We start from the raw sequence: 144,179 nt of genomic DNA, 5'->3' as shown, positions 1-144,179 counted from the left end.
ATGGTGATGGTGTTTATATTGGACAACCAATTAGGGCCATCTGTATCAAACTAGGATATAAAAGAGCAATGGGTTTCTTAATAAAGATTTTTGATCAGCCTTCTGTGAATTGTGGAGTCTATGTAACCTATAACCTGTTTGGGGACATTGCCATGAGGGGTGAGGAGCTGAGTGTGCAGCTGGACAGTGAGGTGTTCACATGGCTGGCTTTGACTGCAGTTGTGGTCCAGTGGGAAAATGTAGAGAGTAAGTGAAGAGTTTAATTTTGTAGATTGGGAAACTACAGTTCTTATTCTTTTTATGGAGGAGGAGTTGCTTTCTTGAAGTATGACAGGTTTCCTGTTGCTCACCTGATGGAGGAGAGGAGGAGCCAAGCAATGAGCATGGCCAGGATGTGGAGAAGGCATGGGTTCCTAAAAGGCTTCACAGCCTCCTTCTGGCTCTGATGGTAATCAAACGAAATGGTAACTAGAATTTGGCAGAGGAAAGGGATGCAAAACTATTTCCTGCCTTTGTCACCCAGGCCAAGCAAATTGGAAAGAAGGGGGACTATTCATCTTGTTTTGGAAACTGGCAGTACATGCTTTCAGACATAGATGCGACCTATGTATTCACTCATGACTAAAGATAAATATCCTCTTAACCATATGTTTATATTCTGATAAGTGGCTGTGGCATCAAGGATTTCTAACTTTCCTGCCCTTCTGTTTCTCTGAGATCAAGCTGACTTCTTTCATTCAGACATCTGTCTCTCTTAACCCCATCTGCCAAGTGCTTCCCTCCTGGCCTGTCACTGCTTGCCATCACCCCATGGGTTGTGTCCAGCTGTGCCCTCCCCTGTGGCTAACATGGGCCAGCTGCCACAGACTCTTTTCCATCCTAACACCCAGCAGCCAGCAGAGAACTTGGGAGACGAAGAAAAGGTTTGCCATCTCAGTCAGTCAGGTCGAGCCCAGGACATGTTTGGGTGCTCTCCTCTGAACACTAGTTTAGTGAAGGAGCATTTCTTGTGCCAAAGCTGCACTGAAGGGAAGGACAGAAAGCAAATCCTGTGGGACCTGTGAGAAAAAGATTTCCTCTGTAGATTTGGGCTGGCTGGAGCTATGCAATACCTTCCAAATGGCTTGTAATATTAGATTTGTTAGATGTAGGAGTGGTGCTGGCTTACCTGTAGTTCCTCATATTTGTGGTTTTGTGTTGGGTTAAGTAAAGAAGTCTCAGCTACAATTATTTTGTGTGGGAGGAGTCCCTAGTTTTGAAGCAAGACTCAGTGTGGGGGCTCACATTAGGATCTTCGGGATGTTCACTTATGAGCACACTTTTCCTGAGAAATGGAAGTAGAAGGACAGGAAACCTGAAGAATTACCTAATATGTAGTGTGGCACTCAGGTGAATTTCTGTGAAAAAGTTGTTTCTGAAAATGGAAGTCCAAAAAATGTTAAAATTTTCCTAAATGTCAAAGCTGTTTTGTTTAAAACAAGCATATGTAACATTTGTAAAACAAAGGAAAAAAATAGAATAATTAACATCTATAATATTACTTGAAATACAAATCTACCATTGATTTCACTCCCTGAGTGCAGCAGTGCACTGTGTTTTACAAGAAGGTTCAGCCAGAACAAGGATTAAATTCATTATCTTTATTAATGCTTATTTTGTTATACAGAAGCAAGGGAGGAGGAAAGGGCAGAATGGATGCTCCTTCTTTGTGTGGGAAAAAGGCCATCTGAAAATTAGCTCTGTTTCCAAGCTGGGAGCAGGCTCTTCTCCCCAGGGAAATATTTCTCCATCTGCATTGCTACTCTGAGTCAGCAGAGCTTCAGAGAAACTGGAAGAGCATCTGGCTGGGGAGAGAGTAGAAGAACAAGAAGCAACTTGATGGTGCCTTAGGGACAATGGAATATTCAGCAGCAAAGACCAGAAGGGAACTAATCTCCCCTTGAAGAAGGTTTTGTGTCTGATACTACCAGCATGCCACAAGAAATTGTGATCAAGAAGAGCACTTCCAAAGCTAGGGAAACCTAGATGGTGCTACGTTACTTGGGAGAAGAGATGTGTCCAGTGTTACTTAAACCTCCTCACCTCCTAGGCTGTACTGTTTCAGCCTTAGGCAATGTCAGAATTTAGGTATGGTAGCCATGTTTCCTGCCTGCTGAATTAATTTGAGTTCACTGTATCAACCTTATTGGGAATGCAGCCCATGGACTGAACTTCCATCCTCAGAGACACAGTCATGGTTCATCTTGACCCTGACTGGCTGTAAAGGTGACATCTCAAAGCTCCATGCAAAACAAGAACATCATGGATTGGAAAACTCAATTTTTTGCACTTGTCATATGATAAGAAAGTCTTTCTTGCAGTCCAGCATGCTTCCCCTGCAACATGTAAGTCTGAAATTATTGATCCTATTTCAGGTTATATGCAAATCCAGGAAACATCCTGGGTTTGGAATAGCAATTGCTAGTGTTAGGTGCTGTGGGCACCACATTCTGCTCTGACACTTCAAACAGGTAATACCTGTATATTTTACAACTGGATCAAACCTCTTTGTTGAATGGAAACAACCTAGGAATGCTAGTAGAACAGAATAGCTGGTTTAATCCACTGAATTAGGTTTATTTTTACCAGATTTTTAAAATTTGTGAATCCCGTTTCTTTTGAATATAGATGGCATATCCTCCAAACATCATTCATGTCTTAAACTGGCATACTGCCTCATCTTGCTGGCGTCATTTTGCTTGTTATCTTTGTCTTACAATAAAATTCAGAGTCTATTGACTCAGTTTGTGCAAGTTCCTTTGTAATTGCTGTAGCAATATGTAAGTTCAAGTTGGACTGACTTTTAGTATCCTCTTTGTTTGTTGAAGCACAGAGTTAAAGTTTGCAGAAGGGAATGAGAGATGAAACAAGACCAACAAAACACATGAAACATTCAGTGCTAGAACATACAGGATTTCTAAATCAAAAGGAAAAGAGCTGCCAAATGCTGTACTGTGCTGATATTACCATCAGAATACCTTCCTCTTCTGTTGGTTGTGCCCTATACCTCTCTGTTGGTGTCAGTAGAGCAAATCCCCTGATATGGTCTGTCCAAGAGTGGGCAGGAATAAAATAGTGTCAGTGGAACAGTGACTCAGCCTTTGAGAAACTATGGTCAACATCTTTTTGAGACTGACGAAGTGGATGCATCTGAATATGAGCTACTGAATGTCCTGGCAGGCCTTGCAGCACCAAAGGGCTTGAAAAGAGCTGAGCATGAGTGAGGAAAGGGATCAGTGAACTAAGTAAAAGATGAGTTTTGCAGGTGGATTTAGGATTTTGACAGGGAGAAAAACGTCTCTGGGGAAAGCTGGTGAAAGCAGGCCTTAGAGGATATCTCAGAGAAGGTGAGATGAATCTCAGAGAAGAATCTCTAGATTCTCAGAAGGAGACTCTAGAGCTGGGTTTGGAAGAGAAGAGGGAGCCTGAGAGAGGGAAAGTATGAGTGACATGGTTGGGCAGGAGAGTGAAATATTGTGTGGAGAGCAGTGATGAGTGGTGTTCCTCAGGGGCCAAATATTGGGACTGTATAACACCTTTGTCAGTGACATGTACAGTGGGATCAAGCACACCCGCAGCAAGTTTGATGATGACACTGAGCTGTGTGCTGCAGTCAACACACTGGAGGGAGGGAATAATGCCATCCAGAGGGACCTGGACCTGAGAAATGGACCTGTGTGAACTTCATGGACTACAGGGCCAAGTGCTAGATCCTACACCTGGCTTGGGCAATCCCAAGCACAAATAGGCCAGGCAGAAAATGGATTGAGATCAGCCTTGGGGAGAAGGAGTTGGGGAAGTTTGTTGACAGAAAGCTTGACATGACCCAATGTGCACTTGCAGCCCAGAAATCCAGCTGTGTCCTGGGCTGCATCCAAAGCAGCATGGCCAGGGAGGTAATTTTGTTCCTTTACTCTTGCAAGAGGAACCCCACTCTGAATGCTGCATCCACTCTGAATGCTGCATCCACCTCTAGAAGGACATGGACCTGCTGGAGCACCTCCAAAGTAGGGCCACAAAACTTTCAGAGGGCTGGAATCTCTCTCCTCTGAGCACAGGCTGACAGAGCTGGGGTTGTTCAGCCTGAAGAAGGGAAGGGTCCAAGGAGGCCTTAGAGCAGCCTTCCTGTACCTAAAAGGAGCTGAAAGAGAGAAGGAGAGAAACTTTTTACAAGGGCCTGTAGTGGCAGGACAAGGGGCAGTGGCTTTAGATGAGACATAAGGAAGAAATTATTTTCTGTGAGGATGGTGAAACACTGGAACAGGTTGCAGAGAGAAGGTGTAGATACCCAGGAATTGTTCAAGGCCAGGCTGGGGGGGGTCCTTGAGTGACCTCATCTAATGGAAGATGTCCCTGCCTGTGGTGGGGAATTAGAACTAGATAATCTTTGTGATCCCTCCCAATCCAAATTATTCTGTGATTCTACCCAGGAAATAGAAGAAGCAAATAATTTTAAGATGGAAAAACTGAAGTTGGAATGATTTGTGTAAAAATAGCAGTCAGGTAAAAATGGGAAAGAATATGTGTTTTGGTAAGAATTGGAAAAAGCAAATCTGTCATCCTCAAAAGAAGAAACTTTTACAGAGAAAGAAGAGAGAGTCTTGTGGAAAGAATAGGAAATATAATGGGCTTGGAAGTATTGATAAGAGATGGAGATTTAGGGAATTAAAACAGTACAGGGAAAGGAGGAAGGGGCTTTCATCTCAGAGGCAAAATGGGCTTGCAGAATACCAGGACCAGATATAAATGTTGCATCAGAGACAGGATCATCCAGGGAGCAGAAAAGAGCAAAGACATAAAATGAAGAGCAGAGTTCAGAGGAGGATGAGTTTTTAGGAGAGAGAACAGGATACACTCATTCTAATAGGACTTCTATTCTCTTCCAGCATCCTATTGATACCTGTTTTCTTGTTATCTTCATTGTCTATCCATGTTTCTGTTTTTGCTATTTGCTCCATCCATCCATCCATCCCTCCATCCTCACTCATGAGGAAGAAGTTCAGAAGGTACCTTCCCTGGGTAATGTTGCCCTCAGGTAGAATTCAGCAGATATTTTGACTTCTGGTAAGTTGTAGATGAAGTACTCTGCTTTCCTATTGGCCATAGTGTTTTATTTACTTCCTGGGAAATGTCTCTTTTTCTTCACTTGAGACAGGTGCTTCTCTTCCAAACAACACTGGATTCTTGATTTTTTTCCCCCAGCACCTCTTTACAACATTTGCAAAGTGCCAGAAGTCCTTCTGTGTTGCGGGAAGCCTCACCAGTCACTAGCAAGTTCAATAAAAAGAGACCACTTGTGTACAATGATCAATAGATCTGAATGCAATTGTAGTAAGTGAGAGGAAACTGTGTATCATGAAAGAAGGGGGAAAGGCTGGAGAAAACCATTGAGTGAGAATGCCACTTACACTGGAAAACTCTCCTACATCTTTTGCTAGAAAAGCCTTTGCAATGCAAAGTTATCATAACTGACCAAGGTTAATGGGACCCACTCTGGTGCTGAAAGGGTTAGACATGACTACTGTTGACGCAGGAATGGATTTTGCAAGAGTTTGTAAAGTTAGCAAGATGCAAGGAGGTCAAGACTGATGATCCCAGAGGGACACATACAGTGCTATTTACTTCCAGTTTTCAAACTGGCCTCTTACTGATCTCGAAAATATGAACTAGAGATATTGGGAGCAGGAGGTAGGAGAAGAGGGATACTAGGTCTTCTGGAAAGATGCGTGGGTAAGTATTTGGCAGCACCAGGCATTGAATCCTTCTGAAAATTTATTATATAAATGAATCAGAAGGATTTGAAAGAGGTTTGGAATTCCCTACATCTTTTGCATATGCATGCGCTCATGTGTATGTTTGAGTGTGGATTGGCAGTTTGGGGCTTTTTTTGGTTGTTTTGTTTTGTTTGGGTTTGTTTGTTTGTTTGTTTTTTAACAATAGAACATTGACAAGAAAAGACCACAGTTTCAGTTGTTCATGGTCTGACAGATGCTAACTATGGCTATAGCAGAGCTAAAGGAGGCCTTAGAAGTGGATGTGAAATGTTCACCATAATGATAAAGAGACAAAGGTGAAAATCAGACACTCATGCCAAAGATCACAGAAATGAAAGCTGATACGTGATACAGTTTCTGATACCCTGGCAGGAAAAGCTGAGAAACACTGTAACTTATCAAAGAAGGAGGTGGGTAATTTGGGGCTGCTGAAGAACATGTGGAAGGTGGAAAGTTCATAGAAGTTGTTACAAGGTAGAAGTCCTAGAAAGTAAAGGCATTCACCCAGGAAACTGATGTTTGTCAAGCGATAGCTCTTTCAGTAGTCAGTCAGAACTGCCATCACTATTTTCCTGCTCACTTGGTAAGATCAGAGAGGGACAAGTGTGACTATATAGGGGAGGCATGGGTACTGTCACGAGGCCATGGAGTTTGCTGTGGAGTGTTTGAACACAGTGCAGAGAAAAAACTGACTTTCTGGTTTCACTAGAAGGGTAGGATTCAGGTCAGATAATCGTGTCTGGGAAATAATCCACAGCCACTCTTGCATTCAGACTCTACTAACACAAGAATGGATTTGTATCGCATCACAGTGGATATCCTGCAGGTACTCCATAATAATGACAGCTCCTGATAAGTGATGGAGAAAACTGTAATAATGTCTCCTTGATAACGCCAAAGAAGAACTGAAGGATGCTGCTGAGCTTGGTGGAGATTGAATGGTTGTGGGAAAGCAATGTATGTTGTACTGCCCAACCCAAATCTAGAAGTAGGTACAAAATTTTCAACACATTTTTTCCTCCTCATGAGCATTTTGTCCCAGAATGTCCCCATAGCCTCAAGTACAAAATATAATGGCTAAAGTTGTCCAGAAAATGCAGAGCAAATATGACTTTTCATCAAAAAAAGGAGTAAACCAGAAGTCACCCTACATATAAAGGAGAAAAAACAAGCTGATGTATCATTTCATTAAACTATTTATTAATAATTTTTTAATTTTAATTCTTGAAAATTGATTCATGAACTATTAATTTATTAATATCGGTTTTGTATAATAAAAAATGTTTCTTGGCAGTTAAAAATTGGGGAATTTAAAAATTGGAAGTCAGTAGATGCATTATACCTGATTAAACCTTTTATATTTCCATAAGGAAAAGCCTCAGCAGCCTCAGTATTCTTTCTTACAGCAAGAATTTTTTTTCAAGATGAAATAGTTCCAGCAGAGTCTGAACCTTATGAAGAAGAAAATCAGGTAACAGATGGAAAAATACTTGCATGTGCTTACACTTGAAGTTAAAATCAGAAAGGAAATAAAATTTTCTCCCCACACCTAAGCCTCGTTGCCTAATAAAAAATAAGGAAAATCCATCTGCCACTAATGGGATGTTGAGCCAGATTCAGAATAGGTGTTTGTAAGTCAAATGAAATGGGAGATAAAATTAGTGAATGAAATGTCGCTAAAGCAACACAGATGGTACAAAATACCTGGCTCTGCCAGGCTTACATAGCCCTACTGTGTGCTCCAAGGAGGGGAATGCAGGATTGTTAGTACCTACCTGAGTTTCATGTTGGTGTTATGGACTATCTGATTTGTGTCTAGGTCTATCATCAGCATGCATTTATTTGACTGCAGCTGAAGAAAATGTGAATGTTAACAAGGAATGTCCTTCAAAAATGTTGACAACAGCTATTGTATAACATTTTAAAGGTATTTTTTTAAGATGTGTGCAGAAGTGATTGTGTTCTCTTGTAGCCCATCCTACTGCAGCTCTTAAGTTCATCCACCAGCTGAGCCAGAAAAGTATTAGAGGCTTTGATCTACTTCCAGTCTGCTGCAAGCATGACAGAAGAGCACCTTCCTTCATCAATGCCCTGAAGCAACGGCAACTTGATGTAGAAGTTTTCTTCCAGATGACAAATGTTGACTGAATAGAGCAGAGGGATTTAGCAATGGAATAATTTTTAAGTTACTGGGAGCATCAGAACATGTTTAATAATATGCAGTTTTGCAGGTTATGTATAATGTGAAAATCTGACAAATTTCAAGTTTCCATGACAGCTTTGTCATGGAAACTGTACACTTTCATATGGAAATGGTGACAGAAGTGATGTGTGAGTTTTAAGTAATCAGTAGATAAGATGGCACGAGGGACAGGGAGACAATTTGGCAACCAAAAGGGAAAATGTTACAGAATGGAGGGGGAGAGAGAGGTTTGGGGTGGTAGAGAGGGTGTCAGCCTGCAGCCTCTGTGCTGGAGGGACTGGTGGGAGGAGAAGCAGCAAGAAAGGTCCCAGAACCAGAGGTCGTGGGTGGACATTAATAGTTCTCAGTGGGAGAACCTAGAAGAAGGCTTAAAAGCTGTTCAGAATGCAAGTAGCAAGACATCCAGTCAAGAAGCATTAAATAGCTTCTAGGATCGTTGTGTCCCAGGCCATTTCATGTGAACATTATGCAGCAGACAATTCAGTCCCATGGTTACACGCAGGATATAGAGAAGCCAAGCATGGGGATGGGGAGGGAGGAAAGCATTTGGGTCCATAAACCACAAGAGGCTGAAACCAGGCAAAATAATGAACATGAATTGAGGGAGGAAAAAGGAGTACTTGGTGGTCCACCCTACCCAGGAGGAAGATGGGCCCAAGGACTCATCGCTGTGGCCACGACAGTGCCAGATACTCTGCATGTTTGCAGACACTGTGGAAGTACATCCAGGCTGTATTATACAGGTTATGTCCTCCACAGATAAGAGCAGAAATGCACCATGGAGTTTGGGCAGCTCTGGATGCCTTGTACTCACAGTGGGGTGGTGCCTGGACATGGTACTCTGAGGTGCTGGAGAATGCATTGCTGGCAAGTGATTTACCTTGGTGACGAGGCCCCAAAGGCATCTGCTGGATGCAGGGTGATGCCTGGGCTACAAGGGTTGAAGAAAGCAAGAATCAGGTAACCTGGGGTGCAGAGTGTGTCCAAGGTGTGGCATAAGCCTGCTGACATGGCTGCTGGGGGTTTTGTTCAGCATCAAACAAGTAACACAGGTGGTAGACAGAGTCCTTGGTCACAAGGCCCACAGTGTTCAGCTGTTGACCTTTTGCTATTTCTGCTGTGGAAGCTGCAGGTCAGCAGAAGTGAGCTCTCCCTCATCTCTGGTAGGATGTGACAAGTTAATGAGCAGATAGCTGAAGCAGTTGATAGCCTAAGGAGTCTACATCTCCACAGAGATGCAGATTTGCTAGGAAATTCTGCTTGGTTAGAGCTACCCCACACATGCTCAGAGTATCTACTGTGTGCAGTCATTTAGTGAGCTTTTTCTAATAAAATGACATTATAATATTGTTGGTCATTCCCATGCACAAAGCTGAAGGCTTAGAAGAAAACTTGAAGAAATGTATGGAAAGCAGAGATCTTGAATCCCCTGAAGGGATTTGGAAGTGCAAAACACTGAGCACTATGTCCAAGAGCTTGTTGGACAGTTATGAAGAAACAGGAATGAATATTAGCAAGTTTTCAGAAGTCTGATGTACAGAGAGAAAGTGATCATAGAGGTGGGGATGAGGAAAAGATGGAAGACTCAGGAGGTACATTTAGAAAGTTAGCTGAAGACTGATGCAAACTAGGAAGGATTTTTCATTAACAAAAAAGAACAGTAAAAGTAGAGAAATAAGGGCTTTAAAGAAAGGAGGTGTACAGAAGGGCTGTCATGTTAAGGGGGTATCAATAACAGAGGGAAACCTTGGGACTGATCCCAGAGGACTGTGCTCCTACTGTCAGTTTTTACTTTTGGGTTACTTTACCTAATCAATTAAAATGTTACCTGTAACTCATTTTCACAGCGAACTTTATTCCAAAAGCTGTCCCTCCTGCTCTTGAAAGAGCAACCTGCAGGCTTGCCAAAGCAGAGTTTCTTTTCACAGGCCAAGTTCACCCAAGTTTGTCCTCCAGTTGCAGCTGGCTGTTTCACCTCCAAAGAAGCTCAGCAGAGTAGTATCCACTTATTGTGCCTCAGCAGCCTCCTGTCCTGTAAGTGCAACATCCACACCTTTGTGCATCAGGACAGAGTTACAGAAAACACTGGTGGAGAGCATTTGGAGAGAAATTTACATAGATAGGCATCATCAGCCTTGGGTCTCCTCCATGCTGTCTGTCTCACGTGTTCCAAGGGGAAAGAGTGCCTCAAGATAACCTCTTTGCTCCTCTGGGAGAGGCAGAAGCTGCTTTGTGACTCCTTGGTGGTTCACCATTAATGGGAAAAACATGAAAAAACATTACCTGGTCAGTCAAAAGTCTGACCAAAGCTCAGTAGTTTCTGTTTGCACACTAGCAGCTACCAGTGAAGGAACCAAGGCAAATGTAACAATTCAGGGTATGTTTTCCACCCTGGCAGCATGGACTTAGCTTCTTTTCCTGGGTTTATGGCTCTGAGAAATAAATTTCAGGCCACTCTTGATTTATATTTAATGCTATTTGTGTGAAGACTGTCTCTGGAGTCTTGTATTAGCTTAACAGATGGAGCCAGGGCAGAGATTCATACTGTGATGCTTATTTATTAATACAGCTTTTCCTGAGACAGGGAAAAAATATGTTTTTGTAGGAAACCTTTTCCCCTTTTCCTGGAATGGAAAAAGAATGACATCTGGACCTCTCCTATTCAGCTGTGCTTGGGATACATATTTTCCCCAGATATGTATTTCTGAATCTCATGAAGATCTGGTTGCTTAGAAGTAGCTCCAGTAGCCAGCTTCTTTTTCCCACAGAAATCTATCTGAATAAAACAGCACTTTTGTTCTTTGTCAGTGCCCTGTTTCTTTTTTGATCTCAAGAAACTACTGCTCTTGTTTATCTATCCAAAAAATAGAGAAAAACACAGAAGAGTAAAAAATTTATCAGGGGCAGTTTTTGCTCAATGGATGCAAACTTGACTTTGTTGTCTGTGAGAGAGGGGTTTGAAGTAGGTGGAGGAAGATTTAGATAGGCTAATGATTCAAATTATGATGTTTATTTCTTAATGTCTGTTTTAGGAGAGGCAGAATAAAGGAACATTGCCAGAGCCACTGTGAACTCACACTTCCACTGTGAAAAAGATGGAAATGTCCTCTTTTGGCTCTTTTTTTCCCCCAGGCAGCAACCCTCCCCCTTCTGACTGGTATTTTGCATCAGTGAGGTTTAAAATAAGCCAGAGGGGTAAAGGCCCAGAGTCAGGGGACTGAAAGGCTAGGGAATAGGGAAACAAGGACAACACAGAGACTGCATTTATGGGTAAAAATCAGATGAAAGGCAAACCTGGAAATTTGTGATATTTTGCTCCCCTTGGGGCCTAATTTACCAGCTCGGTACCACTACAGAAAGAAAATGATTAATCAGGAGCATGGTATCTAACAGATCCCGTGAAGCACAAATCCTGGGCTAATGAGTAAACCAGTAACTTGACTTTGCAAAGAGCACCAACAACCATTTTACCAGCCCCCCAAAATTTTTGGCCTGTAGAATAGTAGAATTTTGGCATTCAAGGCCAAGTGTACTAGCAGGCTTCAGACACAGAACAGCCCTCACTGCCTTATTCTTTGCATCCTCATTTTAGAGGCATGGCTCTGAATCTCCTCTTAAGCCTGCAGGAGTTCAGATCCTGATGCATAAAAGCCCATTAAAAAAAAACAGTTTTAGGGTTGGCAGCTGACAATTATTGAATTGGCATGTCGAAAACAAAGGTGCTGCATTGTGGAAGTTCAGTTGGCTCCATCTCACTGCACTTTACAACTGAGATTAATGGAAATACTTTCATTACTAAAAACTGGTGACTAGTTCTACTCCGTTAGTTGTTCCAGCCAGACGTTGTGTGTGCACATGGAGCAGAGTGCTCCTTGGATTGCTGCTGACTTCAGATGCTACTTAAATGACCCTCTTGTCCCAGTTTGACTGTCCTTTTCCTTTTTTTTTTAAACTGGGGAGAAGGGAAGGGGACTCAGGGGAACTGCACAATCCAAGAAAACCAGCAGCTTTTTCTCTTTTTCCTATTACATGCAATATTTCACAGGTGCATTTTTTCTGCTCTGAATGTGTTCAATAGCTGAGTCTCCAAGGTACAAAAATCAGAATCAGAAAACATTTTTGAAAAGCCAGCTTTTGTATGCAAAGAAATGCTGAGGTATTTCCTTGCTTTCACCTATGTAATGTTGTATTTCAAAGTGTGGCAAAGTGTTTTGAAATCAGCAGTGGTTTAGAAAATCTGTGAGGCTTATACTGGGCTGATGAGAGAATCAGGACGACATCCTGAATGCCAGGGAATCATGTATGGATCCATAGCTTTCTCCAAAGATGCCAGGCAGGGTAGGGCTGATCTCAGTGACCTCTCTGTGCTCCTCTGTGAGACAGCTAAAGCACAAGTCTTGAACCCTCAGCTGAGTGAAGTGTCATTTGGACAATCTCAGGTCAGCATGTGAAGACTTCATTAGTCTGTGCTGCTGGAGATTTGCTTCTGTCTGTCTCAAACTGTGCCCTTTCCTGGTGTTAGTTAAGGTGATCCTGGACCCCTTAGAGTGGTGGTATTTCTTCAGGTTTTAAACAAAATACTCTTGACCTTATCAGCAGGATATACTCTCAGATATTCAGGGTTCTGCAGGAAAAGAACAGAAGGCAAAGAAGGGAGCAACATGCATAATGCAAATAATAACTGATTTAGGCCAAAAGAACAAATCTGGTGTGGTAATCTTTGAAGAGCACATAGGAAGATCTCTGTTGAGACCACAGGAGGGTTGGAAGGGCATCAGGCTTGCTAAGCCCTGACCTAGCTCTGCCTCAGATCTCTCCAGAACACTGCCCCAGCTGCAGGCAGCTGGGGAGAACTGGTGGTTGCACCATCCAAGAAATACACCTGATGGTTCAGGACAATCCATGAGGACAACGGCCATTGCTAAGGGATGTAGTGAGGAAAAGCCTATGGCATACCAATTGTTTTTCCTCCTCTCATGCACTGCAGCATCTCATTGTAATTGCTTATCCTACAGGAAAATGTTATAATACCATGGATGTGCAGCATCCAGAAACCTGCTGGTATTGATGACAAACAGAATCCATATAGAAAAAAGTGGCTTTGAGAAGAGGAACAATACCTGTCTTGTGCCTACTCTCAGCAACATAGATTTTGTCTGAAAGCCTGGCATTCTTCCATGCTCAGCAGCTCTTAATTCTTTTAGAATAATTTTCTCCACTTTTCTGGGATATGAATATAAATGGCATTTCTTGCTCTTGGGACAGCTCCACATCGATTCAACACACAAATCCATTGTAAACAGTATGTCTCCCAGAGCTCTTGTGTGGAAGTTCCTCTCGGTTGCACCTGGTTTTTCACTGTTTTATGTTAGGAGGGTTGAGAGAGAAGTGTGTGTGCCCTTAGCAAGATGAGGACCATGCAAAGCGCCTGGCAATTCATATAGCAGCACTCATGCAAGATTTCCACTACCTCCAAGAATCATCACAAAAGATGGTTCACTAGGTGTTGTTTTGTCATAGTTTTGTGAAAAAAGCCCAATGCCTTTATTAGGTTTTAACAAGAATCAGTTTTCTTTTCTATCAACAGAAACCTAAGGATTAAATCAACCAAAAGAAACAGAAGTCTTTTAAGGGCCTCCTTAATTATTTCCATCAATTTGAAAATTGATGGAAGCCAGCAAACAAAATAGTGTTGAGGCCTAAAATGAGGAAAGTTGTGAGAAAAAGCACTTACTGTATTGCATGTTCTGCGAGTATTCTTTACAGGAAAAAAAAAAAAAAAGAGAGAAAATAAGGTACCAAATCACCTGATCAATACAAACTGTTAAAAGTGCCCTATTTTTCTCTTTCAGCTCCTTTGAAAGGCAATTATTTTCTTCGCTTTCACAGTTGATTTCCTTATCTAAGCTATCTTTTGGATTCTTTTATATAACAGCAAGATAAAAATATCCCAATATTCAAAACTGTTGTAGAGCACGATGTTACGTGTCAGATAACTGAACAGCCGCTAAGCCTCCCCTTCTTCATCTTAGACTTTTTGTTGAGCTGAAGGTGTCATTATTGGCTGGATAATTGCCCAGTGTCAAATACAAGTTGTTCTATGAGCAGCAGAGCTAATGAAACCTGCTTTACCGCAATGTTTGTGCCTTTTGTTCCTTAATTCCCTCTTATGCATGCAATGTTCATTGTAAAATGCTTCCCACAGGAGAGGCCAAGTGTGCTGTGTTCTTCAGTTTCTTTAGCCCACTGCTTTTCTCCAAAACTTGTAACACTCCAGATAGGTATGAAGTGATTTCCTCTCCTTCTCAAATGTGACTGAAATGGCTCAATGGCCTACAAAAGCATTGGGGTTGCCAGGAAACACTGGGCTCATCCCCGGACTAGCAGTTCCTTATCAAATTAGCACTACTGTTGTTGAAAAGTGTTTTCCTGGCACACTCGAGATGCATTCTGCTTAGGCAGAGAGCTGGGTGTGCCCTGATATTTGCCTGATGGCCAATTATTTATGTCCTGAATAGCTATGTGAGTTTTCTTTCACACCAGCGAGGATTACATAGGATGACATACTTGTTAGCCCAGATTCACAGTTTTTTTCTTCTTCCTAATACAGAATTAAAACTATATGCACTGTTAAAGTTGCTCTCATGATTTTAGCAGATGTGAGTTTCAGTATTAAGAAGTTCTGAGTTTTAAATTAATCTAAAAACATGAACAATATGTTAATTTGGGAAAAATACCATCTGACTGGAAATAAAAAAAATAAGAAGAAAATATTAATCTCCTGGATAATTTAGAGTCTAGGGTATTTTAAGCTAGAGAGAATTAACATGTTTTGAATTTCTTTTTCTGGGTTTTGATGCTTTTAGGAAGACTTGCCAGGAGCTCTTCATTTAAGAAAGCACAAGCAGTTGCCTTTTCATTTCTTCTAATTGTGAGTATTGAAGGGTTACTTGGAGAAACTGTGCAGCTGCCAATGCCATGGCCAGTGACAGGGCTGCTGGGTCCTTCTGTGGCCTCAGGCATGAGGAACACCTGCAGATTTTGGAGCAGGAGAAATGGACTGCATTGCTCTGATGGGCGCAGCGAAGGCCTTATCTCATGGAGGGCTAGCACAGTGGTGCTCAGCTTCTTCAGGCTGAGTTTTAGGATCCAGCTGTGAAGGAAGGGCTGAGGTTTTAAATAGCAGCCTGGTGCAGTCCTGGCTTCTCTAGCAGCCTGGCACCTGGCTGCAGCAAAGGGAATTTGGCCACATCACTTATATGCTGCTGATAGACTGATGCGGTGCGTTTTGGGGTGGGGGCACCCCGGGGATATCCCCGGAGGGCCCCCTAGGCTGTGAGTTGGCTGGCAGCAGCAGGCAGGCAAGGAGACTCCACACGGCTTCTGAGGGTGCTGATCAGATGAAGGTTTATTTGGGATCCCAACCCCGGGAACCGCATGGTTACTGAGGGAAAAGGGGGGAAGGGGAAAGGAGGGGGAGCCGAGGGGAGGGAAGGGACAAGAGGAGGGGAAGAGGCTGAGAGAGAGGAAGGGCTAAGGGAGCGACTGATCTCCTAGCACAGCTTAAGAGGGGAATTGAAGTGGGCGCGGAATCACATTGGGCCAATGGGATTACAGGTACAGGATGGTTCAGGGCAGGACCACAGGCTTAGAATATACCATACATTTTGGAGGGGTGAGACAGAGCATACCATTTACATAAAATAGAATACAACAATAGACAGTGAACTCATTTAAAGCCAGAGGAGAAATTCTGAGACAGAAGATGGTGGCCTTCATATAATTTGACTGAAGAAGAAATTTTATTTTTTTTGAATGATAGTGCCTTTTATAAACAAGAGTGCCTGTGGATCCCCTGAGATTTTGATGAACAACATCTACAATTCTTTCCATTGGAGGCCACCTGAGAAGAAGTTTAAGGTGCATTGACCAGGTGATAAATGCAAGACAGGAAGAGATATTAGGCATATAGAAATGATCAGTTTACAGGATGCAGAAATCCAAACATTTCTCCTAAAGTTAGAATAAAAGGAAATACTTAATTCTGCAGTCACTAGCTTGGCTTTCCTGTCTGGGAATAAATCCCAGGTCTTCCCAGCAGTCAGGAGGGAGCTGCTGCCAGGGGTGAGGAGGCTGCAGAGGCAGGCATAAAAACATGGAGACCAAATTTGCTAGTGCTGGAATGGGTGAGCAATGTAAAATGTTCACCAACAGAAAATCACCAGGTCAGGCCTGACTTCTGCCAAGAATCAGAGCCCTGTGTGAGGAAAAAAACCTTTGCTAAACCTCTCCCTTGGACAGTTAACTCTGAGCCACACATAAGACAGGTGAACCATTGGGTTATACATCATGTAAGCATGCTAGCTAAATCTTCAGTGCCACCCTGGAAAATAGTGCTCTGAAGACCACTATGAAGAAAGCAGCTATGTATGCAGTAATCAATATCCTGAAGATTGAATTCTATACAGTGTTTTGTTGTGTTGGTGAGAGGCTATCATGTTTACAAATAGAAACTTTTGAATTATTGAAATTACTTTCTACTATGTATGCAACCAAGATGCTACACTAATCAGAGTTTTTTCCTCAAAAATAAGCCTCACTAAAGATTTTTTCCTAACCTTGAAAATAGTGGTTTGGACCAGAGGCAAGTTTGTGCTGGAGAGATGGGGCCTGCTCTTGCTTTGGCATCATGTGTGCCTCTGTGCAAGCACACTCAAGCCAGTGAGAGTGCATCGCAGCAATGGCAGAGGGACCCTCACTGGTGGGGAGCAAGGCATGGGAAATGGTACAGGACATTCTGCTTGCATCTGCTCAGCTAGCACGTATAAACAAACAGGGCTCCCTGCCTGCAGTATGAAGACCTTGACAGAAACCATAATGCTCCACTGTTTTACAGTGGAACTACAACTGAATTGTGGCTGTGAGTTAAACATATTTACTTACTAAAAATATATTAATGCTTTTTATTTTTAGGATCTTGACTCCCCATGCTGCTTCCTTCTCTGTTTTATCAATTTTATTTAATACTTGCTTTATTTTTGCCTCTCCTTATTTTTTGCACTTCTTTCTAGTGTGCTTTCCATCACAACTTCCAGAACAGATTTCACCAGTATTGTTCCCCTTTCTCTATTTTAGAGGATAAAAAATTAAATCCTATTTCACATAGGGTTTCTATTTCAGACCTGCTGTAGAAAGCACAAGGAGAAGCTACTCAACCCAAAGGAAGGTACTGTTTAGAGCCCATGACCAATATGTGTTACTGTGCTGGAGACACTTGCCATGTTCTCTGAAGATGTTTTATTTTCTATAGGATTCTCACTTGGTAACAGCATGCTATTTTGAAATAATTTCAGGTTCTTCTTGTTGCACTATGTAACAGTAGCAAAAATATTTTTCAACCATTTAGAAACTACAAAAGGTTATAATAATGATGGATCTGTGCTCCCAAATGGAAATCCAAATCTTAATCATTCAAATGCTTACCTTAGTAGTGTGAAATTTCTCAAAGAAGGGTTTTCCTTCTCTTGTGTATATTTTAATTCAAGCTGTGGACTTAAATATACTTTTTAATTAATTACAAAAATTCTGTAAGATTTTCTTTCAGCCTTATGGTCTCCTTAGTATAACATACCTAATTAACAGCCAGTTGCAGGATGAAAGTAAGCTCCCTCATGCACAAGTTCATTTGGAAGCAGAGTCTGATCTTTATCTTATTGACAAAAGAATCACCAGGAGTCAGGCTGCTCTTAGATTACAGAGTGCATTATTTATGCTGGCAGCCAAAGGAAACATGTTAGTTGTAAATGGAGATGTTACCTGAGAAACTGCTAACATAATAAATACAGAACTTTTCATAAATGTGTCACCATTTATGAAATTATTTATCTAAAGTTGTTTGTTCCTTATGGTTCCTAAAAGAAAATACAACATTTTATATTAAAGAGTGTAGGTAGAAGTCCTGGAGAAGAGATCTTCCAAGCGTTTGGATTGATTGGCATTGGTCCTTTTGAAGTTAAATCTGGCAGGATGGGGAGGGAGCAGAGTTTTGAAAAGTCCATCTGACATCACATATACTGTCACTATAGGAAGGGAGGATTTTAATTCACCTGCTTTTATTGAGTAAAAATATTATTAAAATTAAAAAATACAAAAACCCCATTGCTTAAAAGGTTGAAACGCTTATATGATTATCCCACGAGGCATAATGTAATAATAGGATTGGTTACCAGAAATACTTTCTCTTTTAATGCAAGCAAAACACCTGTCAAGTTCTTTTAGCATCTTATACAAACACTCATGAAATTTTCAATAAGAAGACAAGGAGAATTTAGAGGATAAAATATATATGTAATGTAGGTAGGGCTTGTTTCACAGTGGGAGAAGCTGGAAGAATAGGAGGTGAGGTGGGAATATTTGGTATTTGGGGTTAGAGAGAGGCAGATATCTATTGACTGAATAACTGATTGATTAAAAGCTGTGAGTGTGGAACTGGCATGCAGGTGGAGGAAAACCCTCTTACAGAAGATACAGACAAAGAAAGAGCTGTTATTTGGACTGGAAAATGTAGGCTTCTCAAGCTCTAGACACCTTTTTGTCAACAACAGTGAGTTTGGTGTGCAACAAAGTATAATAATAAAGTCTAATATTTGATGTGCCTGCTACAGGTTTTAGCATAGCAGCCCAAGATTAATGTCTCAAACAACATGAAACTGAAATTAGTTCTGACAAGCTTACCAAACTGCCTGCCAGCAGCCAGGTGAGGTTTTGTATAATTACTTTATTGGGGTTTTTTTAAGGATGATGACATTGGAGTTTGGACAAAAATACTCGGAACTGAGAGACCATTAAGTGTCCTGCATAGAAAAGGAAGCTGTCACTGACAGAAGGTGTGAAGACAGCTCTGACTGAGGTTACACACAGAAAGCTTCAACACTGAAATGTCACAGGCTTCATGAAGGGCTCTGCAAGAGGATTTCAAATACAAAAAAAAGTTGGTTGGGATATGGGTTAAGATATTCTAACAGCTCCAGAAGAGTGGAAGAAACCATGCTATTTAGGAGTTGGAGCTTCACACTAAAGAGCATTGATAGCACTTTTAGGAAAAGCTGCAGGGTGGAGCAGCTGGCTCAAGTTTGGGATTGACCCTGTTTACTACTCAGCCAAGACATAAAAACAGAGATGCTTGACAGAAGAGTGCTTCTTGGCTAAGAAGGTACAACCTTTCTCCCTGGAGCCATATGTGTACAAAGAGGGACAATATGTCTATGTGTCATAAACACGAGGATTCACAGCATGGTGCTCAAAATGGAGGCAGATGTAGGAGCAGCAAAGCTCTTGAATTTCAAGGATCCAGAAGGCAGTGGACAAAGGACCTAGGTCAAGCTTAAAGTAAATGAGCATGATTTTACAGCACCAGAACAAAAAGCAAAGCTTAAGCAGCCTTTCTGTTAATGTAACTTATCCAAGGGTATTTAGAGGTAAAAGTAATGAGAGAGAAATTAGATTCAAAGAAATATGCTGGACATGAGGAACATTGAAAAGAAAAATGTTGAGCTGTATTTAGTGCAGCCACATACAGATAAACTAATTTCTGAATTCCTCAAATCTGAGTTTGAGGTATATGTGCCACAAAAGTCTGGTAAAAAGTATTTGGATAAACTGTAAAAGCGGAGCATAATTGCATCTGTGGCATTTATGAAAAAGTCTGCACTGATTGCAGGTGCTCCAAAGAGTGATGGCAGCTTAAGGTATTGTGGGTGCAATAAAACCACTGTAAATCCAGCTGGAATGAATCTTTATCTTCTTCCTAAATCCATTCATTTGCAGAACCTGGTGGCTGGGCAGAGCTTACTAAACTGTGCTCACTTTGTGTGTCTTCAGAGTGAGAATTTGAATTAGAACTGAATACATTTCTAAGAGTGAATGTACATGAGAGACTATTTCAGTGTGAGCAATTACCCTATAGCATGGTCAGTGCATTTCCTCATATCTAAGAGTAATGGATTCATGACTTCCAGTATAACATTGCTGCCTGGTGTTTTATGGCATAGGAGTAAAGGAGTCTGACTTTTATAAAATTGAGATGGAAGCTCTGCATTTTGCCTTACCTCAGGAAAATATAAAGTGTGTGTGGATAGAAAAGGAAAATACAATGCTTGAAGAAGAATTGCTGTTGCAGAAAAGAATAAGCAATTGTACCAGGTGCTGGATGTTGGATATTCTTTCTGGCCAGAAATGGCATGTATTATAAAGGAAGTTTTTGTGTAAAATTGGCTGAAGCTGTATCAGTTAGGAGTTGCCAAAACAGTTGCTTTTGCTTGAAGGTCTACAAAATACCTTTGAAGTGTGACAGATATTTATACAGCATGGGATATTTAAATGGGCCTCACGTTGGATAACAAAGTACTTTGTACATGCTCTGAGAAGGGCATTATACAAAGGCAATAGGAATCCATCACTCCCAGAAACTATTCCGGCAAAGAGATGCTTATACAGTGGGAAAGGGTTTGATTTCCTTCAAGTAGACTTAGCAAAGGGCTCAAGGTGAAAATGGCAAATAGAAAAGAAGAAAAAAAAAAAGGAGACTCATAGTCTGGATCTCCCCTCATTTTGCTGCATAGAGCAGATAGTGCTGATACATGACTGAAAGGAGGGGGAGAGAGGTAGTAAGCCAGTATGGTAGAGCAGATACTGGGATGGGTGACATATTTAGAAGTGAAGAAAAGGAGAGATAAGAAAGAGGCAGTTTAATAACTGCCTGCAGATAAAACCAGAGGAGAGTTACCGAATATGCATGCTGACATTATTGAAAAATGGTCACAAGCTTTCATAAGCTGCAAGAGGGAAAAAGGATGTGGCACTGGGAAGTAATAAGCATGAAGGGATGAGAAGGCATGCTTGCAATCATCGTGGGAGCCAGAGAAAGAAGCCTCATGCTTATCACATCTCCCAGCACAGCTCCACAGACTTCTGTGCTTAGCACAGGCACACTGGGTAGGCAGGGCTCTGGTTGGGAATACATCCCCTCTGCCTTCCTAAGGAAGGCCCTACAGTGTATGGAAGTGCAGGTGTGATGCAGATGTGTGTCTTGAAAGGGGAAATATGGCCAGCCACTCTGCCAGGCAGTGCCATGCAGAAAGAAATGAGCTTGGGTCCTTCCTAAGGGTGGCTGTGGGACCTGGCATTCCCCAAAAGCTGCAGCTCTTTTCACATAATATGGATGCAAGGAGGACTTGAACATAGACATTGTGAGTATATTTTTCATTTTAGATGCAGAACTAGATGAAGAGAGGGATACTTGAAAGTAATGGCCTCAATAAAAAAGCAATAATAAGCAGCTGAAAGAGCAGTTTCTCCTCTGACCAAGTGCCCCACAGTAGTAACCTGCAGGGTTTTGCAGGCAGTAATGTTTTCTTGAGAGATGATCGCCAGCAAATGCTGTGTTAAGCCCCAGACTGCTTGCTCTGCCCTTGCATTTTGGCAGCAGCCTTTCTGCTAGATGAATGATTTGCAGAGCAGCTTTGTGGACTGGATTTGTGAGGATGATCTGGTTTAAAAAAAAATAGCTGAGAGGAAAAAGAAAGTTATTTTTAACCCAAATCGGTTCATTATTCATGCTTAACAGGAGAGCTTTAGCAAGTCATGAATGCACATGCAGGCAGGAAGCACGCTGCAGAGCAGGGTATGGTCTCAGCTGCTTCAGGTGGGGCTGTGGGGCCTGGGTTTTAGCTTCTGCTGGGAGCTCAGCCTCTGCAAACATGGCAGGTTTCACTCTGCTCCAGGGCTTTTATTTTTGCAACACTTTGTTCTGGATTTGAACTGGAAAAGATAGCTGTTTAAGGCTGTTGCTTTTCCAGGAAAAGTAGTCCCAATTTTAATTTTTAAGAAAAATCCTTCCTTCCTTCCTTCCTTCCTTCCTTCCTTCCTTCCTTCCTTCCTTCCTTCCTTCCTTCCTTCCTCTTTTCCCACTTACTTCCTTCCTTCCTTCACCAAGGAGCAGAAGGTAATGGCTTTCTGCATTCTGACCCTCTCACAGCTGCCTGGGGTAGGCTGGGCTCAAGGCTTATTGAGTGAACAGCAGAAAGATCATGCAAAAGTAAAATCCGGGCTTTGAAATCAATAATTATCACTTTTCTTTATAATTTAGGGTGTCACCATTGTGCTACACCATCTCCTTGTAGCAGCAGGATGACCAAGCACAAGAGAGACAGTGCCCAGCTTGGAAGGAAGCAATGAAAACAATGGATTTGCTACCACAAAGGCAGTAACCAAGGCAGGCTGAGGCATATCTTGACCAGGGCCAGTCATCCTCCTGCCCATGGATGTCTTATAGGAGCTGAGGAAGCAGTCCATGTTTCTCAAGCCTTGCCGCAGCTCCTGAAGTACATAAATTACTTTCTCCTCTTCTTTCCTTGTTTTCTTTTATCCTGTGAGATTACTGAACTGAGAGTCTGCCTGCTCATAATGAGGCCAGAGTACATTGGAATTATCTGTGGGCATCAGTTAATAAATAGCAGAATTAAAGGCAAGGAGCTGGCAGGGGTGATGCGTGTCAGGCCGGCACAGGGCAGCAGTCCCCTTCTGGAGCAGGGCAGCATGAACAGGGGCAGGAGGGTGCAGCTCCTCTGCGTGCCTACTGCAATTAAACTAAATTGCCTGACTCTCTTATCCTCCCTCCCGCCTCAAAAAGCCAGGGTATAAATTGCTGTCAGGATGTGGCTGCTAACGAGATGGAGCTGCACAGTGTCCCCTCTGCTGTGCTGCAGGAGCGTGAAGTGAGAGAGGGTGGGTGCATCCATGTGGACAACAGTCTCACAACTGACTCTAAGGGAAAGCCATCAGTTCCTATTTATTACTTGACCAGCTGCAGCAAGCCATTAAACAGTTAACAACCATCATCTCAGGAGGAGATAGGACCAATGTAAACAGAAACCTTATTTACTTGGTATTCCTTTTTTTATTATTATTTCATGCAGAACTTTTAAGGTTGCTTATCAGTAAGGTTGCCCAACATTTTCCTTTGGGAAAATCTGTTTGCAATTGCTTCTAGCAATTCTTAACCATTTGGACTGTAATTTTCCACACCAGATACTTGGCTCAGACCAAGTAGGTTTGGAATATTTCCAAGACATTGTGGTTTATGGGGTTTTTGTCCTTTTTTTTTTTTTTTTTTTTTTTTTTTTTTGTTGAGGCATTACCTGGGGAACGTGCTTTTGTCCGTGCTAAAATTTAAAATTTTAAAATGTGTTGAAGTTGGAAGGTAATATTTGCTGTCCCATGGTGATCTGCCAAGATCTGGCAATATTATAAAACTATAGAAAAAGATATTTTAAAAAATCAAAGCTGAGCACTGTCCTTCCCCTGCCAGCTCAAGGGTAATGGGATGTTGTGCTCCGAGAGTAATTGAGCAAATAATTGTGTGCTGTTTGTTTGCTGAGTCTGCGGTTCAGTTTTCAGGACAAAGCTTGAGGATTTCTGTGTTTCTACACGTGTTTGTGTGGCAAAAGTGAGACCAGCTTATTAGATTCAGCTCCCAATGCAGTAAGGAAACATTTTCCTTCGAATAAGAACTTCAGGGTTTGGCCTTTGAGTGTGTAACTCAAACCTCTCTGTCTGTAATACAGGATTGTATTTATTTTTGACAGACCTTGGGCAGGAAATAAAAAAATGGAAATCACCTTTCACTCTTCCAGATAAACACAGCAATCAGACAAAAATAATAACTCCTATAGAACATCACATGTCCAGGTATTCCTCTAGTTGCAATCTTGTGACATTAGCAATGCAAGTAAAAATCTTGTGTTTTTTTCTGTGTGGATCAAGGAACCTAGAAACAGTGACAGTCTATTTATTTTTTTATGGTCGCTGAACCTCTATTAAGAGGTATTATTCACAGTGTTTGATTTTTCTGCCTTTACATCCTCACATCCCCATGGTTACTGTTTGATTAAACTTTGATCAAAGAAAAGACATATTATGTTGTTAGTTATTTGACCCTGTGTGGAAAGGGCTCTGGGGTAAATAAGTCAATTCTAATTCATACAGGCACAAATTCTGAAATATTTTTCAAGTAGAATTCTTACTCACAGAGGAAATATTAAAGTAGTTTTTAGCAGACTATGCATGATATGGTCTTTTATTTTGTTCCTGGTAAAAACTTGTCATTGCTTGTTTGTTCATCTTTTGACTAGAGCTGCCTGCTTGAAAAATGAAATAACACTCAAGGCTGAAAAAACACCCTCGCATCCAATGTTAGTGACATTAGGCAATTGAGGCTTGATTAGAAAATCAAAGCCACTTCCTTTCCTTCCTTGAAAATGTTTGCTTATTTGCATCTGTTCAGACTGAACATCAAAGGTGGGATAGGTTGGTTATGTCCCTGCAATGCTGAGCAACTTCAGTGCACTAGAACGGAGAGAAGTGACACCCCCTGGTAACAGCAGGGCATGTGAGCAACCCTATATACACATAGTCCATACTGGGCATCTCAGCTTGGACCAGCTGAGAAATGCTCGGATGGATCTGAGCATCAGCAGCATATTTTTCTGATCCATGAGGAGCCAGCTCAGGTTCAGTGTTTTGCACTGTTTGCAAGGCTTCATCGAGCAGCAGTGCATGTGTCCAACAGCGCCAAGTACAGGGTCAGGGAGAGATTCCCTGGGGGCTTGGCCTCTGAAGAGACCTGGTTTAGTGTTTGACTGTGCCTTTAAAAGTACATCTTACCGTGGGATGTGGCTGGTTCTTTTCTGTACAGGGATGAGTGGGGCAGTTTCAGACCAGCCTAGGGAGTGACAAAGGGATTGCATGTAGTTTAACAGGCAAATGTAGCTGGAGACAGGCTGTGGAGCTCAGTGTGGGAGTCATGACAAGCTTGGTTTTAGAAGCCTGGGATATTCATCACAGTATTTTCACTGGCAAGAGGAAAGGAAACTTCTGTAAAAGTAAGGCATATGGGACCCCATTACAGTCAATGCTGTAAGCACAGGGCTGTGCCAAGCTGGGTGGAAAAGAGGGATTCTCATTTGTTTAATGGTGCCTGAGGAGGCTAGAAAGAAGTGTTAAAATTGGTTAAAACTAGGAAGCTGGCACTCAGAAAAAGCAGAAATAAGAAATTTAGGTAAATGCTTCTACTATGACAAAATTAGTCACTAGTCTAGGAGGATTGCTTGAAATATAAAGTAATCCTGGAATAAGCATCACAAGTAATTAGGGAAAAGTCCTTCAAAATAATGTGGAAAATGGGACAGAGACAGAAAGTAAGGTCTTGCTTAAGCTGAGGCAGCTAACAAACTTGATAACAGCCTGGCTAGAACTTGGAGCCATGAAATGCACAGGAGTTTTGGAGTTTTATACACATAGATTAATGTGACAATACTAGGAGAACTAGAAACAAACAACCTATTTATCTGCAAGGGGAAAGAGTGAATGGGGATTTTGAGTCTGCTTATAAAAAGGAAATTGAACTAGGACTGTAGGCCTGTGTCAAGTCAGAAAGAACATTTGACAGACAAACAGTCGATCTGGACTTCATTAAAAGTGAAAAATGTACAAGATAGAAATGCACTTGAGAACCATATGGTTTGTGGCAAGTTATGATAGCTCCCTCGGTCCTTACACAAATCAGGAAACAAACGCTTTTACATAACAAGCTGAGATTCATTAATCATCTTCTCCAACAGCAATAGAAGACAAAAGTATGTTGGAGGTGTCTCAGATGAATTATAGCTGAAATTTGCCACGAATTCAAACACAAGAAAGTTGTTAAGATATGATTTTGATATGGACAGGTGACTCTCGATCTTTCTCCTTTGCTTCTCTGTCCAGATCAGCTATGGATTATTTCCCAGGGATGATGGACAATGGCATTTAATTGCTTAAGAACTAACATGTAGGATGACTCAAAAAATTAATCAAGCAGGGCCAACTCCTCCAGCACCTTCAAACTATTAATTTTTTACACCACATGGTATATAGTATCCAGCTGTCCACATGGTGAATTTCTCTCTTCATGCAACCAGAGGGAGGACATTAGGAGAAAGAAGAATACTGCAGCCTTTAAAAGGGGGAAAGCCCCCATCAAGAGACCATTTTAGGCTAACTCCAGAATACAAACTGAAGTGAGTGGAACTTCATAATGCTCAGCTAAGGATAGAAATCTATCAGTTTCTATCAGTTCTATCACTGGTTCTTACTGAACCTTTAAAGTCATGCTTTTTTCCTCTCTTTCTCCTTTTCCCAAATCTAAGGGCATAAACTTGCTGAATTAACAAAAGTGCTGCTCAGTCAAAAGTGTGTCAGAAAGATGTCTGGATTATCTGTGTAGCTACTCACCAGTTCTGGTCATCAGGAACTGAAAAAGGAAGAATAGGATTTAATTTTAGAGACTTCTTTGACTATGTTAGAAATTTTTTTTGTGTTTTTTGTGTTTTTGTGTTTTTTGTGAAATTGTTTTTGAAATTTATGTAACTGCTAAGTACTCCATTAAGCCTCTAAGCTTCCCACCCAGGTGTCATGCAGTTCACTTGCAGATTCTTACCAGATGGATTTGCAAGTATTTCTTGTTGGTTAGCCAAAGGAAAATGACTGAACAAGTCAGTTCATAAAAATGGCTTAGGCTGATTGTGCTCTTCCTTTCACACCATTGCTGGAAAAATGTGGGAGAGGGAACAACTGAGAAACAGGCAATAAATGATTGTCAATGAGAAGTTAAAATAAAGATAATGAAAATTCTTGGTAATTACTATCCTCTACTCCAAGAGTTTGATGGTTATATGCACCTGGAACTACAAAATATGTACATTCAAAATACACTTACAAGGGCTACTCCTGGCTTTCTGGAACATGGCCTCCTCCTGCTTCATTGCTCTTCCACTTTTCTCCATCCTCCTAGGAAACTTTTGCAAGTTCCTCCACTTTTCTCTGCCATATCCTGATCCACCCATGCTTTGACACTGCACTTGGGTCTCTGCTTCTTTCCAGCATCCAGAAAAGATTTTGGTTCTTCCTTCCAAACTCAACACTTGTATATGCTGCTAAAAATACAGGAATGATCCTTAAGGGGGCATTGCCAACAGCTCCACAGCAGCATCAAAATGCTTTCTTTCTACCTACACCCTTGCTCATGCTACAGCTGGGAGTAGGATTAGTTATATTTACAAATGGTGAAAAAAAGTAATGGAGTTCTTCTGAAAATGAGATCAGACATGTGAGAGCTGGGACAGTAAAAGTTGCATATTATCCATGATCAGTAAAGAGGGACTTTCCACTATTAGAAAAAAAATGCGAAAATGCACGAATTGCACCAACTCCCCAGACACAGCATATACACACAGGGTTCACATCCTATCACAGGACCTTTGCCAGTATTGCAAAAAACATTGTAATGGGTTACAAAAAAAGGGAACCCAGAAGTTACCACAGTGAAAAAAATCTTCTTGAGAAAGTTTTCATTTTAGCTTACCCACAGTGAAAACTACTGGATTTTAGAGAAAAAACCCCAAAACTTAACAGACTGTGGGAAATCTCAATGCAAGTCCTCAAGCATTTCCAGACAATGGAAAATGTTTCAGCTTCCTGCAAATGAAAACTGATAATGTAGTGATGGCAGCTCAGGTTGAAAGTAGGCATGATAATAAGGAATTCTTTCTGTGAATCCTGAAAGAAACCTTGAAAGAAACCCTGAAAATAGTGGATGTGGATGAAGAACCCAGAAAGGCATCTCCTCTCAGTTATCTGAAGCAAGGTTATATGTGACTGCTGTAATGTACTGGGTAGAGATAACACAGATATGTTCTGGACTGTGGACTACAGCCCATTTATCCCCACCTTGGCTGAAACACAGGCTGGTAAAATCACAAAAAGTTGCAGGACATTATGCAGGACATTAGTTCTGAAAGATAATTAAGATTTGAGGTGACTTTTCTAACAGACAAACATCAAGTGATGAGTTTGTACAAGGTTTTTAAATTAAATTTCTTCCCTGTTTTTCAACAAAATTTGATTAGAGGAAAGATGTATTTCGGTAAATTTATGGTTGAGCTGAGTGCGAGTCTTGAAAAAGCAAGACATTGGTCACTCAGGAGACCCCTTTTAGATTAATGGTTGTAGCCCATACACATTGGTAAACCATGGCATATAAATAGATAAATGACTTCTGGTTGATGTATGGAGCCATGCTAAACCTGACAGTCCATTGTCTTGAGACTGTTGTCATTTGGGTGGATGATGCACCCTGAAAACCTGTAAGGGCAGACAGCAGGTATGCTGATGTTTAAAGTGTAAGAGCTGCAGCTTATCTGCCTCATTTGGGGTTAATGTGGGGTGCTGTATGTAGAGGTGGCAATGGACACCTTAGATCCAGAGGTCAAATGGTTGCTCCTTTAGGCCAAACAAGTCCCTTCGTGCAGGAAAAACAGCAGGGGCTGGGAGAACACTGGCTAAAAGCTGACATAACCAATGCTGCCCGGGGCTGAGGACAGCTGGCTGCAGGTGAGTGTGATGGAGAACAAAGGGCAAGGAAGGTGTGACCTCGAGAGGGAGCAGAAAGAATTTCTTGGTCTCAGCACTGACGAAGTAATAATCAGTGGTGAGACCAAGCACACTAGAGGAGGCAACTTTTTCTGCTTTGCTCTGGAAAGCAATCTTTGCATGCAGGGTTGCAATAATACTAGATTGAGAATACTTCTACCTGGTGTCAGGTAGAAATCTGTTCCTTCAGGTACAACCCCATGACATCCATAGGGAGTGGCTAACTGCATTCAGGTGAAATGAGGCAATATGCTTTCCATGTGTACCCAGACTACAAAACTGTATATTTTTGATGACTCTGTTTTTTGTTAGAGATGAAAATCTAAAAAGCGTGATACACACAGCAGTGTGTGGCTGCCAGGACAGGGAGAAATTTTCCCTGCGGTGCCCCTTATGTGGTTTCCACATAATTTCTCTGGAGAGTGTGTCCCCCTCACAGAGACAATACGATTACAGGAGCTGAATACCTTATGAAGCCTCAGCAGAGCACCAAACATCTTTCTAATTGCTTCACTGCATACACAATAATTATTGAAAAGAAGAATGAAAGCCTAAATGAAGTACAAAGGCCCTTGAAAAAATGCCACCTGGTAAAACACTGCTGCCATCTCCTTTTCCTGTTGACCTGTCCTTTCATCTCAGCATTAAATGCCCACTTCCTTTAAAGAGATTTTTATCCTAACCAACTCTTGTAATTCACAAAGCTTTTTGAAATTCATTTTTGTTGACTGCCTGCAACAGAAAGCTTTAATGTTTCGTTCCTTATAACTGAGTAAGATTTCTGTACTCTGCCTGTATTGCTTCAAGCAATCAGGCAATGGTCACCTGCCCTGACAATGCTAAATTGGCATCTCCAGCCAGAAACAAAACAGACTCCATGAGTTTTGGGTGTAAGAAGTGTGAAGAATAGTCACAGTAAATAAGACATTGTCTGTAAGGGGAGAGTGCATTTCAGTAAACACAAACAGGGAGAATTTTGCCTCATTTATCTGCAGACTGAGAAAGCTGCTTGATATTCTCCCTTCTCAGCAAAAAATGACTGCACAAAAAGTGATCATGTTATTAATTCAGATGAATAGCACCACACATCCCTGCATTATATAATTATTTCATTAAAGTGAAGGATCAGTTTAAAACATCATTAAAATCTAACCAGCCAAAAATAATACGATTCCACTGACATTTGATTTAATTAAAATCTGAAAGTTAGAAATATTGCAATAAGTGTTAGCTCCTGAGAGAAAAAGCAGCATCAGGTACCTTACTTTGTGCTTCTCAGAGAGCAGGGGGTAGCAGAAGGAGCCAGGAGTTCTTGGGGATCCCAACTCAGTAAAGATCAGCGAAGCCATCATTAGAGGTGGCTGCACACAGTTTTTCTAAACATCCTCGAGTCAGTCAAGCAGGCTTTCCAGATTATCAGAATAAATATTACTCGTTCAATTCAGTCTCGAGAGTCAAAGAACCAAATTGATTCTCTGAACTGCGAGAAACAATGGCTCCAAGCCAAGCCCGCTGAAACCAAGACAAAGATCCCCTGCTGAGTTCAATAGCTTGCTGGATCTCACCCAATGAAAGTAATTCCCTTTTTCTTTCTAAAGCGAGTTTCTTTTTCCTGTGGCAGCTTCATACAATATTTCCATTGTGGCTAGCTTTATTCAAACACTGCTCTTCTCTTACTTACAAGTTCAGATTTGTATTGTTTCTAATACTTAATAATTTACTTAATAATTTTGCATTGTCAGGATACTTTTCTCCATGGTTTCAGAGAGTGAACTAGTTAAAATTAAAGGTTGCCAGCATAAATTAGATGAGGATGGTCTGAAAAATGCTGTAACATGCTGCGCTTGTCTTAGTTTCCTTCAGTAAGAATGGCTGGGTGTAAAGCTAGTTATAAGAGTTACTTGGTCTACACTGTTTAAATTGGAGATCTGATAATATCCTATTAGGTTGTAACAAGACCAAATTATCAGCTATTTCAACTAGAAATGTAATAATTATTTTTTTTATTTTTAGCTATCAGATTTCACATTTCATTTGAAATGCGTATGAATCTAGTTAGTAATAAAGTAGTATTGCTTACTGACAGTAAGGATATTTCTACCTTCTTAAGACTGTTTATACTGGTAACTCTCAAGCCTGAGATAAAAAAAGTCTTATCCCAAGCTTTGGAGACTGCAAAAAGTGGATAACTTGCTCACCATATCTTAGCACAGGCCCAAGGTCTCTGTCAGTAAGCTATGAGTACAGCAGACATCCGAAGAGTGATTAATGTTACCAGTCTCTTCTCCCAAAAATATCTTAAGTCTGATTCTTTCTAGGCACAGTGCAAACACTTTGATGCTGAGCTACTGCTGGAATACCATCTGGATCAGACTTCTCATGCTTGCCCTTAAACCTGTGTGGGTATTTTGTACAGTGAAAAGCAGACTAATGTCTCCCTAAGAAGGATATTGTCTCCTGTCAGTCCTATTGTTCCTGTAAATACCTCTCATCACTACTAAAAAAGAACAAGAGGATAATGGATAGTCATCCTGAATGGAGCCCAGAAGCACTTCACCCTGGGAGCTGCATCACTCTTTGCAGGCAGAATCCCTGCAAATGTCAAAGCCAGGCCTATTAACAATAATGCACAGATAATAATTAGTAAATAATTGATGTTGACATTGCCATTTGATGCTGTGTATGGCTGTGCTGTGTGCATGGTAAGCTGAGTGGTTGGCTCCTCTGATAAAAGCTGCATTGCTCTTTGGCCTGTTGATATCCAGCTGTCTGTCACTCCAATATCTAATGAATGGGTGTGCAGTGATTGTTGTGCTGAGCTGCAGAATGCCAACACCTCTCTGATATGTGGGAGCAATTCCCCACAACTCTGTATCAGACCATAACTCTTTCTTACCAAGCAAATTTTTAACACAGCTGCAGAGACTCTCTTTTGGATCCATTTTTCAATGTGTAAACTGCAATTGTTTTAAACCTATTTTCTGCTCTTTTGCGTACTTTGCTATTTGTTACTAGGAATTCAATCTATTGCTCAAAAATGCACCTCAGAATGGTTTTTGCATTGATTAGAGCATGGGACTCTTAATCCCAGGGTCGTGGGTTCATGTCTCATGTTGGGCGCCATTTGTTGTTGTTCTTTTTGGGGGGGGGCAGCCCAGGGAGTCCCCGGGGAACCCCCTAGACAGTGAGTTCACTGGCAGCAGCAGGCAGGCAAGGAGACTCCACACAGCTTCTGAGGGTGCTGATTGATGAGGGCTTATTGGGGGTCCCATCCCCGGGAACAGCATGGTTACTGGGGGGGAAGGGGGAAAGGGGGAGGGAGGGGGAGAGGGAAAGGGCCTAGGGGAGGGACAAGAGGGGAGAAAAAGGGGCTAAGAGAGGGGAAAAGGCTAAGAGCGAGCCTGGTCTCACTAGCACAGCTTAAGAGGGAGATTGAAGTGGGCGCGGAATCAGACTTGGGCCAACGGGATTAGAGATACAGGATGGTTCAGGGCAGGACCACAGACTTAAAATATACCATACATTTTGGAGGGGTGAGACAGAGCATACCATTTAAATAAAATGCAATACTACACGTGGGATGGTTTTGTTATTTTTGGGGCTACGGCTGCATTATAGATGTCATCTTAAAGGTATATTGGGACCCTTCATATCTGTTATTTTGTTCCTTCCTGGTGTATGGTCAGTTGCTGTTTTGAAAAGAGAGTAGGGAGAAAGGGATGGGATAAGTGAGGATAGAAAGGCTTGTGACAATGAACAGGGAAATAGTTTTCCTTGTTTTTTCTTTTGAAGCAACCGATCTTGTGTTTGTACCATTTCTGTGTGGCTGCAGAAGAAACTTTCTGCTTCTCCATGCATTATGTATGTATCATCTTGGGTTTCTGCCTCAAGTGTCCCATGAATTTATGCTCCTGGAATATCTCTGTGTGAATGTCATGTAGTTCTTACTATCAGAGAAAAGCACTAATGAGATACTCTTCCCTCTTAGCATCTGGCATTGTGGAAGAGCAGTTGCTATGGGACACCTGGTAAGATTATCAGATTCCCTTGGCTTTTGGAAGGACCATTTTGTTTTCATGCCCCTATCCTAGCAGTGCTATTTATCCCTACCATATTCTGTCCCTTATGCTCCAGAGCTTGGTTTCTAGAGATGAACACAAATTTCCTCTTCTTTAATACAGCAAGCCTAGAAAATCCAAGTCTTCTTCCCTAAAACATAAAGACATCCTGAAGCATGCCCATAGAGGGGTTTCTCAAGCTGGGCTAGATGGAAAAGGAAGCATTACAAGAGATGAGTATGGGAGCACAAATAGATTTTAATGAGAGGACTTGAAATTGACTGAGGGTCAGGCAAATGTGCGCTAACACAAGGCAAGTTGTGCAGTTGAAAAATCTAACATAGATGAAAATAGAACAGCTTGAAAGTTATTTAACAATGCAGAGCACACTGCAGAGGTTCAGAACAGCCAGAAAGGAGTGTCTGTGATAATAAATGCTGTAGTGGAGTTTAGGTAGGTGTGAGATGTTTGTCCGTGCTGAATAGCATTAGCAGCTTGTTAAGGCCAAGTGAAAAATAAATCACTGACTTGAACAGACCTTACTGTTTACTAGGTCCTTACATTTAGATTTACACAGTGAACCAGACTGCCAGAGTGCATCTTGAGTTAGTGAGCTGGTGCTCCTCAGCTGAAGGAATTATCTGGATTTATGTGGTAAGCAGCGTGCACCCTTAAAGTAAACCAAGGTAGTTTCCTCATGCAGGGCCTTACAAGGTTCAGGGCCTTACAAGGTTCAGGGCCTGCACACACGCTCCCTTTTGCACTTTTGCCAGGGAGGAATTCTTGGCTCTGGTCCTCAAGTTTCCTGAAGAAGGTATAACAGACGGCTTGGAGTAATTTATTCCTTTTAAGGGTGAAAAAATCGTACTATCTAGTATTTCCACTGAAGAGATCTTACACCTACTGAATCTATAATCCTTAGGGCTTCTGAATCTATAATCCTTAGGGCTTCTTTCTTCACTCTTGACATAGAAATCACCTCACTGTTCATATTCCAGAAAACCCAAAACCTTCTTGTCCACAGCCTCTCAGGATCCATTTAGACAGTGAGATCTATTCAGATGCCAGCGCTCATATCAGTACTGCATTTTGTACTTGAATGGTTTAGCGCTATGAAACTTAACTCTGAGAAAAGTGCTTGAAAACTCTGCCCAAGGGACAAAGCCTGCATTCAACCTCTTGTATTCCAGATTTGCCTTCCTTGACTCATCATCTCTCCTGAAAATTTCCTTGCCTGTCAGTTTATTACCTCACACAAGCATATGGTAGATAACCCTGTACAGAGTTTAAAGAACATGAGTCATGACTCTGCTATACCTCATGCTGTCTATGTCAGCCAGCTTTGCATAAATTTTTATTTAAGCTATGCCATAAAGACTGCTTTACAACTTTGGCTGGTAGTTAGATTTCGTATTATTGAAGGGCTCAGGGTCACCCCATGGGCATGCTTGCAGACCATCACTCAAGTGAGAAGGAAAGGTTACTCCACCACCAGCAACTTTCTGTCTTCTGTTTTAGTCCCTGAGGAATTTTCAGGAGGATGGGAGATGGCTTGATCCCCTATTTTGGTTTTGTATGCAACTGTGGCAGTGGAGCTGACAGAATTAAAAGCAGTAAAACATGGGAACATATGGGCATGGAGATGGCACTGGGGGTACCAGTAAGACAAGTATTTCCTGCCTAGCCATGGTAAGTGTGTGCATGTGTGTGTGTGTATGTGTGACTGTAGATGGAGACAGCACATCTCCAAGAAGGTTAGGGAAAGGTTAAACAATCTTTCTTTTAATAATGGCCCTCATGAGGCTCTCTACAGTTGCTACACCAGACTAAGTGAACAACATCATTGCACAGTTCTTTTAACAACCCTTGTATTTTCCATCACTGAAAATTATTTGTTTTACAGGTCTGATGCCCTATTAGTATTAGTATTTCTTGTCATTCTGACATCAATTGCATTTTATCCCTTGTGATTTCTAGGATATATTTTGTGTTGATTTTTTTTTTCCAGTACAGCAACAGCTTAATCCTCTTGCTATCTCATTACAATATGAGAAAATTGAGATTGCTTGGAGGACATTAGTTAATAAACCCGTTGCCTGTAATTCCCAGACCGTTGATGCATTTTTCCATCTTTATTTAATGGGATGCTGTTTTTCACATTGAAATATCCAGGCTCTTTTTCTAGTGAAGAAATATTGCAGATAAATTCACACTGAAGGGGGGAAAAATCCATCCAGAAATGGTTGTTATTTTAAATGAAGAAAGAAAACCCTTATGAGGAAACTTCATCTTTTTGTTTGACTTAAAGCTGAAATCTAAAACCTGATTCTTCACTTGCACTAGTTTTATATTTGTCTCATTGACTTCAGTGGAATTAATCCTAATTTACACTGGTATGAGAAAAACTGGTTTGCTGAGGTTTCACTATTCCAGACTGTAACCAATGACCTCGTAGAGCTTTTAATTTTCTAGCTAGGGGGATGCTGTAAGAGTTGAGAGGTTGTTTGTTGCACAGACAGGAAGATGAGATAAGACAAAGCAAAAATAAAGTGCTTCAGACTACCTCATTCCAGGGGTCTTGTCCTCATGGGCCACAGGGGATGGCTTTACATTTCCATTAAGACGCCATATTCTTGGAACTGCATTTCCCAGGCATTTTCTCCAGAGTGCTAAGAGGACTCACTGTCAGTGTCCAGATGCACAACATACTCCTGACAGTGATCAGTTCTTGTTCTTAGTCTCTGCCAACATCCCTTTCCTCTTCTCATCCTTTTATTTTAACACTCAGGGAGAATAACCATGTTTTTAAATCAAGTGGCTTCTCTGCACAAGAAATTAGTGGTAAGCAATGCAGGAAGCAAGCAAGCACTGATGGAGACATATAGACATCCAGCCAGACCATCCTTTTTTTCCGTTTGCAGTTTACTGTGCAGCCTGATAAAGACTCTGGAACAAAAAGCAGCTTGGTATATTACATATTTTCATATCAATTATAGCTGGCTATTCCACTTCAGTGATGGCAGACAGTAGTTCTTGGTTCTGTCCTTGGCCATAATGGGAGAAGCACTACCTCCTCTTCCCCTACTGTGCCTCCAGAGCAGGCTCTCACATTCCCAAGGGAAGACACAAAGTGCATTTATCTGCCCCATGCCACTAATTCTCTAGGGTTTGGAGGCCATCAGTGGTATATATATCACCACTTGTAATCTCTGTCTCTGCCCTTTTCCATCCTTGTGCACCACCACCCTGCTTATGTTCACTGCACCCTGTTGTACCTTGTATTCCTCTTCACAGTCCCACCCTGCTCTGTCTCATCCTCTTGTGGCTTTCAGATCCTCCTGACAAAATCTTACTTGTTTTCTGTCTCTGATTGTGCCTGGCCAAAGAGAGGTTTCTTCATCTGATCTTCTTCTCTCCTATATGTGCAATTCAGCCCTGTCCTCCTCTTCTGGCAGGTTTGATCACCTGCCCAGAAGATCTTTTTCTTCAGTCTCCTTACAAACTCTCTGCAGGCAGGTTGGAAAGTTACTGCTCTAATCTGACAGTGTTTGGTACTCACCGTGCTCAGGTCTGAGGCACACTACACCTAGATTCAACAGCATGTGTTTAGACTTCCAACTATCCACTGAAATCAGTAACAGGAGCCCAAATAGGAATTCAAAGCCTAAATGTTTCATTGGTGATGAGCTTTGGTGCTGTAACGATACTCTGAATGAACTTAACCTTCCATAATCCTTCCAGCAAGCACGTTTGTCATCTCACCATGGACTGCAAACAAAGAGTTTGCATTTACAAATGATCCATCTTCCAGGAAAAACATAATCCCTCTCAGCTCCTGAGTTCTCTAACACAAAGCATTCATATCTTTGCTGAGGGGATAAAACTCCATTCTTTATTGAGAAAACTGAACAAAAACGCATTTGATCTGATTGATACAGCTATTCTGGTTGAATTGGGTAGTATGTTTAATCAATAAGCTTTTCCCTTCAGAATACTAATGCTTATCTTGTAGTTGCTGCTTCTCAAAATACTGTTTGCTATAGAATTATTTTTTTAATATGATGGACAAATATCCAACTCAATCAAGAAAGCCTGAAAGTCACAGTGTGTGACAGTGGGGCTGTTCCTTCGGAGCCCAGGTCGAATAGCTTATAGAGAGCCACTCCACCTTCATTTCTTAGCATATCTGTTAAATGTGTTATATTTTCTTTCAAGGGGGCATAGACTTCCAGTGTAGTAGTGACTGTGGCTACCGTGGACTTTTATTTGGAGGTCTCAAAGCATAATCCAGTAAGCAGCCATTCTGTTTCAGTTCAGTGAGGTGTACTTAATGTCATTAGTTATGGAAAAGTGACTTCTACATGCAGTTTTCAGATATTAATGAAGATCAATGGATGTAATAGAATTCTAAAATACAAATCAGGCACATTTTTTTCATTTTTTTAATCAGTGCTACGTAGCTCAGTAATATCCTTCCACACAAAAAATAAGTTGTAGGAGGTATAAACTCTTACATTAGCACTGGAAAGAGGGCTACTATATCTGGATCATCTCTCTAAACCTCCACAGACTCTTACTGAAATATAATTATTGAAGATAGAGGCCCTGGTATCAATATGATACTGAATTTGGAGTAGGTTGTTGAAATTTCAACAAGTCCTGAGCCATATTCCCTTTAAAGTTTCATTTAAAGTCAATCACAATGATTAATTACTGGTGCAAGTGATGAAAAAAAAAATAGCCTTTATTCTGGGAAGTTGGACTATAATTTAACTATTATTCTGCCAAGAGACTACACCTTCGTGTAAGCTGCTTGGTAGTTAGAAAACAATGGTGTTTTGTTTTGTTTTGTTTTGTTTTTTCCTTTAAACACACCCTGGATAAACAAATTGCTTTGAACAAGATACAGAAACGGCAGAAATATAATGTTGTGTTTGTTTTGGCTGGCTATTGCTGCATTCATGAATATTTTTCCTACCTTTTTTTAAAATGAATAATGCTAGTGTAGGTTCTCAACAGATACCAGTTATGATTTTTGAAGGCTCTAGACATTTACTGAATATTTTATGCACTTTAAAAGGGCTTTCTTTAACTTACTGATAAAGGCTATTGCCATTTACATAATCATAAAAAATCTCCAAACCCTCAAAATATATTTAAGGTGATCCTACACTTAAAATAGAGAGTTTGGAAAACAGCTAAGGATTTGGCTATTTTTTAACAGCACCTATGAAGAAGGTAGTGAAATATTTTAAATACAAAATTGTAGAGGTACATAATTATTTACAGTTCATGCAGGGAAGCAAATGATGTATTTGTTTGTTCATAATAAAATGGTTACCTGCTTCACACACAGCCCTTGTGGAATTGAGTATTTCTCAATAGTATTGGAAACAACACAACTGTTTCAACAGAAACAAAGAAGTGCTCAATACAACCAGTTTATTTTTTACTTATTTACAAATATTCAAGTGTTCAGAATAAATAAGGTCTACAAAATATATGCATCTATATACACTGTGAGTGCCCCCTAGGAATTTTTGTACCTGTTACTCAGTTTGAAAAATTGACAAAGGAGTGGCAGTCTCAAAAAATGATGTATGCTCTTATATTTCAAGAAAGAGAGGTAGCTGATTAAAAGAAATATGTTAATATTGGCAACCACTGCTGAGAGAATGATGGCAATATTATTGAGAAACACCTAAGATTCCACAGAGAAGCAGCATATTGTGAATATTTCAGCTGCAGTACAAGCCTCAATCAGGTAAAATAAAGCTTTGTTACTGTTACTGCTCCTGAAACTATTTTATTCCTTTTAAAATATATATATATATATATATATATATATATATATATATATATATATGTTTCTATACAGAGATTCTGGAAGCTCTGGAGTTTTAAGCTTTTTGAACACAGTAACTGAAGACAGACTAGAATCTTCACATCACTCAGGATATGAAGGAAGGGGCTGTTCTTTTTAGCTAGGCACCTTGCCTCCCACAAAAGCCTTATCTTGTTTCTCTGTTGTGTCAAGCCACCTCGCCATCAAGCTGCAGCACGGCGGAGGGAAAGTGTTCATTTCTCGCCTAGACAAGCTCTAAGGGGCTCTGCTGCAACTCACACTTCTGTTGAGAAAATGCCACATGCTGAGCCAAGCTCATTTGTATTTGAACTCTATTGAAGATAATGCGCTTTCCCTGGGGATGAAGGTGGTTTCTTGGAGCTATATGAAAGAAGACAGCACTAAGGGGAGCTGAGTTATGACTGAAACAGAACATGAAACTGTTTATTTTGAGGTCAGCAGATGTTTTTCCTTTTTCAGCTTATGCTGGCCTGGAAAGAATTTTACAGCATGGAACATCCATACCTTTATTTAGGCTGGATAATAAACTATGCACTGGGAAGCACATGCTTCCACACTGGGCAGCTTCCTCTTCCTCCAGCCCCACTGCTACTTCAATCTCACTCTTGCTAATCTGTCAATTGATTAAAAGCTGTTAATTATTTCAGCCTTTCCTGCCTTTGCAGAAATCTTTTTTTGAGGAAAAAAATTCCAACACTTTATTAGTTCTCAAACTAAAGTCAGTAGTGATATATGTGTTAATTATTAACTGAAATGTATTTTAGAGCTTGCTCTTGCCCGGGCACCTTTGATATTGGGCCATCAGCTGAAAATTTTGGCAGGGTCAGCCTTCAAGAGTGGTAGTGTCTTAGGCTGCAAGACTCCAGACTTCTTTCCTAAGTTTTATTTATGCCTTAGTACTTTCTCAGTTCTCCCACAATTTGTGCTGTCAGGATTTCTGCCTGCCTCTGGGCTGCCAGAGCACCCTTGGAAACACAGCAGCGGCACAGAGCACTCGTGCTCAGCACAGACATTCAGATTCATTTGGTGTCCCTAAACGTTTTTATGTTCTTCTTCATCTTCTCTATGAAGAGTCATTGAGTGTCTACAAAACACTGTCTCCTAGGTCATGCAACACAGAAATTAGGAATGGGAAGGGAGTTTAGGATAAGCCACACATCAGGACAGAGCTCTGAAAACCATCCTTTTCAAACTTCTATAAATTGGAGCCTTTTTGAAGTGATGCCTGACTTTGAATTGTTATGTTGAGACAATATAAGCTGATCCCTCTGAGGTGATACCCAGTGTAGAATGTGTCTTTCTCAATATGCCAGATGTAAGAAAGTGTAACTTTTCAACTCAGATTATATAGACCTGTGTGTATAATTGCCTTATTCAGACTTCACTGTTGGACAAAGCAATGGCCATGACATTTCCTTAGGGACCTTCTAGCAAACTGAACTAGAGATGTAAGCATTCATCTGAAAAAATAATCTCACAGCTTCTGATTGGTTGGCATCAAACAGAGACAAAAATAGGTATCAAAAAGAATGGCTCTCAAGAAGTACGTGAGCAGGCTGCCTCTGAGTTCGCAATGTCATACAGTGTGCAGGAACCTGTACACGGTTACTTCTTACTTAGAGCATGTGACCCAGGCCTGAGAACACGTATGATTAATGGTGCCATCTGGAAGACACTTGTAAACTCACCCCAAGTTCACTGTATGGAAAAAATAGCCAGTTGATGATGTTTTGCTGCAATGTGGCATTAGGAAATGGCAGGTTTCCTGCTTGAATACTTTGATGACAGGGAAGTGGTGAACAAAGGAGTTGTGAGGATGTGCTAGTAGTTTTTTAATAGGTAACCCACAAAAGGACAGTGGGAGGTGTATCTTCTTCAGAAATGCTACTTGGAAAGGTCTGCCATTCAAAAGGAAATGGGGCAGGTCTCCCCCTTATCTATTTTGATTTTCCCCTGAGGAGTAAGTTGCTAGTTTACCTACAAAGCAAGAGCAAGAGACCTCTAATCTTCCTATACTCAGAGAAGAGCTGTGCCTTCCTCCAACTGCATACAGTGTCCAGCTGTGGTAAGGGTGCAACGGGTTTGGAAAAGGAGGCTCAAAGCACCAGACAAGACGATCATGGTGAAGGAAATACCCGACGATCATGGTGAAGGAAATACCCAAGGCATAACTACACCAGCCACCTGCAGCTGGAGAGATCAGTACTGGAGTTGGAGAGTACCTCCACTCCAGTTTAGGATTTGTCATGAGACCTTTACAGGTAGATATCCCAGGGCTGTTACCAAGTATGCTGAGGAAATGAAGGACCAGACCTCTTCTCTGAAATGCCAAAGGTTACTGCATGGGCAAGGGAGGTTAAGCCTAGACACACAGCTCATGTTCCCACTCACCAGGCTGGCAGAGGGAACACCTTATAGAACCACAAAATCACAGAATTATTTGAGTTGGAAAGGACTCTCAAAGATTATTCCATGGGGAGGGACACCTCCACAAGACCAGGTTACTCAAAGCCTCATCCAACCCAGCTTTGAACACTTCCAGAGACAGGGCATCCACAACTTCCTGGGCAACCTGCTTCCAGTGTCTTACCAAACTCATCACAAAAAATTTCTTCCATGTCCAACCTAAATCGACTCTCCTTCAGTTTCAAATCATTGCCCATTGGTCTATCACTACAGGTAAAAAAAATCCATCATTTTCTTTCTTATAAACCCCCTTTAGGTACTAGATGGCTGCTTTAAGGTGTCCCCAGAACCTTCTCTTCTCCGGGCTGAAGAGCTCCAACTCTTTTAGCGTTCGTAGAAGAGATTCTCCAGCCCTCTGGGCATCTTTGTTGCCTCCTCTGGATTCACTCCAGAAGATCGCTCTTCCCGGGAAGGGGTGTCGAGGTCACGGCCGACCCGCGGACCGCGCGGTACCAAGGAGGAACCTGGTCCTGTCCCCTCGGGCCGGGAGCAGGTGCGGGGGCGGTGATAGGGGCACGGGGCGGTGCGGGGCCGAACGCGGGATCACTCCTCCGCCGCCACCGCCCCCTCCCGGCCGGGCAGCGGCGCGGGGCGGGGCGGGGCCGGGGCGGGCCGCTCCTCTGCCCGCCCTCGGCGGCGGCGGCGCCCGGCCCCTTTGTGCCGCCTGCCCCGGCAGCCGGTGGTCTCCGCCTGGCCTCGCCCCGACCCTGCTTCGCTCTGCTCCGGCCGCCGACGCTGTCGCTGAGGGGATCGGCGGGTCAGCCCGCCCTCGCCCTGCTGCGGGTCTTCCCCGCCTCCCTCCCCGCCCCGCCGCCGCTCTACCCCGCCTCGTCCCTCTGCCCCCGGTGCGGGCCACTCGCGGCCGCCTCCCCCGGCTGCCTGTGAGCCCGCCGTGCGCGCTGCCGCCCGGAGCTCCCCCGCCGTCGGGGATGGCGCGGCTGGCAGCGCCCGTGCGCGCCTGAGGCGGAGGGGCGAGCCCGCCGCCGCCGCGGGAGGAGGAGGAAAAGGAGGAGGAGGAGGAGAGATGAAGCGCTTCCAGCCTGGGGTCGCGCTGCTGCTCTCGCTGCTGTGGGAGGTGAGGTGGGCCGCGGGGGGAGCGCTGCCCTGCCCAGCGGCGCCTGCGGCAGCCCCGGGTTCACCCCGCGGGGGTCCGCCATCGGTCGCGACCTGGAGCTGCGCGGCTGGCGAGGGGAGCTGCAGCCCGCAGCCAGCCGGGGGGCGTGCGCGGGAGGTGATTTATTTTGGGGTTAATGTCTTTGCCGGAACGGGCTTGGCTCCACAGGCAGTGCGCGGTCAGGAGTGCGGGGAAGCTGCGGGGCCGGGCTGGGCGAGACCCGGCGCGGCCGCGGGTACGGTGATCACGGGCGTTCGCGGCGGCCGGGCTCGCCGTGTGTCCGGGGTGTCACTGCTGAAGCAGAGGAAGATTGTCCGCGGTGTGATGGAGCAGAGTAACACGGGACCTGTACGCAGGGGCACAGGCTGCTGGAAGCTGCCCTTTCGCAGCAACTGGCAGACTGTCCAGGGGACGCAAAGCCTGCGCCTGTCAGTAAGGGTTAGAGCGACGGTGCATCTCTTATCTTCATTATTCTCTTATTTTCATTTCGTGGGCAAAGTGTCCATTGCGAGGTAGGTAGAGGTGCGGCGGCATCAGCTCACGAGGACCCGTGGCGGCACCGTGCAGCGTGGTTAAACTTCTGGGAAAACCTGGATAGCGCAGCTTTTGTAGTTCCAGCAACCAAAGAAACAGTGAATTAGGAGCTTGCATTAATTGGAGGGGGGATTTGTGCCACGCAGTTCTAGAATCATGGAATAGTTTGGATTGCAAGACACCTTAAAGATCGTCTAGTTTAAACCTCCCTCCCGTGGGCTGGGATGACACTGGATCAGGGGGTTGGGAAAGCTGCTCTTTTTTTTCAGCAGGCGGATGGGCAGATGTTTTCTGGGGGCGAGCTGTCTCTTGGTCTGTGGTTTAACCTCGGGGCTGGGGACGGGCAGGGAGGCAGCAGTGGCCCCCTGGGACAGAGCCGTGCGGGCACGCTGCCATGCGCGGCTCCCGGTGGCAGGCTCGGCAGCGTGCTGGAGTCATCGCCAGGACACGTGAGGTGGCAGCGTGCCGGGGTGACTTCGGAAACACCCGTGGCCTTGTCCTAGGCACATCTCTGCGTTCATAAAGCCCAGAGACAATGTAGCTGAAAGTGTCAGAGAGGTTGAGGAGCTGTACTGCCTCTGTGATAGAGCAGTTTAGACAGGAAATTAATTAATTTTTTTTTTTTTAAAAACAGCATGCCGCCAAACCCATACATGGAAACCAGAGTGCTGGCTGTGTAGTTACTGCTTTTGGTAATGGATATAATTCATGAAAATGATGTTGACTACATGTTTATGCCACCTACGTAGATGAATGATTTCTGGTGTTTTGCCCACTGTGCTATCCAGCAGCATCACATTAATACACGCAGATCAAAATCATCACTTAATGTAAACTCTTTACAGGTTAGTGTAACTCTTTGCAGGTTAATCGATTTGCATCTCTTTTCCCTGGCTGTAAACCTGGCCTTGGTTCTAGCCCTCAATTGCTCTTGACTCCACAGCAGCTCTTCAGAAAGCAGGAGTAGCAAAATGTCGATTAAATGAAACAAACACCACCATTTCCCTGAGGGATTGTGTTCATCTGAGACACTGAAAGGTTTCGCCCCTCCAGGATCTCTTTGATGAGATGTGTCTGCTCTCTTAGCGTGTATTCTGCTGAAAAAGATCATTCGTGCCTGAAAAAAGTAATTTGCATAAATCCTCATTGGATCTAGCCAGTGTTGCTGTTATTTAAGCTTTTGTACTGGTTTTAATTGTGGGTTTCCCCCCCTTTCTCCTTTAATCCTGAATGTTTGTTTTGCCATCTGGTTTTGTGGATTTTTTTTTCTTTCTTGGAAGTTCTTACGTTGCCTCTTAAAATGAGATGGCTGTGTAAATAAGGCTGTATTCTACATGCCCAGAAACAGAGTGCTGGGCATTTAAATAACTTAATCAGAGGCATCTGGTTGTTTTGAAGGTTTTTGGTGCATGAAACTTTGCTGTCTTCTGCACAAAGTTCTGTACTGGATATTGTCTGAAATAACATTGTTGCAATTGTTTTAAATCTGTTGCAGCTTCAACATGATCTTAGTTATTATTGAACAGAGCATGAGCTGAGAAATAAGGTTTTCATTCATCATTTTGCAAAAGGCTCTGACTATTACCCAGGTACTGTGAGGAGGAACCCATTTAGCCTGTCAGAGCACCACTAGTTTACTGGTTCTATCTAGGTTTTTCTTGGGTAGATTACCCAAAATACTTGGTGTAAAATGTTTGTGTATTGCAAAACCACCATTTCTGGTTATATCGATGAAAGGAACGAACTCCTTCACCATTAAGTATACATCAAGTTCATGGTGGGTGTGAGTTCGGATGTGGGGAGTGTGTGTGTTGGTGGCTTTCAGGCTGAAGCCTAGTCAGTAGCTGGCTGTGGCGGTGTCCCACGAGGAAGAGAGGGTTTGCTGTTCCTGATGTGAAGGCAGGAGATGCAGAAGAGGGGCTTGAGGGGCAGGGGAAGGAGCTTCCATGTGCTGGTGGGTGGTTTCATGAAGGTGACTAAAGGCATCACCATTGAAGCAGGATTTACACGTAAGAAATTGCTGGCTCTTGGTACTAAAATGCCTCCCCTTGTTCTAGACAAGCTTGAGAGGTACTAATTATAGAAAAACCAAGAGCACTGTGGTGGTGGGAGAGGGAAATTAATTTTGAGTTTTCTTGTGTGGTGAAGGTTTTTTCACTGCAACCACAAAGACCATGGTGGAAGAAAAATTTCCACCCTCAGGACTCAGAAAGCTCTGCTCTGAGAAGACATTATGAGGGGAGAAAAGCTAAAGATGTCATGTGTTTTGCTCATGACTTAATTGCAGTTGAACAGTTTAGCAAGTAAGGTAAAATGAGGTGGACAATTTGACAGGTAATTTTGGTTCTTGTAGGAAGAAAGGAAGACTGTTGAATCTTTATCTGTCTTTTCCAAATTAATTTGGCTACTTGGAGATAGTCGTGTGTTATTAACTGCAGTTGCTTGATATGCCCTTTTTCACCAGGAGCCTGAATTACGGGTGTACCCACAGTTCTGGGTTATATGATTTCTGCACTCACAAATAACCTGTAGTCTTGCTTGCTGGCTTGGCTTGTGGTTCTGTCAACAGGACTGTATTTTGTCTCAGTTGGCTCTCAGTTTTATAGGAAGATTTGAGGAGGTCCTTGAAGTGATGACTTGTTTGGGGCACATATATCAAGATTTTCTGCTTCTCTTTTATCAGTGATCCCAAGGGCTTTGGTTGTCTGAGCCTAAATGTGACTTTAATGAATAGTGATGTCTTTGGAATGGGGAAAAAAATAAAACTAAACAGGCAGTCTCCCCACCCCCTGATGAAACAAACTTATTTTCAGCCTAAATGAGGGCACCAGTGTCTCTGTGGGGCTTACTTCTCAGACCAAGTGCTTGCTTTCTCTCTCACAAGCTGTAGAAGTGCTGAATAGAGAAGAGCTCAGTAGCTGAAGCTCATCTCAAGGATGGGGAAGCTGAACAGAGCTGTTGCAGGCCAATAGAGGACCCTGTCTGTGCTGCAGCGGTAACAATGGTGTCAATGCTGCAGAGAAGCTTGCTGGGTAGCCTCAACTTTCAAAACTGTCAAATAATTTCAGATGCCTAAACCTCTGATTTGCCCCTATATTGTATCCAGCAGAATCTAGTGATCATAGAGTCCTCTTGTTAATTTGTCAGATGAAAGACACTACACAAGAGTCAAGTGCCTTTTTTAAAAAGAACAAGAAAATGGACATGTCATAGGAACGGCAAAATGTGTTATTTTGAAAGAAAATTCAAGTACTCCTGACAGTCTGTCATACAAGATTTGTTTAAGTAAAAGCGAAGTTGGCTGGTACTCCTCAGTTGGTTAACTGCTGTGTTGAGCTTTTCAGTATTATTTTTGTAAGTGGACTTCAACAGGAGAGATTTTATCAAATCAGAGAAACCAAAAATTTCTGTTCTTCCTGAAGAGGTTTGTTTCTAGTTTTAGTTTGATTGTTTGCATTTTGGTTTTCTTTTGTTTGGCCTTTTTTTTTTTTTTAAATCCTTGTAGGAACAAGAATGTTAAGATGAGGAAAGCCACCAGTCTTAAAGAAAAAAGCTACACATTTTAATCATGGTAGCCACAGGTGGAGTTCAAGAATTTGTGAGGGTTATGGGGACCACTACATACTCCCCTCTCCCCTGTTCCTGGGATTTTTTTTCTATCTGTTAGCGGTCAGATTTTCCTTTCTATAAAGTACTGTAAGAGTGTATGTACCCTTGAATGTACAAATGTGCATGCACACCAGTGTTGTTGTCTCTGTGATGTCCCTCTCTGTGGAATATGGATACTGCCCTGTTGATGTTTTAACTCTTGTTCTTTCAGTGGGGGTTGGGGGGAATAAGGGGAAAAATCTATCCTAAAAATCTGCTACGGAGTTGTTAGTGTAGATGTGGCCACTAACCCTCTCCAGCTTTTTTAGTTCTGGTTACATAACGGATTTAGCAGCTTAAACAATTTCTGGTGGGTTTTTTTCCTAACCGTCCTGCAGCTGGTTGCAGAGGAGCTATTGCATTGCTGAGTGAAGGCAGGAAAGAGCTTTCTTACGATTTATAGTTTGGAAATCCAACTGGTGCTGGCAAGCCTTCCCTGCCTCTTGACAGCAGCGAGATGGGCTGTGATTGCCAGGCGGGGGGACTGAGCTCGCTCACTTTTCTCACTTTGCTCCTGCTGAGGAGGAGACAGATTCCTGTTGGTTGTGGGTACGGAATGGGTGGCCGGCTGCCATTTGCATCCTTTAAGAGGAGGTGCAAATGGGGATTTTTGGGCTTGGTTGGTGTGGGGTTTTTTTGTTTAAATTAGAAGAAGCACCTGTAAAATCTGTTTGTATTTTCTTATGACAGTCAGAAATATTTAGCACTTTCCGTTATGCTTTCTTCATAAAAGGGAAGTTGTCTGACTCTTTTTCCTCTTGCTGCTTTCCACTCAGCTAATGCAGGTGGCTGGAAAGTTAAACTTAGGCAAAGCAAGCCCTTAGACTTCAGGTGCTCTTTTAAAATGGATTTAGCTAAAATCAGTTTTAAAAAGTGGTCAATTGAAACTCTTTGGTTTAATACAAATTCATTTCGGTTTTCTTCACTAAGAAGAGGCTTAGAAAAACTGCAATGAATGTGCCCATATAGAGGCTTGCTCTGGTCATCAGTGTAGGTTGAATTTACAGGCAGAAAGAGATTAATGCTTAAGCTTATGCTACAGAATTTAAAATAAAACAAATATTTTAAATATTTAAAAATATATATCTTGCTGGGGCAAGGTGGCTACAAATTTACTTCAAATTTGTTGTGATATAAAAGTAAAATCCATATGAAAAAACATTACATAAAGCTAGCATATTTTACTTTTAATTTTTGACAACACTGTGTTGCTTTGTGTGCTCAGCAATGCAGCTGAGTTTGTTTTGCTGAAGGTTTTGTTGAAATCCTGTTACAGTTTGTTATGGCAAATATAAACTCTTTGGACTAGCAAGAGGCAAAGCCTTTCTAAAAGCTTTTTTTTTTGTGTGCTTGAACAATGTTTTTTGAGAAATTAATCTTAGGTCTGTCTGAAGTCTGGGGACATACCTGGGATCTTGGGCATTAAATAGCAGTTTAAAGTCAAGGGAAAGCTAAGGTCTTAAATAGTGGATATTATCACTTTGCTGATACCAGAACAGTAAGATATGAGATGAAATGCCATGCCTGGTATTTCAGAAGGGCATGAGAGGAGGCCCTGGGTTTTTTGAATGCTTTTTTCCTTTTTTTTTCTTTTTGAGAACAATATATCTTGACAGGTTTCTCACATATTCAATGGAAGAGCTATCACTGCTGAGTTAAAAACGTCTTTCTTCAGAAGTGTGTCTTCAGCTTCATGCTAAATAGGTGTTAGCTACACCTGTGTTTTAAATAGCTCAACTGAAAATCTCTTCCTTCTTTCTCAATGACTCATTTTTGGTCTGGTAAATTTTTTAAAGGAAAGGAACTAGCAAGAAGTGGTTCCTTATCTGTATCATCTGTATCTCATGCAGTGAAGGTGTGGGTTGTTGCTGGCAAGGGTGGTCTCTAATCCCTGGTTTGCCAGCTCCTGCAGCTCTAGTGACCATGAGACCACTAAAGGATCATATCAACCCACTGATGTTGTGAATGACTAAGCCACAAAAAAGGGTCTGGGGGAAAAAAGAGAGAGGGAATCGTTTTACATTGGTTCAGCAGGGATTTGTGCTGTGGTATAGCATCATGAAACTTGCTGCAAGGGAGGAGAGAGAATGTAGGGCTTGGAGCAGGACTGCTTGTTATGGTAGCACACTTCTTGTTTCAATACATTAGGTATCTCCTAATGGGAATCATAAAATCCTTTTGGTTGGAAAAGACCTTTAAGGTCATTGAGTCCAATGGTAAATTTAACACAGCCACATCCACTGGTAAACTGTGTCCCTAGATGATGCTGCATTTGTACTGGAATGGAAAGCAATCATGGAAACCTTTTATGTGCTCTGCTAGAAGGGGAAACTAACAGAGTATGATTTTTTTTTTTTTTTTTTCCTGAAAGATGCCATTAGATACTACTCTGGAAAAACTAGTAATATCATTTTCCCAAATCACCTGCCATGTGTCTCTCCACAGCAGAAGTTCTCAACCAGGAGCTGGTGGCCTCCCCAGTCTTACCCATCTGTGGGGCAGGAGAGGGTCATGGATGGACACTGTACTTCTGGGGAAGGTCCAGCATCAGTTGCAACATGGGTGGGACTGTTGTCCTCAAGTCCAGCCAAGGGTAACTACAAACACAGCACTCCTCTTCTGCACCCTTTGCTCCACCTCTCTCATTTGGAGGTCTAAAAAAAATACCAAAACCTTGGCCTTTCATTGAAAGTGACTGTGAAGTGATCTGGGCCTTAGTTTCAAAGTTCAGAGGAACTTTCCAGAGGAGTGGGAAGTGCCCGTTTGTGAAGGCTGATGGAATAGGGTGATGGGAGTGTACCTAGACTCCAGTCCTGGCTGCGCACGAGCCCTCTGTAAGCAGCTCACTGTTTCCAGCTGAGTAGGAAAGATGCTGTGCCAGCTGGCTTGGTCTCCCACCTCTGACATTGATAGACATCAGGCACCTAAAGAGCTGGCAGTAGTTTTGAGGATGGATCCTTCCTTCCAAGGTCTTCCAAGGTGCTGCTGGAGTAAGATGTGAGGGCTATGGATTCCAGGAATGTAGCCAATACCTCTAAAGATTTGTCCTTCTAATGTAGTTACATTTTATATTTTCTTATGCCTTTCTAGTTACATGCATTCCAGTCTGTTTGGATCTTCCCTGGGAGTATGAAGAAGTGGAGATCCCTGAAATGAAATTAGTATGAGAGGAACATGAGGATGTGGGAAGGTGGCAGGGATCTCACTGACAGCAGACTGAAGACCATGGGTAGCACTTGTTATACTTGATGTGAGAGGAGCGTTTTGTTGTGTGTGTTTATCTTTTTGGGCCTCAGTCAGTGGCACATCCAGAGGGTTAGGTTGTCAATAAATTAGGAGCTCTGTCAGGGAACATATACTAGCAAAGAAAAATAAAATCAATGAGTATAGTAGCAAAGATGGGCTTCTTTTGCGTTGCTGCAAACTTGGGGTGTTTTGGCAGGCACAGTTGTGTCTTGCTGCATGCATGTCTGATGGCTGTGGGTAGACCAATGAAATTCTTCTGTGTGTCCTGGTCAGAGTCTGCTTTTCTCTGTTTCTGGACAGGAGATTCTCCTTGTCTAACTAGAAAAGGCCAGGTGTTTATACATTGCTGGTTTTATACCACACAGTCCCTTTAGTGTCAACACAGGAGATTGATATCCAACTGTGCAGCACTGTTTAGGCATGGTGATATGATAACAGACAGTGTAAGGGTCTGTACCTGGGGAATTGCTAAGGTGTTGCTCAGTGTTTTGTTTCTCCCAATTTTATTAAATCTCTTCATTGAAGTGGATAGAAAACCTGCTAACTTAGTAAATTCTTTTCTGCTTTCCTCATTATATCTGTAAATGTAAATTATATCTGTAGATATGGTGTTTCTCAGTCTGGGTGGTGGGTGACTGTAAGTGCTTCAGCTTTTGATGCAAAAACCAGGCAAGGATGAGTCAAGCAAGTGTTTTCTTTCATTTCTGCTCCTCATGGGGGGAAAAATGCATCACTCATCGTTACAGGTAATTCTCTCAATACTGGTGCAAGCAAATTGCTGCTGGCTCTCTTACAGTGTGAGTTCCCAGCTCAGGGCCTTATTTCCCTGCTGCAATCAGAGCCAGGGGTTTAACCTATTACAGGAAGGGTAATGGGTGTAAAAGCCCACCTTCAGTTGTTCAAGTGCCATTAAGTTTGGCAGAATCTCAGTCCAAAAGAGAGGACACATGATCTCTGAACACACTGCTTTCAAATGGTCAGACAATTGTCTAGCCTAAAAAAAAACAAGCTGGAGGGAGGATGGGGGCATAAGAAGTTTTAAATCTACTTTTTTGAGGTCTGCTTTTCTTTTTCAGGCTGACATAAGATACTTCTGTCTTGATTGCTGTCTTGCCTATCCTGAGCATATATCAGTAATAATAACCATGACTTTCAATGTTTTGGGCAGCAGTGGTGCAGAGGATGCCTGCTGATCCTGAACTATCAAGTGGCACTGCCATGATGGGCCCCACCATGTGCAGTGGAGTTTTGCATCAGGGACCCCAGTTCTGCTCTGATCTGCTTCTTGACTAAAGCAATTCACATCTCTTGGCTGTGATACAGAAATACTAATAGCATATGGGATTAGGTTTAAACTCTTCAGAACTGGGTCATCCTGTAGTTTGAGATAGTGTAAGATAACATTAGGCTGCTTCATTTTTTTTTCTGTAGCTAAATGATAGTGGTCTCTGTTCCTAAACTTGTGTGTGTCCCTGCATAAAGTATGTTACAGTGCTACACTAAGGCTGTATATGTTTGCCTGCATATTTTTTATGATGACCTGTATTTCTAGGGAAGCTAGGGAGCAGGGAAGGCATAAGTGCCTAATAATAGCCAGATACTACAAGTTGCATAATGTTGAGGAAAACCTAAGGCATTTTGGGTCTTTCGCATAATGCCGGCACCATGCAACCAGCTGAGCTTAGTGCTGAACTTGTAGCATGGTGATAGAAAAATGTTTCAGAATCTGCAGGTGATCTGTAGATCTTGGAGCTTCTGTTTTCTGAAATCCAGGTCTTAGATTTGTTTTTTCATGTGCTGGGGATAATACTTCTGATGCTGACTCCTTAAAGCCCATGGTGAGTATTAGCAAGTTGGGTCTCACTGTGCCCTGTATGTGGCAATCGTCTGGATAGGTGTCTGCAGGGTTCCTAGAAGGCATTGGGTGGGATCCTGAAAATGTTATAGGAGACACATTTGAATATGCCCGAAACCTGGCTGGTGAAACTTCCTGGCATGGCTATGCTGACCCACACTGCCAGCTCTGTGTGCATGTATGCCTGTCACAAGGCATACATCCTGTGGGCAAACATTTAGGTTGCAGCTTCACCTGGTTTTCCTTGTGGACAAAAACCATGGGCACAGCTGTGGCACAGAGCCAGGGGGATTTGGATTAAGCTTGTTTTAATTCTGTAGTAATCTTGACTTCCTATTTTTATTAAAGCCCTAATCCTGGGCTCCATCTAAAGGCCTTTAAAAGTCAATGGAGACATCCCACTCGCTTCCAGTGTGTGCTGGGACAGGCTGCCTGAAGGGTGCTGGGTGCCTTTGGTTTAGCTGTCTCAACCAGCCTGAGGTGCAGGTGACCTTTGCTCTGTGCAGCTTCTGGAGCCCTGTGGGCATGGATGGTGGTGTCTTCCCTGGGCTGAAGACACACACACTGAAAAATTTGGTTGCCTTGAAGCAGCTCGTGCTGTCACTCCTCTGTGCACCTGCACTATGCAGCACTATGTCCACCCACGGAGCTGCTGGTGTAGCTCTCCTTGGGGAAGCAGCTACTTCAGCCAGCCACGGTCACTGTCCATGTTGCATAAGGAGAAAAGCATCGTAGTGATTATATAAAAGAGATTATGTAACTGGGTAATTTGGTAATCGCCTCTCTGGTGAACGCTAAGAATAGCTTGTGAATATGCATTTATTTCTGTGATAGCCATCCACAGTGATGAAGTGCTGGAAAAAGTGGGTGCTGGGCAGTGGCACAGGGTGAAATACTTGTGCCTGCTGTGTGTGTGTTTGCAGAGACTTTGCACTCTGTGCTGCTGTGGTGAGGCACATCAGCTGCTGGTCCCCCTGCCCCCCATTGTGGTGTGACCTGCTCCACAGGTGCAGTGAAGGTATCCAACTGCTTTTGATAAACCTGTGCCACCTGCCTGTGGCATCTGTACGAGGCTGTGTAATACATAGGCAGAACAGATGACGGAGGAAGGAACACATGTTGTTTCTCCATGAATTTGGGCCATTTTCTCTTTCTCTTGCTTCCCAGAGCTATCTGTTTTTCATGCTGAAGTTGCCAGTACCTCATCCCCCCACCCCAGCCTGAGAAGTGTCTGGGAGGTGCTGGACAATTTCCAGGATCCTGGTGAGGAGCAAGAAGGCTCATTGCCTGCTTTGAGAGAACTGAGAAGACCGTGTGTGCTTCAGCCCCACTCTTACTTGCATTGCTGTTCATGGGTTTATTCCTCTCTTGCAGAAGGGAAGGTGACTCATTAAAAAAAAAAAAATCAGATTCTGCCAAAGTCAGTGAGAGCTCTCTGATGCTAACTGAAGTCAAAGGAGAAGCTGTGCAGGAGATGGGTGCTGTTCCTTGTAGTCTCTTAGTCCTGAAAAGGCTGTGCAAGGGTGAGCTTGGGAGAAGGCAGGAAGCTGGATGACAGGCTGTGGCAGGGGTGGAAGCGAGCCAAAGAAACTCTCTTAGCACCAGTGGTTCATTTGGTAACATCAGTCCTCCTCAGGCTCCAAAAATGTTCCTGCAGTTTTCACATCAGCTTCTGGAGTCTGGGTGGCTGCTGGCTTTTTGTTGTGAGTTTGGGGTTCTTTTTAAGTTTTCTTTTGTGTGGTTTCAATTTGCCTTCCCATTCACTGTCCTGAAGGTACAGTTTGCCAGCTTTTCCCATTGCTACAGCTACTTCTTCTCTACCTTGAATTGCTTTTCCAGCTCCTCATCTCTTGCTGCCTGAAGCTCAAGCTCTTTAACCTTATCTTCAAGCTGCCACATAATCCTCTCTCCACCTACGGCTCTGACCTGGTTTCCTCCTCCTCCTCCCAGCCTTGCTCTGGACTGTTGTTCCACCCTTCTTGGCTTAGGATGGCTTTCTTCTCTCTTTTCTGCATTATTGATTTCATTATTTGCAATAGTTTCCAGTTCCCTGGCTGCTGCATTCCTGTTGTCTTTTTAATTTTTTTTTCCTGTGCTTTCCTCTTTCATTTCTTTTCTAGGCTTTCTTCAGTTCCATCTATGATTCAGCCCTGGCATAACCACTTCCCACATGGATTTTGCCTCTCCTGTCATTTCTTTACTTATTCTACTTGCAGAAGGAAAGGCTGTACCATCTGCCCTTCAAAGTGCCTTATAAATCCATTTCCCATGTATTGCAGTTAGGTGTTGGATGCAGATTTTTAAAAAATAATTTAAAATCCTTTTCCCTGGAAAGAAATACAGATTTTCATCCTGTCCCTTTTGCCTGAATATCTGTTTCCTAGCATGTTTTTTTCTCATTTTTGTATGTTAGGCTAGAGATTTGAGAGTTCAGTTTTCAGCTTCACCCCAGAATTCTCTTTGCAGAGTGGGTGATTCCTTGTTGCAGTTGGCTGTCTTGTACAGACCCCTTCTTGGTATTTATGCCTTCTCTTTTTAGTAGGGTATCAACCCTGGAATATGCTGCTGTTGTTTTCAGGGCAAAAGAGTGTTAGGGGAGTGTTCTTAATAAACATATGGTTGTTGCTTAATGTAGATGGAAAGCAGGCAGAGGAGACTGCATGTGCAGCACCTTGTGAACTGTAGAGGATAAGGGCAGGCACAGACCATGGATAATATGAAATTATTTTGATGCCATGTAAATTCTCAGATGGTTAATGGACTTAATTTTTCAGTCTCAAATCACTCATCTGGAAAAAGATATGACTACAGTTGAGAGTTTTTGTGCAAAAGCATGTAAGGATGTGTTAGAGCTGTTACGGGAGCTTTTGTAATGTGAAAACTGTTTAATTTGTAACTGTACAGATACATTAAGAATAATCTACCTGGGCTGATAGGCAAGTGTGAAGTAGTGAAAAGATAAGGAAGCCAAAATTCATGTGCTGTGTTAACTTTTTAAAACCAGTGAAACCTAAATGGTATCTCATTTGCCTCAATTTTAATGAAAGGTGTGTATGTAAACTCCTGCCTGGGATCAAAGAAAACCATTAATCCTTAGTTTCACGTGGATGAAACGGTTCAAGGTGCATAAGTATTGTATAAAAAGGTGTGAAGGCAGTTTCTACATCTGGTGCAGAGACACCATACAAGACTTTGCTTTACTTTTGTCTGCTTTGCCAGTGTCACTTGCTGCATGTATAATCAGATTGACTTTAGTAGTAATGTTACCTTCCTTGTTCTGAAACCTGCAGATGCAGGCTTTCGCCATGTGGGTTGTTAGTGTGTGACAGAAACCCTGGGGTTCATCTGGGGCATACCAGTTGTATTGGATGTGAAGGCAGAACTCTCTCTGGTAGGAAGGAGCAGAATGGGCTCCATGTTTTGGAGTTTGAACTCCGATCCTAATTGGTCATCTGTTCCCTTTGAAGAAAATAGGCTGTGAAGATATTAAATTTCTTATGAAGGTTCAAGTTCAGTTGAATAGATTCAGTTAAAGATATTTCCAAAAGCAAGTCCAGTGGAGGAAAAAAATGAGCAGTGTCTGCAAATATCCCGCTGTCAGGAAGTGCCTGATGGAGCCAAATTAATAACTTTTAAGAAGTTCCCTTTTGAAATGTTCCTGCAGCAAGCTTTTAAAAAAGATCTAGAGAGGCTTGAAAACAGGAACCCTTTGTTAAAGGTCTTCCCTTCAAGCAAGAACATTTTGACATGACATGAAGAAAGGTTATAAAGGGACAATTAGTACTGGGTTTCCTGATACTGCCTAGAGAAAGCTTGGCAGGCTTTTTCGCTGTGGTAGGGATGGCACTTGTAATCTCAGTGTCAGTACTAGCAAGTGTTACTCTAGCCCTGCTGGTGACTCCCGGGACATCTCTCTGAAGGTGACTGCCTCCTTGTGTGAGAGGGTTATAAACACCCAGCTCTTGAGGAAGGACTGAGGTCTGACTCTGAGGCCATCTGCAGGAACAAATGACTCTTCCTTTGCAGGCTTGCCAGATGTGTCTGGACCTGACTCTCCCTCAGCCTCACAGGTGTTTTTGCAGCCATTTGATGGCAGGGATGTACCACCTTTGTGCCTGTGGCGCTGGTATGATGGTGACAGCTGACAGGGCTGGCATCCTTCTGCTGGGCTGGGTACAGCTCCTGCCTGCCCGCTCTGCCTGCACTGGCAGGAGCAGAGGTGCTCACACTCGGATGCTTGTTCCTAGAACATGGGCTGAAGGTGGCAAAACTGCATCATGTGCCTGACTTTAATACCTGGCTCTTCAGCTGCTGAAAAAAAAAATCATCATTCTTTTCTCTTTCAGTGCTTTATGTTGTTCTGGAGGAGAAATTCTTTCTTAATGATGTCCTAGACTGATATATGTTCTGTATTCATGGTAACAGCTTCTCCAACTATCCATCTTCCAAATTAGATTAAATCTATTTGTACATTTATGGTATTTCTTAATGCTTTATTCAAACACAAGTAATCAAATAAAGAACAATTCATGCTGTTATGCTTCAGAAGTTCTTGCCAGTACTTAGATTTTTATGGGAAGACAGAATTTTGCAGTTGATTGTAATGGCAAAAAGTATGCTCGTCTGCCATCTCTCACAGAAGGATTTCATAGTACTTAAGCAATATTAAATATGTTGTACCATGTTCCAGTCACATCTAGTCCGGATGTGCAGCCTTGTACAGATGAGTAAGTGGGCAGAAAGTATTGAAAATGTCGTGCTGGGTCTTTGTAGCAGGATTAGAAACTTTGGATTTCTGATTCCTGGTTTTCTAGTCCAGTATAAGGCAACTGCTTTGACTTTACTATAAACACTATGCAACAACCCCTTTTTCCTGAAGTTATAAACATGGGAATTGTTTTGTAAGTTCCAAGCAAGGCATCTTGTCAATGGCATGAATCTCTACAGGCATGTGAGTGGTCTGGAGGAAAATTTCCTGGATTGGACTCTTCTCCGTGTGGAATTAACAAATTGTAACCATTATGTTTATTCAGTGTGTCCTGTTAGTAGTGAATCTGAGATCAATAGATAACTCCAGATTCTTACCCTTAGTCTTTTGTTTTATGTATTTGCACATTTACGACTCACCTGTATTTGTATTGGGATTGTCTTCTAGACTTAATGACTTTCTGATGATCTAATTAACCTCAGCCTGTTAGTGATGCCAGTATTTATTTGTGTAGAATGTGAATTAATGAAAGCATCCACCTGCATCTCACCTCTTTGGATAGCTGACTAAATCTGTTTAACTTATTGTTATCTTCATAGTGCTGCACTCTGAAATACCACAGAAACTAACGCTTGTGTGGGGTTCTTTGTTTTCCCCTTTTTTTTTTCTTTTTGACCATTCATTACTATGCAGTCCTAAGACAGTCTAATATTTGACAAACTTGGGTCAGTGGTGCTGAGTAGATTAGGTCAAAACAGTATCAAACTTTCAAAGGCTTTTTTATTGTTTTAGCACTTCCAAAAGCTAGGGAATTGAAAGTCCAGGTTTACAATATGTGATGAGAGTGGAACTTCTGAGAAGAGCTTGGCATTTGCCCAGGGTGTGGGAGGCCAGTTTTGTTTCCTTTGTGTCTTCTGGATGAGTCCTTGAAAGAGTTCCTACCCTAGATGGGGAATACTAGAATTGACTTATGTCAATGGTTGACATTATCTCTCTTTTCCACTTATGTGCTCTAAGCTAGGTGGAAAGCTTCACCATTTCTCAGTGGTTTAGATGCTCTTTTAAGAGAGAGACCTGTGTTTGCAGCATTTATTCCAATTATACCCCTTCAGAGATTGAACACAGAAGTTGAAAGACAGAAAAGGGTGAGACATTAGGTCTATTGGTTGCAATAACACAGTGTGGCCTTGTCTTGGGGAGTGCTTACATGGGGAATTTGAGGCATCTGCTTGTGTGCTTTAGAAAAAGAGATAATTCTGTCCTTGCTGCATTTTACACAGTATCCCAAAAATTTTGCTACTATTTCCTGATAGAGATAGGATGCTGGTGAAAATAGGTCTTTGTACCTATATTTATGCATTTCATGCAAATGTATAGAGTGCATAAATATATGCATTCTGTTTCAATGTTGAAAAGAAACACTGCCAGCACAAAAATTTGAGGTTCTGTCTCCTGCAATTGCCTGAAGTTAAATTTTGTTCACTTCCAGGAGAGCGAGAGAGACTCGAGTCCTTTTGGGTGGGAGATTGGAAAACAGACTTGCCATATCCTGGCAGAACACATTAGCTGGGCTGGGTGGATCTTGACTGCAATTGCTACTGCACCCTTCCCCTTACATCTCTCTGTTCTGCAGATGTGTCCTTTTGGACACCTAACAGATGCAAAAACCTCCAAAGGAACATTTTTGTTTGTTTTTGCTTTAGGAATGCAGGAAACACAGTTTCAGGATCTGAAAAGTACAGATATGTGCCCAGCTCTCTAATATGAGAGGATTTCTCCAATGATTTCTCCAAAAGTTTCATATCAATCTGGCACTATCTGGAGTTTACCTGCTGCTACATATGTAATTCATGTGATGACATGAAATATTTATATTTAATAAACAGCTCATAAAAATCGGTCTTCCCTCCTTTTTATATTGAGAGCACCTCACGGCAGTATCCTGAATGTTGCACATCCAGGCAAGGACTGTGGCAATAATGGAGAGATATATTTCAAATAATCACCATTCCTCTCCAGTAGCTAGGGAGATGGGAAGGTGGTACAGTGGAGGATGCCGAGAGGGCAATGCCTAGTATACTTTTTCCAACCTTACTGACTGTTCTAAAACAGATCCATACAACATTTAGGCTGAGAGTATTAGTAGTATCTTTTCTAAGCACCAGATTTTTTGCAGGGCTGTTGTATTCCTGACATTGCTGTGCTGGTTCATGGTACCTTCCTCAGCTCCTTCCTGTCTGACAGGGACTAGGTTAGGGAATTCATGCTGAGGCTGGTTTTGCTGCTGTCATTTTCCTTTAATGAGCATCTTAAGGTAGTCTTAGATACTTACTTCAAGTTTTATTTATGTGAACTGATGAAATGTCCATGGAACTGGATGTCTGCTACATTAAGTGGTAAGTTTATGCATTCCTAAGTCTGTCTTGTGTCTGCTGCTCTAATTGGCTTTATTTGTGTTTTTTTCCCCTGAATATTTTTAAATAATCCAATTATTTACATTTTTTCTGCATAGTCTAGTTTTCTAGTTTTGTGTTTCTGTGGCTGGTGACAGGGCTGGTAAATCAGGATTGATTTAACACTAGCCACCTCTTTTGGTAAGAGAGACCATTCAAGTGCTCTATGCAGTGAAACCAAAAGAAAAGAGATGAAGAGTTTTCAAATAAAAGCATGCATATCAGCAGCATCAGTCCTACAGTTCCTTGTACCAATGTGTAGAATTGGCACTCTGAGTTTCTTGTTGCACACTGTGGATTTAAGCTGGGAGGAAACCCTGCATCTTGAGCTTCTGATCACAATTTTATGTGCATAAATAGTGCTGGATTTTACAATGCCCCCCAAGAATTATCTGTTCTGCTATCAGACAGTCTCAAAACAAGCTGCCTACATGTGTGCCTTGCAAATAAGCCTCAAACCTGACCTGGAGGGACTACATCTGTGGGTGGATACACAACCCAAGCTCCCCACCTCCTCAGAGCTCTGCCCCTCAGATGAGGCTGTTGGCAAAGTTGATTATGAATCCTGGTGATGGGGATGACTTTCTGTTTGATGAAGAACTCAGTTTTAACTGTTGTTAGAAAAAAACCCTTACTTCTTGTTGTAGGTTAAGAAGGAAGTGAGTTTTTTGGGAGGTTGTGGTCAAACCAGTCAGTGCTTGGATTTGAATATTGGCACCTGGTTTGGCCACTGAAGGTATGGACCGCCTCTGAGAACACGGGGCTAAAAGAGCAGAGAAGTCCCACGGGAACTCTCTTGGTCCCGGTCCGTGAAGAGCTCCCCTGCCCGGCTAGGGCTGGCTGGGGGAGGGGAAGCCATGCGGCCGGGTGAGGTAGGCCGGAGCCTTGGGCAGAGGAGGGGGTGAAGGCTTTGCAAGATGGAAGGGTGGGGGAGCCCTGAGAAGCATCGGGCCTCCCCCGCATGCCCCCCGGGAGAGAGATAGAGAGAGAGAGAGAGAGAGCCAGTGCCTGTAAGCTACCTTGAGGTTTGATACCGTGCTGGCAGCACGATCGGCCAGAAGAAGTGGGGGATGCAGCACTGGGAACGGGCCTCCATGGGTGTTCTGGGCAGACAGAGGCGAAGATTTTAACCCCTTTCTAGAATAATGGAAACTTTACAACTACTGATCCCCCTGAATCTAAATGAGAGAGAGATGAACCAAGAGGAGATGGACCAGTGTGAGGAAAGTTGGTGCAAGTGAGAGATGTCCAAAGAGGTGGGAAGAATCCTAGGTGGGAGGAGATGATGGAGTGGCCTTGGGCTGGACTCTTTTCTTGTATGGCCGTGGACAGACCCATGTTTTTCCTGTGACACAGAGACTGCATTTAGGGGGAGGCAATGCCTTGAAGCCAAAGAGAGTGCAGTGAAGCAGTGGCGTGAACAGAGACGGAGGAGGAGGGTGTGGAATGCCCTCTGCCTTCTGTGGAGAGGAAGATCTCTGTTCATGAGGCCCCTCGGCCCCAGGGGGTAAATCTGGGGGGGACTGGTGTCCTGAAGTTGAGAGACTGCTGCTTTTGGAACTGGGTGGAGCATCCTTAAACGAGGAGCCCTAAAAGCAGTCCTGGTCCATGTGCAGTGGTGAGAGCACTGGACATGGAGGGAAGAAGGCACAAGGGCAGATATTCTCCGGGCGGTGCCACGAGTGACATGGAAACACTGGAGGTTTCAACTGTGTTTCCGGGGGAAGCCTATGGTGCAAGGGGAGACTCCTCTCTCCCTGATGGACTTGTGAGTTGATTATTTGAGGGGTGGTGATGGACTGAAAGTTGATTATCTGAGAGATGGTGACTGGGTGAAAATCTAAGGTGTCATTTTATGCTGTGGAGGAAATGGGGGGAGGAGGAGGAATGTATTTGGAGGGTTTTCATTCTTAGTTTTGTGTCTGTTCCTTTTTAGCTGCTGTAGTTAATAAAGTTTGTTTCCTTTATTCCTAAGTTGGAACCTGATCACATCTCACAGAATCCACTAGGGAAAGTGTATTTTCATGGGGGCACTGGCATTGTGCCAGCCTCAAACCATGACACTTCTTCAGAGCTTAAGTTAGAAGTAATCAGTTTCCTCATTCACGACTTCATGTATTTGACTATATTTTTCCATCCAGTGTGTTTTTGTGATCTACTTTACTCTCTAGGATGCAGTATAAAAGTATGGCCTCATGGCTAAAGGCAGTGTCACTTAGGAAAGTGGGGTTCTGCTTTTGGCTCTGCTGTCAGGCATGGGCACGTTTCTTGTAATTTTTGTCCCATATTCTTCTTTTAGTTTAAGAAATTATAACTTATATTCATAGCTAGTCTTGGAAGCTGTGAAGTAAAGCCATGGATTAAAAGCCATAGGAAAGACAGGTTTCAATAGATTGAATTGAGCAGATCCTACCATTAACAGAGATGAGGAAGAGGGATCTCTGGTATCCTTTTACTGAGTACTAAGGGTCATGACCAAGTACCACAGAATTATCTCTTGCCTTGTTGTTTCTCACATCAAGCAATGCTCGCTCTGACTATGGGCTGGGGGCCCTCTTTCAGTCTGTATTGTTTCCTAGTCAGGAGGATTTTTTTAGCTAGTGATCTTAAGGCCTTTAATAAAACCTTGTTTTTTAAAAAGTAAAACAAGATCTGGATATCAGATCTTTTTCATTCCCTCTATTCAGGGAATGAATAATGTACACTCTATCCCTCTTTTTCATTCCCTCTATTGAGAAAGAATCCCAGAAGTTAATCTTTTTTCCACTTTGTTTAATGGCCTTGATCGCATCTACTTTCCTCTTGGCCTGAAAAGCCTTAGGCAGTGCTTGACTTGTAATGCAGTTGGCATTGTATCTTAAGGAGCCACAGACATTGCCACTGTGTAGAGTTAAACTTTGGTCCATTATTTGCCAGAGCTGAGCTATCCTGTTCCTCCTGCGCCTTGATTCTGGAACCTGGGTACATAATTTTGCAAGAAATAAGTAAGTTCTATTTAAATCCATGCAGTTTTGGTCTGAGATTTGTCTTCAAATGAATTTTAACTCCAAGCAAAGTTATCTAGAAATGTTATCACAATGTTATCTAGAAATTATGGATTCACCATGGTTTTCCAGATGTTTGTCAGAAAATGTTATAAATGAGAAATATCTTCCAGAAGCTTTTTATTTGTCTGAAAGCCACAAAAAGTGTTTTGTGTTTCATGCCATGGTTCAACCCTAGCTGGCAACTAAACACCACACAGCTACTTGCTCACCCTCTCCTGGTGGGTGGGGAAGAGATTCAGAAGGATAAGAGCTGGTAAACTCCTGGGTTGGGATAAAGACAGCTTAATTGGGAAAGTGAAGCAAGGGATTTATTCACTGCTTCCCCTGGACAGATGGGTGTTTAGCCATTCCCAGGTTCCATCACACGTAACAGTTACTTAGGAAGACAAATGTCATCACTCTGAATATCTTCCCTTTGTCCTTCTTCTCACACCTGATATTCTGAGCATGACACAATATAGTATGGAATATGCCTTTGGTCACTTGAAGATAGCTGTTCTGGCTCTGTCCTCTCCCAGCTTCTTGTGCATCCCCAGTGTCCTCCCTGCTGAGGTAGTGTGAGGCACAGAAAGGGCCTTGGCTCCGTGCAAGCACTGCTCAGCAATAACTGAAATATTCTTGTGTTATCAACAGTGTTTTCAGCCCAAATCCCAAACATGGCCCCATAGTAGCTACTGTGAATCAAATTAACGCTACCCCAGCCGAAACCAGTACATTCTACTGCTGATTCCATCCCATTTACATGCTCAGGTCCCACACTATCCAATACATCCTCATTGACCCCCACCACCCTTCACTCACATCCTTTGGTATGATATGTAGATATCATTTCTTTTTGTCAATGAACATAGGGTTCATTTAGTCCATGACTTAGGGGTTCCATCTCTTACAGGGAGCACTCAGGACAGGAGAAATGGTGTGGAGTTACTTGTATGGAATTACTGGGCACCACAACCAGCTCAGGTCAAGTCACTGCTGCATTTGCAATGTTCCTTGTAAGGTTTGTCCTCTGTTTTTTCAGGTGGTTTCTGCTGTAGTAATTCCCATAACAGAATTCTGGTCCCTTTGGACCAGACCTTGAGGTTTAATAGTGCAATGAACTTGACCCTGCTACCTCTTGGATTTATCCATGGACTGCATTCCTTAGGGTTGTACTTGCCCCAAGTGGAGCCTTATCTATGAGCCAGGGTGTACCTGCTGTGGCATGGATGTACCTGTGGGCAGAGTTGCTTTGAGATGTGCCTGTTCCAGCATGGCCTTTTATCCATTGGCCACAATCCCTTTGGAGGTACACCTGCTGCAGCACAGACATAAGCACAGCTGCAGTACCTGCTCTGGCACGGGCTTTTCTGCAACCACAGGCGCTCTGGAGTGTTCTGCTCCGGTGTGGATTTATCCACAGGTGACAATCCCTTTGACTTGAGTCACACTGGAATTCCAGCCTGTCCAACACAGCAGCGCTGCTCTGGTCATCTGCCAGCCCAGGCACATCGCCACGGCTGTTATCAGAGTGTTCCCAGGCACAGCAGAGTAAGATGATAAGCAGCACAGCAGTACAGGAAGCAGTGAAAGCAAAAAGCAGCCAGTAATGAGCAGCAGACCCTGACATACAGTAAGGCAAGCAAGCCGTGCAGGCACAGGGACCTGCTGATTAATAGCCAAACAGCAATAACAGCTGTGAATTCTATCTAGCCCCTTTCAGTCTAACCTGTTGTTGTCTCCAAATGTTCAAACCCCAGGCTGCCAACCAAAAAGGATGGCTGTGGTTTAATTCCAGCCAGCAACAAGGCACCACACAGCCTCTTACTCTCACCCAGTGGAATAGGGAAGGGAATCAGTGGTAGAAGTCAGAAAAAAGCATGGGCTGAGGTAAAAGCTGTTGAACCAAGGGTTGCGCACACTAACAGAACAAAATGAGGAATACATCCATCGCTTCCTGTGAGATGGCAGGTGTTCAGCCATCCCCAGAAAGTCAGGGCTCCATCACACATAGTGGTTGCGTGGGAAGATAACCGTCATCACTCTGAACATCCCCCTCTCCTTCTTCCTCAGCTTTATATATGCTCATCATGATGCTGTATGATATGGAATATCCCTTTAGACAGTTAGGATCAGCTCTCCTGACTGCATCTTCCCAACTTTTTGTGCACCCCCAGCCTTTTTCATGGACATGGTAGTACAAGAAGCAGAAAAGGCCTTTTGAGGCTGTGTAAGCACAGCTCAGCAATAACTAAAACATCCCTATGGTATCAACACTGTTTCCAACACAAATCCAAACTAGCTACTGTGAAGAAAATTAACTCTACCCCAGCCAAATTCAGCATGATGCTTTCATGAAAAGCACCCTCAGTAAGCTACCGTACAGACCCATCCATGTGTTATGTTGCTCTTTGGGAGGTGTTGGTCAAAATGGAACACCTTTATGAATCCTCATCTAGCCAGTTCTCAGACCATAAAGTTCAGTGGGACATTTGCAGGGGTGAGAGGAGATGCTCTTCCTACTTGTCGTGGTTTTGTGTTTAATTGGATGGTCTGTGTCTTGCAGGCATTAAGATGATCTTAGTGGCTGTTTATGCTTTTATAAATCTGCAGAATCATGGGGTTTGTATTCTTTGGCTGCAGCTATACAGAGGAAGTCTGAATATTTAATGGAGTATTGAATACTGCATAACTTTTCCATGTATGAACTTGGAGAAGGTGTTTTGATGGATTGGTTGGTTTGCTTCTTAAACTCTGTAGGGTCAGAGATCATGTGTCTGAAATGTTTTATATATCTTGCATAGGTTTTTAGGTAATTAATATTTCATGCATGCCCCCAGATATGTGGTAGTGGTTAAAACTCAATTAAGTGGTGATTATACAGAATTATGAGTATTTCATTTATTTAATATGAAATAGGAAAAAAATTATATTGCTGCCATGCTGGTTTTATTTCAAAAAACTTTGTCAAGATTAGCAAGATTGAAAATCTCCTTATTGTCCTGAATTTATTCTGCTGAAAGAATGCAAGTATTTATTTGAGGACTTGAAAAAATGGATTCTGTTGTCTTCCTTTATAAGGATGTTTCTTCTTGCACCTTTGTAAAAGGTTCTGTGTTGTTCACCTTCAGTTACAGAAATACTGTAACAGTACAGACAGAAATACTGTTCTGTTCACACCATTTATTAATTGAGCTCTTGGTAATTGTATGTTCAGAAATATGAGTGTCTGCAAGACTGAAAGTAGTTGGTTGGGTGAGACAGGTGTCTGTCTGTGTCTGTACTCTGTCTTGGATGGTGGCAGGTGCTGTGCCAGGAAGGGCCACAAGACTGCTCACTGCATGAAGTCCATTCCTTTCATGCCTCCCCAATATATGGACCACTTGGATCAGAGATACTAGAGTGTAGCTCCCTTTTTATTGGGTTTAATTACTGGTTTGGATCTGTCTTCCGTGGATTTGTCTAGTTCCTTTTGGATCTGTCTTCTGAAGTTTCCTGTGGCAACAGATTTCAGATTTTGTCTGTGTGCTGTGTAAAAAAGTACTTCTTAAATTAATTTCCTGCTAGGAAAAGGGACACTCATTGAAACTATTGTTACAGGACTTGGCAAATAATAGTTCTGTACTTGGCCTCATTTAGCTGTGCATTCAACCTTGCTTTTCCTTATCACCCAGACATCTGTTTTCCAAGTTGAATGCTCCCAAACCTTTTAAACCCTTCTTGAAAGGCAGCTGCTCCATCTGATTATTCATTGTAGTTTTCCCTCCCTGTACGTCTGATTTCTAGCTACAAGCACTTCTTGGAAAGCAGAAAAAAGAACTAAGCGATGCACTCTAAAATAGGGGAGGAATTGGTGACTAGTATCTACTGAAAATTTGGGATTCACCTCCTGTGTGGAAAAAGAGCTCAAACTGATCTTAAAATACAGCTAATTACAATTTTTAAGCTTTCACAGAACTGTAATAAAGTAACTCATTGGTTTGAGTTGGATTCCAGTAGTGTTACTGACTTTTAGTTGCCCTTATTCTGCAAGGAGTTATTAGTGGAGTAAAGGACTTTCCAACACAGGGAGCTAAAGAGCATGAAACCTACCAGAAAAGCACATATTGACTCATGCCTCCTGAAGCTTCACTGCTTTTGATGGGGCTGGCTAAGGGGGAAATTATTATGTGCTCACCTCCTTTGAGAGAAAGTAGTCTAGTTGAATTTTCAAAATTCAGTGCTCAGAGGCTTGCTGGAGCATACCTGTAGGAGGAGATGGACAGATTTTAGCCTGAAGGAGTGTGGATAAGTGCAGCTGTCAGAAGACAGTTGGAATACATGTCCTGCTTCTGCAGCCAACGCTCAGCTCCCTTCTGCAGCATGAGCATAAAGGCTGCTCATCATCACAACTGGCTCTTCAGAGCTGTATTACATAATGGAAGTTTTATTATGCAGTTTGTAGCTGTTATTTAGGATTAAGTTTTGTTTCATATAGCTGTCCTGCCGCTGCTGTGGTGGTGTCTTCCAGTGGTAGAACAAACAGCATGGCCCATATCTGTTCTGGGTCCTCTTGCAGTGAGCTGAGTAGTTTTTCATATAAGAGGCTCAGTTTTGTATCCTATGAAACTTTGTTGTAGACAAAGGAGAGAAAGTAGAATTTGTTTTATTAAGTTTGATGTGGGGAGTGTGTGTAGGAGTTTGCGGGGAGTCAGGATGAGGTGTAGGTCTTCTCTATCTTTTAGCCTCCTGTTGAGGGAGTACAATTTGATAGTTGGTGCCTGTTGGATTTTCTGAGCCACTGATGCCTTTATGGTACATCACAAACATCTGTTAGTGCCACAGCTGGACTGAGAGATGGCAAAGGCGCCCATGCCAAGATATAGGTCACGAGATGAAGTTGGAACTTCGAGGCTGTTGGTGTCTATTAATTGTGCTCTGCCCTTGAAATGGTAGGCAAATTTGACCACTTGTGGATGTATATGGAGAGTCAGAGATTAATGGAAAATCCTCCAAACACATTCTACTCTGTATTTTGCCTTCCTTATCTAATCCTGTCATCCCAGTAGTGCCACTGTGGTCAGAGTGGTGAGATGCAGGGGGAACTGAAACTTCTGCAGATTGTTAGCGTTCATATCCATGTAATTTTCATCCATTTCAGTATGGCTGTAAATAAAGAAAATTGATTGATCCTTTTGAACATTAATTTGGTTGTCTGGACTCAAACTGCTGGTGAAGGAACTGTATTGTATGCTTTGTTCTGTGTTGTAGCAGTCAGATTATATAGTTGGGCTGTTAACAGCTAATGCTTGAGTGTGTTTTACATTAAATACTGCAAGTCAAGTTCAGCTGCTGGGGATCTTACCTGGTGGGTTGGTTGCTTTTTTTGTAGGTGAGCTCCAGGTGTGGGCCTATAGTAACTGTAAGTTTGTTCGTCAACACAGAGGTTTTTTGATAAATCGTATGCCCATGATTTCAATGTTCCTCATGGAAAGCCATAAGGACTTTAGGTGCTGCTTTCTCAGAGACGTGTTGCTTCTCTGATTTGCCCTTTCTTTTTCAATTCAAATGCATGTGGCCTGGGTCACATAGGTCTTTGTACATTTTAGTGTTACTACATTTTGCTGATGTATGGCTAGTATTTTTTTTTTTTTGAGAAGGGCAGTTTTAAGCACATCTGATACTTAAGAGTTGGTGATCTGTGCTTTCTATGTCATGCCAATGAAGAGTGGCTTAATGCTGTTCCTTAGACCAGAGCTAGTTGAATGAATGGCATGTGAAATTCAAGCACAGTAATCTTGGTTCAGTCACAGCTCTATCTTCTTCTGAGAATTTGAACCATAGGTACGCGTACTCTTTTTGTTTTGTTATGAATGGAAAATAGTATTATACTACCAACTCTCTTCTTAGTTCCTAGGTTTCTTCAAAATTGTTCTATAAATTCAAGAATGTCACTTAATAGAGCTTAAAAACAAGAAGAGGTGAAATTATTATGTGACAGCCTGATGCTAAAATAATGTTCTGTTTACGTGGGTCCAGAAAATCAAGTTGCAAACCTGTCAGTGTAGATGGAATGTAAAAAAAATAAGAATTAAAAAGTTAAAAAATAAAATCTGCTATTCCTGTAGGAATGTGAGCAGTGACTTGTTGAAAATGAAATCCTAAAAAAAAATACTTGTAGGCTTACAAGGCTAATGCAATTACTGTGGGTACATGGTATTTCTTGACTTCACACTCCAAGGAAGACTTGCAGAAACACAGGGACATGAACAGTCGTGTTAGTTTGGTTGTTGGCAAAACAAACCGTTGTGAGATTCCTTGATACATCTGATGGTTTCCCTGATGTTCATGATGCTGCAAGATGGTCTTGCTTTGCTCCTGCTTGGATGAAAACATAAGTAGGTAGTCAGAATAAGACTTTTTGCATTTCTGTACTATTGTACTGCTCCTAGTGTTTTCTTCCTAAATCCAACCTAGCCTTCAAATAAATCTGTGAAATTCTTGATAAGCCTCCTGTGTCCTGCCTTTTTCCCAAACACTGGGAGAGCCTTTCAGTAAACACTTGCAGTTTCCTCCCTTGTTTATCTGCAGATCCTGCCATGGACTCCCTCCCTGCCATGAATGCAAAACATGGCAGCAGGACCTGTTGCTGTCAGGAGAAGAAATATTGCTCATTGTTTGCTTTTACTCTCTCTTTGCATCTTGCTTTCTGTTGTGTCTTTCGTTTTATACTTTGATAGTCCTTGTTCCTTTCCTGTGTAGTGATTGTGCAGCCATGTCCTGGTTCATGATATGGGCTTCTGGATGCAGCCAATGATAAATGAGCAATAGCAGTCATCCTGGCACACTTTCTGTCAAACTCTACTTCTGATGAATTTATTTCCTTTTTTTTTTTTTTTTTTCCCTGTGGTGCTAAGTACAGCAAGCAGCTGTCTACCAGCAGAAACTCTGGAGAACCAACTTTCCCACTGTTGATTTTTCCTTTAGTCCATATGAATTTCTCCTTTAGAGTAAGGGGCAGATGTACTTTGCCTGCTCAGTTGTATAACACACCATTGGTTGCTTTTCTGCCCTGAACTCATAATGAAGTAACCTAAATGATTATAAAAGCTTTAGTATCAGCTTCATTTCATTTTAATAGACCAATAAAAGCAACCAGTGTGCAAGCTGCTGGCTCCAGTACTTCTGCATAAACCATTAGAAAAACAATATTTCTGGCTCTTGACAAAGGAAAACGGCAGTGACAAATCCAAGAATTTGCTCTGAAAAAAAGTCAACCAAGTGCCATTGAATCCAGAGAGCCACCCATATGCACGCTGGCTGCTGTGAGCTCTTTGTTTGAGGTTGAGAAGTCGGCACTTTCTCATAATTTGTTTTACATTCTGGCTTTGTCTTCTGTAAATATCCTTTGCAGTGTTTCCAGCAATGCTGGCAGCTGCCTAGGCACCAGAGGAGCTTTCCCACTTAGCTTGCAAGCACAGAGATCTGACAGGTTTTGCATTTTATGCATGAGACTGGCTCATCCTAAACTCTCGCCCTGCAGTGCTAGCAGATTATGTATTTGCTGCACTGTACCTCATGTGCCAGGTATGGTATGTTGGCTTTGAAGAGCAGGAGTCTCCCCACAGGGCCCAAAGGAGCCTCAGGATGTCTCTGCTAGAAAGCCTCTGGTTGCCTCGCTGGTTATGGGGGTTGGGAAAAGGAGCATCTCATGGGACCCAACACATGGAGCCTTCTGTACTGAGCAACAACAGCATCAACAACAAAAATCCTGTGAACCTGCTATTCACCTAAGGTTTGTTAAGTGTGTCTTGAAGGTTGCCTATACAGTTGTTATACTGTGCATTTCAAAGCATGCAAAATCTGTAAAACTACCTATCCACCCTCAACAGATATAAACTAGTACCATCTGCTTATATATTATCCTCTAGTGTTTTGCTGTGTCAGATAAACAAAAGCAGTGCTCATGCTGCATGTCTGCATGGGCAGACAGTGGTCTGGTTTCAGACACAGCTGCCTGTGAGGGTGGCTGCACCCTGGTAATTTCTGTTGAATGGTAAACCTCACAGATGGGCAGGTCAGAAGACCTCTGCTCTGCTGACACCCTTTTTCTGGGTGCTTTATGTTTAGGCTTTGCCTGAGACTTCTGCAAAAGCAAGACAAGATTCTGAGAGCTTTGGTCCCCTCTTCGTGGTCTCTTCCTTTGTTTTCCTTATTTAAAGCTGAAAACAAAAACTCTGCCTTTTTAATTTTACTTGCTGAATTTAAAGATGTCATGATCATTCTTTTCCAGGAAAAGCTCTCATCACTTCAAACTTTCCTGAGATAGACACTGAGTGTGGGTCCTCCCCAAAATGTCTGGTCAACTGAAGCAGTTATAAAATGTAGTATCAGCTAGAACAAGACAGATGCTGGAAGAGGGATGTAGATGACCTCAGGGACAGTGAGAGGATAGGAGAGAGGATTAAATTTTCCTAAAACAGAGCTCAGAAAAGATTAATATCTCTCTGTTATGTGCTATGTTCTGGTAGTTGTGCATTAAGTCTAATAAGGGAACTGAGGCTTCTTTCAGTGCCCCTGTAACCCTGAGGAGCACTTACTTAGTTCATATCGGCTTTTCCTTTCCATCTCTTTGCTTTTGCACAAGTGGGTGAACAGCACAGCATCATCACGTTTCTTGCTTGTCCAGATATTGTTTCTCTCTTAGGATTTGTTTCACTGTTCCTGTAGCACATCTCCCAGTCATCTAGATGGATGTGGTTGCATGTATACATTTTTAAAATTTAATTATTCTTTGATTCATGTTCATCAATGTCATTGGCAGCAATCTGAGAGTTCATAATCTGGTGTCCTGGCATCATGTGCTTCTCTTCTTGCTTCTTTAGATGGATCTTTGTATTTCTTCAAAGCTATTATACTTTGAAGAATGTTTGTCCTGTTGTTTCCAGTCTCCTGATATCTGTTCTGGTTTAAAGCAGACATTTCTAACCCATTAAGAATGCCTTTACTGTGATAGCTAGACTTAAATTTGCAGAGCTGATCTGAAATAGAACAAGAATTTCCAAATTATCATCCTTAGTGTCTTGGTGCATTGTGGGTTTGTTATTTTTAGTAGTCTTTGCCGTTTAGTTGTCAGTCTCACATTGGTGATCTTCCTTTCCACTGCCAAGATCAGCTGCTAGAGTCAAGGGGTTATGATTGCTTTAACAAATGAGCAGGGAGCTTTGTTTTTTTGATGGTTGCAGACAAAAAAGTTTGATATTTCATTCTCTTTGAACAGAGTTATGGAAAGTCAAGCACAGAAACATGTAAAGGATTTCAGCAGTATATCACTGCAAAGCCCTGCTGATTTCAGTTTCAAAGTGAAGGATTTCTCCTGGCGATGTTTTCTTTGTTTTCTTTTTGTTTAAATGGACATTGTACTGTTCTAAGAGCAGTCCATATGGATGTGCCTGGAATATGTCATCGAATCATCTCACAGATCTAGTCATTCTGGATGTAGGGTTTCATTTTGGCTTTTCCCCTGCCAGATATACAGTGAGGCGTGTTTTCTTTCCTATTTTTTTTTCCTACCACTTCTCCTACTACTCAAAAGAAAACACAGTTAGCTCTTTAGTAGTTACCTGGTGATGTAATTGCAAGCCCTGAAAGCTTCTGGCTGGACTAGGCTTGAAGTGTGACATCCTCTAGTCCCTAGATTTCCAAACTGTCATACAAGCACTACTTGTGCATGTTCATATTGGTGTAATGCCAACTAAATTCTCCTTCCAAACCCTCTGTATAAAGTGGTTTGTCAGCCATGAACAGGGTCTTGTTTCACCCATTCCACACATCACCTTCATGTTGCAGTGTGTGCACGAGCATTGCTGTGGTGCCAGGTGTGTGATTCTCTGTTTCTGGAGGTTTCCTCAGTTTCCCTTGTTTTGCTAATTTTATCTAGTTTTGCAATTTCTCTGTGGCCAGGTAGTTGCTCACTCTGTTGGTAGCTTTAAGACTAGATTTAAAAGCTGAATAAAATCACTTCTGTGATCTAGCTTCTTTCTTTATAAAGAAAACAAAATATGTCAGGAAGCTGATACCTTCTCAGAGAAAACAGTGAATGATCCCATCAGAGACCTCTCAGTAGCAGCCACTCCTGCTTCAAACAATGAAGGCTCTGTCTTTTTTGACTGGGGACTGTATCCTGGCAGGTCTGTACCTGGCTGGACGGGTGCCTGTATGCCTTGATACATTTACTGTCCCGTGACGTGACCTATTATGTGCAAATATCATCTGTCACGGGAGCAGCCATACGTGCAGGGACTGAGCTGTGGACAGCCAGAACAAGCATCTAACGTGAATAAGTAGTTCAACCGTGTCACTACTGTCTCTGTAGACACCAGAGGGATATGGCTTTGCTCTGTTAAACAGCAGGGGGAAGGGATCAGGAAGAACACCTTCTCTGTGCAGGATTAAGTCAGGGAGAGCTCAAAAGCCTGGGGAACAGCTGGACACCAAGCTCTCTCCAACAGGTTCTCCATAGCTTTCACCATTGCTTTGGCCCTTTGCAGAAGATTCCACCAAATCCAGCTGGCTGCTCCTCCTCCCCCTGGGCTGAGGGCAGGAGCACAGTGCTCTTGGCTCTGGGTGTCTGCTCTGCCTGCCTTCAGGTGCTCAGCAATGATGGCTTTGCCACATCTGTGCTGTCAATTGACTTTTTAAGCAGGATTTAAGCTAATCCCATTCTTTACCTGCAGGAAGGCATAGGGCTATGTGTGAAACTATTATTTATGTCTGCTTTTCAACCCAACCAGTCTATTTTCTTCCCCACTTCCGTCACATTCAGTGGGCAGTTTATTGATATAGAGCTACCTGAACCCAAATCTCTGACCTGTTGAGTGTTGGATTGAGCCTTTGCTTTTGCGATTGTTGGGCCAAGGCTTGGATTGTTGGGGCCTTTTTTTTCCCTTCCTTGAGTAGATTAAAGCCATATCTGAGCATAATAGAGGGCTCTTGGCAATATTACAAGCTCTGACTTACTTAAAATTTCTATTTTTCTCCCTCCTTAAAACTGTAACTGGCCACATTTTAAATTTTGCTCTGTCAGTGAGCCCTTAACAACAGGAGAATAATTTGTTTTTTTCCACTAGGTATTAACTCCTAAGTGCTCTGGCTTTATGACCTCTAGCTGTGCCTTTTTGTATGGGAATGAGGCAAACAAAGCCCAACAAGATGGAAACTGTATTTCCAGGAATAATCAGCCGTTTCCCAATTTCCTTGTCACTTCTGAGCCTTTGAATGTTAATCCTATACATAAAGTCTTAATTTTTCTTTTGTACTTCATTGCTGTTGTGTGTGAATTTATGAGCATTGTCTCTTTGCTAATTCTGCTCAGTCTGGTTTGAGAGTGGGTATGCATGAGAAGATGCTTAGCAACTGAGGGCAGAGCTTCAAGAGGTGTAACTAAGAAAGCATTACTGCTGCATCTGACTTCAGTGTTTCAAAAGTGGTTTTAGTATTTAGATTCTCCTTGTCAAGCTTAAGAGGCATGTTTTGTTTAATTTCTTTTCTTTTACAAATACCGAGTACTTTATTGCTTTGTTCTGTGTGAAATTTGGGAAATTCACTCATCCAGACCATACACAAGTTGGTTTATTCAGGGAGATAAGTGAGCAAAAGTTCCCTGTGTAAATCATTTCACTCCAGAAACACCCTATACTTAAAATAGAAAAATCAGCTCTTCAGCTGTAAAAGTGTTCTCCATTTCATGAATTTTTATTAGGCACATTTTTTTCCTGCTAAGCATGCTAGTAAGTCTGCAAGCCTGGTCTACCCAGTTGGGGAGTCAACTAATAGCATTAAATGAGAAACAAAAAGCTCAAGAAAATGTTTGGTGTGGACATCCAGTGGTTTACATCATGTCCTCCTTCCATTTCTCTACTTGCTGTAGTCATTGACTTGCGTTTGGCATTCACATAAGCTAAAATATCTGCCTGCTGCTCAGATAGCCTTGTGCCAGGACTGAAACTGGAGCATATTGTTCCATCATTAAACAGGCAACATTGAATACTTTGGAAATTAACAACAGCTGCAAGTTCTTCAGCTATTTTTATTTGTACTGTAGCTCTAATTTTTCTAGTGTGTTTGTGCTGAAGTCAGAAGAGGAAAGGAAAATAGATCCCCCAAGAGGCTGATTTTTTGTTTTTAGTTAAAAAAAGGCAGTGCCTAACAAAAGCATCCATAAAACAAATAGTACCAAGGGTTGCCTAGCAGTTTTCTCAGTGTTGTGTGGGCCCCTTAGTGTGGTTGCTGGTATGAATTTCTGAGGACTTTAGTGGCACCTTAGTGCATGGTGAGGTAATAGGCACTTCCCACAGTCAGTCCTCTCCTTTAAAAGTCCTGCTACTAATAGCATCTATCTTAGCTTTTTGAAAAGATTGCTGGCAGCAAACAATTTCCATTTTATTTATGTTTTATGCTCCTAGTCAGAGTTATAAGCCTCAATCCCCAACAGTGACTCTGTTTGGTGCTCTTTGGATGAGGCCCTGAAGTCAAGCTAGGAAAGCTTTAGAGGGTGATTTTTAAACAGGATTTCTTAAGTATCCTTCAAGGGTCCAGTGGCTTGAATTTCTTCCCATAAGTCTCATGATCATGTGTCAGGAATGACAAGGCAGAGCCTTATTCTTTCTGAAACTTCAAGAAAATGCTCCTTAGAGCAACTGTAGGTACCAGGCATAAGTGCACTGTTTCTTTATTGGAAAAGCAATTTAGCAAGAATGTATTTTTTCCCTTTAACTGAAGAGAGAGGCTGTCCAGTTCTTTGCTCTGGTTGTGTGACCTAACTCATGGCCAGAAATCTTTTCATTGGGCTGGACATCATTTTAGAAAACTGCATACCGCTATAGGAATTCACAGGCATTCCTTTAAAAGTGTTGAATATGGGTTGGTATATTTCTGGATTTGAGTGGAAATTAATAAAGGTGATGGTTTGCTGTTCCTACTCAGTAACTTAAAATTTTAGGGGAGAGCTAAACCTGTTCCCCCTAACACTGTCCCCTGTGAATAGTAAGAAGAGTCTTCTTTGTATATGGAGCCCTATTGACATATTTGAAGGACTGAGCTTTTATTCAGTATCTGGTGTCTGATTTGGGAGTCTCTAAACTGGTGAAAATTTCTGCTACTTTAGATGAAAGTGGCTTTATTGACATGGGTTAGCACCCTTGCATCTAAGCTATTTGAAGTTTTCATCTTCTCTTTGAAAAAGAACAGTCGCAAGCATGTACCAAAGGCAAGCAGCCTCTCAATGGTGGGGTGCTAGGCTTTTCCTTTCCCAAGTTAGAGACTAAGCACACTACACAAAAAAGGATTTATTTCTTTGCCTTGCACTTTGGGAAGATCATAAAAAGATTACTGCCCTGGGCTTGCATGACGAGCTGTAGCTAATTCATGGTGTCATGTTTTCATCTTGGAAAGGGCTCAAGGTACAAAACTTGGTTGTAGGTGAAAAATTGGAATTGCTGCCTTGCATGGAGGAGAGGTGCACCAGGTATCTGTCTGTAGTGTAAAAATGACAAAGCCAGTGGAGTTGTCCCTTCATCAGTACCTTTGCAAGATGATGTCATTCCTATATAGCAGCCAGTAATTCAGGGACTTCCTCTGTGATTTCTTTGGCTGCCACCCTGTTGTTTTCGATCCTCTGAAGCCTATTGGGAAACATGCTGGGAAGAAGGCTTGGCTGTGGCTCAGAGTCAGTGCCATTCATTTCAGTTAGCCCTAGGTTTTATTCCACTTCATATATTTCTTGTTTTCTTGGGCACGTCATTGTCTTCCTCACTTCTCTGCCCTGGTGCTCCTATTCTTTCTTTCTTTCTTTCTTTCTTTCTTTCTTTCTTTCTTTCTTTCTTTCTTTCTTCAGTATAAAGGCTCCTTTGCCTGACCAGAATTGCCCTGGAGAAATGTAGAAGCATTAATGCCTTTATACTGCAGTGCTGTGTCCCCTCTGAGATGAACCCAGCACTTGGAAGAGCAGCTGGCAGGTCTGTGAAGAGAGGGGCAGCAAGCCAAGCCATATCCTGTGAAAGCAGAAGCAATGCCCTTGAAATCCCTAGAATTACCCACTACATGCACAGGGATTAAATTTTCTCTGAAAGTTCAGTTCATGCAACATTATCAACACTGACCAAAATATGCAAGTGTGTCTGTGCTCATCTCTGAGCTCTTGGTGCTATTTCCATCTCTTAGTGTGGGCAGGCACTATTAAAATCCTCAGCACTTTCAGTCTAGTTGAATAATTTTCTAGCTGCTAGGTTTATAAATTAAACATTTATGGCCATATCTCATGCTATTATCCATCCATAGCAATACCTCCAGGCAAGGTTCTTGAGCTTTTTTGGAGAGTAGGCTATGTGTTAAAGAAGAGCGAATGTTTCATTTATGCCTCACCTTACTCTGGCACTTCTCAGTTGCAGAACATCCCTGAGGTAACCTCAGATATTTCTTGGGAGGAAATAACCTTAGTAAGAAAATTTTTGATATCTGTGTTGTCTGTGTCAAAGGAAGGACCTGAGTTCATTGCAGCATCCCGAATTTTTTTTATGTCTTTTCAAGTAACTTCCCAACACACAAGTAGGACTTATCATCTTCAAGCTGGAAAAAAAGAAAGCATCACATGAACCAAAGACCACAAGGGTGGTAGCAAGAGGTCCGGCAGTGATAACTAGGACATTTGCATTTTAACTGTTATTAATGGAAGCTGAAAGCCTGATGGTGTCCCAGAAAAATCCGTGTGTATGGACAGATGTTTGAACGCGGGGCACGCACTGATTAACAGTGAGAGGAGGCATGTAACAGGCTACTCACATCCTGCATGTCCTTCATCAAGTTGTGAAGTGAGTGGTTTTAGGGGTGAAAGGAACTGTGAGCCAAGTTGTGGCTTCTATACATAACCAAAGAGGTTATGCAAATTTGCCTGCTTATGTGTATCCAGTATCTCTTAAGAATCTTAAGAATATATTTTTTCTTCTTCCAGGGAGCTGTTTTGAGTGTGATAAAACTCAGGTGATAAAGCAAGGAAATGATTCATTTAGAAAAATGCTGAAGCTTGTGTGCATTTGGTTTAAATGAAGGGATTTGTCGCATTCTTAGTGGTTTATGTTGAAATTGGACAGTCTGGAACATTGTAGATTATTGTTTAGGTACATTCAGGCTCCTAATAGAAGAAAAGCAAATATTAAGTTCTTGTGTAGGAAGTTACTTCATTTGGAAGAATGCTTTACCATCAGTAGTCATTGTTACTTGCCTGAAAGGGTTATGTCTTTATTTGCTATTTTAGTCCTTTAACAGGAAATATCCAAGGACAAATGCTTAGTATTTCTTCCTGCTCAAATAAGTAGTTCTGTTAGATTTGTCTCACTGGAATTGAATAATCATATGCTAGTGCTATGGTAGTGTATATTGGACTGTCTGAATAAGAGTCCATTTAAGTTCTTACTTTAAATTAAAAGGCATTGATGTTTCAGTCTACCTGGTGGGTGTCTGTCTAAAAGCCACAACACAACATCTCCCAAAAAGCTTGAACTGACATGTTAAACAAGTACAAATTACATTCAGTTAACACTTCTGCTGTTTCTTCCTGTGAGGAGGGTTTTGGCTTGAGACAGAGATGTGTTTGCTGCCGATCAGTAGGAGCTTCAAGAGACTGTGTGCAGGAATAGAAAAATGTGATTATTAGCCTGGGATGAACCCAAACCCATAAACTCCTCCCAGTGTTCCAGTAACTGAGTCCCAGAGCAAAGTGGTTTCTGGGCTGTGACATGGAGATGATTGTGTGACAGCCCTGTTTGATGAGCCAGCCTTGCAGAGCAGACCATGCCTGCCTTTGCTGTGTTACTATCTGAGTATCAGCATTTACTGCAAGGCAGTTAGTCTAATGTAGCTGGAACGAATGAACTAAAGTTTCCTTTAGAACTGTTTCTCCCTTCCCAGTACAGTCATTAAACCAGACGGGACCTGTACAATCAATTATACGTCGTTGCTTTTGCCTTGACAGACTGAATGGCCTTGTGAGAGTGTGAAGGGCACAGTAATGATGGCTGTTACTGTAAGTGTGTAGGTAATAACTGACTTCACTGTTAAGCAGGTGGGAGTTGGCCAAGTATGAATCTTCCCCCAACAAAGCATTCAAGTACATGTTTCTTATCAAAGAAGACCTGGATTCTCACTTGCCAGGGTTTTTTAGAAACTGCTTTTCAAATACCAGAATGTTTCCAAGGTAACCTCTTTAATCTCCACTGTGTTCAAATGCTTACTAATTTAATATACACATGACATGTGTAATCTCATTTAAAATTAACAGATGCTCCTAAAAACAATCCAACACTAAACATGATAGGGTTCTAGAATAACCTCTTCAAGGTGAGAACTTGTCTTGGCATTTCTTACCTTCCAGGTTACAGGAACAGTACTTAGATAATATGTCATTATTATTGATTTATTTTGTTCCCTGCACCACTGGGTATGTGATTGCTGATGGACTCCGCATCTTTTTTTTTTTTTCTTCTTTTTTTTTTGAGGCTGGGGATTTGATATCTTCAGTGTTACAGATGTTTTCAGGACTTCTAAGCACAAAGCATTTTGATTGAGTATTTGCAGTTTTGGAAAAATACCTCAGAAAATGGAAAAGATAAGAGTCTTAGTTGAATAAAAAAATGTTTTGTTTTCCAATAACTCCTCATAAGAAGGATCTGAGGAAGGTGTGCATCCCTGGATTAAATGTCAGGAATGAAAAATAAGGGTATTAGGGTGGGGAGCAAGAGTTGCCGTGATTATGCAGCTGCACTCTGTCCTCTCAGCTCGCGCTGTCTCTCTCTGTGGAGCAGATGAGCACATGGGGGGGCTGCATAACATCAACAGAACAGAGCCTGGGGAACTCCCAAAGCAACTGTTCTCTCTCCTAGGAACCATCCAAGAAATCTATTTTCCTGCATCCTTTGAAGGGCCGTCATAACTTACCTAACCAGCATCTGTAGTGCTGTGCTTTTAAGTGCCTCAATCTTGTCTGCACCGCAGATGACTAAGAAATTGAGTCTGAATTCATCTTGTTTTGTGCAGTCTTTCTTTCCTTTGGTTTTATTAGTTTGGTAGACGAAAGACAACCCCTAAGGATTTAAGTCCTAGGTAACTTAAGGGCTGTTTTCTTTCTTGGGATGGTAAACTGGAAGAACAAAATGCATGTAGGAAACAGGCAAATTTGCCAGTTCAGCATGGACTGGCATCGTTTTAGATAAAAACTGGGAAACCGAAAACTAGACTTTCCCCTTAGTAGTACCCTAAATAGCATCAGTTCCCTCCAGCAGGAAGTGCCCATTCAGGGTCGAGGTTGGAGATGAACCAAGCTTCCAGTTCTTAGTCAAAGGAAAGCTGGTTTGGTGTCTGTGTTCATGGTGCTCATTAGAGGCATAAAAGTAAAAACATTGTATCACCAAATAATTTTATGTGGAAAATTTAATTTAGGTTTGTTTTTTTTTTCATTTTTAAAAAGACTGAGGGTGGAAATAGTGATGTCCTCATTCTTGGCATTGTCTTCCTTTCAGTTCCTGACAAGTGATCCCTTCCTCCCATGTACCCTACTTTACGGGTTGTTTTATGATGTGACTTGTTCTGTAGTTAAGGAGCGCAAATAATAGTACCCTTGATTTTATTTCTCATGCACATATAAAAGGAAAAAGAAGAATTGCAGCAGCTAAATTCAGTTTTGGAGCTGTGGAACCTATCCAGTACCATTTGGAATGGATCGGCTTCTGCAAATGGAGTTGGGAAAATGTTACATCTGTTTCCTTGCCGTTGGAACTAAAAAGTCTGCCACTACCCCCTGGAAGCTGCAGAGACTCCAGTGGAATGTTGAGTCTGTTTTGCTTTTCTTGGGTGAAAATGCCTTCAGTATGTGGCATGGCTCATGCTTTCTTGCAGGTCTAATATTAGAACTTTCAGTGCAAGGTCAATTCCACCAGGAAGATTTAAATGCTCCCACTCCCCACCTTTTATGTTTGTGCAATTATTGCTGCATTCATGGGTGTAGAAATGAAAGAAAGAAGGTAAAGCAAGTCCTAAACTTCTCTGATATCGAGGCTCTCTTGGCACTTCAGCAAGCATCGTGTTTGACATTCTGATGTAGAACTGAGCTGGCTATTTCACACAACTATGACAACTGTCATAACTACGCTTTCCAAACAGTTTGGAAAAGATTGAGTACAGCTGTTTCATCCAAGGCAGTCTGATGGTGTTTTGGGTTGATGTGAAGTTGGATATCAGTCAGCAGCATGCCCTGGAAGCCAAAAGGGCCAGCTGTGTCCTGGATGCATCAAGCACAGTGTTGCCAGCTGGTCCAATATCCTGCTCTACACTGCATTGAAAGGTGTGGCTCCACTTGGAGTCCCGTGTGCAGTTTTGGGTGCCACAATATTAGAAGAACATAAAATTATTGGAGAGCATGAAGAGGAGGGTGACTGAGGTGGTGAAAGACCTTGAGGGCAAGATGTAATGAGAAGCAGCTGGGATCACTGGTTTGGTGGAGCGTGGAGAAAAGAAGGCTGAGGAGTGAGCTCATGGAAGTCTATAACTTCCTCAAGAGGAGTAGTGGATGGGGAGGTGATAATCTCTCTCTGGTGACCAGAAGTAAGATGTGAGGGGATGAAGTTGCATTGGCAGAAGTTCAGACTGGACATTAGGAAAAGGTTCCTCGCTGAGAAGATCTCTGGCACAGCCTATCCAGAGAAGTGGTTGTGGCACCAAGACTGTCAGAGTTCAGGGAGCATCTGGATGATGCTCTCAGCCATATGGTGTAATGTTAGATAGTCCTGTGAGGAACAGGGACCTGGACTGAATGATTTTTATGGGGCCCTTCCAAGTTGCGATGTTCCGTGATTCTATGGTAGTTGTGCTTATTAATTTCTCATAGAAGTGCTCACAATGCAAAGATATAATTAGTAGGTGTGGCTGCTGTTAGCAGGTGTAGGTGAGAATGGAGAGAGAGCTGAGAGCTGTGTGAGGTGATGTGTGTGGGTGAGGTTTGGTGTAGGTGATTTATTGCCCCGGTCGGGCTGTGGGGAAGGTGCAGCAGCACCGGGGCACTGCAGGGAGGGAGGACGCTGTCCGCGGTGCTGAGCGCCGGCCCCGCACCCTCCCTGGCGTGGGCTCTGAAATACAAGGGTGCCTTGCTTTGCCTTTTATTTCTTCCTTTTTTTTCCCCTTGTATATGGATGAAGGAATTATATTCAATTGAAATTGTATTGTTCTGGGACTGAAGCGCATTTGCAATTTGCTGCATAATGGCAAAAAAAAAAAAAAAAAAAAAAAAAAAAAAAAAAAAAAAAGAAAGAAAATTAAACAAATAAATGAGTCAGGTTCCTGAAATGAAATGGTAAAATGGAATGCAAGGGAGATTTGTATTTCTTCTATGGGAAAGGTTAATAGATCTAAATGTAAAATAATGCTTTGTGATGGGAAGCTATCTAATGCTAAACCCACATTAATTCTAAATAAAAATATGATAATTAATACATGTGCTCTGAACAGCACAAGAAGTAATAAGAATTAGATGCTTGTGCTGAAATTTTTGCTGTTGCAAAACACACATTGATTAATTCAAGGTGGAAAAGTTGTTTCTTTTATAAATCCTATTATCAGAAATATTCTCTTCTTTCTTAGAGAACAGACAAAAAGTCTAACCAAAAGCAGTTGTCTTAACCAAAAGCAGTTGTCTTAACCAAAAAGTTTTAACCAAAACCATTTAATTTCCTTATGAAATATATGAAAATCATTAAATCATTGTTTACACTGTGAGCTGTATGACTTTGTAATCTTGGTGTTGGTGAAAGAAATGTATAGCCAAAATAGTATTTGTTCTGTTTACTGTTGAATGGGAGGGAAAGGTTGATAAAGGATTAGCATCCTTTTATACAAGAGCTTCCTGATGTATTCTAATTAGTTCATTAAATAAAAATACCTTAACGTAATCCTGAGTTTTAGTAAAAGTTGCTCCTGTCTTTTGCAATAAGGGTATATGTTGAAATCACTGGTGACATGGCTTGCTAACTCAGTGTCTTGGAATAGTTTTGCAGATGGGCAACTTTCACCCTTAGCTGTTAGCATCACCAGGGAAGAAGTAGGGATGAATTTTGAAGGCTAAAACAAAGTGTGTTTTCTCTAGCAAACTGTTTTCACCCTTAGGCTGCTCTTTCCAGATTCAGGATATACTGTGTCTTACTTTAATGGGTAGTTTGCCCTTTTCTTGGCAATAGAAGAACAGGATGCCTCATGTTCTTGTGTCTGCACATACAGTCTTTCAAACTTTCAGCACACAGAAGTTCTTCTGATACAGCCCAGCTTGTATCTCATAATGCTTCCAGCTCTTGTCTAGGCACTGAAAGGGATAGTGTTCTGAAAACTGAAGCAGTTTTAAAGGTCAGATCCCATAAAACATTGTGATTCTTAGCCAATAATGTGCCTTCTGGAACTGCTTATTTAGTCTGGAGTTGCACTGTAGACTTTATCTTCATTTTGTCTGGGCTTCATCAAGTATTTGTCACATGCAGTGACCAATAAAACCAGGGAAGAGCTGAATTTTGCAAGTGGCCTTCTGTAAGAGAGGCAGCAGGTATAGATAGTTGTTTCTCAGATGCTGTGGAGCCATATGGTGAGAAAGGTGTTGTCCTTCCCATTTTCTCAGTTTTTAGTTTGATCCAGCAGTATGGAAGACAGAGTTTTGGCTCTGTGTTGGAATAAGATTGTATAATACTCAGAAACAATAAGATACTTATAGCATTATACTTGTCAAAAGCATTATACTTCTAGCTCTTTCTTCCTGTTCATCTGTGTATTAATCCGAGCAGACCCTCAGAGGCGTAGCCACAGGACTGGCATGTGGATCATCTTGAACCCTAATAATGTATAACATATACCCAGCTAAGTGGGAGGTTACAGCCACTAAGCAGGTCACCCCAGAATACCAGGAGCCATTTCAATTGCATCAGTGTGGCAGGTTAAATACCTGTTTTTGTTCTTCTGAATCTACCTTGGATCCTTATAACTATAATACATAATGGAAAAGAAAGGCTCACCCTCAGTTGCTGGTAACTAATAGGTTTTCATTGGCCTTGTGACTGATAATAGCCTCCTACAGAATCTGGCTTTGAGCAGATGTCACAAATTCACTCTGGATGTCCCTTCAGCATACAGATAGCAGTCACCCTCCATCTGCCCTCCACAAGCATGGCTGTCTACAGCAAGCTGCTTTTTCCATTGGTACCCATAACAGAAATGGACTGTACTTATACTGGAATATGCATATGGGGTTTTATTTGCTTTTACTTTTTTGTTTTTAATTTCCAAACCTCCACTGAAGGCACTGGCTGTGAATCTCTTGATTACAAAGAGTAATTAATTGATCAGTTCTACTTTATTTTTGTTGTCCTGTGGACTGAGATATCATAATGTGCAATGTGGAGGATATTCCTACTAGAGGTAGTATTTCTGTAAATGCTGCAAAGCCTGTCTGTGGAGTACCACCTGACATTCAGTGAGCAGGCTGCCTGCTCTAGCATCCCCCACACCATGTGCATACATATGTATTTTGTGTTCTGTATTTTCTAGTGTGATCAAAATCAGTCTTTGGATAATGTTTCAGTAACTCCTATTTCTCATTGTTCTTACTAGCAGCCGTAACATTTGCAATATCAATCTGTGGCAGGAAGCAGGTGTCCTTTTTAAAAGGAAATCTGAAATAATTTACAGGCCACAGAAAAGGACAGCTTGCAATTCACATTGCTACATTCTTGCAGAGAAAACAGGCTACAAGACAGATGCTGATTTATTTAAAATCAAACTAACAAAAAAACAAGTCTTGTGTTTTTTCTATTTCTCTCCTTTTCTTTGCAAACTTAAGGAATGTGTTCAAGCATCTGGCTAATTCACATACCATTAATTCTCTAAAGATTACATATGCACACCTAATTAGACCTGCATAATTTGTTTTAAAAATGAATGTACTCTCATATTTATATTTCATAGCTGTGCCAAATTCTTAAAGGGCATAGAAGGGAGAATTTTATAAGAGAAATGTGCAGTAGTCCTTTCCCTAGAAAAACTGGAAGTATCAGTAGGGCTGTACCTAATCTTAGTTATAAAACCGTACATACACTGTTTTGGCTATTAGTGAATGGGTAATTGGCTTTTAAAATACATGAATGAGTGCTTGTTAGAAAGTCTGAGATACAGCCTGTCTTCATATGGGAGCTGGCAGGGTGGGCACCCATCCTGATGTGTGAGGTCCTATTGTATTGCTGCAACATGACTGATCTTCCCTTTGCATCTGGTTTGTGGGCTGCAGCGAGTTCCTGCCAGCTGTGGTTTCTTGAGGATTTAATAGTCTCAAACAACTACAAGGACATGGCTCTCCAAAGGCTGAGAGCCTGATGCTGCTGGCATATGTCTCCTCTTACTCTTGTGTGGCTCTCCACCAGCTTAGCTAGTGAGGCCAATACCACTCAGAAGAATAATTTGGATCTTGGCAAGCGGCGGATTATCATAGCCTTCTTCAGAAGATATATGTGGGGTGGGAAAAGCTAATCTGTACTCTGACCCCTGTTCATCTCTCTGGGGCCTGAGTGCTAAAGGCACTCAAATCCTTAGTGGCAGTGACATTCTCGACTTATTCTCAGCAGCGAATTCCTGTGAAGTCTGCTAACCAGCAGTAGAGAGGGTGGTTAGTAGCCGCCTGCTTTGTGTCAGGCTTTCCTGGAGTAAAGTTGCCATGGAGATGGGTGGGAGTTTAACTGAGCAGGGAGCTCGGCGGTTTGCCCTTGTGCGTGTAAATCTGTCTGACATGTCATGTGGATCAGATTTGCCTCTGCTGCTCACATTTGAGGTCCACTTGATTTTTTTTGCCTGATTCCCATGTAGGAGAGCTGAATAACTGCCATGCAGTATTCATAGCACTGTGATATTAAAAGAAGGCAGAACTGGGATTGGTGCCTGCTCTTCCAGGGCCAATTTAAAACTAAATCTGGACACCAAAGGATGTTTAGAGCAGGTATCTAAGCCCTGTAAGCTGGAAGGAACTTTCCCAGGCTGGAGCCTTTCTTGTGACAGCGGTAAGCATATTGGCTGTCTGAAAAAGAGAATTATCTAGAGGCAGAAACAGAAATCCGACAGTTAGGGAGATGTTGGAAGGTGGAATCTTCCCAATTCATTTTAGAACTTGTAAAGCAGATTAAAATATGGGGGGAGAGTGCTGAATATAAATGTCTGCTTTACACTTAAAAAGGGTGTGCAGGCTCCATGTGCTCAGAAACATTTCTGGGAAAACATCAATTAAAATGCTTGAGACTGACAAAAGGCTTCAAGACTGTTGAGGTAAATGGTGACTCATACTGGCTGAGAAGCAGGAAGGAAAAACACTTAATGGCAGCGCCACCCCAAGCTGTAGTCTGAAATGAGGCTTCCCAGGGGGTTGACCTGCAGACACTGGGATTTTAGCCAGTGTCTGCTGATCTACAGCCTTGAAAGGTGAAGAGCCAAAATATTTTTCGGTGACTTGGCAGCATGCCTACTGGGTTTTTCAATGCATGTAGGTTTGCATGGTGTTATGGAGAGAAACTTGACATATTTCTAATTTTAGAGTAAGAGGAAACAACCGGGTGGTAAAACTATTTGGAAGGAAGGGTTAAAAAGTTGGAAGCTTTGAAGGAGGGGGACAAAGAGGGAATAAGGCAAATGCAGAGATGGATCTTTGAACACCACTTGCTTCAGCAGAAGCTAAAGAGTCCTCCTGAATATACTGCCTGGACTGTGGCATCAGTTTGAGAGGGGAACAGGGTTTCTGCTGTTTATCCTAGGGAGAGAGGACTGGTCCGTCCAGCGTAAGCTAAAGTATGTGCGTCTCAAAGGCTGGTGTGAGCCTGTTGTGTTACTGGAAAAACGCCCCATCACGTGCATCAAAAGCATCTTCTCCTCCTCGTCTTCCCTCAGTCTCCTGTACCACTCTTAACAATTTAATCCATGGCAGTTTGTCTTTACAGGCTGTAATTGATCTGTCTGTGATTTAGCTCATCAGACACTCATTAAAGAGTTTGCAGCCTTTTTTATTCATGAAGAGTGAGAGTCAAGTATCTAAAACCACTTTGTCTTTGTCTTAACTGGATTCATTTAGTATTCTGGGATTTGGGAAGGCTAATAAACTTAAATGAGCTATTATTTAAAGGTGAGCTGCCAAGTGAACATGAAGAATGATCCAAATGCTGGCAGTGTGCCAAGGGCTTTCTGTTGTCAGGTCTCAGGTGTGAGCAGCAGTCAGAATTGTTGCTAAAACCCCAGATATTCCTCATTGTTCTGCAGTGGGTGTCCCACAATGCCCGGCCCATGAGTGATGGGATAATACAGCTTGCAGGGGAGCTGCTGGAGCTGTGTCTGCAGTGAAGATGGCATTTTGTGCTAGTGATGTCAGTGGGATACACAGAAATATTTTGTGCATTGTGTAGATCTTGAGCTTGACATCTGGTTTTCTTTATTAGGGGCCGCTATTGTTGCGTGCTGCTGCCTGTGCTCTGGCAGTGCCCGTAAGGATGAGCACTTCTCACGTCGCTGGCACACACGTGCTGAGGAAATGCCTGTCCCGTCCTTTCACAGGGATACACCGGCAATCTGCAAAAGAGAACAATACCCCTCAGCTGCAGAAAGCAGTTTCCTTTCCCCACTATTTTAATGAACACTTGAGACATTTCCAAGCTGTAGGAAGAGGAGATGGGATAGATGGTTCTCCATTCTGCTCCTTCCTGATGCCGGCTCTGCATGTCCACACTTCCAGAGAGATGAATAATTCCCTGTAACTGTTGAATTTACTGTGTAGTCATATGCGTAGTAACATCAAATTGCTTGTGCCTTGGATGTCACGTAAGAGGCTATAAGCGCCATGGGCTCTTAAGGTGTCTGTGGTTTTGAGGCAGCGGCTCTGCCAGGGAACACATGCAGCTGGATCCTGGGTCAGCGCCAAATGTACTGACTTTGTTTGGGAACTGTGGGAAGCTGCTGGGGCCCCACAGACAAAGGCCTGCGTGAGGGATCTGAATCCTGGCAGGACATGCTGCCATTTACGTGAACTGACTTCCCACTTGCTGTGTGTATCTGGATTGGGAAATCTTTGGGAATATAAACCTTTCCTAGCTGCTCGGAGTCACAGTATTTATAAATACTCTAGGCTTGTGTTTATAACTGTAAATCATCCTATGTAAATATTAATACCATATTTTTCTTTCTTTGTAGTGTACAGATGCCAAAAAACATTGCTGGTACTTTGAAGGATTATATCCTACATATTATATGTAAGTAGTAATTGTTTTTCTTTTTCAAAAGAGAATTAGATTCTGTTGGCTCCTAGACTGTTACTCTTTTACTAAGTATACTTTTTCTACAACTCATCTGAGACTTCTGCAAATTCAAAAAATGAAGATGCAGTAAACTTTTGTTTCCCATTTTCCTTATTAAAAAAAGTGTACAGATTCATTTTGCCACACACCCCAGGTGACCTTTCCAACTGAAAACAAAACTCAAGTTCTTGAACAGCTCTTATTTCAGAACACTGAAAGGAAACATAAGTAGACCAGTGTGAAGACAGTTGTCCCTTTGTTTTGATCAAGGACAGGTAATCAGACAAAATACCAAGAATGCTTTGAAAGTAACTTTGTCCCTGTGCTAATACTGTTGTTTAATTTAGAGAGTTGAGATTATTTGTTATCCATGGCATAACTGTCCTTTTAATGTGTATGCAGTGGCATCTGCATACACATTAAGCTTGGATGTGAGCCAAATGTCAGTGACCTGTAGGTGTATGACTGAGGCTCTCTCTAATTGCAATTTTCTGTTTCGTATTGCCCGCAGCAATGACAAAAAAAGTGGAGGAAATATGTGGATGGGAGATACATTCGATGTGGGTTTGGGGGCAGAAAGGAGATAAACATAGTGAACTTTGTACCTCGATTGTATAACTTTATAATTGCAAACAACTGTAAACATAAGTAAAAAAAGAGAAAACAAAAAAAGCCAAAAAAATCACCCCCCAAAAATCAAAGTGGGGTGGAAGAGTATTAGGTTATCTGTTCCCTGAGCAAGCTCTTTCTTGTTGAAGGATTGGAAATTACTGTAACCCTTATGCTACCCAAGAACTTCCCTCCCTTTTCCACCTCCACTTCATCTGCCAGAAGCAGGAGAGAAATGCTAGAGACAAAAAGCAACCAGGAAGCCAGTTGCAAAACAAAGCCCACAGAAAGAATGAAACACCATGATTTAATCATCTGTGATCCTAGATATTAACTGCTTAGGAAGTATTTGTGCCTAGAACTCACTGTCTTTTTTTCAGGTGACTGAAATGTTGAGAATTACTCATAAATGGTTGGCCAAAACAGATGGGGGAATTTAAATAAGTTCATTTTCTTTGCATGCTAATAACAACAGAACTTTGGTTCCACCTACATTTTATTTTGCTTTTCTGCAATGTGGGAAAGAAGCTGGGATGTCACAAAATTACACAAATCCCACTGTACCTTGACATTCAGGGGTGTGTTATTCATCATCACCTTGGTGTTTTGCTTACATTTCTACCCATGTGCTTTCACAGGTAGAGTTTGTCTCCCTTGGCAATACAAAGGGGTGGCTACTTGGAGATTGGGTATTGGTTCAGACCCTTTGTGTACATACAGATTCCTGCAAAAGAAAGGGCTACAAAAAAAATCCTGTTGTATATTGACACAGTCAAGTCAATCAGAAGACTGTCACTAGTTGTTGCAATTGTTTGTTTTGTGGTAGTTACTGCAGCACTGTGTTATCCAAGTCATTGCATGAAAGTGTCGTGGTTGCCACTCTCCTGAACAGTGCAAGTCAATGGAAAAAGGAAGGGGGAAGGGGCAGGATGTGTGTGCTCAGCAATTGTCCCAACAGTGATGAGTGTCATGTTAATGCTAATGTTGTTGTTGTGATTATGAGTTTAAGTGGACAAGAAGAAACACTAGGGAAAGATGATAAGGATTTGGGGATGGTAAAGCTCAGAGGACAGATACTATGTATGACGAGTGAAGGAATAAGGAAGGGTGTGGGGAGAGGGCATTTGAGTGCACAGGAGCCCAGTAGGGTTGAAGGGGGAATGCCTCAAAGCAGTAGGAAGGTCGTGCATGTCTGTGGTGCCTGGGCTGCTCTACTTTGTTACTTCTGCAATTTCAGTTTCTGTTGTCTAGGGTCCCCAGCTGCTTCCTACCTGTGCTGTCTTTTCACACCTCTGTGGTGGAGGAGAGGCACAACTCCAATCTTAATATCTTAGGGCAAAGTCCCATTGCTTCAGTACTTGTTTGACCCTTCACTGAATTAATTCAATTTGCTAATCCCACAGAAAGTTGTTCATTTTAGCACATTCAAGTCAGTGTTGAATCAGCTTGGTATAGTTTTTGGCAAACACTGGTGAAATGGGAGGAAGGGAGTATTCTGCATATTGTGGGGGAGGAGGCATGAATAGCATCGTCTCCATCAGCATATGGCTACATGTTAAATTATCTAAAGGCATAATACATAACTTTGTCCTGAGAGTGCCTCCTCTGTATGAATCTAGATCTGGGATGTGCTGTAGTGAAATGGGTCTTATTTTATCTTACCATTTCTGTAGCAACAGTCCATATGAAGCAGATATATTTAGATTTATATTTAAAGGAGTTTGCAGTAGATTCCATTTGTTTCTATCACTGATTTTGTGAACAACCTTTTTTTCTCCCCAGTTAATATACGTAGTCTCTCCTTTCGTCTCAAGACTATCTTTGGAGACTTACAAAACCCAGCAATGCAATCCTTTTTAATGATTTTCCTGTGATTTCAGTCCCATGCTGGCACTATGTCACATCTCTCACGGAGACAGTTGGTATTATAATGAAAAGGTTGGCGTGTCAGCTCAGAAATGCCAAGTGCTGTGTCTATTCACAAATGCAGTGTGGCATGCTGGGACCGAGGTATCCCTGAGCTGGCCCATCTATAGCCTTATCACTTCTGGGTAGGCACATCCTCCTAGAAAGTGCCTGCCTCTCTTTAAATGATCCAGAGTAATAGAAATCTGGTGGACCGTCATATAAAGTGGTGGTTTGCTTTTCTCAGAAGTTTAAAGAAAAGATAGCTGAGTTAATCTTTCCTATAAAGGCTCTACTTCAGCCATCCAAAGACAGATAAGAATGTGTCTGCTAAGCCAGAGGAACAGTGTGCCAAAAGAAGTGTTCTGGAAATTCAGCTATATTTGGGTGGGTAAAACTTGCAATTATATGACAGTTCCTATTTTGGAGCTTAAGTTTTTTTAGTGTTTTTTTAAATTCAATCTGCTTTCCAGTATAATAATTTTAAAAAGAAAAATCTGTTAGAGATATTGTTCAAAACTTTCTTAAAACTTGTCTTTTATGCTTTCCATCTTAACAGCTAAGGCAAAGATTGAAGATCACAGTTCCAGAATGTTGTGCTTGGTGCCCCATGTGTGGAGACACGAGTCTGGACTTTATGTTTTCAGAAGGCTGGTTTATTTTCTTATGATATATATTATATTAAATGTTACCTTTCAATTATACTAAAAAATAGAGAGAAAAAAATCATCAGAAAGCTAAAAAGAACAAAAATAAAATGCATAACAAAATCTTGTGACTGCTCACAGCCTCGACACAAGTGGCTGTGATTGGTCATCAAGTGAAAACGATCCACATAAACCAATAAAAAATACACCTGTTGCATTCTAAAGCAACAAGTAGTTATTGTTTACATTTCTCTCCTGAGACTCTTCAGCTTCCCAGGAGCGAAAAATCCTGCAAAGGATTTTTCAAAAAATACCATAGCTACACCAGAACTAATGATCCATCTTTCTGTCCAATTATTTAATGGTATTAGTATTTTTTAAAAATATTTTTTTCCAATGAAAATAGTTACTTTATCCTTCATATAGCATCAATAAGCTTTAGTTTAATTCAAGCATGTTTCTTCAAAATGTAATTCCATTTCTTAAGGCTAGACTGAGAAGTTGATAATTTTCCAAAATCTTTTTGTTCTCCTGCGGGAGTAAGGTATAGCTTATTTCAGACCAGAAGTGAACATGAAAAGCTTACCAAGAATTTGAGAGACATGTGCTGGTCTTCTGTCCTTAATACAGGCAATTCCCAAGACTGTTCTTATTTCCCTAACCCATCCAACCATTTCTCCATGTCCTTGTCACCTGAGTCACCAGAGACTGTTGTCAGTTAGATACTTTTCTACTACTTCAGCAAAATGCTTTTTTAATATGACTTAGAAAAATAAGGAGGCAAATATAAAGCAGAGAAAGGAATTAGTCATTGGAATCTAATTCTTATATTCTTATCCTTTGGAAAAGCAGGGAGCCAAATTTTTCCTGAGTTTGCTTAAAGAATTAGATCATACGTCTCCTTGTGTGGATGCACAGAAAGTGATTCAGAATTTAAAGCTGTCTCAAGAGACTCGACTGATGCTCTACAAGTATCCTCATCCCACTCTCACTTAAGTAAGCCAGCTCAGCCTTTTCTCAGATGTGCTGATGGTTGGCAGAAGAAACAGTCAAGGTACTTTTCTTCCATGGCAATGATGTGAATGGTAACACAGAGAATGCATTAGATTGCAAAACCACCTTCCCTGTAGGCAGATGCCCGCAGCACTTAAGATACTCCAGTTGTTTTTCCATTTCTAAATTGGCACGAATAGGAGAGGGAAGGCTGCCTTATGTTTTGCTGATGAGTAGTAGTTTGATTGGCATGATTGTGAATGTCCCCCTCACTGAAGGGTGAAGTATATTTCCTGATATGACTGATCAGTCCCGCAGGTCTTTTCTGTTTATTTTTCCTTCAGTTGTTAGCTACCATCATACTGGGGCTTTTAATGAGGTTATAAATTCCAGATGCATGTTTCTAATCCTCTCCTTGCCAGGCTTCATGGCATATTTATAAACCAGCAGGAATGTTTTTGAGTGGTAGGCACGTGTCCACAGCAATAGATATACCATCACTGGCGCCACTGGGTCAGTGAAGGACTCATCCATGGGGAGGGGCACCCATTATTCCCTGCCCTCCAAGCCTCACCATGGTGTTTCTGTTTGGTTTTTTTAAACACATTTAGCTGCCTGCCTGTCCAGGCTGTAAGGTGTGCACTTGGTTATGAGAATGTTGAGGGAGACAGTATGGAAAGCCACGCTGAAGCTGGGGTAAATCTCCCACTCTCTGGTTTGTCCACAGATGGCTTCCACTGCCAGTGTAGTGGTAGAAGCTCTTCTTGCTGGACTTGGTGTACTTTCTAACTACTAGTTATAGGTGAGGTTTGGCTTTTCTAACATTGCACCTACTTGTATATGTGATGATTTCTAAATGCCTCCTAGCCTGTATCATCTTCTGCCTCCTAAATACTGACTTTTTGCATCTGAGTTCTGCCCTGGGTTCCTTGTCTTAGGTAGGTCTTGACTTCTCAAAGGTATGCTACTAGGTGAAAGACCTCCAGAAAGAAACATGAACATTTTCTCTGGAAGGAAGTGTTAACCATTGCTGTTGGCAATTATGTGAAGAACAGAACAGAGAGGACTGGCGTCTCTTATTGTCTTCTAATTCTTATCCAAAGCAGGACCTGAATTAATGTTGAAAGCAGGTGAAAGTGCTGTATTTTTAGGCTAGTATATTTTGGCCATAGAAACCAGTTTACTGCATACAGCAGACAGCTGTGCATGTACACATTTGTGTTGATGAAATCTGTTTAATTTTTCATTTAGAATTAGTATAAGAACACTAATGGACACCTAAAAAATAAATGTTTGCTAGTATTCTTCGTGTTTAAGACATGTTCCTACCCTGCATGGGAAGAGTAATTTATTTTTCTTATTGTAGAGAAGAATGAGGAATATATTAAGTTTGTGGTTTTTCATGGGTTTTGAAATAATTTTTTTTGTGCATTTTCACATGCTTCTCTTACTTTGCTGATTAAGTTTTATTGTATTTATCACACAGCCATACTCATCTGGGTTTTGAATGTGAGTCCTTTTATTCTTCATGGTCAGTCCATAATAATTCTGTGCATTATCAAGAACCTGCAAAATGTCCCAGGTGAAAACATTAAAAAAAGGTTTTTCTCTTGCTATTATTCAAACAGCTCAGAGGACACTTCTCCCATCAACGTGTGTCCGATAGGCTGGGAAACCACCCCAAACCAGGCACTGGGTGTGTTGCATGATGGTGGCTGTTGTCTGTGCTCCACATCCTGTTGTTTTTGCTGCTGTTAATTAAGTTGGCTTTCCTGATGTGGTACACTTAGCTTTCCATTGCAATTACAGCTGCATGAAGTGTCAGCAGGTGTGTGCTTAGGGAAGTAATATAGCTGCTGATTTATCCTTCCATTTGATTTGAAGCCACCAGGGAGGAGGGAGAGGGAAGGCAATGTAATAGTTTTGCATTCTTCAGGCGCCTTGAATAGTTGGCACTGTACAGACACAGAGACCTGGATTCATTCCAGGGCTCACTTTTGTAGTGGGCAGCCCCAGGAAGGGCCTGTTTGCAGATGTAGTTCATTGCAAGGACGTAAGTCCACAGTTTGTGTCAGGAAGAAAGCCAGCAGGAATTATCAGACACCTGTATAAAAGGCAACAGAATCCCACCACCATTGCTCAGTCCACTGCAGCCTCAAACAATAACGATGCAAAATGTCAAAGCATCAAAAGTCAGTGCCCTTGAAGGGGCTTACTCCTTGCTCCAAATAAGAGACTAGAGTTACCCAGCAGGTAGGTGCCTTGCCACAAACTGGAATTTCCTTCAATGAATCAATTATCTAAAGCAATCTGGGTTGAATTAGGCTTCCAAATTAACACCCAGCTCAACTTGCTAGGAGTAGGTCCTGGAGAGAGGTTTAATATATCGACCTTCACAAGCCATCAAACAGGTGATGGACCTGATTTCAGATTTAAAGGACAATTTTGGAGTTGGAGGCTGACCAGGTATGGACGGCTAATTCTGAGAAGGTGAGGAAAGAGGAAAAGAGGGCATCCTCTGTCTTCTAGTGGGGTACTTCTCTGAGACCAGACCCTCCCCTGGCTGAGGTGGAGCAGAGAACCCATCCCATTCCCTTCTCATTTCCAGAGGATGTGTTAACCACAGTTGTGACTTACTGTGAGTGAGCCTCACTTTTACCTGTGGAAGGTGTTTGATTTAAAATACTCATCAGGTCTTAATTCTTCCATGTCCCAAACAAGAACCCTAATAGAGACTGAGAACCAGTTTCTTCCAGCTTCCTATCAGTGGGAAAGGAAAGGTTGCACCTTCAGTGGACAACTCAAAGTGCATCTGACACCTAAGTAATCTTGAAGTTCTAACCCTTCCTAAGTAGGGAGACCCGGAATTAAAGTTTTGAAAGACTTGATGGCACTTAACAGCTGGCCATTACTACCCAGTCCTTCTCTGCATTTGATCGTTCAGTGGCTTGGTGCAGGAAAAAAAAGGTTTACTATGCTTTAGTATCTTAAATCGAGGCAGACAGCACATTCCTGGATACCCATCGCCCCCTGCCAGCAGACTGCTTATGATTTCCCAAAGCAGGCATGAGATGCAGTAGGACTGCCTGCCCACTGGATGCAGCTTGAGATACGAAGAACTAATCATCTGTTTAATAAGGGGCCTGATGATTAACTAGAATTCCTCGTTCCTGTTGATACAAGAAATTTACAATTCCACCTCCAGAAAATTCAAACTTGTCATACACATTATCAGTGGCTTACTTTTGTCGGAGCCTTAAGCAATGCTGTTTCTCTGCTTTGTTCTGTGAGAGAAAAGCCTGCAGCCTGTGTTGAAAAATGACTCTTTAATACTGCCAAAGCCCAAGCAATTCTTGCTAGGTTCCGCCACAAGGGGAGCAGAAAAAATTTCTAGATGGATATGTGCTGGCCAGAAAGCCATGTAGTGGTACTTTACAGATAACAAAGAGAGTTCCTCTGCAGGGTGGCTATCTTCTTAGGATCTGGAAAGAGAGGGCTGGGGTTATGGTAAATCTTTGGGTAGCAGAAGATTGTGAGAAGGATTGGTTCAATAGGAGCACCTGAGCAAATACTTCTCATCCCATCAGAAGTGGGGGAGGATTTACTGTATTCTGCTGAGCTCTTGCACAGAGATCACAGAGATGGTGTTTATATGTTTATAGACTCTTCACCTAAAGAGTAATTGAGAAATAAGCCCTTTTTCAGCTCTTGCCTGCTCTTCTTTTTCATGTCTGTGTGAAGGACAGGAGCCAAGTACCTTGTCTTATAGGAGATTTTAGCTGTGTCAAAGCAGACAGGACTCTTACCTGAGCAAATACTGTTTCTGTCTCAGTTGTTTCTACTCTGTAGAAAAAATTAACTGACAGCCCTTTTCCTTTGTTTATGGCTTACATTTTCTTATGTAAGGGCTGTGTGATTTACCAAGTACCTGGATAACTATCTCTTTGGTACCAGTAGCAGTGATTTTACTCTGAAGTACAGATGTGCGCTGAGGTCACAGCTCCATTCATCTATGAAGCAGCTGTATTATTATAAACTTATCTATTCATACTTATCAGACCTGTGTTTGACAAGGCACTGTTACTGCATATGCCAAGAGATCACCTTGGCTGTTTATAAGAAGATAAATTCTTTTGGGTGCTGAGAACCTGTAACTGCAGGTAGCTGTGGTGGAATTGTGTCTGCTGAAAATTAGACCAAGGAGACACAATGACCCTAAGACCAAGGCTGGAATGCAGATGTTCCCTACAGCCAAAGACCTTGCCTATCTTATTGCTCCTCAAGCACTTGAGTGAATGCCAGTGGAAGGATGTGGCCTTAGTGTTGCAGCATCTTTCTGGAGAGAGATTAAACCACTTTGGGACTCAGAAGTAGATGCTTACATGGGACTCCTGAGTGCACAGTTGGACTCTCTGTTTCGATTTCCATGTTCTGTGGGCACGTGTAACATTGGTGCATAGATATAGCGTAGATTCCTTGGGATAACCCCTCCATTGTATGGTGGTCTTCCCCATGTCTGCAGCCAATAGTCTGTGTCATTCCTTAAGACAGCAGTACAGGCAATGGGTTTGCTTTGAAGACTGCTTTTTATGGAAAGATGGAAATGCACTTAAGAACTGTCTGAAATTAATAAAAGTTTAAGTAAACTTGGTAGAAAAAGAGCTCTTTCTCAATTACATGGTACACCTTCAGTTGATCTTCCCCATTTTTTGTCTGTCAGGTCTAAGTCTTGTAGCAGTGTACCTCAGCGACATCATTCCTCATTGATAGTACAGCCATGACTCAGAGCTTCATCAGAATTGTTTCTGCTCGTCACTTTGTGGTGATTGCCTGCTTTTTCTTTTTGTTTCAAGCCTTATTTGTTTTTTCTCTGTTCAGCATCATTATATCCTGGCAGCTGAGTTGCAAGCAGGTTAGATTATTTTATGTTTAAAACTTCTTTTGTCCTAGAACAAGTAAAGGCATATGCACATATGCATATGCACAGCTGTTTGCTGTCATCTCTTCTATGGGAGCAGACCTGAACCTTCTGACTTTGAGGGCTCAACATTGAATCTACCTGGAGATGACCCAGCCTCAGCAGTTCATCCCTTAGCTTTGGGCTACTGCTGTACTTTCATTTACATAGTTCCTTGACTCCCTTCAGTTTTCTTGCCCCCCACTCTAAAACTTCCAGTGCTTCTTGTGTTTCAATGAATCCCAATTTGTATCATAGAATTTACAGATATGTGCAGCAATCATTAACCTATGACTGGTATACAGCCTTTTTTTGGAATTCATATCAGGCTTGTCTTCAGAACAAGATGAGGTTAGAGATGATGCAGTTTACTGTATTTGGCTGTTGATGTGGCGTTGTGGTTTTATTTCACACACTCATCCTCTGTCTCTGTGTCTGCAGTAGGGTTTCTGCCACTACATGTGGATTGACAGTTTGTTTTTTTCACTCTTCCAAAATACATTACTAATCAAAGATCTTAAATGTTAAATCAGGTTTTGGCCCGTATGATGCTAGAGAAAAACCTAAGACTACTACAGCTTCCTTTTCAAAGATGTGGTGGTGGTAGGGAATGCAGCTCTTTGCTGCTGCAGCAGCTCTACTAGGAAGGGAATTATTCAGCTGTGTAGATGCAGGTATAATTGGAGAAGAGCTATTGGACCATATCATTGAGCAGCTATTATCCACAGAACACATGCAAGTGAAGAGTTGGTTTGTAAGGTTTGGGTCATACCATATACCTTTATGTGAAACTATGCTTTGCTTGTCCATAAAGAAAGGAAGTTCAGTGCCATGATTTAAGTGTGAACCCAGAGAAAAGCCATGTCCCTGTGACCTGACACACTGTGTAACTTTGATCTGTGACACAGCAGTTCCTTGGTGTGCCAGCAGTTCAAAACATTGGACATGCACATACTGTCCTTTTATTCCACTGAATTATGAATGAAAATATGTACCTTCTAAATCATAAATCCCATTGCACCATTTTTGAAAGAGAGACTGTATTCTTGGTGAAGTTGCAGATTAGCAAAGCAAATAATTATGTCTTATCCTGTGTCATAGGTTAACTTTTGATCAATGAAATGAACATTACCCTAGGGAAATGCAGTTCTTGGGATCATCACTGATCTGTGAAAGAGGGAAATTGACTTTAGAAAAGTCTTCTGGAGATGGCTTCAGTCCACTTCTGGTTGATAGTAAGACTCATTCTGCTTCAGCTGGCATAAGGCATTTACATTCCTTGTAAAGCAAAGCCGAAGTATGGGTTCAATTTAAAGAAAATGCATACCATTCAATAAATATATGTGCATGTGTTTAATTATGGGTTTTTTGAACCAGGTTCTTAATTCTGCTGTGATTTGCCATCAGGCAGTGAGAGATAGTACATCAAAGACTGATTATACTTAAGCTTGCATGTTACTCCATTAATAAGCTGATTTTGTTGTTCATTTTTGCCAGCTAATAAATATGGCTTTTGTAAGTAAGTTAATTGTCATGTAATGGGGATGAATATTGTCAGGAGTTGTGTTGTTTTTCCACAGCACATAGAATCAAGAACAAGAGATCAGCAGACCTTTTGCTATAGCCTGATGGCAGTATCAGCAAATAGAATATTCACTCTTCCCGTCCTTTTTGGTGCTGCTATCAAGTGGTGGGGAGTACAGACAGCAGGTTGGCATCATGCTTGATTCCAGCCTTGATTCCATGCTCCTGCATATGGATACATGTGTGCATTCTCACAGGCACACAGAATAAATCACCTGTTTGGTTTTATGGGTAAGAAGTGACAAACTTACCAGTGACAGATCTCAAAGGGTTGTAGTACTGGTTTCCTTTCACAGATCCACCCAGCAAATGCAGTGGTCAGCCTAGGATGAGCTGGCTGAGCTTACTGGCTTTCACAGTAAGAAAGCTTACTGACTGCCAGGAACTGGAGCCACCATGAGAGACTCCTCCATCCTTTGCATTGTTTGCAACCATTTGAAAGTTCAGTCACCTGAAACTTCTCTTTGATGGCCTGTTTGTTTGTCAGTCAGTGGTCTCAGGAGCTTCATAAATATTCAGCAGTGTAGCCTTTCTGCCATCTAGCTGGTGCTGTAGCCTTCTTCTGCAGGAATAAAAGCGTTTGGGACTTTTAAAATGGTGTTGACTCCTGGATAACTTAAAGATAAAAAAACAGACTGAGGTATGTATTCCTCTACAGATGCTCCTTTAATTTTGTTGGTTTGAATGACCATAATTATATATTTTAAAATAGCCATTTCCCATCTATTCAGGCTCTGGAGAAAACAGGTGCAAAATAAGCAAGGCAAGGGTGGGCATGGGGGAGGTGTGTGTGCAGTCTGTGACCTCTCTGTTTAAGTTTTATTAAGGTGAAGCTCTTGGGGCTCTGGGAAATGGTGCCTCCACTCTCCATCCTGTGTGTGGTCAGATATAGGTGTCTGGACTGAGAGCCAGCGTGTGGAGGCAGAGATAAAGACTATTCACATTCCTAAAATCCTTCCTTTTATTTTTGTCCTGGTGGACTCAAGAAGGGTTTCTAGATTTATGGGCTCAGTTTCTTCTCTGCTTTTCTGGCCCAATAAAATCCTTGCTGTGCAGCATCAGCCAAGGGGACAAGTACCCATCACCATGGATGAAGTGCTCCAACCAAAGCATGTTGAAGAGCAAAGGGGTACCATGAGCAGTGGTGTAACAGAAGACAGCAGCTCCCAGCCCATTTTGTAAGGAACCTGAATCTGTCCTTGACTTCAACATATGTCTTGAAAGCTCCTGTTAGGTTGAACCACTGTGGAAACATGGAGGAATACTTAATTTCTTGGTCCCAAGAGGACTGAAGTTAATGCTGATTTGCTAAGTCTTGTTAGTTGTTATGTGAGGTTTGGTAGTTTTGAGTACGAGCAGTTGTCAGAGTCTTGGGAAGCTTTAAAGAAGAAAAATTGCGGATGGGTCACTTTCATGTTCAATGGCAGCATAGTGGGTGTTTTCTCTTTTGGCATGAGCAACTTCCTTGGCTGAGTCTCAAACTGGGTGCCTGAGTCTGTTAATGAACCTTGCAATGATGATCATGTCAGATCCTTTGGCTTGCCTGAATAAATCCTACTTATTTGTCATCAGAAGAGCATGTAACTGTTTTCACTTGCAAAACAACTGATTATGTATCCATAGAGCATCCTTCTCTGGCCCCAGTTAGAGGCTGAAGCCTATGTGACAATGTATTTTCTGAGTGAAGCCTTGTTAATTGAGCATGTAAATGTGTAATTGTCTGTACAATTATTCAGTTGACGTGGTTTTAGTTTGCATGAAAATATGGGAGCACAGTCATGCAGTTGAGCAAACTGTCCAAGATCGGATGCTTAAATAAATATGTGCACTCTGCACACAGATGTGAACACCCTTAAAAAATTAAAAAGATCAATCCAGTTGTGGTCACCTCCTCTTTTATTTTTGTATGTGGATATAGTAATCTTATTGCTATATGCCTATTTTCATTCAAGTCTGTTACATATCATAGATTCTGTGTTAACTTGGTCCTTTTCCCTACTAAGTAGGTTTCATTGATGTGGGAATAGGAGTTACCATAGGAATTGTTCAGAGGTTGCCCTTAATGTATGTGCTTGCTTTTTCTGAAGTGGTACCTCACAATGACTGGTGATGTAATACCTTTGAAAATGTTCTGTGCATATGAAATATTAATTTGATGTGTGGGGGTTTTTTAGAGAAAAGGCTGCTTTAATAATGAGAGTTGCTGGCAGTTGCAGTTCAGTGCAACTTCTGAGAAGAAAAAAGGGCATAAAATTTGCAAATAGTGGTACAATTGGAATTTCCTCTGCACTCAGTGGTTACTCTGCTTGGAAGGTGCTGATTTCAAAGAAAGGGTGATCTGGCAGTTTAGTTCTGGCAGTTCTTGTCTGTTCCAGTGAATAAAACTCCAAACATCTGTTGGGAGTCTGAAGTGTTCATTTACTGTGAAAGAAAACCCAGTGATACTGCTTTTCTTTATAACTTGTCCTTTTTTTTGTATAGAATTGAACACCATATTTGGTCTTTTAGAGGTGGTTTGAGATTAAGTATATAGGAAGTTAGTTTCAATAACATGGGAAAAGTTCCTGAATAGGGATAGAACTGTGCTGTGCATATGATTGACAGCTTTATCCAGCCAAGGGTAGTCTGTTCTTAAAATAATGCTTTGGTTGGGGGTGTGAATGGTGTCAGGGTTGGGGATGCCATTTTAATCTGAGCAACAGCCACTCAACACTGCTGTCTCTTTGTTTCTCCTGTGCAGATGTCGCTCCTATGAGGATTGCTGTGGCTCAAGATGCTGTGTAAGAGCTCTCTCTATCCAGCGACTATGGTATTTTTGGTAGGTGCAGGGCATTTGGGAATTTTGTGTTTATCCTCGACTTGTTGGTTGGACTTACATCAGGATATTGCCAGCCCTGGTATTTTTAAAGTACAGTAGGTGCAAGTATATAGGAAGGTATGTATGTGCATAGAAATGCATGGATTTTGGTTTTTTCTTATAAAATTCTCCTGATGCAGTAAAAAAACACTGAAAAAAGAGGTTAATCATGTCAGGCTGACCTTTCCTGCTTCTGCATCCTGCTGCTTTGTACAAGCAGCAGCTCCACTTTTATCTAGAATTGCTGAATTCTTTATGCCTGTCTCGGCTACTACCAAAGAGCAACATTCTTCCTGGTTTTTTTGGACACTCAGTTTTAAAAATGGATCCTATAAGCAGGATTGTGCTTTTAGGCAGGATATAATATATTCCTGCCAGCTGAATTGAGGCCTCAATTAAAAAGGAAGAGAAGTACTTTTATGACTATGAGGATTTTGCTGGAGATGACAGCAAAGGAAAAGAAGGCAGAAAGATTGAGCTTGTGAAACCAGCAGCTCAGTAATCTGGATAAAGCTTAAACTAATCACTGTTATATGTGTAATGAAAAAATAAGGTAAATTCCTTTTGGAGTGGAATTTAAGAAAGCACCTGAATAAAACCTTCTCATTACAGTTGAGAGAAAGGAAAGACTCCCTAGAAAACCTTTTTTCAGGCATTTTAATGTGGAATTTGAAGATTGATTTTTTAAAAAGCCCCCAAAACTGAAACAAATAAATAGTGAGAAACAGAAGCCTGATGTATACTGTAATACAGAGATTTCCCAAAGCTGACTTTGGGATTTTAGTGTACAATCCTTACTGATATAAGTGAAGAGCTCTCTATCTCAATCCCTGGGGTGACGTCGTAAATCTCTGTTTTTCTGTTCAGAAAAAAATCCTTTGCAGGAACATTGCCAAAGGGGAATGTATAAATATTGGCTCAGGGAAAAAGAACCTCCTTCTGCTCTCATTTCTAATGTAGAAACAAGAACAGAGTTTGAGCCTTTGCATGAAGTAACTCTTGCTGCCATGCTGTGCCACTCTCTTCCTCTCAGCCACCTGGGAACTTTCCAGAGGAGATAAGCATGGTGCATAGGCTTGCCTCTGGCCAACTTCCTTGCCTTCCAAAAAAGCACAGTTCTCATTGTCTTCCAGTAAAAGGCCATGAAACAAGATGGCAATTACAAGCAAAAGAACCATTCCTATTTACAAGAGCTTGCATGAGTCACTGTAGTGTCTGGTAACTGATCAAGAAAAGACAGTGAAAGCTGCTGTCTGAAGACCAAAATCTGATGTGCCCTTGCTGCATGTTCCTGTTTCCACCACACCAGGGCAAGGAAATGATGAGGATAGTTTAATTAGATTGGAAAAGATGCTGAGAGAAGGAGAATGGTGGCTAAATAATATCTTTTTTTTTTTTTAAGGAGAATGTAATATCCCGTGTAGGAAGCACAAAGCAAAGTTTGTCGCCATCAGTACTGAATGTTTCAGTCTTCCGGCTTGAGCTTAAGTGCCAGCTACCATATTTCCCATGGGAGATGAAATTAAAATGTTGAGTTAATTTAAGAATATTCTTCTTAAAATCTTCTAAGATTCTTCTTCTAGTGGCAAATGCAGAATAGTATTCCTCTCTGTACTCCACAAACATCCTGAGCAGCCTAGATGCTGTAAGCCTGGAGCCTGCATCCAAGATGTGCAGTTTGAAACTGTACCGACCTGGAATTTCAGTTTAGCATCCCAGTAGCCAAGGTCACGTGTGAACCTGAACTTTTGAAAAGTTCAAGTGTGTTTTGCTTGTGGGTTACGTGCCAGAGAATACTGACAATACTACTAATCACTGAAGATGTCCATAATACAAGTGCTCCATGAGTGCTATCCCAAATGACAGACCTGCTCTCAAGAGGCAACCTGTTTAAGAAATCCTGTTAAAAGTTGTAGGCTGGTGTATTCTCAGTGAACAGTCTGGATTTAAATGCTACCTGAATGTGCAGGTTTTTACTTCCCTCTTCTTTTTGCCTAGGTTCCTTTTGATGATGGGAGTTTTGTTCTGTTGTGGAGCTGGTTTCTTTATCCGAAGGCGGATGTACCCTCCTCCATTAGTAGAAGAACCTACTTTTAATGTGTCTTACACCAGACAACCAGTCAACACTGCATCAGGTCAGAGACTGCTCATAAAAGTTTCACTGGTTTCTTAGTTGGCCAAGACACTAAAAAAGGGTGGGTTTTGAGCTTTTGTTTCACTGGTTTTTGGACACTGTACGATTCGTACAAGGGATTGCACTGCACTCAAACTGCATCCACCTCCTGCAGTGAGTGATGTCCTCAGCACTTCCAACAGCATAATTCAGCTGCAGTGTACAGAAGTGGTTTTGAAACACATGGGATGACAGAACTTTCAGTTTTGTTTTGGTTCCTAATACCTTTACAGGTGTGTGTCCATGCATGAAAGGAGGCTAGCAAGCTCTCCCTTTGCAGTGTAGACAAAATGATAGGTGTCCAAATTCAACAGTCATAGGAAGAAAGAGTTTTAAATACAATTGATAACATCTGGCAGAGCTGAAGGAAAGCCTAGCATTTTCTTCCACAATCTGGCCACCTTGCAGGTATTTTTGATTTGCCTTCAGTGTTCCGTGCTGCAGTCTTTCTGTGCCAAAGTGGTCTTTTTCCCCTTGTTAGTCTGATTGCTGTCTCTTGGGTAAGTAATAACTGTGAGCAGCAGGAGGACCTACCTAGTGAGGGCTCCTCTGCCAAAATTGCTTTCTAAGTTTGTAATTTCTTCCTGTCTGGTAGCTAGTTACGGTTGGGAACTCTCCTAGGCCTAAATGGTTAGAAAGATGTTACAGACACAAACTGACACTTCATTGTTTAAATTCTAAGGGTTTTTTTAGGGCTCCCATTCTGCATCTGCTTTTCTCCTTAACTGAACAGAGAGTATTTTGCAGCTGGGGGAGAGCCAATCCAACTAGACTAATATTTTTAAGCCTGAAAAATAGCCTGGAGTTTATGTGAACAGAGAGTATCTTTGGCTGGATTGATAAACACCAGATTTAAATTTAGAGCACAGTTTTACTCTTTCATGGTGCTTCATAGAACATTAATTGTGAGCAAATATGAAATAAGCACAAGCTCTTTGATGACCTGATTATGGCACCTGCTTCCAGACTGTTACTACTGTTACTTAAAAGCTTTGGGCTCTGAGCTAACCCCACAATTTATTTTATTTTTTAGTTTTAGTTTTTCCACTGTTCTATAAATATTTAACAGCAAAAGCAATGAGAATTAGTAGTCAAGCAAGTTCCCATTTTCCAGTAATTACTCTCCTGGGTTTGGTACCATTAGCCAATTCACTGTTGAGGTGGAGCCCTCAAAATGTGGCTCATTGCCTGTCTCCTTCTTTCCCTGCAGAGATAGCAGCAGCATCTTCTGCCATTCCAGCAGCATCTGCTGGGAGTGCTTTTCTGGGAGCCTAACTGGGAGAATGGAAGGGGAAGCAGACTTAGAAGCTGTGTTGTTTATAGGAAACACAGACTGGCACCAAAAGAAGAAAACCTGTTGCTCGGCCATGACTTTTTTCCCAGTCCATCTTTATTTAAACAGACAGAGAGAAAGAAGAAAAAAAAAGATGACTTGGATCTTGAGATAGTCTGCATTAAGTCATCTTCCACCACCCACTGTGATATCTGAGGAGGGTTACACATCAGCTTTGTTCTTATGGCAGCAACCTCTGTTACTCCTTATGTGTCATAGCCAAGGAATTTTGTGTTTGGCCTTATATTTCCTTTCCTTGTCCCTGCAGGCTCCGACGTCATTTCCTAAATTGAATCTGTGCAAAGCAATCTTGTTCCATTGTGCTAGCCAGCAGTAACTGACTACAGCTTGGCTCTTTGCTTCATACATTCTTCACTTGGCTGTTTGCTTTTCCCCTCTAAACTGTACCGTGCCTAGGAGGGAAATCATCCATGTGAGCTTCACTCTGGCTTATCAGCAGATCCAGGACACCACAAAATAATCTCTGAAGTCCTTTTGTAAGACTTGACACCTGAGTCAGGGCCACAGTAGAGACTCCTTTGTCCATCTGGGATCCCACAGCTCTCTCCTCTGCAGACAGAAAAGCTTTTCTGTCAGAGCAACTGAACAGGGCTCACTGTTTTCCCTTTGAAATGGTAGTTGCTTGGAGTAGTGGTGCCCTTTGCTTCACTAAGTGATTTCTATTGGATGCAAAACTGAAACTTTTTGGTAGTATCTGAAGAGGTGGATGCAATCCTGCCAGCCTGTTTTTTTTCTGGACAGGAGAAAGACTCCTTGTCTTTGCTCTGATGAACACTTCAAAAAACCTTGTCCGAGTACACAGAGCACAGGCCCTGGGAGAGCACAACCTGATGCCTGTGCTGTTGCTGATACCTTTTCTCTCCTTTTCTTTCTTTCAGGGTCACAACAACCTGGAGTGCCGTATTACACAGATCCAGGTGGATCTGTGATGAATCCCATGGCTATGGCTTTCCACGTCCAGCCCAATTCCCCACAAGGAAACCCGGTTTACCCACCCCCACCTTCCTATTGCAACACACCACCTCCCCCATATGAGCAGGTGGTGAAATCCTCCACATGAGGACTCTGGCTCTCTGACCTGACTGTGTGAGAAGAAGGTGCAATTGCAAAATGACCAAGATGGAGGGCACCTGCCCTTTTGAACACTTGCTGGTTCTCCAAGTCCTCTCTCCTTCCCTTCCCTGCACCTTTCCTCATTAAAGTTACTTGCAAAAGGGTGATTTTTAATTTTTTTTCTTTTTTTTTTCTTTTTTTTTTTTTTTAGTAGGAAAATGATTTTTCTTTTTCTTCAAAATGAGAGAAGTTGTCTTTGTAATGCTTTTAATGGAAACCTATATTTAAAACCTGTATGTCTTCCTCTTTATTTATTGTTTGTTTCAATTGAAGTTTTAATTGCGTTGTAGCAGGTCACTAGTAGCAGTTCTTGTGACCCCAGAGTGATGTGCAGCCTCCTAAGACCCCGCAGCAGAAATGCCCTCACCTAAGGGAAACGGCAGACAAAGAAGATAAAGGTAGAAGCAGCAGGGCAATGATTTTACCAGAAATTGTGACTACCATCTTTCATTTTTACTATTTTCTTTTACGGTTCAGTTCTGATGTATAACAGAAAGATGCTCTGATAAAAGTCACTGTGACTAGAGTACCAGTATTGGTTGTCGTGGCAGGGGCTCTGCCAAGTGCCCTAGAAAAGAGGGAGTTGCTACTTTAAATGATGCATCCAGAATTAAGGACTGGGACTTGAGTGCTTCTTGCCCATCATGTGAATTTCACCTGTGTGATCCGCATCTTGGCTCATCTTGTTTTACCAGCACTGAGTTTGTATGAAACAGACAATGGCCTAGATTTTGACATGAGAGGAAGGTGTTGAAACCTCAGAGCTACTTGTGCCTCTTGACAGAACAGTTAGAAACACTGAAATACATAAGTTTTTTTCTCTAAACTGGAAAATATTTACAGTAAGAAGGGATGGGAGCATAAGTACAAGTTTACTCCCTTTGGCATTGATGGGAGTTTAGTCCCTGAGAAATAGTATCTTCCATTATAGTCTTACTGCTGCCACAAAGACTACCAAGTAAAGCTGTCATCTTAGGTGATAGATCTGTAAATCTGCTCTCCTCTCTAGGTCAAAAAAATAGTAACTTTTTGGGACAGGTTCTTAATACCATTCTTTGACATGATGCACAGATGGTTTGGCTTTCAATATCTCTTAGCTCTTCATGTATTTTGTTGTGAGTGTTCATGGCCAGTCCTCTGAGTGACCACAGATGAACATCTTTGAATAAACAGAGAGTCCCTTTGCCTGTGTGGACTCTCACACCCATCCATGTGTGACATGGACAAAAAGTGACAAAAAGAAGATGCCACTGCCTCCTGCTGCTGAAGGACCTGCAAAAATAACATAGCTGAGGGTTAAGAGTCCCATTTGGTCTTTTGGGTACCAGGTGAATGAATGCTCCTGTGTGATGCCAGGGCACAGAGGTTTCACTATAGTGGTTTGGAGTCATCTGAAGACCTGTGTTGCACAGGGAGCCAAAGCTTTTATTGCTGTTGTGGCTTCTGAGAATTTGTTTCTAGATGTCAAGCTGGATTTGCAAAACATCCCTTTTTCTGTGAATATGAGTGTCTAACAGAAAAACTTGTAAGGGCCACTGTTCCTGCTGGTGGAATGAGTAGCCATCTGGAGCAGAGCTAGCACTGGAGGAGTTCATTCCTGCGGACTTGGGTGAATTGTAACCAAGGCTTTCCCTGACTGTGCATCATGATAAGGGACAAAGCAAAGTACTTCTGTGTGTGCAGTCTTAGCTTGAGGGACACTTCAGACAACAAAATAGTACATTTTATAGATGAATACGGGGTCCATCTGCACATCACAACTGTATATATTTTCTAAATTAGCTTGCTTTTGAAGTGTGAAAGCTGTGTATGGCACTGAGTATGGTTGTGTTTGCAGAACATATTTTTTAAAAAGCAATTCCAACCTTTTTCTCTCAATAGGAATGACAGCAGACCTCATTTTAATAGATAGGTGTTGTTAAGTCATTTTATATTATAAAATGTATCTGCGACAGCTGGCATTGTCCTGGACACATCGAATAGAAGCCTTTGTACAGTGAAATTCAGCTTCAGGTGAAGTTTTCCTAAAGTCTGGCTCATTTATTTCCTAGTGTAGATGGATGACACTACCTTGTACAACACAGGGAATTCTCTGCTAGCAAACTTGCTTGGTCTTTTCTTGAAAACACAACACCTGTGTGGGCATCCATACGCGTTAATTGCAAATTGTTTACATGCCTTTCCTCCAGTTGCCTCGCCAGTTCCAACAGGATTTTACTTGGCAGTGGTCATGCCCTAGGAGCTGCCAGCTGCTGCAGCTTTGCTAATGTGAACTTCCCCATGAGGTTTGGTGCTTTAACTGCTGGGATTCTCTGGGTGCAGCTACTGCATCTTCTCTCAAACACTAGAGAGGTTTTGGTGCCTCCCTGAGGTAGGGTGGTGTTTTGACTGCAAAATAAGGTTGGTTGTCATGGCTGGGAGCCCTGGGGATCTGTGGGGCTCTCCCCTGCCCCTTCCCAGAGGGCACTGGACCAGTGTGCAGCTGACTCCCAGCCGGCCTTTTGAGATCTTCCAGTCAACCTCAGGAAGGTGATTTTTGTGTCTTGTGCCTGTCTGTCTCCTGGTTCTTGCAGTGAGGTTTGATCTAGGGGGTTAAACCCCTTGACAGGGCTTGGGCAGAGGGAGCTGCTTTAGTGGCACCACTGAACCTGGGAGGGGAGCCAGGAGCATGAATAATGTAACCCCTCCTTTCTTCAGTTCTGCATCCCCAAAATGTGTCTGGTGTACTTCTGAGGAGGCAGGGACCTGGCAGGGAAGGACACCTTTGCCCCTGTGACCTGGCAGGAGGAAGAAAGACAAGGGGGTCAGTGCCCTTCTGAAATCTCTAACTTTGCTGCTTTATGAGAAGAGGCACCACCAGGCACTCTTGGTTTACCCTGCCTGTAGCTCTGGTGAGGCCTGTGTTTCATCACTTTGGGAAGTGATAATGTAGTGAAAACTTTTTATGGTTTGTGGGTGTTTTTTGGTTTTGGTGGATTTTTTTCTCCTTTGGAGCCTCTGTGACAGCTTACACTGCTGTAACAACAAACAGCTGGAACTGTATTTTCCAAAAAGGTATTCAGACCATGTGAAGAAGCAAAGGAGATTTTCTTTCTTCCCTGCTTTAAAAAACCCAACTCAGAAACTCAGAAAGTTTAGCTTCATATACATATATCCAAAAGGTCACTTTTTGGCACACAGGTCAGCAAAGAAGCCGTAACACTTTTTCAGATAGTGAAGCCTATCATCTTTTTCTGATCTAACGTTGCTAATTGAGTGGGTGGAACAGGATGCCTTTGTAGGCCCTGTGGCTGTGGAATCCTCCCCTCTGATGCCCTGTCATCAGGAGCTAAGCTACCTTACAGTTCGTACTATTTGGCAGGGAAATGACTACAGAGACACCATGCAGGGCAAGATCCAGCATGAGACAGCTTTTACAAAGCAACTGCTAGATAACAAGGCAATTAAAGATGAGAGGTGCAACTGGCAGCCACTGTTCCAAGCTGCCATGTGCTGCAAGGTGAATGTGACAGCAGAGAAGGCAGAGGGAACAGTGACAAATTAAGCAGCCCTGCCTTCCTGCACCAATCTGTTATTTTAGCTCTGTGCAGTGAGAGGAGTCACAAGGATGGATGTGTCTTTACCTGTCCCACTCTGCTTCTCTCCTGCTGCCTAACCCTATCTTACCTAATAGCTACAAGCTGGATTTACCACAATCCACTTGTAGATGTCAAGGAGAAGCAAACAGTGTTTAAAGTCAGGTACCTGTGCACAAATCACACTGGCCCTGACTGTGAATCGACATGAAAACATATGGGAAAAAAGTGAAGTTTCACCAGGAAAGGCTGCTGCATCAAACATCCCACTGGGCAGGGCTGGGCAGCACAGTGGTGATTCTTCCCTAGCTGTGAGGTGACACACAGCACACGTACTGCTTCCCATGCCTCTCTCATATGCTATTTAGATGTTAGCAATCTGCTGTGCTAGACAAGCCCCAACGCCTTATCAACCTACACCTGAATTCATACAGATTGTCTACAGACCAGAACTGATCCTCTCCATCCAAAAAATGCAGCAGTTTCTCTTGGTGGCCAAGATGGCCATGAGTGGCACAAGGGGCTTTGTGAAACAAATACTACCATTTGCCTGCAGCATCCTTGGATGTTTTCTTCTGTTAAAGCCTAGCTAGAGGAACATTTGAAACTTCCTCAAAGCTGGGAAACAGCTGTTATTCAGGTGGACAGAAAGATTTCATACATGTGTTTTAAAAACCAGTTCATCCTGAATCTGGCTTTAGCGGCAAATTCTTCAACAGGATCTGTGTGGCCACAAAGGAAAGCAGAGCTTTGCACTAAGCAGTGTACACTAAAAATCATCTGGGAGCAGCAGGAAAGGCACCTGCAGTGCTAGGAAAATAGGAAAACAGCAATCTGCCCTCTTTCTGGCATGTGTTTCATCCTGCAGGACTATGAGATAGAGAAGCAGCTCAGCAGTCAGATCAGTGGGACAGCTATCACCACAGAGCTGGAGGGAAAGAAGGAGAACCACAATGAAGAAAAAACCAGACTCAGACAAATTACCACCACATAGCTTGATCTTTACTAATAAAGCCAAAGAACAAAACATCAGCATTTTTTTCCTCTTTTTCTGCCCAAAGAGCATTTCCATTTTTAACACTACTGCTTTTTGCAACAGGTGGACTATTACACACAGACGAAGCAAACTAGGAAATATTAAGACATTTTCTACATTTGTAGTTTGATGTCATTTCTGAAGACAATCCCTTAGTGAAACACACTTTTTCACCTTCACACTGTATCTTTCCTTAAGGGGCCACCTAGATATCACAATGCTGTGACAAACAGAAAGGAGGAGCCACAGGGAGAGTCACGTTGGGAAGATGAGGCAGATGCACTGTCAAGACACTTCCCAGCTCGATACATTTCCAGTCTTACTCAGTTCTGAGAGGACTCTGCAGAGAAAGATGGTACCAGGCCTGCCAGGCCCCACCATGGCATAAGGCTGGCTATGGTGCTCATTATCTTGACAGGTACACTCCAGCATCTTGGGGGTCTGCTCAGCATTCAGCTGTTCTTAGTGTGTGTATTTTTAAAACTAGCAGGTTTTAATTCCCTTTAGGCTCCAGCCAGTCAAACTCACCTCCCACAGGAGCCATTCTCAGCACAGTAGCCAAGACCAATATGCATATAATCACTGAATGAAAAACCTGCCAGCTGACCCCCTAGTTAAACAATCCATACAACAGAGGTTTGGGATTTGCCAGTGTGGCCAGTGTTTGCAGGCAGTTCCTGTAAATGTGGTGAGCCCTTGCCCTGTTAACACACCCAACATGCACTGCACCCACAGTGGAGGAGAAGGAACAAAGAGGTGGGGGTTATGTGAAACAGGATCAGAGCTGGCATCTATCTCTCTTAGTATTTCTCTGAGAATTCCTGGGCAAGTTTCCTTCCTGGCTTTTCTATGGGCAGGATCAGGCTGAAGAAAGAAACAGAGTTAGCTCTTGGCATTCTTGGCATGGAGGAATCTCTCATCAAGATGTCTCTGCTGGTACACTGTGCATTGCCTCCATGACCAGCTCTTCTTGTTCCTCACTGATCCCTCACATTAATAACTCCCTCTGTTCCTCACTTTTCTGCTCTTGTTTGCTTCCGCCCAGCTGCTTGCCATGCAGCATTTTCCCCAATCTCTGGCTGTAGAGATGCAGCTGGGTTTGTTGCTCCCATTTCACCTTCTGCCTTTGTCAGAGGGGTGGAAAAGTCTCTTCTGCTGCTCCCATATTTTAATCCTACCTGACAAACCAGCAGAGAAGCTGCTACTCTGTGACGTTAAGCTGTGCACTTACACTGCTGCTGCTGTCCCCCAGAACTGAATAGGGAAGTTGTTAACATCACATGGGATTTGGCAGCAGACACTGGAACGGGCTCAAGGAAGCCACCTGCAAGGTGACAAATCAAGACCAATTTAAGGAGGAACAATGAATCTCCAAGCCCAACCAGAGGCACTGGCATTCAGCAGATGGCCCACAGGTCACAGATATCCTGATGTGTGCCCAAAAGGTCAAACTGTGCCATCTGTCACACTCACACCCGACAGAAGATACCAATTAAAATCAGCACCTGCACTGACAGAGCACAAGGAGACCTGGGGGAGGATATGACCACAGAGCCTGAGTGACTGGGAGTGTGCTACACTTCAGGTACTACTTGGACACACAAGCCTGCTCTAGGAGTACTTGGAGTATGTCTCACTTCTCCCAAACCAATGGCCTGACACTCAGGAGCACCTGTAGGCAGGTCTAGTATTTCACAACCCCACCACACTACAGGGGAAAGCAAAGCACTAGCAGCAATTAAGACTATGGGAAAAGAGCTTTTTCTGTATGGATTGAAAATGAATTATACTTCAATTACAGCCACTAGCAATGGCTTCATATTGCTCAATAATCCTCTGCAGCTTCCAAAAGCAGCTGGTATTTATCACTCCTGTACTACTACATGGGAGGGGAGGGCCTGAACAAATCACCACTTTGGTTCCAAAGTAACAACCATCCTGAGCTACCTGCATGAGAGGCTTGCCCTGGCACCTCCCCTTGCTCATCTGTATATGAGATGCTGCAGAGGAGGTTTATTCCAAATCAAGGTCTAGGACAGGAAAAGCAGTTATGCTGTCCAGGCTGTGCTGTTGGTGGCAGAGGGAGGTTAGTCCAAGTGACTCCACCTGCAGTTTAAGCTCATGGCATGGGATGGGGTTTTGCAGCAGTAGGGAGAAACATCTCCATCCTGCTATAAGCACCTAACACACTACCCAGCTGCAGGAATCAAAGGGAACCTCTCTTTCAGACTTTCAAAGAAGCCTCCCACAACAGCAGCAAAAGACAAGTCAGATCCCTTCCAACCTGCTAACTTTCTGAAAACAGAAATGGCCTCACACCTCTTCATCAAAACAGGCTGATCTCCACCACACTAGCTTGGAAGGACCGTGGAGAAAAAGGCAGAAAAAATGAAGAGAGGAACGTTTTTCATCTCTTTTTAGAGCTGCTAGTACACCAGTGAAGCTGGGCACCATCTTGCAGCGAACTCTCTCTGCGGGTAACCACGCTGCAGAAAGCAACACTGCTCTTGTGAGTCATGCACAAAGGTACAGGACGGAGATTCACACGGAGACCAGCTTTTGGCTAACAACAAAAGACTCGGATCAACACACAACACCAATAAACGTGCAGAGCATGGCAAAGACCTGAAGAAGACAAATACAACAGAAAAGAGAAAGTTCAAAACTTGACTTCTCTGGTCCTACATCTGAAGGTGTCACTTTAACAGAACTTAAGTGTGGCTTCTCCTGTTCATGCTCTAATGACTTCATGGTCCTTTGGGGCAGAAGTGGGGAGAAAAGGGCTTTATCCATCTGTCGGTTCAGCATCAAGTTCATTCACTATCAGAGGCACGAAACAGTCTCATCTCTATTGGCATCAGTTTCCTTTCAAAATGATGGTTTTAGCCGTCCTGTTCCACTTTGTTTTCCCTCCTTTGAGGTCTAAGTTCAAACGCTGGAAACTGGGAAGTCTCCGGTACTGAAATGTCTGAGAGGAAGTGAATAGCTCCAGCCATGCCTAAAAACGTAACGAGAAGGAGATCATTGTGGCCATTAAAATAGCACAGCTGACAGCAAAGGCAACAGCACCCATTTGAACACCTCCCTCACTAGGATCTTTTTTTAAAGAGACAAACTTAGGCCCTACAGAAAGGCAAGTTCATCTGTACTTCGCCCAGGAAACAAAATTTTGTTTGAAAATATCAAAGGCGAGAGCCAAGATGTCTCTGCTATCATGTCTTCAACTGAACAACCTCAATGCTATTTCAAATTAAGAAAAAGTTAATCCGAGCTTGGACTGTCCTTCCTAGTTTGAGCAGCTCTTGCTTCTCATTTCACTGGTTAAAAGAAAAAGCCAAAACTTTATTGCACTTGTGAAGTACAGATTCATTTCCTCACTATCCATGAAGAGGCCATCCAGACCCCAAAGTGCATCACCCAGCAGAACTCACAGGGTGACAGACAAGAGAGGCACAACATTAGGAAATCATACAAATACAGGTTCAGTTTTATGATCAAGCTAAAATTCTATTTTATAAACAGCTATGCATATAAAGGAACCTTTCTGAATTACAGTATCTGATTGAAACAAAACACTTAGAGCAATTCCCTAAGATGCACATGCAACTTCTGTTCAAAGCACGCATGTACAGGCAGAATTGGACAACTGCAAGCACAATTTTGGCTACAAAAAGAAACAAAGCCCCAGTTTAAGAGGTTTTTTCATCTCAAATATGAGACTTCTATATTTTTCTTTAAAAATTCAAGACAATTAAAAACTAAAATAAAGCTGTATGTCAGCATTCAAGCACAAATCATCCTGCTCTTTGCACCGTTTCACCTTCTCAACAAATTTCAAAGCTTTTATACAACAGATTGTATGCATGCTCTTTTCCCTCCCTACAAGAGCATGCAGGGGTGCTCTCAGGAATAGGAGTAATTATGCTCTTCTCCTCTAAGCATTAAGACAATAACTCTGTATTTAGAAGGGCTGCCTATAAACTCCTGCTCTCTTGCGTTCATTCACACCCTGGATTGTTAATTTGCAAATATCCCTGCTCGGCTGCTGTAATTTCAAGTATCTGCGGCAGGTGGCACACGAGGCTCGTTGTTCATGGAGCAGCCGCGGTGGTACCTTAAATCCTGCTTGGATCTGTAATTCCTTGCTACTGATTCTGTAACATGAGGATGATACAAGGAATAGAAAATAAGCTATATTAAAAAAATACAAAGCGCTAGGATAGTATCTGGTAACATCTTGGAACTCACAGATAAGCCCCTAAGAACTTTGCACTGCTTTCCTGTTCAAGTGATTTAGGTTCATATTAAAACTACCTTTCCCTTGGTTGAGTATGGCAGCAGAGAAGGCCTAGTTCTGACAGCTAGCAGCTAGCTGGAGACCCCCTACCCACAGCTGCTCCTCTGCCCAGTCCCTCTGAAAAACCATGTGTGACAAAACTGTTGCCTGAACTTCTGTTTGCTTGAAACCAAGCTGCATCAGCACAGCAAAATTTTATTCCGAAGTAACACTGCCGCCGGTTTTACATTTTAGCTGCTGAAATGAAAGCAGGAGAGAGAGGTGTGATAGTGAATGACTTTACTTTGTCCTTTTCTACACCTGCCTTCTTTTAGGCAGAGATGATGGTATAGGGGGGGTTTAATAGTGGAGGAATCCACCGAAGACTTCCCAACTCCTATGCATGTGCCAAAATTGAAATGATGCCCCTCTTTCCTGTAGTACAAGACCATTTGCGACACCATCACTTTACCTTCAAAGAGGGAATAAGGGCGGTCAGGAATACGACATCCATGTGCACCGTACTCCAAACACCATTCAGCAAACTGGGGAACACATTAAAAAATATATTTTTATTCAAGACTGTTAAATGCAAGCTTGAGTACCTGAATATCATTAATAGGTACAAAATGTGAAGCAGTGTAAGCAGACACACAACACATAAATCACTGAGATCAATTTGTCCTCCTTTAACCATGACAAGGCCTGCAATCAGATTTTAAAATATGTATTTGCATAGAGTGAGTTTCAGTTTTATAACAATGCAATGGTGGGCTAGACATCTGCTTTTCATCAATCAACCCTGCCACATGCCAAGGAAAAATGCTATAAGAACAGATATACTCAGTCAAAATTTTACTAATGTTGTATCAGTCTCTTATCTCTCTTGGTTCTTAATTTATTCACAAACTGAGGACTTACAGCTGTTAATTGCATTTTGGTTTTCTTTCATTTCTGTGCACCAATTTAGAGTATTAAATCTTCAGCTGTCATTAATTAGTTTCATTTATTTGCTCTTCCCAAGCCTTATGAAAAATCATTATAAATACAGTTAGATAATTATGGTCATTAATGTTTTGTTGCAGGAGATAGATTATCATTAGAAAGAGTTAACAGTGTCTCACATTTGATCAGCACTGCTGCAGTAACTACATTAGACACACACGACTTGTGAACCACACCTGGATCAATTCAGTAACAACCAGCTACTTCTCCTTTATGGCTCCCCAGAGCATTAGGGGGGCACAAGTTCCCCTGGCATTTCTGTACTCGGATGCAAACCACTGCTTGTTCGAAATACATGCATGGACTCCTGCAAAGCCAACAACTGCTCTCTCCCTGCTTCCCCTGCAATTTAGCCTACCTGTTAGCAAACACATCAGCCTAACTAGAGGGTGCCCCTGCCCCAGAGCTGGGGCTTTATGGTGTCTAAGCACAATTCCAGAGTCATCAGTCTGTTCATAGAAAGAAATGGGTGGTATCTCCTCTCTCCCTCCCCTCTCCTCCCCACTCTATTTAAATATTTAGTGGAGGATGATGATCTTCTCTTGACAGAGGTATGTGCATATGTGTGTGTCTTCAGGAAACACAAGGAAAAAACCACAAACACTGTGATTCACACTGTTATTAAGAACTGATTAAACATTTTTGGGCACCCTCTGGATATAGATCTCCACACTAGGGTTTAATTCTCCCATGTAATCCTGTCTTAAATGTGAGGACCAAACATGTTTATGGCATGTTTCTAAGCTACAATCAATTCTTGCAACATCCACATCTGGTTGCACACTAACCTTGCTTATTACTTCCAGCCTGGGAACTGCAACAAAAGTTTAAAATATGCCCCCTAGGCTACTGAAACACAACCATCATTTGCAAGTTCATAGCTTCAGCACAACTGTGACCCAGTAAGCCACAGGATCTTTGTTTAACTGGCGGGGGGAGAAGAGGGGGAAGAAACAATATCTTGGGAAGACATCTAACATTATTTGTCACACAGACTGGCATGCTTGCTACCAACAGTGGCAATCACAAGGTTGAACACTACAGGGCTCAATGTTCTGTTGCTTGGAGCCCAGGACACAGCCACAGCCCCTGTCTCCTCTTACAGATAGGCCAGGCCAGCTCAGAGTGCCTCAGCTCCTGATAATTTGAGAGAAAAGCTGTGAAGGTAAAATGTGAAGCACAAAAGAGGGGACTCCTCTATTCAAGTTCTTGTGGTTCATTTGTGAAATAGTTTAATAGCTTTCATGAGGTAACCAGGTATTCCAGGAAAGACTCCTTCCCCTGGGCTTGATGTTTTCGGTGTGAAGAAGCACCCCTGGGAGGGCAGCCATCTCGTTCTCTCAGTTACATGCCTCTAGGTACAATGAAACTGCATGTTTGCTTCCCTGCACACTCTGGCTCAGAAAGAGAAGATTTCAAGAATGTCAGACAAGCAAATTCCTCTGCCTGTTTCCCCCTTACTCTGCCTGCTGTCCCCCCACTCTGCCACTTAGCACCTCCAGCATCCCCTTGGGGCATGCTGGAGATGCTTAGTGGCAGAGTGGCTGCAAATCCACTGCCCGACTATGGTGGGCAGCTCCAGCAAACAATCTTTGGCCACTGCATCACAACCTCCTTCTTAATGGGATTTCAGGTCCGTAACAGAGTCTCTGCCTTTTTCTGGCTTTGAGAAAGATATGTTACCTTTTCTCTAGAATGGTGTGCACAAACACCAGGGCTCTCTTGGGCCAGAAATGCAACACCACCAGGAGCTGCCAATGCTGCCCAGAGCTGCAGAAGGTGTGCTAGCACGGAGGATGACAGGGACAGTTGACAGCCATGCTGCCAGCAATGCCTGCAGGGTGCTGTGGCTCACACATCAGCAGTGGGTGACTCCATGTGTAACAAAGTCACACATTTGCTGTGGGAGTACTAGGGTTTTATTTCAATCTCTAGAATGCAGGTATGTCTACAGGTGTCCTCATAGCATGATGCTTTGGTAAATGTGAGACAAGCAGCAGATTTTTAAAGCTCTGCTGAGAGAGGACTGCAGAGACTGCAGTCTGTATTCATCTGACTGCAGAGATGAATACAGTAACTTTACATATGGCCAATATTCACTAAAAAGCACCTAGGAAGCAACTCATCAGATTTCATTTGCAATACTGTGTAAAAGGCTTCAGCTAAAAAGCTGTGTACACAATACGAAACCTCATGTCAGTGAATTAAACTGGAAAAAAAATCCAACAAACCAAACCAAGGTCTTACAAGGTAAGGAAACAGGCAGAGAAAGCCTTCTCCTTCAGTAAGTGCTAGCACAGTTAAGAACTGAGAGCAGAATTTGGACAATTCCAGTGGAAAAATTCTGAGTGTGTCTTTCTCTGCAATTTGTATTATAAAAAAACTCTAAGTGAGCAATTTAATAACTGCAATTCAGAGCTCTAAAAGCCCCAAACAGGCATTAGTCTGAAAACAAGTAATTACAAAATACAAATACAAACAGCTTGAGAACCTGAGGAGGACAGTGAAACTCTCAGTGGAATAATTAGTACCACATAACATCAGTCTGTTATTGTTCAGGCAGGCTAATTTTCAGGCTCTTATTTTCTTCTGAATACATTTAGTCCCTCCCCTCTTACAAATAATTTGTCTGTTTCTCTCTGCTTATTAAGAGGGTGCTTGCCCCACGTACACAAATGGAAGCCGCCCAGTCACAGTGAGTGGAGCAAGTGATGGGCCCTGTTATCCCACCCAATGTCCGTGGAAGCCGTCCAGTCACAGTGAGTGAAGTGGAGCAAGTGATGGGCCCTGTTATCCCACCCAATGTCCCAGCCAGCCCCAGTGCACATCAGCCCACACCCACCCCAGTTTACCCTTGTACAGGCACTGGGATGTGAAAGGGAACAGTGATTTTGCTGGGATGCTGCACAGCTCACCTTGCAAGCTCGGTAGAGGTACTTTCTGTCCTGAGTTAGGTTATAGAGAGACAAGAAGGAGTAGCCATTGCCAGCAGTACCATGGCAGATTCCATACCCTTTTCTCAATAAACCTCTCTGCCAGATGACATCACTGCAATCCATAGCATCTTTCAGGTATTTATCCTCTTTAAAAGTCTGTGGAATAAAAACAGAGAATAAACACACATCAATTGAAGTATTAATGAAAACAAGAGGAAGCTGCTCCTGAGAGATGTTTTGCTGTTTGTGTAGGGTTTTTCCATATCAAATTTATTTTGAATTTTAATAATCTATTCTTCATAGACTTCTCTTTCTCTTCTTAGTAAGTTGTTTCCCCTTTCCCTGCAGGGTAAAAGAAAAAACTTTTCAGGTTTTTGTTTCCAAAATCAGGACCCCAAAAAAAAAACTCAAGTTCAAGGCCTTTGGTTCTAAAACCTACAATCTATTTGAAGGGTATGTGGTCCTTTTTTCTCCATTTTCTATCCGCAAACCAGAATCTGAAAATACAGAAATGTGATGCTGCCTCCAAGAAAAGTAAAACAGAATAATGGATATCAAATCTGGTCCTAAATTGCTGGTCTGGTCTTCATGACTTCTTCCTGGTTGCTCACTGTCTGCCTTCAATTCCATGTCAAAAATGCACAAGAATATCTCTTTGTATAGCACAGGACTCTTTTCTCTGTCACAAATACAAGCAAGAACGCTGCATTTCCTTTATGAGTACTTGTATTAGTATATTCATACAGTATATACTCAGAAGCAGTAGTGAGTTTGAGCAAAGGAACGCTTTTGCAAAGTTTACTGCAACTGAAATGCACTTTAAACATAGAGGGCTCATCTAGAAAGAAGCAAACAAAAGCAAGTAATTCAGATGATTAACACCAGAATTCCACCTTTATAAAGCCACTTTTTTGCTCAGCTTTGCCTAAGTCACTTTACAGATCAACAAGCAAAACCCCAAACCAACAACAACAAAAACCTACCAAAATAACCCCAACAAAGTAAATCTGATGCGCTACTGTAGACTTAGTCCTTTGAAGATGGTATCCCCTGCCAAACTATTTAGTAAGATAATAGAAGAAACTATCTTAAACTCACACGCTTGATACAGGAAGTGCCTCTCTCTGAACAGGGTTTGCCAGCTGCTTAGCCATAACATTCTGAATTAAGGCCTTGTGACAGCACTTGATTTCCAGGACAAACACTGCTGTCTGCTATCAAAAGTCCTGTGCCTGGTATGAAAGCATAGCCAGCAAAACACATGCCAACTTTTTTCTTTCAGTGCTTCAAAAAGAAGAATATAAAGAATAATAGAAAAACATATGTTTCATCACCTTAAACACAGAGGCCAAAAAGGAGACTGCTAATGAGAACTTGGTCCTATCCCTCTCACTTCTTGCAAAACATTTTGTGCTGGGGAAAGCACATTGACAAAGGAGAGAGTGGAGAAGTGTTAAGTCAATCTCCTACCACAGTCCAAAGAAAAAGCAACTGCAATTGCTGTTACATGCATTAAAAAAAAAAAAAAAAAAGCCCGCTGTAAGAAATTTAAAGTTCACATTTCAGGTAGCAGCATGAGTAATTATTCCATAAACCAAGCCTGCTTTTCATCAGCCCACCCAGATGCCAACCAGGGAATCTGTCAAGGAGGGCTGTCAAAAGCAGGAATCGATTTGCATAAATTTAATTAAATGGCATACTTTCAAATGTCACGCAAATCAGAAGCACACAAAAAGTCAGGTAGCAAACCTAGTTAAGAATGGAGAAGGGCAAACAGCAGGCTTGGGTAGCTCAGCAGTTTTATTTACGCCCTGGAAGGGGCCTGGGATCTTAGCTCTGACGTTAAGTTGTTGAGAGTTTTATTTAATAAAGGAGTAATTTATGGAAGACATTCTTTGGCAAGGCACATGAACCTATATTTTTTTAAACCAACATAATTGTTAAAACTCTTGGGATGAAGATTCAAAGAATTTAGGTCAATGTTTTCACACCCAGGACTCTGATGCCAAACTGTTTAAATATATGTCTCTTTCCCAAGAAAACTTAGTAACTACTAGTGCCCTGAGAAGAGATTTTACCCACTTATTTTCTCTTTAAAACATACCAATGTAAGTATTCTGAGATTTTTAGGTGTCTTGCATGGGGTTCTTGTTCAAAAGCCTAGATTTAGAAAGATACTATATAAAGTCTTGCAAACAAACAGGCCTGCATATAAGTTTCTCTGTAAAGACAGAGGTATATATACATACATATGTGTGTGTATATATACAAATATCTAAGAGCTTGGTGCTAATTACCCCAAGGTTGTGGGTTGGCTCCCTGCTTGGGCCACTTACTTAAGGGCTGGACTCGATGATCATTGTGGGTCCCCTCCAACCCAGAATATTCTGTGCATCTGTGAAATCTATGAACACAGAATGATTTACCTTATAAGCTTGCATGAGCATGTGGATGACTCCAGGGGCACCATGGCACCAGTGAACCAGCCTGTCAGTCTCATTGCTCAGCGACGATGGGTAATTCCCAGATCGGAATTTTTTATGACGCACGTAGTCAATGCTTGGCTTCACCAGCTCTGTCAGAGTCTCCTGGTCCACATTTGCAATTGGCTGAGGAAAACATTAAAACAAACATCACTAAACACATCAACAGAAGTAGTAACAAATTGTGTATCAACACTTAATTCTACAATCTGCTTTCAAGTATCCTACATACAAGTATCCTTGATCCAAATGCTGTGAATCACATCCTATGAATTTAATTAATGTCTACTTATTACACCCTTGCTAAGAACATTTTTACAGTCATCGCAGAGACAAAGAAATTGGGGTACCAAGTCATTACCTGTCTCAATGGAGGTGACACAGAAAGATTATGGAAGAACTGAGAACCAAGTATGACGACTCCCAGACCTCTCTTTGTAACTTAAAATAGGGAGAACACTTACAGGAGAAAGACCTATTGTTCACATGGTGCTCATAATACAGACTTCCAACATAGTGGGTTATACATTTTATTTTAAAAATAGCCATTTCCCAACAAATGAAGGAAAGTGTATACAGCAGCATACCTGACAAGAGATTTAGGAAGGTTGAAGTTTTCCATCATAAACAAAGCTCCCTGAAGCTATGGGCTATAAATCTGCATTCTGCATTTCCATTTTCAGAAGCTAAAATTCAGAAGCTAAAATAGAAGCTACCTCACCAAATATCTAAACATCTTTGCACTACAAAATTATCCTTCAATTGCTTTTAGCAATTTCCTTTCTAGTTTTTTTGTTTAATGTACATCCTTGTCAAATGGAGAATACATCCATCATCCTGCATGTTCCTTGTAACTAAAGGTTTAGAAGCCAAGTAACTGTTGTGTCTGCAGTTGCTCTTGGATGGCATTCCCTCCACTACCAGCCCATTTTCCACCATTTTAACAGCAGAGCTCTCTATTTTTACACAATCTATATAATTTCTGGAACTTCTGCAAGCTGTGGGAACAACCACAGGCACTGGAGCCTATAACAGCCTAATAACTGAGCTTATTTTATTAAATAAATTGTCTTTATTACTGATTCAATGTCATAAAGTTCCACTGTTTCCCACCAGCTCCAGCACATTTGTATTCAACAGGTGAGCACACTCCTAGAATTCAAAGTCTGACAGCCAAATGAATGAAAACTTTCAACAGCTGTATTTTGAGTAACCTGAAGAAACAACCTGAAGCCTCTATTTCCCCTCAGCCAGAGGACCTCTGCCAGAGTTCTATCCACCAGGTCCCTCAAGTAGGCGGTTCATGCTGCTCATCAGAAGTACACCTGAATACAGAGCAGCTTGTCATGAAAAATACCCCAAAGCTAATCAACCCTCACTCAGAACCCTCCCTGTGTGGTAGGGAGGCTTCATAGGAATGTTTGTTTTGAGGCTCTTGATTTCACAAGGCAATCCTGCAGAAGAAGGCAAAGAGGACGAGCACCAGCAATAAATGCCTTCAGTCTTGAGCTGTGCAAGGCAAGCCCAGCCCAGCTCAGAAATCCTTAGGATGTACATCCAAGAAGAGCAGAGCTCTTTACAAACTTCCTTACTTTGTGCTTCCAAGAAGATTTGTGTACAAGTGAGTTTTTTGCCCATGCTGCTGAGGTTCCCAGCACTTACTTCAAACAGCTAAAGAGTAACCTACAGGTGTGTGTCCTGACTTTCTGGCCAAAAGCAAAGGTATGCAAACAGACACTTTTGCTTCAGGGTTAGTGAAAGAATCTTGGAGTAGAGACTTCCTAGCTAGCACTTTAGAATTCCCCCTCTACCTCATGGATGAGTTATTTACCATGGCTAAGCTCTTATTCTTTCAGTAGCCTGTAAATAACTCCAGCAATACATGTTTTCTCCAGTTTAAGAAGTGTGTGGACAACACTCTGGGAACACGGTATGATTCTTGGTGTTCTGTGAAGGGCCAGGAGCTGGAATTGATAATCTTGATGTGTCATTTCCAACTCAGCATATTCTGTGATTTTATGATATAAGTGTTGTACAGGAACTACCCTCAGTAACCTTCACATCTAAGGTGCAATGTTCAATGCTTTTTTTTTGTTATCAAATAACCACTCAACAAACCACCTCTTGAATTCTTTGTTGAAAATACAGCAAAATTCACCCCATTTGGTGTGGGAGGGATGAGGAAAGGATGGGACTCTGATATGCCATCTTCTCTGCAGTGGATGACTCAACTTTGCATGACTCACAATATTTAACATACAGTGAAAAGATGGTAATATAATGCTGCATAAACAATGGCTTTCTGGTAATTCTTAAAAGCAGCAATTATATGTAAAGGAAAATTACTAGGATTTTAACATGTAGACAGAGTAGCTTCTGCTCAAACCAAAAAGCACTGTGCAATGATTTCTGCTATCAGCCTTAAATAGTAAAATAAAGATGGAGCCTTTAAAGAGCCTTCTTTAGAAGACTAGATGCTTCTCTGAAAATCTAGCACTACTAGGGAAAGAAAAATATAAGCCAGAAAGCTGAGGGAAGCAGAAGAGGGTGGACAACCTTGTTGTAGAAAGCAGTAGGTAAAGATAGGAGCACGGTAAATCAGAGCAGCCTGAGGCCCCAGTAGGATGGTCACTGCAGAAAATGGGTGTAGTAAAGTTAAGCACATCCCAGGTAGCACAGCAGTAGCTATTTCTATAGCAAAGTCAGCTGGTTTAACCAGAACTGCTGGTGGAAGTGGTGTAAGGTAATCTGAAATGCAGCATTTTTTCTAAGCAAGGAATGGCTGAGCAGTGGCAGCACCAAATACCAGCTCAATCACTTCTGCAGTGTACATTTGTACACAGCTGCAGACTGTGAGGAGGTACAGTTCTTCCATTTGCCTGAAGAAAACTCTTTCTGCATGAGCTGGCAAGGAAATTGGTATTTACAAAGATGTACAGACTGGCAGCAGCACCTTCAAAAACCAGAAACAGGTGCAATAAAGTTTCACAGCTCTATGACAATCTTCTATAATGAATCTTAAGGCTCTTTTCCCAGACTGTAGAACAGAAATAATCATAATCCTATTGCAAATCTCAGGGCAGGGGGGAATTGATTTAAGTATGGGAAAGAGGAGGTTTACAGAAGAAAGGAATCTCACTAAGGAAAACAGGGAGAGGACAGAAGGGGTCATAAATACACTAAAGAACATCTTTAGTTCTTTAGTATATTCATGACCCCTTTACAACCAAAGACTATGACCCCTTTACAACTAAAGATTATGACCATCTTTACAACTAAAGACTTTTGTGTGAGAAACAGGGGAGCTAAGGAAGAAGAAAAACATCTAAATAATAAAAGCATACTGAAGACTAATATGTGATTAAGGATAATCTTCCAAAATCACCAAGTCAGTGGGGGGGAAAAAAATCACTAGAGAAGAGAGGAAGGGCATGGAGGACAGGAGGCATCAGTGGTGCAATCATTTAAAAATAGCAAAAAATTGAAGAGTGATGGATAGTGAGTAAGTGAATTTTTAGCTGTTCTAACTGCAACACCAGAAGAAGTAAGTATGAAGATGAGAGAAAGCACTTCACTGTCTTTGCTGAGGACAAGAAACCAGATCCTGAAAAGCTGGTGCTCTGAACCACAGCTCAAGAGTTAATTCATGTGATCATACCCTAGTCACAGATTTCTTCTGCTATCAAACCCTTAGGTAGCACCTCTGCACAGTTCTGTGCTGCAGTCTAACACCAGACTGTGAGACCCTGATCCAGCACAACACTGCACATGCATGAAAGCTGAAAATAAGATCCCTCTGATGAAAAAATCACTGCTACTTCACCCCAGCCAACAGAAGATGCTCTTACCTGCATGAGCATGTAATAGATCCCAGCCACTCCATGGGCTGCTCCAACATACTGCTTCCTGTGCCACTGGTACAGCAGAGGACAACGGTCTGTTTTCCGCTCCTCCTTCGAGAAGTTTTTCCCTGACTCAATAATAGCATCTATTACCTAAGAAAAAGAACACACCCTGATGTTGCTTTCTTTAATTCAGAGGGTTTTACTTCTGCATGACTAAACCCACAACAAACAATAAGCCACAATACAGTGGTAGGACAATATTCAATTCATTTGGATTTGAATGCTGAGTGAGAAAGGTATTTTCCTTAAGGATGAGATCAATTCCATTTTAAGAGTAGAAATTTAATCTATCAATATTTCTAATTACTCTTTTTCAGCCCTGGCTTCTCTGGTTCTGGTATCTGCAAAACATTCATGCATGTTCCCCACGCTAAGTTTCCTTTTTTTCTATCTTAAAATACTTTCACACTTCTGTCTTAAGGTTTTTTTGGCAACAATGTCTCACCTGGCCAAAACTAGTTACATATTAACTTATTTCCTTGGCTGGACACTGACCCACCCACACTGGCCTGTCCCAGCCCCAGCTGGGCAGCAGGGAAAGGGGGAAGAGATTGGATGGACAGGTGAGACTGGGTTTCCAGCTCTAGGTCCCTCTTCTCCTCCAGCATTCCTCTCTTAAACTCCTCGAAATATGTATGAGAGTGATCCCAGTTCAACCTCAGTGATACTGTGATAATGGAGAGAGAAAAGTGTCTTACCTCTTTGATAACAGACTGTGGGACAGTGTCTGGACCGATTTCAGTGTTCAGGTACAGCAAGGCATACAGGTAACCTGCTCTGCCATAGAGCAGCTCATCTGGAAGTTCAGAATCTGTGCTGATGACTGTCCTTTGGAGTTGCAACAACCTGCATCAGACAAGGAAGGTGGGGAAAGAGTATCTTCTGTAGAGACCACACTGCCTTGTACAAGCCACCAATCCAACCAGAAGCAGAGCAAATGGTGAAGCCTCACCAACCCCCTTCAATCACTCCCAGTCCAGCTGGCTGCTGGGTTTACAGGCAGGAGCTCTGCACGCCTGCCATCTTTGAGATGGGAAACTGAGCCAGAGCCAGGTCAGTATCAGCACAGCTGTCAGGATTCTGTGCAGACAGAAAGAGATGCAGGGCAGGAGATGGAGAAGCCCAGAGAGCTACTCCAGCAAAGAGAGAAACCTCCTGGAGCCTCTGAGAATTTCACCAAAGTGAGGAATGCTTAATTGTACATGTTTAAGAGGGAAAAAACCACTCAAAAAACTCCAATGCCACCATACGTCATTCCCTCTCCTAAGAAAACACATTTTCTCAAACACTGAGCACCTCAGTTTTGAAAAGGACACTGCCATAATGCAGAAACTGCATGCCTTTAGCAGTGAAAAAACAAGGAACAAGAAGCGCTGGCCATGGTAACTCTCATTTTCTCCAGAATGACTCTCTGCTAATACTCTATCAGTCTGTATTAGCACTGAGATGGATCAGAGATTTGTTTTATGGCCACTCCCTCCCTGTCTCTTCCTATCTTTTTTGATTAAATTGATATTTAGAGGAAATCATGGTGATGAACACATTTTAAATTGGGGGAGGGGTAATAACAATCTGGATTAAGACCAAATTCAATTCCCAGATTCTCCCAGATATTATTTCTCAGGAGAAATGTTAGCATTAATATCAGGCCATAGCAAAACCACTGACCTCAATCATGTGTTTACACTGTCCCTGCTTAATACTAGAGAAAAGCTACTAAAAAAAACCCAGTTTTATATCTCCTTTCTCAGAACTATGCTTTGGGTTTAGAATTAAATTGTTTTCTTCTAAATTGTCCACTATTAAGTTTTATGTTGAACTCATACAACTGGACAAGGTAAAAAGTTAAAAGTGAAATCATAGATTAGATTTTGACATCTGCAACGTACCACTCAGCTGGTGTCACGTATATATTTATAAACAAAAAAGTTATAACATAAATAATCAAACTAAACTCCTTTTCACTACTCCTCATAGAAATTACTTTCCAAGGAGAGGCAACACTAGAAGATTTACTGCTATTCTCATTTTACTATACTCATGCTTTTTGCCTTACAGCAAGCAACACTGCTTTCTGAGCTGCATTCAAAATGACATGCCCAAGCTTACTGCCAGTTGTAAAAGCAAAAACCCCAAACCTAACACTCACTTCAAAACTGAAATATTCATTCAGGAACAGCAGCAGAGGTTAATCACACTAAGATCACTAGGATTCTAGAATAGAAAGAGACCAATTACATTTCCAAACAAACCAGAATGGAGATGAGGACACAAGCCTCGTTGCAAATTCTGCCAGCCTGAGGTGTGTTGCTGGACAGCTATCAGATGGACTGTGGTGCTGAATGCAAACTCCCCAGGATTCCAGGGTTTCCAGCCCTTGCTAGGATAGCAATCAACTCTGTAGCAGCAAAGGCACAGTGAGCTCTCTAATGAAGCTACATCTAAATGGGATTTCTTGAGACATTTACTCCATTTAGATTACTTTGAAAAGGGGTTGGAATTTTTTCAGGCCACCCTTCATAAGCTCTGACCTAATTAAATTCTTTGCCTTTACAAATCTGCTCCTGCAAATACTTCCTTTGTTATATTAATTTTTTTTTTTACATATCAATCTGATACACCGTGATTTTGTCTGCCTGCATCCAGATTCTGCAGTACACGTTTCGTAATGAATCTACAAAATCCACTAAGACCCACTCTTCACAGAAAGCATCACATATTGCACAAGCACTACATATTACCCATGACAGGACTGTGGCTTTTGTTAAATGTCACTTCAATGTGACAAAATCAGAACGTGTGTGCACTACAGATATGCCCAGGACATCCTGTCCTAACAGCGATAGAAGACTCAAGATAACCCACTAAATACGAATCAAGTGCAAGCCAGCTTTAATAAAGATAAAGCCTATTTTGTATTCTTGTACCGAAAACTTATCAGGAGAGAAAGTGTCCATTCTTTAACCATGTCCTCTAAAATTTCACTTGCAAAGTTACTGAACCAATGCTCTCTACAAATGAAGGGCATTTCCCACCATTAACCACTTACTTGGCAACACATTCTTGAGATTCACTGCTGTTTTTCAGCTTGTGGTAAACCACTGCACCCACTGCCAATGGCCCAGCATCACCACAGAGGAAAGTAACTCTTCTGCCATTCAGATTGCGAAGGATTCTCTTCACATAATCAAGAGATCGCTGCAAGTGGCTCTGGTTTTTCGTGACACGGTATAGTTGCAGATATAAGAGGGCAATACCTGAAATGAACACATGAAAAAGAGAGAGTTTCACTTACTTTTCTTTCTAAGTGTATCATATTCCTCTCTTTGGTGCCTCTGAACCAGTAACTCAAATGTGAACAGGTATTTTGTCCATAAAAACATGTCAGTCAAGGGTCCTAGCTTATGCAGTGTGAAGACACTGGGCCACTATTTGGAAGACACTTCAATGGGATCATGGGAACAATAAAAATTATCGGACTGGAGCCCAATGGTAGAGTCTCAATTTCCAAAAAAAAGGAAGAAAACTCATGACTAGGCCTCAATACTTGGCACACTGTATTGGGTTTCCATAGCCAGGCCTTGGTAGTGGGGGACTACAGGCTTCTGTGAGAAACTGCTGGAAGCTTCCTCCATGTCTGGCAGAACCATGGTGGCTCCAAAGGCTGCTGTGCCACTGGTGAAGGCTGAGCAAATCAGAAATAGTGGTAATGCCTCTGTAATAACAGATTTAGGAAGAAGAGGAAAAAAAGTTATTGTGCAGCTGTAGTTGTGGCCAGAGAAGACTGGAGTAGGAACTCCAATGTGAGAGGAAAAACTCTGCAGACACCAGGGTCAGTGAAGAAGAAGGGAGGAGGTGCTCCAGGCACTGGAGCTGAGGTTCCTCTGCAGGCCATGGTGCAGATCATAGTTAGGCAGCTGTACCCCTGCAGCCCATGGAAGACCATGGGGATGCAGACATTCATCTGCAGCCCCTGGAGAAGACTCATGGAGCACGCCAAAGCAGGTAGATGTCTAAGATGAGGCTGTGACCTATTGGAAGGAGGCTGTAACCCCTGAGGAGAGAGAAGCCCACACTAGAGCAGCTTGTGCTTGAAGGACTCCACCCCACCTAGGAGTGACCCATGCTGCAGGTTTGCAGAGAGCTGTTGCTCGTGAGATGGACTCACACCAGAGAAGTTCATGGAGAACTGTCTCTTGTAGGAGGGACACCCATGGGGGAGCAGGGGAATGACTCTTCCCCCTGAGCAGTGGGTGAAACCATGGGTGACGAACTGACCATAACCACCATTACCCTATCTCTCTGTGCCACTGGGGGAGGATGTAAAGCTGGGAAGAAGGGAGAGCTGGGAAGGAGGTGTTTTGAAGGTCTTATTTTACTTCTCACTATCTGTTCTGATTTTGTTAGAAATAAATTCAATTAATGTCTTTAATTCTAGTCTGTTTTGCCCATGAGGGTATTTGGCGAGTGATCTCTCCTGGTCCTTATCTCAACCCATGAAGCCTTCGTTATATTTTTCTGTTCCCTGTGGAAGGGAGTGAGAGAGAGGCTTATGGGTGCCCTGCATTCAGCCGGCATCAACCCACTATACAAAGAGATCACTGAATATTGGTTTTGGCCCCTCTCGTTGGGCCCCTCAGAAGGCTCCCCTGAAGGGGGAAACCCTCCTGTAGCAGTTCTGCGTCAGGACTGAGAGACACATGGGTCTTCAGATAGTTGTTTTATTGTTATCTTATCAGAAAGTTGGCATGCCGTCTGCACCAGACAGAGCGCAGGGTAACACTGCAAAATGGCTACAAGATGTACAGTTTCAAGGTCTTTTAAAGCTGTTTCATCCAATTAATTCTTTAAAATGTACTTTATTTCTACCTTTCTACCAATAACTCACCCCCTGTCTATCCACGTAACCTCTGCACTGCGGCTTTCCTTGACCAATCACCCTGTGCCACCAACACTGCAGAAAATGGAGCAGATGAAGAAGAAGCAGCTCGGGACAATGCCCAATGACCTCTACCTTGCCTCCATATTAAAAAATCCTGAACCCTAAATTTTTCACCCTGTGACAAACTACACTATTCTCTACTATATATTTCACACTCTTGTAGACTCTAGTCTACCTCGAAGTCTTCTAAGCTTTCTCCATGGGCAAAGGTCAGAGTCAGTGCACTTCTGGGGGTCAGGACCCCTCAGAGTAGACAGAGAAATATTCCCTGTGCCCTGGGTTCCCACACTGAAGATTCAAAATTTTGAGTTAACAAGCACATGCGTGACTGAGTATACTAACTGTACAATACTCATCTATTATATGCAAGAAGTGACTTCCCATTTGATTTGTAAAAGGATCTTCTGATGAGTTTTTGGATTCAAGTTGCCAAGATCTTCATAACCCCTAAAAGTATTTCACAACAAGATTACAAGCTTGTACAAATCAAGCAGGTTTGTAAAAGCCAGAAGTCAAATCAGGGCCCTAAGAATGCCAGGAGGTACTATCAAGCTTCACTCCATTGAACTCATTACATAGTTTGCCATTAAAACAAACCAAAACCTTAGAAATAACAACAATGTAGGCTGAAGGAAGTGAAACAAATCCATCTATCCAAGTGGATGTCTATTGGCCAACTGCATGCATACACATGCAGAAGTAAATAATTTATCTCCAGACTACACTGTAGCTCAAACCCATTTCTGAAGGGAGAGAACACTCTCCTGAGCCTCATCCAAAGCTGAGTGCACACAAGGCCCACTTAGCTCACAGAGAGGCTACCTCAGTAGTACCCGAACAACAGCAGCACAAGAGTGCTGGTACATCCTCACATGTTCCCGGGGCAGCCTCTGAGTGAGCCTTTCTGGTGAATCTATGAAGAAAGCTGCAGAGCTTGGGTAGCCCAGTTCAACATCATGGGAACCGGTGGGCTATTTACAGGGATTTGTGGAACCATTTCTTAATGCTGCAACAAATGTGTAAATATCTTGATGTGACCAAAGGATGATTAGAAATGTAGCCATGAAGTCCAGTTCATCTCATCCTTCCTCATGTTTCTCAGTGCAACACCAGTGGTTCCTCCAAGAGGTCTGGCATGTAAAAAAGTACTTGCATAAGTAAGATGCACTCTTTCATGTGTCCCATGACTGCTATGTGCCAACAGCAGGTGTTCCAAGATTTTAAAGATGTTTCACAAAATGCAAGCCAATGCTCATGACTGCACTGTCAATGAGACTTGTCTAGACTTGGTACATAAAAAACAGGGCAGTTGTTTACAGCACTACTTTTACCTTCTGATTTGCACACTAGCAAAATGCAGCAAAGAGCAAGTTTGGAGAAAAAGTATCTGCATTAAATATTTTAAAAACCAGATCATTTAAATACTTTTATTCAGAACCATATCCACAGGAGCCTTGAAAGAAGTTAACAGCTTGGAATAGATGTAAATGGCAATCCTTCTACAGGATGGAAAAATCCCACACTTGTTAGACAACGTCACTTGTTCATCTATATTCCTGTTTCAGCTAATGATGGCTGTGTTACTTTTACCTTATGACTCATTTTCAGTACGCTCTGGTTTATCAGCCATAATTTCAGCTGCCAGTCACTGTGCCAGAAAACAGCTCCCCAGGAGCCATTCTGTACTGTCAGCACAAGAAAGCCCACCACTGGAGATCTGCACACACTCAGCAGCCAGTCACTTTCAGACCCTGAAACACGCCTATCTTTTAAGCCTGAGTTGTCTAAAAGTTCCCCACCCATCCACCCACAGCACCATCTGTACCAAAACATCAAGAAGAAAGCAAAGAAATTTTACCCTTTAATTGCCAGATTTAAGACTAAGGATGGATGAAGGCTGGAGAGCTTTTCCATGCTACTCCCCCTTCACGACATAGAGATAAAAGAATAGATCTCCTCAGGGCACATTTCAAACATGTGGTGCTAAAAGTTTAAGTATGCCTGAAGTTAGAGTTAGAAGAGCAGGAACAGAATATGCCATTCTATCCAGCAAAGTCACACTTAACAGGCCTAGATGGACACGCCCTGGCAACTTGAAGAACAGTGGCCACATCAGACATGAGAACTGTAGGCTCTGCCTAAAGGATCAGTGCCCTGGTTTCAGCTGGTATATAGTTAATTTTCTTCTCTGTAGCTACAGTGCTGTGGTTTGGATTTAGTGTGAGAATAACACTGATAGCACACTGATGGTTTAGGTGTTGCTGAGCAGTGCCTACCCTAAGTCACGGACTTTTCAGTTTTCCATGCTCTGCCAGGGAGCTGGTGCACAAGATGCTGGGAGGCACCATGGCCAGGACAACTGACACAAACTGGCCAAAGGGATATCCCCCTACCATAGGACATCATGCTGGGTACATAAACTGGGAGGAGCTGGCTGGAAGCCACCAATCACTGCTCAGGCATGGGCTGGACTTTGGTGAGCAGGAGGTGAGCAAAGGCATTCTGCACCACTCATTTTTCTCACATTTTATCCCTCTCCCCTTTTCATTACAATTGTAATTATTATTGTTGGTTCCATTACTATTATTAATTTCTTTTATTTTATTTCAATTATTAAACTGTTCTTATCTCAGCCAATGGATTTTCTCTTTTTTCAAATCCCCTCTCTATGCAACTATGGCAGAGGGGATGTAGGAGGGGCAGGGTGCTGGGCTGTGTGGTATTTAGTTGCCAGGTGGAATTAAATCACACCAATTAGAAGGGCTCATGTACATCTGGACAGCATCAGTGATGCAATGCTAAACGAAAAATGGTCCCCAGCAATAACCATCACCTGCACGTGCCCAATTTTCTTCATGATCTTCACAGTCTTGCAACCAAGACTCTACACTCCCCCTCCTCACTGAATCATTTTACCATTTTTTGTACAGACAGAACAAATTACCCAAATTCCAGATTTGAAGGCTCCAAGCTCCTGGCCACAGAACAAATTTCCCCTATCTACTCCAGTGATTAGAAAAGCTGTTACCATTATGAAACTGCTAATAGCCTGTTGAACACAAAAAGGTGAAAAATAACTCATTTTTAAAAGGAAATGTAAAGAAACAAGTGGTAAGGTAAAAGAGCAGCCTTAGAAAATCCATTCTTTTGTAAAGCAATGATTTCCATATACAAAAGCCAAGTATCATTCTGTATCTTTGTCTGCTGAAACCAATGCAAGTTACAGACAGCAGTGACCAAGGCTCCAGACTTAAAAGAAAAACCAACTCACAAAAATGCCTGTAACAGAGTATTTCTGCCACTCCTATGAGAATACCAGAACCTCCTGCGCATAAATCCAATTACACCATTTAACAAATACATTTCATTCAAATTCTAGCTTTCTCACCAGTCCAGCCAGTATAGGCAGAGCAGTCATGTGGATCTGCCGTCTTCAGCCCTTCCTCCATTTGTTGCAGAAGATCTTTGATTTTTGTCTGGATCCGTTTTGAGAACCGAGCATTGACCTGAAAGCAGGAGACAGGGAACAAGCCAGAAAAGAAACAAATTAAAGAATGCAAAGTGCCTGCTCCACTTTCTTTTTTGGGAAGAAAATCAAACCAAACCAAAAAAAAACCAAAAAAAAAAAAAAAAAAACCCCCCAAAAAAACCAAAAGGAAAAAAAAAAAAAAAAAAACCCCCAAAAAAACCAACTAGGAAATAAATAACAAATACAGCAATCAGCAGCATCAAAGCGGTTCATCTTCTGTGTGTCTCATGTAAATGCATTCTGACTACATTCTAGGGTAAGTTACGAGCATCTACATTAGACAAAAATTACCCGTGCATTCTATAAAGTCACACAAAGAGGAGCTATGGACACTGTGACAGGATGTAATTCTAATCAGGGTCTTGGTGCCAAGACCATGTTATGGACAAACAGCACAAGCCCCATGTTATAGGTGCTTGCTCTCATCACAAGGACCCTGCACACCCTTTGTAGCACTACAGAGCAGGAAATAGCCCAAGGAAAAGAAATGTATGAGGTGACCAGTCTTTTTGCACAGAATACTGAAGATAATCAAGCCAAAGAAGATGAGCAGAAGCAGCTCAGCATCTTCAGCTCAGGCATGAAGGCAAAGAAACAAGTCTTTGATTTTACACACTGCTTGCTATTACTTTTGACCAAAAAATGTTTATATAGATGAAATACATGATATATAACAGAGGTTACTTTACCCTTTCCAACATTTCTCTCTCACTATGCAACTTTTAGGGAAGATATGTTACTGATTACTCCTTAAAGCCTAGGGAGCATGGAAATTAGCACAACAGTACAGTAAGTTCTTGCTTGACTACAGCCCATCCCAAAAGTGTGGGGTTTGGATAAATTACAGGTCCTGGATACCACCATGCAACCGATTACTCAAGGTGTACCACATTTTGTACTCTTACTCAGAGTGGAACTTCAAATAAAAATCAGTGATTTCAAACATCCATCCAACAGATTCAGAAATCAGAAAGATTTAAGAATTGCACAAGGCTTCTGACACACCAGAAATCTTCAGGGTGAATAGTTCAAATCCATTTAAGGCTACCCATGATAGGATAGGAAGGGAGAAGAAAATTGTGCCATTATATCTCACATTGAACACATATCATTCTAGAAATAAGCTAGAGACACCTTAACCTTCTCCAATATCTCTAGAAATAGCAACCAAACACAGCAGGCATCTGAAGCCTGTTACTCTTCTGCCTTAATAGGTGGTGTTAAGCACTTTTTTAGGAATCTGTACCATGCATCCACATCACCACTACCACCCCACCACCCTCACCTAGTTCAGTGAGGTCTCAACACAAAGGAAAACCGTCCTCAAGGGCAGGGCTTCTCTCCTTCAAAAGACAGCTATGTCAATGCTAAGGCATATGGTGAAACAGCATGAGGATATTCACGTGGATGCATCCAGGCATAGAGCTCAGCTTATCTGACAAGAGTGAACTAAGGTTTCAGACTCCCCATTTATTTACCTACTGCACATCATAAGCATGCTGGTTATCTTTTTGTTCTGACAATACACCTGCTGTTACCAAATCAGGATATTTTATATCAAACACCAGATTAAATTACTTAGAGGTAGGAGGAGAATATTAGGACATCAGGACACCTGGGTTCTGCATTGAAATCTCAGTCCCATACAAATAATTTAGCTCAGGTTGGTAATTCCTCCCTCTAGAAACTGAATTGGAACTTACTTGTCTTGGTTCAGTGCTTGGAAAAACACAGACTAAAGGATATTTTTATTAATATTTTTATAATTATCTGTAAGTCCAAACAAAGCTACTCCCAAACTTATTGCAGTGTGAATAGGTTATAAGTGGCAACAAAGTTTTCCCCAGCTATCCACTTCTCCCTTTTTTTCTGGTTGCTCTGAAGCTTTCACAAGCAAGCACTGTCACTGATCATTTTATAAGATTCCCTTATAAGCTTGTAACAGATGCTTACATGCACTAGAATAAATCAATTACATGAAGAAATGAATGTTGAAAGGTGGCTTTAGAAGATTTAAAAGCTTCCTTCAAGGAATCTTGGGGCAGCATTACAACTGAGCATAACATGCACACTTGTGTGGAGCACAGACTGATTTTCATCAGAAGCACATTCATCTCAAGAGGATGTTTCCAGCTGGCATTCAGCCTTTGCTGCAGGTGACTTGTTATTCCAGTAGGGACAAACAAAAACCAGAAAGCCTGATCTCTGATATCTAGTGGCACATTTACTTCTGGTTCACAACAGACTGGGTGATAGCAGGAGCTGAAGACTATCTTTAATTAGAAAAGGCTCTCTCCAGGAATTCAACTGCTGCATTACTCCTCTGCTGCTGCAGAAAGAACAACCATTATCATCCCAAACACTGCTCAAGTGTATATTGTCAAAACACAAAAAAAGAGCTCATTCCTCATTATACCAAATAGAGCCTTGTGCCCTATTGGTTATGGTAACTAAAAAGGCTCATCATCATAAAAGTAATGCAGAAAAAATGAAGCAGGTCGGTTTGGAAATTAATAGTTTTGTTATTTATTTGAACCATATCACTTTTTCCATTGCAGTGAGACAGCAGGCAAAGCTACATCCCAATACAAAGTCTTCCAAAGCCAACAAAAATGTAAGGAACATAAGTACTTACGTAACATCACTCACCTTTAGCACTAATCATAAGATGTTTAAATTATGCTGTCCTTGTTAGCAACACATCTCCCCTATCTGCCTTCTTTCATTTGTAGGGTTTCTAAAGAGAATTTAACTCATCTTCTTCTGTAAATTCAGCACTAGAACTACACACCTACATTAGAGCACAGTGCTAATAACACCAAGGACATGGGTTTGATCCCCATATGGGCCATTCACTTAAGAGTCGGACTCAATGGTTGTTATAGGTCCATTCCGACGCAAAATATTCTGTGATTCTCTTATTATAAAATATTTTTATAAAATTTGTATTTTTATATATGTATAAATAATTATATATTTATAAAATTTATATCATTATGCAAATAAAAAAATCTCCTAAAACCCCCAAAGATTTCACTTGCAGTCAACATTACAATAACATACCAGTTCTTACTGACCATTGCAGCCATATCCAGCTTTACAGCCATGGCGTTAAAACTAACCAGAAGCAGGAGCAGATGAGGCAATAAGCAGCTGCTATGTATGTATTGTGTATCACGATTTCTGGTAGGTAAGAGAAGTCTGTAACTTTAGAGTCTTGCGTGCGCATTTGGACCAAATATGACATTGCTGATATAAGTCTGACAATATAACCCTGAGGCCTCATGGCACTGCTTTTGTCATTAAAAGAAAGACTCTGGTTTGACAGACATGGGATAAGTAATCTCATTTGCAATTATCAAAGACATTTAGATACCCATGTGCTCCTGGCATTTACTTTCTCATGACATCTATGCTAAAAACTTGTGCAGAGCCACAGCAGGGCAATGGAGACCTGAGCTCAGAGCTTCCTCACAAGTTGTCAATGTACCAATCTTTCTTGCTACAACCAGTTCCCAAAACAACCATCTTGCTCTTAACCCTATTTTAATACATCATGTTTTTGGGGACAGATGCTACATGCAAAACCAGACTGCAGAAGTAAGCCACTGATTCTGCAGAAGTAGAAAGGAGATGACCTATACACACAGTGCTACCTCCCAAACAAAGCAAAATACACTTTTATTTCACCTCACTTTGTTGTTGGCGATGTGTAGAGCAGAACACATAACTGGTGCTGTGTTGTCTTTGCCAAAGTGTATTTTAAAGAGAAGAAGATACAGCTGAAGTTGGTACTGCAGCAAGAAGTCATTCAAAAACCAAATTTGCATAGAAGATTGCAGAAAGGACATAACAGACACTGGCAAGGAAGAATGTAGTAGGGGAAAACTCACAGTTCTGCTGAAATGAGGAGTCCTGGCTGTACAGAAGTCATTGGGAACTTTGCCACTGACTGTAAGGGAGCCAGGTTTCACACCCATGCATTGGAGCATGGGTCTATTGAAGCCAGATGAGCTCTTATACTCACCTCCACAAGTTCCTCCAAAAGCAGACAAGAAGGAAAGACAGTAGGATCCTACATGCAGAATCTAGCAAGGTCTGCTAGGAGGTGACCAGTCTTTTTGTACAGAAGAACAAGTTCTACTTTATTTTTACCTAAGTCAAAGGACTCTTACAGCTCCAAGAGCAGCGCCTTCTCTGAAAATACCAGATACTGTTGAAGCTCACCACCCAGCCTCTGAAACACTCAAACACAGTTCTCCGACACTTCTCAGACAGGCCCTCCAGAAACAAATGCCAGTTCTGCAAAACCACATGCTTAATAAATGCTTTTATTACTGTCTGTAGAATACATTGCACTGTTTTTCAGTGATCTGTCACTTAGTGCTATACATGTGACAACGGGGAAAAAAAGTTAAAGTAAAAAAAGAAGGGGGAGAGGAGGAAGAGAGAGAAATCAACAGGTGTAGGCAAATTCCTACACTGCTACAAATGCCAGCTTACAAATAGGCTTTAAACACAGTAATCGCTATCTCAGAGGATATAAGGGTGTGAAAAGCATCGTTAAAAGTCAAACATTCAAGTTACAGAAACAACTACTTAAGGCATGTGAGAAATAAGAAGACTGTATCTCTAATGCATTTGTGTTAAAGAAGTTATATGTCTCATTGGTTATAAGACAGCAAAAATCCAAAGATTAAAGATCTAGATCATCACAAAGAATCATCAAAAAGCTCCAAATCATTGGTAACAAAAATAAACATGATTAACAGATATCCTGTGTTTTGGGAAATGGAGACTGATAAAGCAAAAGAGCAATACTGAAAATCACTGGTCCTCCAGGTAGCCTAACACCAACATGCAACTTCTTGAAAGCTGAGAAAATAAAAGTCTGTTGTATGATTTTAAAGTCAGTCACTACACAGAAGTGTCTAGCCCAGCTGTGACACTTTTAGGTGGTCCTCAAAAAAAAGCTAAAACTTCTACCAATTCTGTCTAAGTTACCTCAACAGAGGTAATACATCTGCATAGAGAGCAGTTATATTCCACATAGTGAGCTTGACAGCAGATCAGTGCAGTTAGACCCAAATAAAATTTATTTTCACCAGGAAGTAAGTATGTGTTATTGCACTTGCCCACACAACTAGCTGGAGTAACAACTCATTAACATGCAGGTTTGCAAGATAAAACTAGAAACTGATGAAAAGTGGATGGATGTGAGACAATTTAATCAGAACTTGGGGGTTTGATTTTATGAAGTATTTTCATTCAGAACTGGTTGACTAAAACCAAACAGGCTTAACTCTGTGGTCACCTCCTGAATAGCAGGAGAGGCTTTCACTACAAAAGCATCAGAAAAGCCCTAAGCAGTGCTCAGTGCTGCCTGTGCTGTAGGAAAGAAGCAGGAGTTCTTCCTTTCGGGCTGTGTACAATTGTCAGGAGTTAGTGAGGGACAATGAAGTACAACAGATTGATTTTCAGGCTCAGTTTTGACCAAGACTCTCAAAAAGCAAAACAAACTTTCCTTCTGAAGAATCACAGAGAATACTGCAAACTTTGTTTGTTTCAGAGTCCCTATGAAAACAGCACATGCCTGAGTTGGGAAGCCAGAAAATGCTCAAAAAAAGTAACAAGCTCAAGAAATGCAGCAAGAAATTGCATCCCACATCTCTGGAAAAAAGTGGGAAGAATTATTTAAGTGGCTTTGGAAGTTGAATTTTGCCTCCAGTGCAATAAGTTGTATAATTCCCACTTGTGTAAGTTGTTGCTGAGTCAGTCCCAGAACACAAGAGAAATTGCTGCTCCCAGTGAGATAACTAAAATGCCCAGCGAGACCCCAAAAAAATTTTAACAACAAAACAAAAATCAAAAAACAAACAAACAAAAAAAAACCCCAAAAAAACCCCAAAAAACAAAGGGAGAAGACAAGTGGGGCTATGACAAATATGTATATATTTAAAAATATATTTTACAGGAGAAGAAAGACTGAAAGCCACATAAAGTAATTATCAGAAGTAAGAGGAGATTGAGAAAGTATTAGGAAACGAAACACTACTAAATCACCCAAATGATAAATCTAAGTAAATATTCTATATCACCACTAATAGGTACTTGCCAATGAGCACCATTATCTTTGAACAGGCTCCCTGTAAGAAGTCCCCTGCAAAGCCTAATAAGGCATTGTATACATTTCTCAGAACATACCACTTTTTTCTAATATTCTTAGAACACTATGTCAAGTCAGGAAAAAACTTAAAAAGAAAGAATTTGCCTAAAAAATAAGTTAAAGTTTGAGCATGCTAGTGAACAGTCCATGAAGTTTGACTATAATTTTGCCTCTTGTGCTTCCACAACAAATTCAGACAATCTTAAAGTAAGGGCTGGGATCGTTTTAATTTCTTGATGACAAGGATGCTTATTTTTTTTTGCACAACTACAAAATGCAGATCATTGTCCAGGCTTCCACCTTCCCCTGGCTGAGCAGGTAATATCAGGCTGCCTTTTCTTCCCATGTCACTGGCCTTAGTGTGAAGGAGAATCCCAAATCACACCTGCCTATACTATAAATGCAGCCACACGGCCTGCAGTGGCTCTGAGGACAGGGGGTAATAGATCCTTTAACAAGCCATCACCACCCCTCAGGAGCAAGCACTCCTCATCCTTTTCCTTCCCAGGAAATCCTTTAGAGCTTTGTAACTCTCTACCACACTACGGAACTAAGAACTTGGGAGTGTTCCTTGTTATGAGTCTATTAATTTCTCTTCCTTCTCTGTCCACCTACATTTCCATTTCGGAAACTTTTGGACTGACAACTTTGAGATAGTATCTATAGGTACCTTTTTAGGCCAAGGTATCTCTATGGGGTCCACATGAAAAGGAAAAAGACTAAAGAATGTATATTTGATTGAAATATTAAACCTCACTTATTAAACAAAGGTTTATATTTAAAATTATGTTTCTTATTAATCTAGAATTAATGCTTCTGATTAATTATTACCTTGGCTTTCTCAGACAAGTTACAGAAGCAATTTAAGTTCATGATACTTTAATGATGAAGAAATCTAGTTATGAAAAAAGTGAATTTCAACTACATGAGCAGACGTATAGGAGCAGTGTTTACTGTGACTATTTATAAGAAAGCAAATCAGCAACCTCAAATTCTGCTTCTCCTACTCCCATACATTCAAGACTTCTGAACAATACTTTACCCACACACACTTCTATATGGAGATTTTTGTTCTGACTGTTTCACCTTTCAGACAATGCCTTGAAGAGCTTCTTGTCCTTTTATCCACCAGGTGAATTTCAGATGGCAATCATGACAGACTAAGAAATCAAATGCATTAATAATGCATTGCCTTCCATGACAACAGCAGAGCCCCACACACCTCAGGCTGTCATTACGTGAGTCACTCAGCGCTCCTCACTCCACTCAGCAGCAGATGGGAGAGGAAGGCATGATGCACTGCGTTGAGGCTTTCTGAAAGATGCTCTCATTTTTAGGAAACCTGTGTGCTTGTGTACAGAAGTTTACAGAACAGACTTCCTACACTGTGTAAAGTCCTTTGTCTTCACTGGGGCTTTAGGCAAGCAAAGACATTTCTCTGATGGAACGGGAGTCATTAAATGCAAAAATAAAACACTAAAACATAAACTGAAAATCACAACATCAATAAATGCACCCCAAAAGTACCCATCATGAAATGTCACAAAAGGGTAAAACTAGGAGTGACAGCATGCAAATACTTCAAAAATTTAAATACACATAAATATTCTCACAGCTATATTCTAGCCCAGGAATACATAAAATGACTCCTGAGATTTTGCAGATGCAAAACCAAAAGAAAATGTACACTTGCTTCTGCCTTCTCCTATGAAATGCACAGAATTGCTGTAGTTACATGGTTTTAAGGCAGTACAGATTTTTTTTTTTTCCAGAGACACTTCAACTTCCTGAACAGAGCCCAGACACCACCTTTTATCAAATACAAGACTACTCAGGTGCTCTAACATATTTTCTGAACACACCTGCACAAATAGCTGCTGATTGTCACTTTCTAAAAAGGAATGTCATCCACCATTGATGCTGGGAAAAAACACGTGCATGCACTGTGAAACACCATTCTCATGCATAGCAGAGTATAAGAGGCATTCCTAATGTGCACACAGGGCTAGAAATTCTTGACTAATTCATTTCAGTTCTGCCACAGAACAACATCTCTCAATTTGGATTCATTCAAGAATCAAATCTGAAGTAAATTAGAGTTGAGCTATTCTGCAATAGAGCTAGTATACACTATGTATAGATGTTCATCTTCTAAGGATGTAGTGTTCATCTTCAAGGATGTTCATCTTCTTTTGATATCTCACCATTCTTCTGGTTGTCTCACTTGAGAAAGCTTTAGTCCATCTAGATCAGCAGTAAATGAAGGAGTATTTTCTCTTTTAAAATATGGACATGAAGTGTGAGACTTAAAGCAGGTACACAAGATGACCGGCCTACAAGGGACTCAGTATGTTTTTTACTAATTTAACAGCAATATATAGCTATAGCAGTTCTGCCATCTCCTCTCTGCCTTTATAATTGAACTCATCATACTTGGATGACTTTTATAGACTAAGCCAGATACAGAAGAACAAAGAAATAACAGTTCTCTTCCTCTTCCACAAGGAAAAAAAAAATAGTTTTACCAACACTCAGCATACTATCAGGGAGCTGTGTACAAAACAAAGCAGATTTCACTTTTGAACCTACTCTTGCTTTTTAAACCTTCTCAAATGCTCTGCTTCTGGCAGCTGCAATTAACTGCAGCTGTTAGACACTGAAGCCCCAAAGCATTCTCTTTTGCGCACTTTGCTTAGCCACATACAACTTCATAAACCTCAGTTATAAACAACTTGGCGAAACCTTTCATTGCCTTGGACTGACGGTGAGCCGATGGTGTCCTGCAGGTATTTACAATGGTCAGAGCGAATGGCCCTCCCACTGTTGAGCTTCACCATGCTTGTCTCACTCTATATGAGTAAGTCAAGGTAATTCCATATTGCCACAAGCAGAAAAATACAGAGCTGGTATCAAGAGCTTTCCTTTATTCATCCCAGCATACAATCAAGGGAGTTAGGAAGCTAACTTCCCACCTTCAATGCATTTGTGCTTGTAGCAGTGTCACCATGCAGTGTTTTCCAAGCAAAAGCTGCACAGTATTGAAGGATGAGGCCGCAGAGGGGCTAAATGACAAAAAGCCCACATTCTGGCATTCCTTCTGCAGATTAATCCAGCCTGCATGTTAACAGGCCACGCCAGAGCAGCTTCTCTCCTTAAAACTTAAGACACTCATAGTATACCAAACAGCAGCACATGGCATCGAGGAGATAAGCAGAGCAGGAAGACTGCAAACCTTGTGTGACCAGTCCTACCAGGCAGACCTTCTGCAAGCATGAACCAACTTGCCAGGTGCCTATCATGGTGCACCTGAACCTATAAAAGTGCACGTCAGTGAATAAACACGTGAGAACACTCTAGCTTCACCTAATGAGTGTTTCTGTCACCTGAGAACAGACTCTCCATTTCTAGATGGGCATCATTTCATCTTTTCCATTCCCTTATGCATTTTCTCTGGTGAAACTCGGGCAAGTTGTGCTGACAGCTTCTTCTGAGATGCCAAACCACCGTGGTAAGAGCAGCTATAGCTGTTCTGCTATACAGCGTCCTGGTACCTCCAGCTGGGACACCGCATGTTTATTTATCCCGGAATAAAACAAACAGCCCGAATTAAGAGCCGCTGCTGCCGGGCTGAACCCCCGCTCCTTCCCTCAGTTCACCTCGCCGCTCCCTCTCCTCGGGCGCCCCCGAGGCCGCGGCGGCCGCCCCGAGCTCGGCCAGCGCGCAGGCCGCGGGCAGCCCCACCGCCCCCGCCGCCGGGCCCGCGCCCCGCCGGAGCCGCCCTGGGGCGGAACACGCGGCCGCCTGCGCTGCGGGGCCGCCGCTGCCGCCGGCAGCCAGCAACCCACGGGTGAGGCCGGGCCCGGGGATCCGGGACGCGACGCCTGCCCGCCACCCGGGACTCACCTTCCCATCGGCGCCGAAGGGAAGGGACTCCTCCTCCGCCGGCGGCTGCAGCGCCCTGTCCCGGTGGGCGTCCGCCGCGCTGGGGGCTGCCACGGCTCCCTGGGGCTGGTAGTCGGGGTAGGGGTTGGTGAAAGCCCGCTCCTCCATCTCCGCTTCACCGCCCAGCTGCAGCTTCAACCTCTTGGACATGCTCTCTCCCATCTCAGCCGGCCCCCGGCCCGCCTCCCCGCACGGCGAGCCGGCGGGGACACACTCCGCCCCGCGGAGCGGCGGCTTTGCAGCAACGCGAGCGCCGCGGCCGCCCCCGGCTACAGCTGCCCCCGGCTACAGCGGCCGTCCCGCGGGCGCGGGGGCTGGCTCAGGAGGGCGGCTGCGGTGACAGGGTCTGCGGCCGCGGGCCCATCGGGGCCGCTCCAGGGCGGAGGCGCCGCCGCCCCGACCCCGAGCCACCGAAGCCCAACTTTGGAAGGCGAAAGGGAAAGCTGCGAGGCCGCGGCTCTGCTCGGCGTGCCTGTCAGCCGAGGCGGGGGAGCGGCGAGCGCGGCGGCATCACAGCCTATACAGGGGCAGAGCGCGGCCGGGACCGCGGCCGAGCCCCGCCGCGGGAAAAGGCAGCCCGCCCGCCGGCGCAGGCTGGGTGGCACGGCTGCAAAGCTCGTTCCAGCGCCTCATTCTCCCCCGCCGGGCGTCAGTGCCTCGGGCTGCCGCTGCCGCCGGCCGCACGCCGGGCGGCGGAGCGGGGCTGCCGCCGGCTCCTCCCGCCCGTCCCCCCGCGGCGGGGGCGAGCCGCCGCCCGGCGCATCTCAGAGGAGCGGCAGCAGCAGCAGGAGGGGCACGGACAGCCCCAGGAGCAGGCAGTACGCCACCAGCTCCTTCGCCCGGCTCATTAGCAGCCGCCGCCGGGCCGCGCTCATCCGCCGGCAACCCCCGCGCCCGGCGCGCCGGTCCCCGGCCAGCCCCGGCGGGAGGGAGGGACGCGGTCCTTGGCTACCGCTCGGCGGCGACCGCCCCTCAACCGGCGAGAGGAGGCGGCTCCCGGGGAGAAGGGGGGTGGTCTCCTTCCCTCGGCCCGCCCCCGGGCTGTATTGTTGGCCTGGCCGCGCTCACCGTCCTGCTGGCGGGGAGCCCCCTGCAACAACGCAAAGCATCCTAGAGAAACAGCCCCAAGCCCCCGCGAAAGACATCAGAAAACCTCACAGCCCTGGAGGGGGCTGGCGGCGGTAGGCGGTGAAGGCCCTGAGCGATCGGCTGTGCCGGCTGGACGTGAGGGTGGGATCGCATCCCACCTGGGGAGGAGCAGCGTCTGGATCGCGTGTGAATCGGGCGTTTGTGTCTCGAA

At 42.3% G+C, this 144,179-nt stretch overlaps 2 protein-coding genes across 2 annotated transcripts; one reads left to right on the top strand and one right to left on the bottom strand.

Moving 5' to 3' along the window:
- Positions 1-41,553: 41,553 nt before the first annotated feature.
- VOPP1 (VOPP1 WW domain binding protein) lies at positions 41,554-105,314 on the top strand. Its single transcript, XM_041466726.1, has 5 exons — positions 41,554-42,007; positions 86,789-86,847; positions 100,328-100,405; positions 102,443-102,579; positions 104,850-105,314. Exons 1-5 carry the CDS (start codon positions 41,957-41,959, stop codon positions 105,029-105,031), a joined length of 507 nt encoding a protein of 168 aa, XP_041322660.1. The 5' UTR covers positions 41,554-41,956; the 3' UTR covers positions 105,032-105,314.
- Positions 105,315-109,639: 4,325 nt separating this feature from the next.
- On the bottom strand, positions 109,640-143,045 carry LANCL2 (LanC like 2). Its single transcript, XM_041466544.1, has 9 exons — positions 142,841-143,045; positions 132,631-132,748; positions 127,350-127,557; positions 124,999-125,146; positions 124,244-124,390; positions 120,339-120,521; positions 117,892-118,068; positions 114,444-114,516; positions 109,640-112,693 (listed from the first exon to the last, which is right to left on the bottom strand). The coding sequence occupies exons 1-9, from the start codon at positions 143,039-143,041 to the stop codon at positions 112,578-112,580; spliced, it is 1,371 nt and encodes a 456-aa protein (XP_041322478.1). The 5' UTR covers positions 143,042-143,045; the 3' UTR covers positions 109,640-112,577.
- Between the last annotated feature and the right edge of the window lie 1,134 nt (positions 143,046-144,179).

Source organism: Pyrgilauda ruficollis, unplaced genomic scaffold (genome assembly GCF_017590135.1).
Source record: "Pyrgilauda ruficollis isolate IOZ18807 unplaced genomic scaffold, ASM1759013v1 scaffold2, whole genome shotgun sequence".
NCBI classification, from domain to species: Eukaryota; Metazoa; Chordata; class Aves; order Passeriformes; family Passeridae; genus Pyrgilauda; species Pyrgilauda ruficollis.
The sequence above is the reverse complement of the archived record's forward strand: the minus strand, read 5'-3'. Positions and strand labels throughout refer to the sequence as shown.

Bases quoted from the DNA above. Each gene is read 5' to 3' on its own strand.
- VOPP1 (XM_041466726.1), top strand. From the start codon at position 41,957: ATGAAGCGCTTCCAGCCTGGGGTCGCGCTGCTGCTCTCGCTGCTGTGG. The intron at 86,848-100,327 runs GTAAGTAGTAAT...TCTCCTGTGCAG, and splicing joins TTATATCCTACATATTATAT to ATGTCGCTCCTATGAGGATT. The intron at 100,406-102,442 runs GTAGGTGCAGGG...CTTTTTGCCTAG, and splicing joins CAGCGACTATGGTATTTTTG to GTTCCTTTTGATGATGGGAG.
- LANCL2 (XM_041466544.1), bottom strand. From the start codon at position 143,041: ATGGGAGAGAGCATGTCCAAGAGGTTGAAGCTGCAGCTGGGCGGTGAA. The intron at 125,147-127,349 runs GTAAGTGGTTAA...TGTCTGATGCAG, and splicing joins TCTCAAGAATGTGTTGCCAA to GTTGTTGCAACTCCAAAGGA. The intron at 120,522-124,243 runs GTAAGAGCATCT...TGTTTTCCTCAG, and splicing joins TCTATTACATGCTCATGCAG to CCAATTGCAAATGTGGACCA.